Source organism: Drosophila grimshawi, unplaced genomic scaffold, assembly GCF_018153295.1.
Source record: "Drosophila grimshawi isolate 15287-2541.00 unplaced genomic scaffold, ASM1815329v1 contig_311, whole genome shotgun sequence".
Taxonomy (NCBI): Eukaryota; Metazoa; Arthropoda; class Insecta; order Diptera; family Drosophilidae; genus Drosophila; species Drosophila grimshawi.
In genome coordinates, this window is record NW_025063098.1 from 9086280 (window position 1) to 9207319 (window position 121040).

General features: G+C 39.3%; 14 protein-coding genes across 28 annotated transcripts; 6 read left to right on the forward strand and 8 right to left on the reverse strand.

Annotated features, from left to right (window-relative positions):
- Window positions 1–8667: 8667 nt before the first annotated feature.
- On the reverse strand, window positions 8668–9111 carry LOC6563623 (shematrin-like protein 3). The gene has a single exon (XM_043215179.1). It carries the CDS (start codon window positions 9109–9111, stop codon window positions 8668–8670), a length of 444 nt encoding a protein of 147 aa, XP_043071114.1.
- A 10856-nt stretch (window positions 9112–19967) lies between these two features.
- On the reverse strand, window positions 19968–20312 carry LOC6563622. Its single transcript, XM_001989891.2, has one exon. It carries the CDS (start codon window positions 20310–20312, stop codon window positions 19968–19970), a length of 345 nt encoding a protein of 114 aa, XP_001989927.2.
- Window positions 20313–24942: 4630 nt separating this feature from the next.
- Window positions 24943–25635, forward strand: LOC6563621 (keratin-associated protein 19-2). Its single transcript, XM_032736948.1, has 2 exons — window positions 24943–25291; window positions 25436–25635. The coding sequence occupies exons 1-2, from the start codon at window positions 25120–25122 to the stop codon at window positions 25633–25635; spliced, it is 372 nt and encodes a 123-aa protein (XP_032592839.1). The 5' UTR covers window positions 24943–25119.
- A 13256-nt stretch (window positions 25636–38891) lies between these two features.
- LOC6563620 lies at window positions 38892–42966 on the forward strand. Its single transcript, XM_001989889.2, has 9 exons — window positions 38892–39146; window positions 39229–39355; window positions 39427–39570; window positions 39629–39801; window positions 40563–40769; window positions 40833–41214; window positions 41629–41839; window positions 41900–42337; window positions 42392–42966. The coding sequence occupies exons 1-9, from the start codon at window positions 39108–39110 to the stop codon at window positions 42858–42860; spliced, it is 2190 nt and encodes a 729-aa protein (XP_001989925.1). The 5' UTR covers window positions 38892–39107; the 3' UTR covers window positions 42861–42966.
- Window positions 42967–44006: 1040 nt separating this feature from the next.
- Window positions 44007–55174, reverse strand: LOC6563619 (RNA-binding protein squid). 2 transcript variants are annotated; one of them, XM_043215208.1, is made up of 8 exons: window positions 54864–55159; window positions 52096–52136; window positions 51753–52027; window positions 51450–51687; window positions 51247–51372; window positions 45608–45712; window positions 44991–45158; window positions 44784–44809 (listed from the first exon to the last, which is right to left on the reverse strand). In XM_043215208.1, exons 1-7 carry the CDS (start codon window positions 55037–55039, stop codon window positions 45070–45072), a joined length of 1050 nt encoding a protein of 349 aa, XP_043071143.1. In that variant the 5' UTR covers window positions 55040–55159; the 3' UTR covers window positions 44784–44809; window positions 44991–45069. The 2 variants fall into 2 exon arrangements, with proteins under 2 accessions (XP_043071142.1, XP_043071143.1); XM_043215207.1 differs by lacking the exon at window positions 45608–45712 and having other exon boundaries at window positions 44007–44809; window positions 54864–55174.
- Window positions 55175–55646: 472 nt separating this feature from the next.
- LOC6563708 (ras GTPase-activating protein-binding protein 1) lies at window positions 55647–61345 on the forward strand. 2 transcript variants are annotated; one of them, XM_032737352.1, is made up of 5 exons: window positions 55647–56012; window positions 56129–56299; window positions 57722–59263; window positions 59327–59577; window positions 59673–61345. In XM_032737352.1, exons 3-5 carry the CDS (start codon window positions 57826–57828, stop codon window positions 60009–60011), a joined length of 2028 nt encoding a protein of 675 aa, XP_032593243.1. In that variant the 5' UTR covers window positions 55647–56012; window positions 56129–56299; window positions 57722–57825; the 3' UTR covers window positions 60012–61345. The 2 variants fall into 2 exon arrangements, with proteins under 2 accessions (XP_032593243.1, XP_001989923.1); XM_001989887.2 differs by lacking the exons at window positions 55647–56012; window positions 56129–56299 and adding an exon at window positions 56594–56681.
- A 1548-nt stretch (window positions 61346–62893) lies between these two features.
- On the reverse strand, window positions 62894–64618 carry LOC6563707 (ribonucleoprotein RB97D). Of its 3 annotated transcripts, none has more exons than XM_032737351.2 (5): window positions 64476–64618; window positions 64124–64425; window positions 63781–64034; window positions 63161–63724; window positions 62894–63107 (listed from the first exon to the last, which is right to left on the reverse strand). In XM_032737351.2, exons 1-5 carry the CDS (start codon window positions 64524–64526, stop codon window positions 63100–63102), a joined length of 1179 nt encoding a protein of 392 aa, XP_032593242.1. In that variant the 5' UTR covers window positions 64527–64618; the 3' UTR covers window positions 62894–63099. The 3 variants fall into 3 exon arrangements, with proteins under 3 accessions (XP_032593242.1, XP_043071144.1, XP_001989922.2); XM_043215209.1 differs by having other exon boundaries at window positions 62895–63107; window positions 63161–63730; window positions 64515–64616; XM_001989886.3 differs by having other exon boundaries at window positions 62895–63107; window positions 63161–63730; window positions 64476–64616.
- A 283-nt stretch (window positions 64619–64901) lies between these two features.
- LOC6563706 (heterogeneous nuclear ribonucleoprotein 87F) lies at window positions 64902–68582 on the reverse strand. The gene is made up of 4 exons (XM_032737350.2): window positions 68429–68582; window positions 67014–68037; window positions 66842–66947; window positions 64902–66611 (listed from the first exon to the last, which is right to left on the reverse strand). Exons 1-3 carry the CDS (start codon window positions 68474–68476, stop codon window positions 66847–66849), a joined length of 1173 nt encoding a protein of 390 aa, XP_032593241.1. The 5' UTR covers window positions 68477–68582; the 3' UTR covers window positions 64902–66611; window positions 66842–66846.
- Window positions 68583–68992: 410 nt separating this feature from the next.
- Window positions 68993–75276, forward strand: LOC6563705 (serine-arginine protein 55). Of its 5 annotated transcripts, none has more exons than XM_032737344.2 (9): window positions 68993–69122; window positions 69336–69479; window positions 69539–69609; window positions 69673–69777; window positions 70628–70724; window positions 73824–73897; window positions 73975–74325; window positions 74409–74567; window positions 74742–75276. In XM_032737344.2, the coding sequence occupies exons 2-9, from the start codon at window positions 69354–69356 to the stop codon at window positions 74854–74856; spliced, it is 1098 nt and encodes a 365-aa protein (XP_032593235.1). In that variant the 5' UTR covers window positions 68993–69122; window positions 69336–69353; the 3' UTR covers window positions 74857–75276. The 5 variants fall into 5 exon arrangements, with proteins under 5 accessions (XP_032593235.1, XP_001989920.1, XP_032593238.1 ...); XM_001989884.3 differs by having other exon boundaries at window positions 68994–69122; window positions 70643–70724; XM_032737345.2 differs by lacking the exon at window positions 74742–75276 and adding an exon at window positions 74671–74735 and having other exon boundaries at window positions 69038–69122.
- Window positions 75277–75544: 268 nt separating this feature from the next.
- On the reverse strand, window positions 75545–83770 carry LOC6563704 (two pore potassium channel protein sup-9). 5 transcript variants are annotated; one of them, XM_043215210.1, is made up of 10 exons: window positions 83313–83770; window positions 80640–81798; window positions 80408–80563; window positions 79688–79814; window positions 79432–79622; window positions 79169–79356; window positions 78585–78617; window positions 78194–78351; window positions 77401–77433; window positions 75545–77286 (listed from the first exon to the last, which is right to left on the reverse strand). In XM_043215210.1, the coding sequence occupies exons 2-10, from the start codon at window positions 80764–80766 to the stop codon at window positions 77028–77030; spliced, it is 1272 nt and encodes a 423-aa protein (XP_043071145.1). In that variant the 5' UTR covers window positions 80767–81798; window positions 83313–83770; the 3' UTR covers window positions 75545–77027. The 5 variants fall into 5 exon arrangements, with proteins under 5 accessions (XP_043071145.1, XP_032593232.1, XP_001989919.1 ...); XM_032737341.2 differs by lacking the exon at window positions 83313–83770 and adding an exon at window positions 83243–83306; XM_001989883.3 differs by lacking the exons at window positions 78585–78617; window positions 83313–83770 and adding an exon at window positions 83243–83306.
- Window positions 83771–83825: 55 nt separating this feature from the next.
- On the reverse strand, window positions 83826–85245 carry LOC6564128 (26S proteasome non-ATPase regulatory subunit 9). 2 transcript variants are annotated; one of them, XM_032737348.2, is made up of 4 exons: window positions 84932–85103; window positions 84736–84850; window positions 84172–84495; window positions 83826–84113 (listed from the first exon to the last, which is right to left on the reverse strand). In XM_032737348.2, the coding sequence occupies exons 2-4, from the start codon at window positions 84844–84846 to the stop codon at window positions 83880–83882; spliced, it is 669 nt and encodes a 222-aa protein (XP_032593239.1). In that variant the 5' UTR covers window positions 84847–84850; window positions 84932–85103; the 3' UTR covers window positions 83826–83879. The 2 variants fall into 2 exon arrangements, with proteins under 2 accessions (XP_032593239.1, XP_001989918.2); XM_001989882.3 differs by having other exon boundaries at window positions 84736–85245.
- Window positions 85213–87458, forward strand: LOC6564127 (serine/threonine-protein kinase STK11). The gene is made up of 4 exons (XM_001989881.2): window positions 85213–86579; window positions 86641–86835; window positions 86906–87066; window positions 87131–87458. Exons 1-4 carry the CDS (start codon window positions 85456–85458, stop codon window positions 87373–87375), a joined length of 1725 nt encoding a protein of 574 aa, XP_001989917.2. The 5' UTR covers window positions 85213–85455; the 3' UTR covers window positions 87376–87458.
- Window positions 87459–87929: 471 nt separating this feature from the next.
- LOC6564126 (integrator complex subunit 5) lies at window positions 87930–91954 on the reverse strand. Its single transcript, XM_001989880.2, has 9 exons — window positions 91801–91954; window positions 90960–91735; window positions 90552–90896; window positions 90224–90488; window positions 89729–90159; window positions 89304–89668; window positions 88956–89235; window positions 88751–88893; window positions 87930–88683 (listed from the first exon to the last, which is right to left on the reverse strand). The coding sequence occupies exons 1-9, from the start codon at window positions 91905–91907 to the stop codon at window positions 88384–88386; spliced, it is 3012 nt and encodes a 1003-aa protein (XP_001989916.1). The 5' UTR covers window positions 91908–91954; the 3' UTR covers window positions 87930–88383.
- A 4971-nt stretch (window positions 91955–96925) lies between these two features.
- On the forward strand, window positions 96926–111419 carry LOC6564125 (elongation of very long chain fatty acids protein). 2 transcript variants are annotated; one of them, XM_032737339.1, is made up of 6 exons: window positions 96926–97446; window positions 108230–108367; window positions 109271–109378; window positions 109444–109524; window positions 110536–110997; window positions 111072–111419. In XM_032737339.1, the coding sequence occupies exons 1-6, from the start codon at window positions 97444–97446 to the stop codon at window positions 111288–111290; spliced, it is 1011 nt and encodes a 336-aa protein (XP_032593230.1). In that variant the 5' UTR covers window positions 96926–97443; the 3' UTR covers window positions 111291–111419. The 2 variants fall into 2 exon arrangements, with proteins under 2 accessions (XP_032593230.1, XP_032593229.1); XM_032737338.1 differs by lacking the exon at window positions 96926–97446 and adding an exon at window positions 99849–100328.
- The last annotated feature ends 9621 nt before the right edge of the window (window positions 111420–121040 follow it).

A 121040-nucleotide genomic window follows, 5' to 3' on the forward strand; every position in this document is an offset into this window, starting at 1 on the left:
AAAAATCACACAGACAGTCGCACAAGTATAAGCAGACGACCAGACTGACAGAAAATCGCTCTGTAGACCAACCACAGCAGGATATGTCGAAACGTGAGTTTTGGGAATTTCACTGACATATTTCTAGTACAATTGTATATTTTATTATTTGCCCAAAATCAAAGCAAGTGCAAAAAAAAGCAACAATAAAAGACAAGAACAAATGTAAAAATAAATCTGTGATATGCCGAAGACTTCATACGCTTTTCGGTCGTAGGCCAATTGCCCAAATCCAGCGAAAAAAATAAAATTATCAATACATTTTTTCAAATGATATAAAACCAAATAAACAGAGTTACGAATAATTATTTCGTTGGAAATTACAGCTCTTATAGAACTGGCCTCAAAATCAATTGATGATGAAATGCCCAACTTTAATATTTGAATATACCTCGAAATTCTATTCATGAGTTAACAGGCCCAATAGAGTTGGAGTTGCCTCATTCAGTGTGTTGCACATAACGTGAATAAATACTAATACCCTCAACAAAAATATAAAAGGAATCGTGGCAAAACAATGGAATCACAGAACCGTCTGCCTATCTGTATATCTGTCTGTCCCTGCAATAAAAAGTGGCAGAAGGGACATGCCAATACAGACACACGCATCTATATGGAAACGCACATGTGAACAACCAGGCAATCGAGCGTACAAGCCCCCCCGACCTGAGCTTTTGATAAAGACATAGAAAACCGACAAATGAAGACTTTACTATCAATGTGTGTCTGTGTATATAGCATACCATTTGGGACAGCTAATTGGCAGTTTAAATTACGGTGTACGCTCGTACGTCTGTCTAAAGGCAATCTCTAAATTTGTATTTAAATGGGCAAGCGTATTTATGGTGCACACTAATTGCTGGTTTTATCAATGGCCATTTTTTTTATCGAGAACAACGGAGCCCAACAAAAGCCAACAAATTAATTTGCATTTCTATTATTTTCATAAATAACAGAGCAAAGCCTCGCTGTGGTCATGTCCATTGCACTTCCGTCTGCCAAAATCAGTGCAGCTGCAAAAACAATGACGGTCGCTCTCTTTACAAAAAAATAAACAATTTAAGTCAATTTAAATTTCTGATGATTTGCAACTGTCAGTTCGGCGAGGAGCTGCGGCATCAACACAAACACCAACGCCGGCGGCGGCGGCGACGGCGATGGCGATTGCAACTGCAAATGTGACTGCGGCCAGGAAAAAAGAATCAACTAACTCACCACACTATCAGTCACACTTAGTGCATGTTGCACAGTTTCCATTTTGATGAGCACAGCTTGCTGGCAGACGGAAATAGCCAACCCAACAAATACACAAAAAGAACCGACTGGCGAACAAGAAAATTTGACAGCGCGAAAAAATAAATATAAATAAATAACTATACATATGTATATATATACATAAATATACAATACATATGTACATGCACCTTATGTTTCAGTCATGGAGCAATTGTGGGTATGGCGCATTCGGTGGCTAACAGTGACGGAAAAGAAAAAAAAACCACAGCGCAGAAAAACAAATGCTCAGAGTGCAAACATTTGCACGCACGCACAAATCAAAACATCAACAGAACAAAAAGAAACAAAAAACAAAAACAAAAACAAAAAAAAACAGTGAAATTTTATTTTGGCTAAAAATAAAAAGCCAACAGCACGTAGCTGCCTTAAACCAATCACCGCACTCTCCGCCAGAGCTGCTGTTTGCATGAAAAGTCTCGGCAACATTGTACGAATTTGACATTTTAAACGGGCCAGTCGCCACTTGTCAATCTTTGTAAATGTTCGCATTTCACATATTTCCCCTCTTCTGTAGCCTTTGTTTTGATTTGCGTTTGTTAAGCGGTATGTGTGTGTGGGTTTTTTTGTTGGAATGTGAATTTTTTCAATAGCTTCTCTTTATTTTGCCTGATTTTTTGTTCACATCCTCATGACAACTCTGCTGGCAAATGGCTTTCCAAACGCTGCGCCTAAAAGTATGCAAATAAAATATGCGCTCTTATCTGTTTGGCATTGGCCTCTGTTGGTTTGGACGCATTGGCCAAACGCGAAGCGCCAGCTGCCAGTTAACATTCTGACTGTGGCTCGTTCTATAGCAATGCGTTGATACAACCAAAAAAAAACAAAAAACAAATAAATAAAACCGTCGCCAAAACAATGTTTTAAAAGGGGCATTTGGGCATACTTTGGAATCCAGCCCAGCACATGCAATAAGCCGGATCGAGCCATGGTAACCATTTACACGTCTAGCGCCCAAACGCAGCAGCATTGCAATCAGCGAAATTGAAATCATTTGTTGTTGCTACTGCTACAGTCTGCTGACATCTGTTAGCTGTGACTCATATGTTCTGCACAAAAAGTTACTTTTGCCTTGTGCCTTGCCAAACTTAAACAAAAACTAACTAGTAGGGTATATAAAAAGCCTCTGGCGACAGATCTTGATGCGCAGTCAACAAAAAAACTAATCCAATTGGACGAATTAAAATTTATTTGTTTCTTAAAATCAACTTGATAAAACATATTAACCCAAACGATCAGTTACAGATTTTCAATAAATGTTATCTAATATTAAGAAAACTAAAGGGTATTGCTACAGTCGAAAAATAAGCTCTTTGATTATATATTTTTCGGTTATTTTGGTTTATTTTCTTGCTGTCATGTGCACTTATTTCTAAATAATTGAATACTTATTTCAAAACAAAAAAAAACCGCACGAACTCAGCCAGCGTCAGTAAAGTCTAGAAAACTTGTTAAAATTTTAGCGCAAAAATGAAAACAAAAAATGAAGAAGCTGAAAGTGCTAGGAAAATCAAGCACTCGCTCATATGTTTGCTTTATGGTGCCATTTTGTTAATTTATTTCACTTGCTTGACAGTTTGTTTGCAGTTTGTTTTTTTTGTTTTTGTTTTTTTTTTTTTTCTTTATTTTTTTTTTAATTTTTTGGACTGTGGATGTTAGTTGCATGGTTTGGGGTTGGCTTTTGTCTTTTGTAGTGAGTTCACGCGCTGGGCGAGCGAAATTTTCCACATTCCTTTTTAGTGCAGGGCAGTTTTTCTCGTGTGTGGCTATGTTATTGCCCCTGTGGTTTTGACATAAAGTGCGCTTATAAAAAACCACCAAGTTAGAAGGGCGCTAGAAAACAATTTTTTGATGAATGTAACGTTACCAACAAGTTACCGAAAAAAAAAAAAATAACAAAAAAGAAATATATCAGAAAAATATCGTTCAAATAGCTGATAAATTTGTGCGCCAAAAACAAATGGTTAAAGTTTGAAATTGAAATCGGGACAAAAGGCAACTGCACTGTAAAAGTATAGCGTCGTCAGCGTTTTTCGGTTGATAACGACAAAAGAAAAACAAATGTACGTAATAAATACATATCTCAATCAAAAACGACAATAGAGAAAAACGAAATCCTGGCGAGCTGCATGCAAATATGACAGCGACAAATAGACAAATAAAAACCCAAACGAATATGAAACGCTGTTGGGTATTTTCTACTTGCTATGATTATTGTTTTTGTTGATAAAACAAAGACAAGAAAAAGAGCTGCACAGATTAAAATTGTAACAAAAAGAGCACAAAAATAAATACGTAAATGAAAATGTATATATGTATACATATGTATGCTTGGATGTAAATACAATACATTCCTAGGTATAAGCTGTTTTATTTTGCAGCATCAAAGATTTTTTAGATGCTGAGATAAAGCAAGCGACTAAATAAAAACCGCACACAGACACATTGAGAATTGGACAGAGAGCCACACGTACTAGTGCAGGTCCATTTATCTTCTGTCACTGTACGAGTGTTTCCGTTTTTGTAATGAATGTCCAGCTGTGTGCCTTGCCACTGCCCCTTGGGGAGGAAAGAGGCAGCAGCTGAAAACAAACCAAAATAAACCAAACCCACTCAGAACGATTGTCGCTGGCTGGCTGGACGCTTGTAGCTGGAAGTTGGGAGCTGGTAGCTGGTAGCTGGTAGCTGGTAGCTGGTAGCTGGTAGCTGGATGCTCGCTGAAAAGCGTCTTTTATGTCGCTTGATAAGATAAGCCATGCTTAAAATATACGTCTATATGTAGCCAAATGTGTACTGTGCAAAAGATACACTGCACAAAGTGCCAGATACCAAGAAGAGCAGAGACAAAGGCGAGTGTGCAACTTGTATGCGGCGCATTCTTAATCCAGAGTTTTGTCATTACGCTTTCCTCTCTTTATTTCCGTTTGCTTGCATATTTGCCTTACAGCTTTCCCCTAACATTTTCCTTCTTTTCAGACACATACACACACAAAGACGCAGTTAGCCTAATTCTGTTGGAACGTCCGCTTGAATTAGGCAGATTTTGTTGCTTTTCTTTAAATATTTACGAACACATTTTATAATAGTGCATCGATGGCTTAAAACACAAGAGTTAATAGCAGCACTGAAATCAAATCTTCATATGGAAATCTGTTACAATTAAAGAATAAACTCCTTTTAGCCTTGGGTGCTTTGTTTTGCAGAACTCAAATCGATATGTGAATTGTACAATTAACCTGTCATGCCTGTCGCAGATTGATTATTGTCCAGCCTATGGCATCAAGAGTATAAATTACTAACAAATTTGAATTGATGAAATTAATCAACAACTGTTTTTAAATTTAAAATTAACTCCTGTGGCACATTAAACGCATTTAAATGTAAAAGCTTGCACTTAACACATTTGTAATTATTCACATATTTAAAATGCAGTAATTGATTTGGTATTTAAATGACATGATTTATAATAAAAATGTTACCACAATTTTCAGTTACATTAAAGCGTGGAAGCATTTGCACATTTTAATATTTTCATATTATTCAGCTATTTGCATTTAATTTCCGTTTATTCCCACAGGCCAACATTAATTCCATTTCAGATCTGGCTCTCCACTAACATTCTAAGTAAATGCGTGTTCATCCATTAAATGTGCCTCCAAATATTGATATATTCATAATATTTATTTTTCCTTTACTCCATATGCACATTTTGCCGTTAGCAATCAATAATATCGTATTTATCTTAATATTGCTCAGAATATTGTTGCTGGTGTGAAACAATTAAATACTTTATTTTTGAAAAGCAAACAAAATAACTCAGCACCCCTCCTTTTTTGGGAGAAAGCTGCATAGGACCTTGGCATGCTGATAGTAAAGATATCAATAGGAGAATATACTTTGCATGTTTCCGTATTAAAGTATTTCAGGATATATTGTGTTTCATCTTTCAAATTTTAGCTTTTATTGCTATCGTCAATCTATTTGGATCGATATTCACAAAACGGAGCAGTTATCGATAAAAATTAAATAAACTTGATACGTTACGCTAGGACGGGATCCTAATCAATAATATAGAGCCTTTATTGGGTAGAATTTGCTTGCTTCTGCACAGGAAAAATACTTTTGACTACATACTTTTGCACAAAACCATTACACCCTTTTTACCCATTTGTAATTTGTTCAGGCTATATAAAAACAAAACGGATAGATCCGATTTCAGTAGCAAATTCTAGTCTATTTGTCTCACAGCCAAGAATAATCACATGGTCAGTCTACTTTCGAGTGCGGCTCTCGTTATCCGTGCACAATGCTTGCATGCTTGCATATAGAACGTGATTGGAATGATGCAGATGGTAGACCCCATCCTAAAACTGATAGGTATGCTGATGAGATGCACCAGAAAGGAAATTCGTCGCATTAATCAGCGGCGGACCGCTAATGGATCTCCCAAGATGCAAATGGGTAATTTGCTGCATTTACTCAACAACCTTGTAGAAGTGGTTTTGCTGCTGTTTCAGCTCTACGGCCTACAATCCAAAACGCTACTTTACCTGAGCTGCTATCCACACCAGTGGTCAAATTCACGCACATCCACAATCAACCTGCAACTGGGCTAGAGCTACAAATAACTCAGTGAGTGCAATAAAGGCAAGCGCATGAAATTTCATGCTCTTCTCGAATAGTTTTGGTTTTGGGATGCGGCCAGTTGCTGGCCGTGGCAGTGCGAGTCGGATTTCGCAATTCGCATTTGCTCTTAGCGTACGCAATTACACTTGAAGAAATCCTGGGGATTTCAGGCGAAAATCCATTTGTCACAATGCAGAGTACGTGAGCAGTGCTGACTGCCGCAGTCGCAAATGGCCAGTAGTGCGTATTAATGTGTCGCTTGAGTCCAGTGCGGCGTCCTGTGAGTCTGCTGTTGGTGTTGCTACTGCTATTGCTGCTGCTACTGCTATTGCTGCTGCTGCAGTGCATTGCTACACAGCTGCATTACCCGCGACTCTATCACAATGACACTTCATTTCAGTTGGCCTCTGCGGCAAGGACACAACTTGGCATATACATATATGCATCTATACACCACACACATGGCTATGGCCATTTCCAGTGTCTTTTTATATGAGAAAGCGGTATGCTGCATCAGTTGCCAAAGCTTGCTTGGCTTACATGATGCAAATGCATTTATGCATTGACTCAGCAGAAGAGTGACTCTTAAAGTACATGACTATTTCCAAATTATTCCAAATCCCACTTCAAATATAAAGACAATTTTACATTTATGTGTGCATTTACACATATCTTAAAATAAGTTATATTACTTTTAACAAACCATTTTGATCGATAGCACAGCGAGTAGCTTAGCGTCAAATAAAAATTAAAATAATTGGCTGCGTACCTAGTAAATTTCTTGGTAAAAAAAATACAAACTCTCACTATAATATAAATCCACGCTGCATTTAATCGTAATGTTCTTATTGGGCACAAAAGTAGAAATTATATATACATATAGTTCACCTTAAGCATCATCGCTTATAGGATTTCGTGCTTTACAGCATTATGAGCGAGTCTCTAAGCCCCCTTCAGTGTAGGAGCTTGCAAATCTTTTCGCTAATGACATAACCAAGAGCCCCGCTATGCCAGCAGACTTTATTTATGCCAATGGTTGCCTAGCAATGTGACTGCGATTGCAACTGGTGGGTGAATGACGTAAAATCTGGTCGCGTGCTCTTCAGCTATGTGTTGTGTGTGTTGTGTGTGTTGTGTGTGCATATTTGTGTAGGTTTTAAATGGCTGATACATAATAGAATTACATGCAAGTTGAGCGCATTAATTTTAATTGAAAGCAATTTTTAATTAATAAAATGTCAACACACTTGCATAATTGCAAGTAGATATCAATTTGTTTTTTCAACTCCAACACCAACAATTATAAAGCCAAAAAAAATAAAAATAAAAAATTAACGGCTGTAATATGTAAGTACAATAACAGTTTAAAATGCTTAACACACAAATAAAGCGCAATTCAACAAACAACAGTCAATGGAATAAAAAAATATACTCGTACAATGAAATAGCAGACCACAAAAAGGTTAATTGACCAACAAATAACTTAATTAAATCAAATGAAAATTAAAAAAAAAAAAAAACAATTTTTAATAAGCTTTGCCTGTTGACCTCGTTTAAATTATGAACAAGAGGAGTGACACTGTCGACACACATTCTGAGAGGCATAAGGTCGCAACAGTCAGCTGAAAACCAGCCGAACGACAGGCTCTGTTGAGCTTGCCACACCCTCGTGCTCGAAATGAGTGGGGACAGTTTGAAAACGTAATAAACCCACTTAAAATGTTCTTTTTAAGTTGCGTCCTCAAATCTAAACTAATAATTAAAGCTTAAAAAGTTTTTGATTATGGGCTAAATTTAACAGATGTATTCATTAACAATAATGCGCCTTATAAAAATAATGACGAAGGCAATTATCAGTTATGAATTAAACATAAATTAATAATTTCATTACGAATTAAATAAAATGCCCATACACAAGCAGAAATGTATATATTAAAATGAAAATTAAAAACTGATATAAAAACCTTGGCAAATTTGGAGTACTTCACAATTTTTGTATAACATTTATTGATTTCCAAACTGAACTTAAGATCAGGGAATATAAAAAATTGGCGAATTAAACAACAAAAACAACTACTTAAAACAACAGCGCGCAAATGAAAACCATTAACAGCTTAAAAAAATATTTAATTACCAGATCTGACCTCCATGGCGTAGTGATTGGGGTGAAGAGAAGAGGCTGAGGCTGAGGCTGAAGCTGAGGCCGTGAGCATGCCACCAAATTGCAATTAATCTTCTTTTAACAGCAAACTTTTGATCCGCTTTATTTGCATTTCACTGCGGCGCAAACACAAACAGAAAACAGCCATAGCCAAGAACAACAACGGCATCAGAGGCGGCCGGGAAAATAACGAAAATGCTTGTCATAAAAATTTATCAAGGGTTAAAAATTATGTTACGCGTTTCATTTTTGGTGGCTGCGAAATGATTTATGCAAAATCTGTGCCCTAACCGAAGCAAGAAGCCAACAACAACAACAACAACAAAAAATGAATATAAATTGTGCAATTTCATGTTTTTTTCCCCCATTTTTTTCTTTTCTTTTTTTGTTGCTCAGCTCAACTTTTCATGTCCGGCAAATTAATTTAAAACTGTCTTACAATAAGAACAATAACAATAACCACCAAGGGTCAGCACATTGCACATTATTTATAATCCCACATAGAACTGCAAGATAGACGGGTAACTAGATCCGCATTGAGCACTGCATTAGCCGAAAATAATTTTCTTAAAACCAAAGGGTCTTGGATAGTAGCCACCACCGTAGCCACCGTAGCCACCATAGCCGCCGAGGCCACCATAGCCGCCGTATCCACCGTAGCCGTATGGTGAAATGTAGGGATAACCATAGCCGCCATAGCCGCCGTAGCCACCGTAGCCGCCGTAGCCGCCGAAGCCGCCGTAGCCACCGTAGCCACCTCCATAGATGGGGCTAGAGCCAAACAAGAAAGAACGCGCATGACGAACTCCTTGATATGACACCGGATTGCCGACAATTTCCTGCTCCAATGACAGCAAATCCGTTTTTACAACACCAACTGGAGCCACTTCCTTGTCAGCAGCTGTGTCGCCGACGACAGCCGCCGCTTCATTTAAGTGTGCCCCCATCGAGAGCAGCAACAGCAACGCCGGCAGCGTGTACGTTGGACGCATATTTAAATATTAATATACGTTGAAATGATGGTATTTTAATTTATTTCAATTGCTGGTCACAGCGATACCTCAGCCTCAATGCTTTGTGCACAACTGTCACTCAAAGAGCCAAAATTTGTTGATATTTATATTAAAAGCTCGAAACGCATTTAAAGCCATTGCCGCCCAATCTCTTTTAAAGTCTGCTAATTTTATTCAGCGTTAATTATTTTTGCTTTTTTCAGAATCCAGTATAGAACTCAAATTGCGTGCTAATGAATGCTGTGCATGAGGCTAAAGTAATCAACGCAGCTAACTAAATTATTTATTTTAGGCTGAGCTTGAGCGAACCTTTGGTGCTCTTGACGTAAACAAGCTAGCAAAGTGATTTTTTTCAACATTTTTAAAATTGAATGTGATTTAACAGATCATGGTATCTGTAGTATCTCCTATATTATTGAAATCACATATTTTTTAATGTTCGCATGTGAATTCTATGATACACCAGCTTTAAAGGTTAACATAAGTTATCAAATCAAGTTATTAAAGCATGACCGAACTTGTCAGATACATATGTATATATATACAATCGACCTTACTGCACATTACGCATACGGCGCGAAGTTTGGGGTCGGGGGCAGACTGAAGTTGGCTCGTTGGCTGCCAACTGACACATTTTATGTTCAAATATGCGTAAATAACAATTATTGTAATTTTTCTGAACGTCGGCAGCGAGACAAAGCACAGACTTGTAACGATACATCAACAAATGGTAAAAAACCCATGGCCCTAACAATGCCTGAACCTTGAACTTGAGCGACAGTGTCAAGTGGCAGCCGCGACATGTCGCCAATGTGTGCCGATGTGTCAACGGTTTAGATTGCGTTGCATGATTTGCAAGAAAAATGAAAAGAATAGTTGAATTTTACACTTACAACGCTGTGCTAAGTCTTCGTGTCATTGTTACGACAACAGCAACAAGCAGCTCAGTCTGCTTGTCACGCGATTGGTTGCTTTGAGTAAGCATTAAATGAATATATTTGTCATCAAGCAAAGTTATGACAATGAAAACAACGACATCGTCGCCAAGCTCTTTTTCCCCATTAGCAGGCCCATGAGACAGCCATAAATGGGAAACAAAAAACCCCCTTTCATTCCAAAAACTGGGTTACTGAAATTGCGTTTTAATTCTATTTGCACATTCAAGTCAAAAGCACAAATGCGATTTCGTATACTCTCCAGTGCGATAACCAATAGTACTAAGAATTTGCCCCGCGTTCCCAACTACCGCAAACTTTTCGCGAGACATTGCGACTTGCGAATATTGTTTATGTGTGTGTTTGTGTGTGTGTGTCAACAAATGGCTCGAATGAAATTTATAAGCAAAGTTACGAAAGTGCAGTGGCGCAATTTGATAAGGGTTCGCCCAGTGCTCTGATATGGAAGTTGCTGTGATTTTAAAGAGCTCCTTTTAGATGGTCAAACAAAGATATAGCCTATCGCAGCATAGTTGTGGTCTCTCAAGTTTTACAAGTGGCCAATAAGCCAAAGTAAACAAGACAAATGTATTAATTTTGAAAAGGGAAGAAGTTTGTGATAAGTTAAGTTCAGTTAATTAAATCTTATACCACAGGGCAGTTCAACTCAAATATAAACAATCTAGTAATGGAGAGGGTTGCAAAAATATACTGAATAAGGGAGAAAAAAGGGAGGAATTGGAGTAAGAATACGGAAAGTCAAGCTTACGGATACTGTGCTCTGCTATGCACTCACAGGATTTTCCAAACAGTCTCCTCAAATATATATGAATTCATAATAAATGAAATATTATTTGCATCACAAATTTACATGCTGAGCGTTGAGCCACAACTATTCCCAATATGAGAAATTTTCAATAAAACTTATGCTGAGTAATCGTTTTTTAAGGGCTGTTGCACATTGCCCCAATGCTAAAAAGTAATTAATTATCTCGTTATAACGATAAATAAATCTAACTTAGATAGGCAACACTCGTTCAATTTATTATAATCTCATCATTTGTATAGTAAAAAAAAGACCAATAAAACAATAAAACACAAATCTGTGAACTCAATTCACATGTCAATGGTAATGGCAAAAAAACTTTGAAGTCCCATTGCTGTCTAACTTTAACTTTTATGGGAAAATGGTGTTTTATTGTATAAATTAAAGGCGCTTTTATCAAAACTGTCAATGGGCTTCATAGTGTGATTATTAATGCATACGGTGACAGGTCCCCACACGAACTACACCCATGTCGTGACAGCAATTATTATTTAATTTGCTTTGCTTTACGCTTTGTCAACTTTTTAAACGCAGCTAAGTGCGAAACCATTTATTTACGTACATGAACATATATTCATACATATTACACTTATCGACAATCTACTATATCGCACAGGGCATTTCGCTAAATCATCGTTAGAGTAACCCCCTCTCGAACTGTTGGCTTCTCCCTGACTGCGTTAACAAAAGTTACTTTTTTTTTCAATTTGATATCGCTTAATTATTATTGCAGTTGTTGTTGTACTTGATGTTGTCGTTGCTCTTCGACTTGCTTTTGTTTTTGTTGTTGTTGTTGTTGTTGTTGTTCTTATAAGACACTTTTCGTTGTCATTGCCACAGTGTCAGAGTCATTGCCAAGGACTCTTGTCTAATGCGTTCATGATGTCTACCGTTGCTGGTTGTGCTGTTGTTGCTTTTGCTGGTTTTATTATTACAGGGGGTTTCCCCAATAATGATACGTTTTATGATTTTTATGACATCGCAGTCAGGCAATAAATAAAGCAAGGCAGCTATATTGGCAAAACACGCTTGGCAAATTGTCTTAAATGGCTTTTCAGGCTTAGTCTGGACCCACACTACACCGTCCGATGGATCTTGCCGGCAAACAAATGCTAAAGTAATCGGCTTGTTGGGCTGCGTGCAAAAAGTCAGAGACCAGTTTGGCACCATGTGGCAGCTTTAAATTCCTAGAGTCAGCACATTTCTACATGGAGAATAGCGGATTGCAACCGCCACAAGCAACCAACCAACACACTTAAAGCAACTTAACTCTTGAACACATGCCGCCAGCAGGCACATGAAGGAGAAACTTTTGTGACGACGACGGCGGACAGCACCAACGAAGACGACGACAGAAACTTGCACTCCACACACACACACACACACACGTGTCCACACACAGACACTCAGATAACGGGCAGACAACATTTTACACAATGGGCAGCAAAGTGAGAGTCATCAGCTTCACTGAGATCTAATGTTATGAGTCTTGAAACAACGCTACAAATGCCAAAAAAAAAATGTAAATTAAATTAATTCATATTTTTGGGTGACTGGTTCACTACTAGAAGCTCAAGCTTGTTACTTAAATCACTAGGCCAAAAATGAACAAGAAATTTTTAAAGTTAAAGTGATGATGATATATAGACAATTAACTTTGTCAATTGTTATTTATGATTAATTAAATAAAATATTCATTTAGTTCGGATTTTATTTGTTCTACATAAGGCAAAAAAGTGAATTTTTAAACTTGTTTATAAATGTATCCATCACCTAACATTTCCAGAGTTAAGGAAGCTGTTTTGAGCTTAGGAACATGCTGTACCTTTAACATCAACCCTTTTTTTTTGTTTTAGAGTGGCATTATAATTAATAGCGGTAATTTACAGTACAAACGTGATGGGTTCTTTGTTTCACGAGCAATTTGCAATACACAAGCAGTAAGCAATCAATTAAGTAGGTAAAAAGTCAGATCAATCACCAAAAATCAATGTAAATTTTTAAAAAAACAATCCATCAATAAAGAAATGGGACATTTAATGCCCCAAAGAATTCTCACAGATTTCAGCCAACAATGTTTGCTCGGATTTTATTAAACACTTATCCATAGTACATAGAAACGTTTTCTATGCTGTGTAATTAGCCGTATTACATTTTTGGCATAGAAAGACACAAGGAATACCCAAAAACTTTGTTTTGTACGCTCTGTGGCTGTCAGACTATTTCCCAAGTTGTCAAATTTTACGTTGCACCCAGTACTCCCTAACACGCCTCTCCATCAACATTTACCACAAGCTGCCACAGTATGTAGCGCAGTTTGTCGGTCCGTCGGACTGCTGTTGATGGGGTTGCTGATGCTTTTGCTTTTGGTGTTGGTGTTGGTCAGGCAGATGGTCAGTAGTTTACTGCCCATTTACAACCCACTCAATACATTTGTGCTACGTGACTGGTCACACTGTGTTTGGGTATAAGGTAAATATCACTCTGGGGTTTTGCGTGACGTGGCCCTCGAGCGAACCAAATCGCACTGAAATGTACAATTTGTTAGTCCAAAATTGATTTGCCTTAATATGTGCACATATTTTAAATTGACCAAATATATACAAGCATACATACATAGATCGGTATGTTAATACATATATTTCAAACTTAACACAAATAGTTTTAGTCGCTGTCAGAATCCCATGGGCGCATTTAGGACTAAGTCGTCCCTTTAAATATTTACACAATCTGTAAAAAATATGCGCAACACATATTGCTCATTATGGATGGCAAATAAGATACTTATGAGGCGAGTAATTGGGACACAAACACAAACATACACACACATACGTGTTCATTTGAGGAAATATAGTAAATATGCATAGTTAAGTTTGATATTTGTATTAATGATGGTGAAATGAGCAAAAACTAATATAAAACTTCTTTAATATGAAACGTCAAAACTACTTAAAAAGTTTGACATGCTCAAACGTGGCTGAGGTGAGCCGCAACCTAAGCACGGCAAATAGCAAATGAGAACAAGAACGTGAATGGGAATGGGAATGGGACTGGCACTTGAGAATGCGACTGAATGGGGGTACAGGGGAAATGGAAGCTAAAGCAAATACCTAACAACAAGCAAATCCCTTGATGAGTTATTAAATCATTTTAAGCCACTTACAACTAAAAACAAATTGAAATATCACGCAATACCTTTGAGAGCAGCGCTGGGAACACGGCCCACGCGAATATAGTTGGTTTTGTTGTTTTAGCTGTTGCTTTTGCTGCTGTAGTAACAGTTGTGGTTGTTGTTGTTGTTGTTGGTGTTGTCGTTGCTGCTTGTAACAGGCCAAACGTAACAACTTAATAACGTACTAAGCCTCTACACACAAATATGAATAGCAAGCAAGTTGCCGGGAATTCCTCGCTTGGCAGCGTTGGCATTTTTGGTCTCACCTCAGTCAGCAGCCAGACGGACCGTTAGCTTGACAGAGAGAGTGAGAGAGAGAAAGGGAGAGCGAAATAGTAGCAAATCGTGAGAAATGGGGAAAGAGAAATAGAGTGAGTGAGAGAGAAGGGTAGAACATGTGAGTGAGAATGAAAGCGATGCTTAGCTGCTAGCCCCCAAAACGCTAATAACTTTTAAGCTGCGCCCAAAAGTTTTTTGCTGCCTGCTGCTTGCTGCCTGCTGCCTGCTGCCTGCCGGCATCACCATCTGCCCCCGTTTACTATGCTGCTGTTCTGTTCCATCGTGCCTGACGACGCAACTTCCGCTTTTACCCCATTCAGCTTAATTTTGCTGCGCTGTGGGAGTCTTGGTTCGCCAACGATGCCGGTTGAGAACATGCTCAATAGTTGGCATACATTCCTCTATTGCCTACATGTGTATACACGCATACGCCCCTAGTGCGTTGCTGATTCTGTTCGTGGGTGTGTGTGTGTGTGTGAGCTTGTGTGTGCACAGCAACTTGACTCGAAGCCTAAAAGTCAGTCAGCAAAATCAACGACGCATAGCAAAAGCGGCAGACGACAGGAAGCGACGTGTTTGCAGCGCAAGCAAAACTTTTCATTTAACTTCTATTGGGTGGCCGGCCTTCGGCAAGTCAAAACCGTGCGAAACCCACGCCACCCACACATTTCTACGTTTCCGCACAACACGCCCCACTTCATCTGCCGCACCTTGCCTCCCCTCCCCGCCCCGTCCCACCTATAAACTACCAGCATTAATATTGTTTTGTGTGCGAAAAAGCAGCCAAAATTACGACACTTGAGTGTGTTAAAAGTTGAGCGAGCTGCTCGCTCGTTCGCTCATTCATTCGCTCGCTCCACAAATCGAAAAGTAAAAGAAAAGAAAAAGTGAAAAGTGGCAGAAACTTGTAGAAGGAGCACGCAAAACAGCAAAAGACAGCAGAAAAGTTGGCAAGACTGGTAACGGTGTCGAAAGACGTCTTGCTTGCCAGTCTAACGGCGAGGCACCGACACACAACCAGTGGCACCGCCTCTCACATACCGAACGCCGGGAGCAGTCTTTTTGATAGCAATGCTGAGCTTCTTCGTCCCCTCCGGCAATACACCACGCACCCCCGCTGCTTCGTGACTCCGTTGTGGGCCGCAGTTTGTTGCTTTTGCTACTTTCGCCAGTTTACACGCACCGCTGGGATTGCATAGTGGAAAAAGGCGAAAAAGTTACCATGATCCATTAACGTTAATTGTTTGGCGGCGTTAGCGGCAGGCGGGTGAAACAGCTTGCCTGGGATTTGCCCGACACGCAGCCTGCAGTATACAGTTCCAGAATACAGCCAGCCAGTTCCATCAGCTCGTACAAGACCAACAACACAAAACAAAACAATGAACCACCGAAATGGAGGCGGGCAACCGGTCTGATAAGGTGTGTATTACAATGACAGCGTGAAAGTTTCCAGCAGCGCGCCCAAAATCCCGCAGTCGACAGTCGGCAGTCGACAGTCGAGTGCAGACAGCAAGCAACAGACAGCAGTCAGGCAAACACATATACAGATAAAAACACACACACAAACACACACACACACACACACATACATATATAGTTTACTAAATTCAATTAGAGCTGCTCAAATTGGCATGCGCACACCTGTCATTGGGCTTGATAATGATGCATGTGGCGCGCAGGCCACGCCACCAAAACTTTGTGGCAGCAACTTTGTCCTGCATTGTCGCCGCTTTTAAAGCGGGCCAAACTTGCGCTAATTTTTAAGTCAAACTCCCCGACACTTTGGCATGCCATTTTTAAGTAATTGAATGCTCGCACACTCGCACTTCAAAACACACACACACACACACACACAAAAGACACACCCACACACACACACACACAGACACACACACTAACTAAATCAATTAAAGTTATTCAAGCAAAATGAAACTTCCGAAAGAAATCGAAAAGTTGTCTGAAGAAGACACCATATAATAAAATTAAATGAAATAAAAATAAGAGTAGATTGCAAGCCGGAGCCAAACGGCTTTTCACACTTGTTAATCACATTTTCGCGTCTTAAGTAAATAGCAGGCAGCACCCGCAGGCCCAACTTATTGTAATTAAGCGGCTTAGACGTCGGGGGGTCTCGTGAGCACAAAAGCGTTGCCTGCTTTTGGGCGCAGCCTCAGCCCAAGGTCGACATCATTGTCGGCGTTGTCGACTTTGGACGCCCGATGTCTTTAGAGGGCAGTTTATCGAATTAAAAAAAAAAGAAGAAGTGCCCAACTGAAAGAGACGCAAGTTTGGGGGCCAAGTAGGGGCCAAAACTCACACTTCATTGTGCGCTGGGGGAGGCACACAATAAAACTGAAGTGGCCACGAGTAGGCTGTCCGCCCCCACAAGGCTTTTGTATGTATATGTATATGTATATGTACATACATATTTTTACTTATATATATATATATATATGTATTTGATGGTGGTGTGAATGGGCGGTCATGTGCACCGCCACAGCCTCAGCAAAAGTTGGCATAATTATTTCATTAACACTTAACAAGTGGCCCAGTCGAGAGCCGGCGCCCAAGTCCAACACTGTGCATGGGACGCAAAAACTTTCACATTACGCATTTGTGTGCAATTTTCAAATTAACAATTGTTAATTTTGTTCTTGTTACTTTCTCGTTTTCTTTTCTCTTATGCGGGCAAGTAACACAACGTAGCAACAAAAATAAAAAGAAGAAATTACTTGACCGTTTGCCTTTTATAAATACATTTTTCTCTTCATTTTATTTTTGTATTTTTTTGGTTTCGTTGTTATTTTTTGCTATGTTTTCCCTCACACCGTGAGGTCGGTTGGACTTGGACTTAGACTTTTTCGTTAATTTTTTCTTACCAAGTTTTTATTGCGTGTTTAGCATAATTTTTTAATAATTACATTTTTGTGTGTTCAGTCCAAAAAAGTGAAAATAATAAGCAACCAGCAGCGGTTAGAGAGTGCAGCGGAAGGCGTTCCTCTTTGTGCCCTGTCTTGTCGTTAGCGGTACGCAAAAGTTAAACAAAGTTTATTTGCATTACTGACAAACTGTTTAATTAGGGATTTTCTCTAGATTTTTCAAATAGCAAACTTTTCGTCCTCTTCAGATTTCAATTGCTGTCTTTCCCCCTCTCTCTCTCTCTCTCTCTCTCACACACTTTATGTGTTTATTTTATTCTTTGTACTTGTATATCATTAACGAAAATACAATTAAACATAACAATGGAAAGTACAAATACAGACACACTCAGCATAATATTGTTATTTCAAGTTAAAAAGATCACATATTACTGACTAATTCAATTCAATATATGTTTCATTTATTTACCTGTCTAATAATGCCTATAAAATTTCAAAATAAGTTTATTTTGACATGTGGCATTGGCAATAGTGCAACTAAGTGCTAAGAGCAAAATAGCAAATGAACTTTAAAACCCTCTGGCCTTGTTGCACAAAAATATTAACTGGCAAAGCGTAATTGAAGTATTTATTCAGGCATAATCATGAAAAGAAATTGACGAGTATAGCTGGGAGCGATAATTATAAGCAGGCAGATAAATCCACTCGCGTCGTACGGTCTATCAAACTATGCGATAACCATTCAAGCATCCGCTCCTGACCAGGCAAGTTGAGCTGCCAGCCAGCCATTGGTACACATCACTGTAGTTGTTAATTAATACGAACACATTTTGTGGCCCATTCCGGCAAGGCGGACAACACGAGGCACACGCACAGTCGAATGCTCTGAGGTTTGCTTGAGTAGACCTGATTGCAGCTGTGTCAGTTGCGATTTTGCCAGCTGCTGCTATTGCCTTCTGCATATTTATGCTGTTGGCCAAATCTTGTGTGTTTTATTTCTCATCTCATGGCCATTGCTATTGCTGTTTCTGGCACGCAGATTTGGTCGGTACACGCAGCTAAGCAGCGGTGCCACAGACGAGCCCGTCAACGCCAAACAACGTCGTCATGCCGTTTCCAATTGCTGGGTGTGTGTCTGCGGGTGTGTGTGTGTGTGTGTGTGTGTGTGTGTGTGTGTGTGTGTGTGTGTGTGCATGGTTGTGGTAGTCTGTGTGTTCCCAGCCAGATGTGTGTTGGTGAAGTGCCAGAGATGGAGAAGCAGACATCTCAACCAGAATGAGCCACGTCAAGTGAGTTCACAATTTTGCGTGCTACCATTTTTCTTGTATTCGTGATGCCAGATTCTCTTTCTCTCTTTGCTACAGATAATCCTTGGCATGCAACGCCTTTATCCTGTTAGCCTTCTGTTCTTCCTTGTTTCATATTGTGCTTTACTTCTCTGTTCTACCCTCTGGTACTTTTTTTTCTCTCTACAATATACCCTGTAAATGCTTGGAAGACCCATCTTCAATTACAAAATAAGGTTTATGTACTTTCATTTGAATACAGGGTATTGCCCAGACGAATACTCTCGAATATATATTTATGTTACTTTTTTTTGCTTGTTATTTTTATATAGCCCGCTGATTTCGCTACTTAATTTTTTCGCCCTTTTTTGCCTGGCGTCTGTGACTGTAACTGTAACTGTATCTGTATGTGTATCTGTATCTGTATCTGTATCTGTTTCTGTATCTCTGCTCGTATTCGTAGCTGTATCTGTGTCTGCGTGTGTTGCTTCCGCTCTTGTTGCGCTGATTGGGCGTATTTTGTTGTTTTCATGTTGGTGCAACGCAGCCTGCCTGTCTGCTTCGCTGTCAGTCAAGCCAAGTCAGAAGACGTCCAGATAGCCATTCTCGTTCTCGTTCTTGTTGTTGTTTTTTGTTTGCTTATTTTTTTCTTTTTTCATTTCTTTTTTTCCACCACGTAATTAAAACTTGAAACGCATATGAATTAGAAAAAAATAAGGCAGCAGGATTCGGAACGAACGCGTTTTATGGCACAGGCTGCCAGCCAGCGATTCCATCTGACATCGTTAACATTGCTGATTAAGTTTCTTGTCCTGTGCCACTCAACGTGATTTGAAATAAAAATTCTACCGGCGCCAGCAGCTCCATTCGCTTGTGAGCCCCAACATTAACCCGTTGATGCATTACTGGCTTTTATTAGCTTGGCTTTATTTTGTTTTAACTAAAGGGCATTTTAAACATTGAGATTGTTATACATATCACGGGAGCGTATCCATATCGAATTGGTCCATATCATCTGAACCCAAATCCAATAAATTCACCGAATCCCAATTCATCATATCTAGAGCGCCCACCTTCAAAGCCGCCAAAGCCACCAAAGCAACCAAAGAAACCAAAGCCTTGACAACGTACTCACTCAAGAGTGTCCTCTTGCTGTGACTTGTCCTCTTCTGCATTGAATATTACACGCTCCTGTGAATCAGCATCCGCTTATCCATCCAAAGCCAACTAGAAGCATACGTCAAACACAGACAAATTGTGGCGCGCTTCTTATGGGAAATCTTTGGCGCTCCAGTAGTAATAATACACTTTAAGACCCGGGCTGACTTTAAGGCATTTATGTTAATTTGTATTTAGATGTCACTAAACAGGTTTTATATTGTTATAATAAAATTGCTACAAATTGAGTTTTTTAACTGCTTTTGATCTTATCAAATACATACAAAAAATTTGTGTCATTTAGCCAAAAAATCCAAATTGCTGCGGAAAACGACGACGGCCACCTCTAAAAGGTAACCGGCCACCACGGAAAGGTAACCTGCCGCCACCAAAGGGTAACCGTTGTCGAAGCCTTCCAAATCCGCCACCGCCGAACCGCCGAGCATTGCCTAACTGCCTGGCGAAGCGTAAAGCCGGCATCTCCTGCTGATCCGTTGTCTGATTTACATCCGCCAACAGTTGCTTCAGTTGCTTCATTTCCGCTCGTGGAGTGCGAGTGCTGGTGCTGGTGCTGGTGCTGGTTGCTGCCAACATTGGCAAAAACAAAGCACTTAACACTATTAGATATAAATGAAAAACGCTCATTGCTCTTTGCTATGGGGAACCGCGTCAGCAATACTAAAACGAGCACAATACCCGACCTGACTCTTTATATAGAAACGCAGGGGCATGACTGTTAATTCTTAACGAGCTGCTGACCCTTTCGAGCAATTAAATTTCCTGAGCGTAATCAAATGGCCAAGAAAAATCCCCTAAAAGTGCCTGAAGCGAATATCAGCTTCCTTCTAAATAGACTCGTGCTGCTGCTGTGTTGCTGCCAAAATCAACAAAAAGCTTGCCGCATGACATATATAACCTGTTCTGGGACTGAGTCGCTGCTAATTATGTCGTAGAAATGAGGAGAGCAACAACAGTAGCCAGAGCAATAACAACAAGCAGCTCAGTACATGGACCACTAATCCAATTATGCGTATACGCAATTTCATTGTCAGCATTATGCCAATTCTAATGCTCATTAAGAGATTTCGTGTGCACAGGCCGCATGTAAGTTGTTTACAATTTCCAAAGCCAGTCCCCGAGAGCCCTCGAACGCAAATGATACATGCTTACAAACAGACGTACTCGTATTTATAAGCCATAAATAACGTGTAAACAAAATGCTGCCACAACAAGCATACGCCCTGTGGGCGATATCAGGCAGCTTTGGCTGCCACAACAAAGCCAGCAATAGCTTCAACAGCAACAGCAACAGCAATGGCAACAACAACAGCAACAGTATCGCGGCCAAATTATAAGCCTATAAAAGGCAATAAAAAACTTTGCGATATCAAATTACAACGCCCTCATAAAGTTATAAAAGTTTCAAGCGTATCCAACAGCACGTTTTTTCCTCCGCCCCATTTCCCGAAATCGACTCCAGTTTCTGGCCAGGCCTAATATTTTCAATAACAAATCAATCAGCTGCTGCTGTTGCTGTTACTGATGCTGCTTAAGAGACCTTCTCGGCCAACAAGGATAATCAGTTAGAACGGCTTTTGGCTGATGCTGTCAGCTGCTTGGGCCCCGTCAAGGCAAACGTTTCCAGTATTGGCATAGAGGTGCTGCAGATTTATTGAGACACGCCTTCAATAAAATATATAACATGGCGAAGTAAAAGTCAAGCTACTTTCACACTCTAACGCCCAAGGCCAGCTATTTACATATAGAGTCTTGTTTGTTATCAACTTTTAATGTCGCTCAAGAATATATAAACAATTTGTATTTTTTCAAACATGGTCTTAGCTGCATATCAAGCATTTATTCATGAAAACTTTCAGAAAATGTTGCTTGATAATGCTTGCCATAGCTTCAATAAGAAAGAATTTTTTTGCTCCTCAAAGCAGCCGTCGCACATCGAGCTGTGAAAAACTTTTAAAAATGTGAGTGGGAGGACGAAGGCACTTGGACGTGGAGGTAACCGGACAGCCTGTGCTTGTGTGCGTCGTCCTTTGATAACAAAAGGCGTAAGTTTAAAGCCGAGTTAATTTTTTAACAATAAAGTACGCTTGTCAAAATAAGAAATTTAATAGCCGACATTTAATCTTTATCGACAAACGGCTGCTTGGAAAAGTCAAGAGGCCATTTAAGACTGAAACTGAGATAAGGTGCAATTTATTTTATTGTTATAAATAGCAGCATTTATTTAATTTTGGGGTACTCGAAGTATTTCTAAGCCGAACGAAATGAACAAAAGCAATTGTCTCAAATATGCTTCAGCTTTGCTGCTAGACAGCTGGAAGTCCTACTTTAGTTCTATGTATTTTAAGTCAAAAACAAATTCAATTCACTGAATGTTGCTTCATTTTTCGACCACACACATGCAATTGTTAACAGCAGCATCATAGGTTCTTTGGCCAAGTTGTAATGGCCAAAAAGTTTGTGCTCACATCCAGAGGATCTAAACGTCATGGACAGGCAATTTATATGAATTCGGGAACACTCTGGCTAAACGTTAGGAGACCATAAAACTAGAAGTGGTTTGGCTAAGGTTGCGTAAACTTTCGGCCAGGCATAAACATAGCAGCACTAGCACTCCCAAATTAAATGAATACACAGCGTACCCAATTTTGTATTAACTGTCTAGCTGAGCGTGAACAACAACAATAGCATGGTCTATAATAATAACGGAAACTTATTAGACAGCCAGACAAGCCCGTTAAGTTTTACCCCAGTTCATTGGTGGCAGCTGGTCAAGTGCTTGCTAAACTGACTGCCAGCAAGAAACTTCAACATCTTCCACATGACTCCTGTCAAGATAGGTAGCTTTGAGAATAAAATCAAAATAATTATGATTTCAAGCTAAAACTAAACTTGCAATGGAGTACATTGTGCACAACCGACAAACTGGCTTAAAATAACTCTAATAACGAAGCTCAATTTTAAATAGGTCTTTATTATATATATAAAGTTTTGTTTGTTGGCCTTTTATGGCTTTCAGACGTCATCCAGCTGAAATGAAACTACTTAGTATAAAAGCTGTCAGAAGCAATACTGATTTGATAACAGTTTGGCCTTTAAAATACTGAATACTGAATTTAAATTCAGAAACATGATTTTTGCTCGAAATTAATGTAAGAATGGCAACCTATAAAATCGCTTGCAAGAATATCTCAATATTTTCCATAATTTTATGACGCACTTTTTAAACAAATTTTTATTCAGACAATTTGCTAATTAAATTGTATTTTGTGTGTGAGATTGAAACAAGAGAAACAAGTCAAAGAAAATGAATTCGCCGTCTGCAGTAACAAGGAATTAATCGTTTTCAGGCAGTTTTCAATTCTTATAACCACTTCTTATACTTATACAATTTGTTCTTTTATCACCAAAATGATATAGAAAAATCATTAGCATTAATAACATAAAAGGCAGTCCATCGCCTCTTTATATTTGATTTCTTTGCAACGCAAAAACAAATTAATTTTCTTTCATTTGGCACTTCGAACTTCAGAAAATAAGACAAAAATAAACCTATTAAAAGCATTTTGTATTTTTTATGATTATTTAAACGGGCCACGCAATTGGAGAGTGTCCCAACTCGCCTGAGGCAGCAACAACAACGTACCTAAAAAAAAGGGGGCCACAAAAAGGGAGAATAAATTTTTCGCCCACCTTGCAGCTGTCATTTGCGCTTTAAAAACTGTTAAATGCCGATTTTATAAAATTGTAAAACGTGAGATATTTAACAGAGACTGATTATCTGCAAAATAGATTCATTTTTTAACATAAGTACTACATTTATCGATAACTAACCGCGTTTCGCGAATATCGATACCTATCAAGCTCCGATAACATTACAAACCACAATTTTAAAGGCTTTTGCAAATTATTATATAGTTGATAATTGTATTAGGATCGGATAAGAAACACTGTCTTCGTTTGTTTTAGTTTTCTGTACCTGGATTGGCTCGAGAGTCCAGGGTATCTCCCAGTCGAGCTCTCTCACCTACATCATTCTTACCTGTTTCCACTCTCTTAGTTTTATTCACTTTTGCTGACCTTTTTTTGGCAGACCACAACTTTCATGCACTTTTAATTTAAGCTGATTTTTTACGGTGCGTTAATTTATGCGGCGGCTGAATGCGGCCCTATAGGATCGGCTTGCAAACAATTGGCTTGGACTCTGGAAAATGTGCAGCAGCGATGTTCAATTAAACCACAATTTGAACTGGCTAAAAGCGTTTTAATTTGAACAAACAACGACATGCTGGACTTTAAATTTCTCAGTCTTGCATAAATTAATGAGTATGATGAGAATTTGGATTTGGCTTAAGCCACAAGAATTTTGCAAGAAATAAAGAAGAGAAAGCATAGCACACAGAACGTGGCACACGCGACGAGCGGCTAAGAGGCAAAGAGGCATAGAGCCATCGAGCATTGTTAATGGTCGAGCCGCGCATAAAACAAACAGCTAGCCAAACAAAAGCAAACATGCGAACAAACAAACTGGCAAATAGGCAAACAACAGCAACAATAACAGCAACACCGACACCAACACTAACATGAACGAACACCAACAAACAACGACCACAACAACAATAACAATAACAACAACAACAACAATAACAGCAACAAACAACAAACAGCAATTTACACTTACGCACCAAAAGTTGAAGCTTATGACGTGTGCATGTGTGCGTGTGTGCGGTGTTGTTGGTGTTGGTGTCGGTCCAGGGGTCTTGGCCTGGTCAATAGCATAACCAACCTTCAAATGAAATTAGCACATTCACACAGCTTACCTGACCGCAGGCACCACTGGAAAGAGAGGCACCAACTGAAGGTGCAAGTTGAAGTCGAAGTTACTTTTGTCCCCACCCACCACTGCCACCACTGCCACCTGTCCGCAAAGTGAAATGTTTTGCTCTTTAAACATCCACTGAGCCATTCGATTTCATGAACGCCACTTAGCGTGTGGCCTAATGGCGTTGGCAATAGCCCTGCTACAAGTACCTAGTAGCTGGTAGATGGTAGCTGGTAGCTGGTAGCTGTTGCCTGTTGGCTGTTAGCTGGTCATATGAATTGGCTTTTTGTTCCATTTTGGCCGCAATCGCATATTTAAATAGTTTGTTTTATGACGTTTACATTAGCGTCTCATTTTGCTAACAAGCAAAAAAAGAGAAACAAAAGTTTCTATTTTATGCGCAAAGTTCTTAAGCTATAAATGGGCAAAACGTTCGCTGGCCAGGTCACAGTTGGCCGCACGACACCAGAAACGCAACCACAACAGCCACCGCAAGGCGCACGGGTGTTATCCACATACATACCTCCCCCAAACAATACAGCTATCCACAAATATATATTAGCTCAAGTTCAAGCAGCTCGCTAGGTAAACAGCTTAAGGAGTACCGGCAATATGCGGAACTGCGCCTCCCTTGGATTATATGCGCTGCTAATCGTCGCCTGCTACTTGGACGCAACAGTTGGCCAGCCCCTCAAGCAGGATGAGGATCTGCCGCAGGCACAGACGGCCAGCGGAGCACGTTTTGCGAGACAAATCGGTGGCTATGGAGGCTACGGAGGCTACGGTGGCTATGGTGGCTATGGAGGCTATGGAGGCTATCCGAATTATGGCGGTGGATATGGCGGCTATGGCAATGCATTAGGTGGCTTGGGCGGCGGCTATGGCGGCGGCTATGGCGGTGCCATTGGCGGTATTGGAGGCGTTGGAGGTATTGGATATGGAGGATATGGAGGCTATGGAGGCTATGGAGGCTATGGAGGATATGGTGGATACGGTGGATTAGGCGGATATGGAGGATATGGCGGATATGGCTCACGTTATCCTTACTCATCATATGGGGGATATTATAATCGCCCTTATGGTGGTTATGGTGGTTACGGCGGCATCGGACTTTCACCATTCATGTAAAAAATCAACTTGTCAATCGAAATATATATGTATATAACTTTTTGATGTAAAACTACGTTGAAATGTTTGACTTTGTCTGCTTTTCGCTGGGTATTTACCCAATGTCCAGCTGAGTGTATCTTTTAGACTTGTTCCTTTGACTCGCTTTATTGCTCTGCGACTCAAAACGATAATCGCTTTCATTCATTAAAAGCTCGTGTGGCTCACCTCATTATTTGCCAACCTGAACGTTAACAAGTGCACTCAGTTGTGGCACACAGAACACGATAGCTACAGCTTAAGCAAATAGCACTGTGTGCCAGCAGGTTACTTCGAGGATGGGAATGGGGTACGTGGTTGCAGGGCCAGACAGGACATTAAGAGCTGCAACCTTTTTAGATTTTAATTACCGATACTGCGACAGTGCACTGTCAGCAAGACTCCAGCAGAGCGTCATTATCTTGTCGTTGTAGTGCCATTTAATTATAGTGACTTTAAACAAGTCGCATTGCTCATACGCACCGTTGCACAGCCTTGTCTCGCTCAGTGTAGGTAAACACAGTTGGTAAAAGCCAGATGAACCAATTGAAAAATAAGTAAAATAGCGACTAGTGCCAGACTCTATGGGTATTGACAGATAAACGATACCCTCACTAAATGATTGCAGCCAGAGGTTCTAAAATGTCACGAACGTTCAATACAGAAAATAGTTCAGTCAAAAAGTGTGCTAAACATTTCAATTTATCAAAATGAAAAATTAAATTTATAACGTATCTAAATTCTAAACTATCCTTTAGGTTGCCCTATTTTGTGTTGAAAATATATTTAAAAAAAAAATATTTGCAATTAGTTGCCTCGACACGCCACTTACAAATAAATACTTTGTGCGCAATTTTTTAACGCCATGTCCAGTGAATGGTCCATTCATGTGAGTTAACTTTTTATATATGTGAACGTATTTGTTTATCAACGGCTTTCAAATGCCCTCGCCGCCTGCTGTGTTTAAAATGGCAATCAGATAACACCTTTTTACCCTATTCAAAGGTAGCAGAGTGGTCCCTTTTATAAAGCTTTGAGTTGCTGCTGCATTGAAAACATTCTACATTTGCTTTTTTGTGCGTTGCTAACCAGAAAGATGAAAGCCGAAAAAAAAACTAAGCTGGAATTGCGTGGCTCACTGGTTCACTGGCTGACTGACTGGCAAACTGAATGGCTGCTGTGGTGCTGATAGACTGTATAAGCTTTATACATTCTTACGGTATATGGCCAACGGGTGGCTTTGGACTGTTTGCTATTTGTTAACACGGAAGCTTGTACAAAGTAGCATTAGGTAAAATGTATTGGCATTCGAGACTTAAGCCTTTCAGAGTTTACTATTGTATATTAGGCAAATTTTTACATTAGGATTTCAGTGGAAAAACAATAATTTGGATTCGCATTTGATACATACACAAAATAAATGCTTAATGCCTATAAGTTACTTCAATGCCTAATGCATCAAGAGACCTTGTGCAATATTAATATTGTAGGGTATTAAAACAGATTGGCCGTTAACTGATGGCACAACAGACAGGTTAAGATGAGAAGAAAGCGGTCGAGGTCAGGCCTCAACCAAAAACCTCGCACCCTTTGAGCGTGCAAATGCGCAAGCAACAGTTGTGTTTAGTTTTGAAAAGGACCGACCAAGGAGCTGATGCAGAAGCTCATACAAAGACAGCCCAGTCCGCAAGCAAAGCCGTAGCCAAACAGTTTAAAGCGCATTAAATTTATCTGATGGCTGATGGCTGATGGCTGTGTGTTGGATAATACATTGGCTGGCAGCCATTGGCCACTTGGCTTATCAATGCATTTTAAACGAGCGGCTCGTAAGCTGAATGTCGTTCAAATTAATGACAAATTAATATTAACAAAGCAATCGGCCATCACCCCGAAAACCAAACAAACCACAATTTACGTATACAACGGTGTCCGGCCAGTCAGCGATTTGGCTGGAATGTTACTTAATTGGAACTTAATGTGCATGGAATTGTTTACAAGTAACGCTTCGCAGCCAGCACTGAACGGGAACAATCAAGCAATGGCCCTTGGATAAGCACAGTGGCGACAGCTTTGAGCAACACTTCAAACGCTGAGGGTATGGGGAGGCTTAGAGAAAGAAAAATGCGTTTTAAAGTGACACTTGATGTAGGTAATGCGACAGCATAACAAGCCAAACAGCGAAACACAATAAAACGAAGTGAAATAAAAAAGTCCGCTCCTCGGACTGTACAATGCCCTTCCGCAAACACAAAAAGTACGCAAACAGTAAACAATTTAAGCATTCCTTTTGTTTCCATTACAATTTCAAGGAAGGAAGAAAACTTACACAATACAAGTGCACAATCAATAGACGGCCAAATTGGATGGCTGTGCCGCATATATGCACAATTAATATGCCATGCATTATATAGGCCATTAATAGCACTGGACAAACGCATCATGCCCTGCACCTACAGAAACTAGCATAAGAGGTATGATATAGTTGTGCAATTGCATTGGCGATTCTTGAAGCGTGCTATTTAACAAAGACTAGCAGTTACTATTGACAGCATTTGCTTAATGCAAATTATACAGGATATCTCAAGGTCGATCACATAAAAAGCAGTCAAGGTGTTTTGTTCCTTTTCTCTTTTTTTTCGTACAGAAATTGCAGAGCAGGGCTTTAATTTGTGCGAGATGCTCCCACTCATCAGATGGATAGCGAATCTGAGGGGGGAGAGGGAGTACATTATCTTAAGAGCTGCTCCTCGTTTGCTGTTACAATAAGTCCATGCGCTGCTGCGCAGTCGGCGTCGGCTTCGCAGTCAGAGACGCCACCATCAACGCTGTCCAGCGTTGACAGCTGTTACAGCTGCAGAAATATGCAAATTGGAAGGCGTTTTAATAGATAAAGAGCAGCGTGCCGCAGCCGCCCCCACGCAAAGCATAAGACGAAAAAAGGACACCAATGCACAATGGTGGAAAATGTATAAAAAAATTCTTAAAATATAAAGAATTTATATATATATTCTTGAAGAGCAGCAAAGTAGCCATAATAACGCCTTTGTTGCACATTGTGAAATGAAGTGATTAAAGCTCATAATCCCATTTGCATTAAATGGCTGAGCGAACATCGCAGCGAGCCATTTAAGAGTTATGGCACGGCATTAAAGATCAATAAAGATTTTAAATTGAAACCATTTATAAATGCTCATGTTCTTTAAACTAATGGCATACGAATACCATCTTTTTTTCTTTATTTCATATTTCGGGTCTACTTTAAACTAAGTAGTACAAGGCATATTTTGCCCATCGTTCCCCATTTCCCGTTTTTTGTTAGCCGTTTAATATGTGAACGTGTGGGTGTGTTTCGCTGTTCTTTTTATTTTTTTTTGTTTTTTTTTGTTTTTGTTTTTTTTCTCTTCTGGAGGGAGTCTGCTGTGTTTGGGTCTGCTGACTGAATGCCGTTGACACTACGCACAGCACGCAGGCGGCAAATCAACTTAAAATGCAAAATAAAAATGCTAACTTTCGGTCGTTTGTTATTTACGCCGAACACAAACTGTAGTTAGTTGCGTTGTCATGGCCCGGCCGGTTCAAGTTGAGTCGACTCGAGTCGAGGCTCACGCCTGAAGAGCCGCGCCCCGCATCCGAGTCCGTGTCCGTGTCCGTGTGTCCGCATCCGTGCCCAATCCTGTTGCGCTCTTTACGCTCTACAGCTCCTTTTTACGCCAAAGCGATGCGTTGTTGTTTTTTGGGGTGCCCGCTTAGATGCCCTTTTTTTGTTGTGCTGTTCGCATACTTTTTTGTTTTCTTTTCTTTTTTTGTTGTTTTTGCTGTTGTTGTGCCTTAACACTAAATTGACTTTTAATGCAAAATAAACCAAAATAATGTATTGCGTAATTTTCTTTAAAGAATTTTTACATTAGCATTTCAAAAGAGATTTCTCTACTCTGTTTTCGCCCTCAGCGTTGAGCGCTGTCTTCGTTACCTACCATTACCCCGTCCTCGCCCCAGCCCATGCCATTTTCCCTCTCTCTCCTTTGATTTCAGTTGTCCATTTTGTGCGAAACGCAAAAGGAGCAAGGGCTAAGGGAAAAGCACCTTTCCTGATGCCTGGCTAAACGCGACATTTAATGTTGCGTGAGGATAATCCAATCTGCTTGACATGAATTTTAATTTGCATTGAGTAATTAGCCGGAGTTCATTTGCCTGGACAGTGAACGATACGAACAAGAGCTACGTTCAAAATAGAGAGAGGAAAAAAGAAACCTACAACAGTTCCAGTTAGCCATCGTCAAAGTCGTTGTCGTCCAGCAAAATGCTAAATAGAATTAGTCTGAAGTCGCCTCTTTTGCTCTTTTCTCTTTTCTTTTTCTTTTTCTTTTTTATTCTTATTTTTATTTTTTTTTTGTGTGTCTGCTACTTTGTCTGGTTCAAGGGGACACACACATACACATACAAACAAACGTTTGGTTGATTTCGTACAAATTGAACTAATTTTGCTTTCGGGGCCAAAACCTGAAATTTTCTTTCGGTTGGCACATTTGCTGATTACGCTCGTCCTGCTCGTCAGTCAGGCAATTGAAACAAACAATAAAACGTGCGCTTTTCTTAATTCAAAACAGCCGGAGTACGAAAATAAAGGCACTTTTGACAGCAGAAACAGAAAAAAAAAAAACAAAAACGTAGAAAATAAAAGAAAAAGAAAAACAAAAACAATCACCAAATAAGAGATTGAATTTCTGCTTCTCTGCACTTTAATTTGCGTGCTGCAACCCAAAAATACACACGCGTTCGTCGAAATATCACGCATACGCCGCGTATTTTGTCACAAAATATGTATGCATGTGAGCGGGCTTACACATAAACAAACGCAATCAATGCACAAATATTCCACAGAGTAGACAGGAAAATAATAAATAAATGCATAATGGTTTGCAAATGACAAAATATTGCAGCGAAAATCGACAAAATATTAACACACACACCCACACACACACACCCACACACACACACCCACACACACACACCCACACACACAAACAGGAACACATAAGTGACGCAAGCGCGTCAATGCTCACAGTTCCTCAGATGCCATAGGCAATGTTACACTCAATCCTACAACGAGTCCCTCTTCCGCCCCCTTTCCCGTTATCTACCGCCCACTGTGTGCTCCCCGCAGTGGCAGACCCAAAACTGGATGCGGCTGCAACATCCAGCGGCACATAAGCCGCGACAAATTATTGCGTTTCATGCCACAAAATTTCATTAAACGGAAACGCAATCAAGCCTTGCTTATGCGCCTGACCGCATTGTTTGCCACCCACCCTTACATCCCACACTGCGTGTTAGGTCTGTGACAAAAATGCATTTGTATATATATGGGTGCGAATGTTAGTTAAAATGCAAAGCCACAATGCCAAACGCTTATGCGTTGCCGTTGTCGTTGTCGCTGTGAAATGAACTGTGTGGAGCGGGTTTTGTGGGTAAATTAACTCAATTTTTGGTATGATTTGATGATAATTTGATTAGACAACTGCCCATTACGCAACGTCGCGACGTAACGCTGTTCTCTCTCTCTCTCTTTCCCATTGCTTGTCTCGTAATAAGGATGCGCTTATAGCCACATGGGAGCAGCAAAAATATTGCGCATAGGGTCACAGGACATACAATAGCAAAGCATCCTGCATTCTGTGAACTGAGTCCGCAACAGAGAGCGGCATGCGCAAATTACGTTCCATGTATGAATGCTAATGGGAAATGATAATGAACATTTACAAGTTCCACAAGTGCTTTACGTAAATGAATAACCAGCAAAACGATGAGTGCGCAAATTACCGACATGTCACTAACAACAACAACTGCAACGACAGCACAGCAACCAAAATCCCAACAACAGAAACCTGTAATGTTCTGCAAAGTGTATGGAGCTACTCAAAGCGATTATGCAAATTATTTTAGAACATTTGAATTTTTATACTTATATTTGTCATGACTGCAATTATGGTTACCTGATTGAAAGTGCATATTGTATTGAACTTAACAAAGTTATTATAATTTTAATCAAGTCATCAAATTACTAATCGATCTCGGTCATGGATTGGCATAATAACATTTTAGCTAAACTACACAGTACGGTTATCAGATTTCTAATTATATCCTGAATTCAATTAAATCCAATTATGGTGCGAACAAGCACGATGGCTGTAGTCGAGTGAGCTCGTCTACGAATTACCCATTACTCAGCTCTTAAATAAATATTGAGTTTGAATGTCAAACTTCCGTTTAAAAAGGCATATACTTTCTCGGGCTGGAAAGGCTTCCTTCTGCCAATTATATACTTTTGCATACAATTAAATATTTTTACCCATGGCCTAAACAGTTCTCAGTATTGCTTAGTCCAATAAATCGCGATAGATTCTATAACATTAGTTTTATGTAGCCTAGCTAATTATTTTTTATTTATTTATTGATCACTTATAAGATATGACACATTCATAATCTTTAGTCAAAGATAAAATGATTTTAAATAATTAATTTTTATTCCAGCCTTTTCATTTATACATTGTAAATAGGGATTGTTGTCTAATATTTTTGATTATAATCCCTAATAATCTTTTATTTTGTGCAAATATTGACTTAATATGAACACATTTGAATGTACAACACCATAAACACCTAGCATAAAGAGCCTCAATGTTTGTATTGCCTGTTCTGGTATATTTTTAATGAGTATAAGCTTGTGGTCTTTGCCTTTGGCTACATTATAAAACAGCTGTTTTTGTTGGCTTTTGATTATTGTTGTTCACCTTGTTTGTTGATGCTGCTGCATTTATAGTCAATGCTTAATTTCATTGCGCAAATAATTTAATTAAAAAATATCTGCGTACACGCAATTTGCAAGCAATTTAAACAAAAACAAACAAAAATCAATTTAATTAAAGCGTCATTTTAATTACACCAACAATGCATTGCAACACCAAATAGTTATAGTCTAGTTTTACGCACTTTGTTCTTCGGTTTTAACTGAGTTTAAAGCCAAATCTGAACGTCATTTTAAGCCGACTTCAAGTTACTTCCCTTGCCGAGCATATTGAATTCAAGTAGGATTTGCTTTTGGCATGCAATTTATTAATTATATTGTAGGCTTTTATCAAATGAAATTTTCTACGCAAACTCTATGCGGGTTGCTTCAAGTTGAGCAGCAGCAGCAACAGCAACAGCAATAGCAACACCAACACGAACAACATTGTACTTGATGACACTAAATAAAAGATTTTACACTGTTGATTTTTGCGCTTTTTTGGGAACTTTGCACGTTGCATTGCACTTGATCTGTGTGCCAAACGTTACAACGAAACTTCAGCGGGAAGCAAGACAGACCTAGACCCGGTGCCAGAGTCAAGCTCAGGTCTAGAACTGGAGCTGCACTAGCTTGTATTGGGAGTATGAAGGAGTAGTTTTCTGGCAGCAGCTGCACTTGTTTGTAGCACACAATCAGCTCGTTTCATTTTATTGCCAACGTAGAGTCGTTGAGCGGCGCCAACATAGTCAACAGAGTTGCCTGCCTCTCCTGTTGCCTCACTGGCTGGTTCCTCATCGCTGGTGCTGTTGTCGTCGACGATGACTAGACACAAGACTTGACAGCAAAGCAAAATTGTATTTACATTCAATTAGTGCCAACAAAATTGTCTTTGGCTGCCTGTCGTCGACTGCGCCTAGTTCCAGGCCAAGATACGGACTAGGGCAAGTTATTTTTTTCTATTTTTTTTGTGTAACCGGGCTGAGCGTAAATTACATTTTGCTATGAGTCTTCAATGTGGATGGGATGGTGGTATGGTTGTATATGTGACCCCTTGAGTTGAAGCTAAGTAATGTAAAATTTATTTTAAATAAACTGAAAATATGTTTTGGCCCCCCTTCTTTGGCTCGACTTTGCCCCCCATTGGCTGCTTATTTCTTGCCAAGCATTTTATTTATGCATAACAAAGCACCACTTAAATCTGCTCAGCTTTTTTGGTTGCTTTGCTTCCACTGCTGCAACGGCTGCTGCTGCTGCTGCTGCTGCTGCTGCTGCTGCTGCTGCTGCTGCTGCTTATGCTGCTTTTTGAAACTTTGCAATCTGCATGCCAAGTTGTCGACATTTTCAAACAAACCATCGGGAAAGTGGCTTGCATTTAATGGGTAAGGGACGGACGGGACGGTTGGTTGCAAAAGATGCATCAGTGCGGGGAGTGGGGCAATGTCAGGGAAAGAAATGGTGCGACAGGCAAACCGTGTGCAGAGTGCAAGTGCCTGCGCATTTATAACTTTTCAACTGTTGTATGAAATTTTACAAATTAGATTCATTTCTATGCATTGAAATGCATTTGCAAACTTTGCTGCAGAAAGTTACTCCAATATTTGCACACATGGCAAGTAAACTACTGAATGAATGCGTTTGTAAAATACATTTGCAGGTCTGCCATGCAGTCACATCTGACTCACTAACGGGCTAACAGTCTATACAGACTATGGGATCGCTGAATACTAATATAGAACTGGCAGAGTCGATGCTGAAAGTGAACCGACCCGGGACAGACAGAGACTCGGCATGCCAAAACTCAGTCCATTAGTTTGACAGTTTATAAAGAAACATGTACGAAAGTTCTACATAGTATGTGCAATTTCATTAATACAAAACTTGGTTGAAGAACCAAAACCAGCGTCTTTGGCGCAATTTTTGTTAATTTTAACTTTGACAGGAAAAAAGTTTTTAAAAAACAAAATTAAAAAATAAAAATAAATAAATAGACCTGAACTCTGAAATGCCAGAAATTGAAATGTGAAAACTCAAACATTCCAGTGATAAGGAACGAAAAAAAAAACCCAACTCGAACATCATTCAGAGCATCAAAGCCAGAAACTCAGCATCAATGGCAGCAGCTACACCAAAATGGATGATGGGGATGGGATAGCGGCTAAGCGACTTTGATGCTGGCATTGACTTGCCCCGCACACCACGACATCATCATAATTAATTAAAAAAGTTTTTTAAATCAATTTTCAAATGTCCCAATGACTGGATATTTGATGAGCCATGGGGCAAAAATCAGCTGAATACATTTCAAAAGACATAGCATGACGAAGTCAAATGCTATTTTCAATGCACTGCAAATTAATTTTCACTAAGCATAATTTCGTTAAAACAAAAAAAAAAAAAAGCAAAAAAGAACACTCATATTTGAAAGGAGAATTCAATTACAGAGTGTGCAGAATCCGCATCATTTGGCATAGAAAAATGTGAATCTAAAAGTCCATAACCGCCAGTGTCAAATTTCCCACGCCTCTCGCTCCAAGAGCATCATGCAATACTAGATCCTTTTTCAAGTTTCAATAGCAAAGAGGCAAACAGAGAATTTTTAATTAGTTTAGCTTGTTATCACTTCCTAAATGCAAAGGGAGCTGAACAATTGTGAACAATTCGCAGCAATTCATGTCTCATAATTACAATTACACTTACACTGGCAAAGCAAATTCTTTTTAAATAATGCAAATAATACTCCGTTGCATGTTTAAGAACTGACTGCAAAAATCAATGCAATTTAAAAATTTAAAATGCCAATTTAATGGCCAAAAACAGCGCTGAAAACACTCATAAAAAGTCTGCGGCAGAAGCAGCTTCCATATGCCATTAAAAAAATTGAAAATGCAGTCCTTATGCAGCTGCAAACAGGGCACTCTTGTTGTTGTATTTGTTGTTGTTCTTGTTATGTTTAATGTTCTTGTTGTAGCTGTTTTTATGCATTAGTGCCAACATGAGAGTGCTTGTGGTGCTCCTTGCGCTTGTGATAGTGTGTGTGGTTGTGCGTGTGTGTGTGTGTGTGTGTGTGCTCCTCTTCACATCAAATCAAAAATGCCAGCCATAGGGGCAATGCATTTTCATTTAACCCGCGCGCGAAAACTAATTCAACAAAAATAACCCAGAATGTTAAATTTGCTGTGCTTGTCAAATCACAACAGCGAGATACCGCTTAGTCCCATGAGTATACACTCAGCAATCAGAAATACCGCCTTGAATTTTAGAGAATCGCCATACTTTCGGCATAACATATATATTTCTGATAATTAGAAAAGATGCCTGCCTTTATAAATTTGCAACGCGTGTGGTATGCTTAGAAATTATTTCTAAAATAAAAAAATAATAAACTAATTTTCTAATCGCATTCCAGAGTAGTATATTTTATTTATCTAGCTCTAAATTGAAGTTTATTTCAAAAAGAGCTTGCGTAAAGAAGTTATGGTTAGTTAGAAAGACACATTTATATGCACTCATTTTGAAGCAAATGAAATAGTTATTTGAGAAACTTTTTTATAGTTTAGTTTTATTGCGATGACCAAAAACTAACACATACGCATAATGGTCTCCAAATGCAAAAATAATTCGTCCATGTTGACAAAGATTCTGTATGCTTTAAAAAATAAAATGCCAATTTAAAACAGAACATGTTTAAATAAGATAAAAACTATGGATCAGCTATGGTATTAGAAATACATACATGTATTTCACAATTACAAAGACTAAATTTTACCATATAATTTCTAAGATATTTGGTATAAAAAAAAAAACAAAACACAATTATTTTTGAGAAAGTGTTTTTCAATTGGTTTTCAACTACTCGCACCAATTGCATATATTCGATTGAACAAATCAACATTAAGAATGCAATTGCATAGGAACAATGGTCTCCAGGTGCAAAATTAATGGGTTCACATTGACAAAGCCTCCTTACGCTGCTCGCCAGAGTCATTTGCACAAGTACACAAATAATATACCCCTCAGGTTCAGCGCTTGAGTATTCCACGAAAACACACACTGAATAAATGCGGAGGCAGACAGAGGAACAGAGGGAGACAGTAAGAGTACATAAATAAATACTTGAGTAAACATTTACGACTCTCTTGTAGAATTATAAGCAGCGCCCGAATCTATGCACTACCAAAATGCAGCGCCCCAAAGAAAGCCAGAGTGTGTGAGAGGAAAAGAGCAAACTGGCGAGGTGGAAGCTCGCACCTGTTTGCATTCTACTGTTTGTCTATGAGTATGAGTATGCGTGTCTATACGCGTGTATGTGTTTGTGTGTGTGTGTGTGTGTATATGCTCAAGTGCGCATAAGACGCGCCGCAGCAGAACTGAGCAGCATTTTTATTTATTTTCTGCGGCGTAGTTTTGCCTTTTTTATTTGTGTTTGTTTATTTTTATTTATTTCTTCTGTATTTTTCTACGTTTTTTTTTTGCCTATTTTTGTTCTGTTTGCTACCAAATATGTATTTCTCAAATTCCAAGTCGAGGACTAGGACAACGAGCACGACTGCAACTGCAACGAGGTGGGCGTGGCAGGGCTGGCAAGATAAGGTGGCAGTGCCTCGTTTGTAACTCTGAGACTGCGAGTTTGTTTGGCAAAAGCGCCTATTTAACACTTAAGATATCGTATTTCTTATATATACACACACATACACACATATATATGCACACACGTGCACACGCATGCACGCACACACATAGCGTATGCATGCCACAAAGGTGCTTTAGGTGGCAGGGCTAGAGTTTTGGCGCTGGTTCTTGTTCTGGCTGTGGCTATGGCGCTGACTAAAGATAAATATGCATGCGGTTGGTTTTATAAGGCATGGCAAAGGTGCATTACGTATACGTATTGCATATACGTCAGCCATTTCAACAGACGCGCCTCCTTTCCGCCGCCTTTCGCACATTTGCATGCAATAAAGATGGCGGGCGATAACTAGGTTGCCTGCTATTGTTTGCCTTTTCCCATACATATATAAGCATATACATATATATCTATATATATATATGTGTGTGTGCGTGTGAAACTTACCGCCCAAAAAGCAGCTAGCTGCCAGACAACCAGTTTACCAGACAGCCAGGCACTAAAATAAAAGGCAATGTACGCCAAGTGGCGTCACCTGCCGCCGCCTGCTGCCATCTATTATGCAGATGTACAGCAGGTTCATGAATATATGCCAGCGTTTTGTCTACGCTTGTCTGTGCATGTGTGTGAGTGTTTGTATATGTGCGAAAAAATAGGAATAAAACATTGAGCAAAGTCGGACTGACAAAACGCCATATGTTTGAGCACGATAAGCGAAGGTGAGCCATAATTTTGTTTTCTTTTTTTTTCTTTTGCATAACCCATGCAATTCAAAACTCAAAACTATAATTTTAAATTAGCTGTACATACACATAGCGACATCCAGCGGCAATGTGGCGGCGTCAAAGCCCATGCCAATCCCGGCCAGATCCAAAGCAAATAAAGCACTGAGTAAATCAAAAATGCGCAATAAAATTGTGCAATATAACATGCGCCAAAGGTGAACAACGATGGTGGCCACTGGTTGGCTATGTGAGTGGTTGGTGCAAAGCTCATCTAAGAAACGATAATGATTGCAATTCATTTTGATGACCTAACTAAGCGGTTGGACATTACGATTTTGAAGTGCAATTCGGCACGCATCAATGAAGACCATCAGGGGTATATGCATTTAAGTGAACAGGCAGGTTGTAATCGCCTCATGTGTAGGGCATATCACATATTGAGTTGGTTGACAACTCAAGGAATAATATATATGTATAGTATATTTAGAGAGGCTGACCTGATTTTTCAACCTGGGCATGCAACTCAGAGATAACTAGTTTTCACACTTTACTTCACTGTACTCCATTTTCAATAAACAATAGTGGTGCAGCCTTGGTAAATATAACATATCCAACTGAGTGCAGGTGACTGCAGCAGCTGTCGTTGCCAATCAGCTTTCATTGAAGCGGAGCGGTGGCGGAGTGGTTGGGATGGTGTTAGACGGTGTGTCCAGTTGCTTGGCTCCCGCTGTTCAGCTGAACCGTTTCTTTGCTTAGTTGGCCAGTGATTTTCCAATAAAGTGAAATTGGATTTGATGATGCCAGGATACGTTTTTTTCTAACCGATGTTTTTTTTATTTTTATTTTCTACTTTCTATTTTTTTCTTCGCTTCCTGTGTCGTTTATAGAAAATTGAATAAAAGTGCTGGTGGCATAGCGACAAACTGTTCGATGAATGAGAGCGTGATTGTATAACGTCGTCAACTATCTAGATGCTAACTGCACACCAAACGTGTGGAGAGCATGGCTCCGAAGAGGAAGTGATTAGTGCTCGGGGACTGGCCGGTTGTTTAGTCTCAGTCTCAGTCTCAATCTCGCTGTATAACAAAAGCAAACACACAGCACACACAACACACACAACACACACAACACACACAGCACACACAGCGTACACAGCGTACACAAAGTCAATTTGTAACTTAACCCGGTTAGGAGCATGCTTTGCTCTTATTGTACTTACCTTTATGCAACACACGACATTTATTTTTATTAACAATTTGTAATAAATTTCACATAAAAAGAAATAAGAAAAAAAGGAATTGATAAATTGTATACCAGCATGCAGCATACGACCAAGATAAAGGAGGGTGACGAGCGGGTAAGATAATGTGGCATATTGTCTTATCATTAAACGTGGTCAACTAATAAATATTTCCCCTTTCCACACCGTCACTATTCAGGAAGAGATGGAGCTGAATCAAATCTGGCGCGCCTGTCGTAAAATTCAAGGCGCCATTTTCCGTTATAACTTTGACATCTGTGCCGATTTAAGGATACATGATCCCGAATGCAGTGGCTACGTATCGGGTAAGCCAAGGCTCTTGTACAAATTTCAATACAATCGCTGGACATTTATGTCTATTTTATGACCCTGCCAGAGCCAATATTCACATCAGTGTTGGGCAAATATCGCAAGGTGGTCGGCCTCTCCGAGTTCGAGCTGAGGGATGTAACCGATTATTTTCAGATCCGAGATGGACGCGTCGCCTATCGGCAATTCTGCAAGGTGGTCTGTAATGAGAGTGAGTTGATATTGAATTGCTAACGACTTACAGCTGCATATGATGGGATATTCCATAGATTTGCACAAGAGCGCCAATAAGGAGCTAGCCAGCGGACTGGAGTGGAATGACCCTTGGCACTTGAATGTGATACCACAGCCGGAAGAGCGGCGGAAGCTGTGTTTGATATTATTCAAAATAGCAAAGGAGACTCACTTGCCACTGATGCCATACTTTCAGGATTATGAATTGGTCAGTTGACACTCGAACACAACTTCTTGACATTTGTCATGCAGTTGATACTCGTACACAACTCCTTGACTTGACATTTGTCATGCAAAATTGTTTAGTTTGCCTTATATACACGCAGCAAAAAAAAATCGACCTGAATTTTAGAAATTCGCATGCATTTTACCATGGTTAAATCACCTCATTATTCACTGATTTTTATACAATTTTTTCTCATTTTCCATCAATTCGAACGCTCGAAAAGTCGCTTTGGAGTTGCGTGACTTCCCAATCAGATACGTGGCTTCGAAAGTAGAGAGCAGCTGAACTCTAAGATAGAAGTACAAAGAACAGATTTCATAACTCTGGATTACAGAATGGATTTTTCATCTTTTTAAAAATATTTTCTTTTATTAAGAAATAGAAAAGAAGTCATTCTAAAGTTAACAACTTGTTCTCGTATATCTAGAGACTATAACTAAAAACAAGAACATTTTTCTAGTTTTCAAGGCGATGATCTAAAACTAGTTGCGATATTTTTTTCCGAGTGTAGCTCACGTAGTATATGGCACACGTACACTGACGCTTCGAAAACTTCGAAGGAGAGCTTCAACGTGCAAGCAGAGAACACATTCGATTTCAGACAAACGTGCACAACATTCACGTGCATAGAAATGAGTTTTGGCCTGCATTGCCAATCTGCGCATATACGAGTATATTGTACACATCCTGCCCATTTTAACATACTGTCTCGTATAATTTATTATTATTCAATTGATGTACAGATAGCGCAAAACGTAGGCGTTGTGACCGTCTCACATTTCTCACGCGTGCTCCACTTTATGAAGATACCACTATCGGAAAGTGATTTTCTGCTATTGCTCAAGCGGTACATGAAGGATGGCTATTTGGTCAATTATGTGGCCTTTCTCAAGCATATCGAGAACATCATTGACTATTTGCGGCAACACACTCTGCTTGATAACTCGGGAGTAAGCAACACTGTTTGTTATTATCATTTGAATAGTTTATATCTACGTATCTATCTTCCGTAGGATCTTATACCAAACTTTCCTGGACGTCTGGTGGATCTGGAGCTTTCTCAATTACCGCCGATGGATGGCTGTCAAGTCGTGCAGCCCATTTTTCCAGATGCCTGCAACCATCCGAAAAAGGATCGCGGCGAATGTGATATTGTGTTCTGCATACAAAGCTATATACATAAGAATCGGATACGCACCTGTGAGTTCCTCGAGAAGTTTGATACGCTGCAGGTGGGCAGCATAACGAAGAATCAGTTGGAGCGCGGTCTGTCCAACATGGGCGTGGGCAAATACTTATCGCAAAGGGAATTGGATTTGTTGGCGGCACGCTATATGGATCCCCTCGACACTAATCGCATACGTTGGCGCAATTTTGTGGATGAAATCGATACGGGTATAAGGCTAAATTCAATTTCTATACCCTGAATCCATTCAAAATGGGTAAAAGGGTATAATGGTTTTGTGCAAAAGCATGTACAAGGCAGAAGGAAGCATCTTCAACCCCATAAAGTATATATATGCTTGATAAAAACGAATCGACATGACCTCGTCCGTCTGTCCGTCCGAATAAACACGAGGATCTCAAAAACTATAAGAGCTTAAGACTTGAAAGCCTTCCACTTGATTCATAATACACATTCATCATATTATTGATCAAGTACACAGATTTCATCAAGCTCGGATAAGAACCATTCAATAGCATATATTAAACAGCTGAGTTCAGGGTATCTCATAGTCGAGCTCATTCGACTACAGTATTTTTATTTGTTAATTTTCAACTTCTCAAAAATGCATCCAATGTATATAGTATTTACCATCAAAAACCTGGAGAAAATGCCACAGTGTGTGGTTGAGTCACCGCTGTCTCATATCAAGGAGCTACCCCGACCGGGTACCCTGGACTGGCAGGCAGCGCCAATGGATATACGAGATCTGTGTGAGGAAGCCATGTCCAAAATAAGACTACGTATACGCAATCGTCGCCTTTACCTGCATCCATTCTTCCGCAACTATGACAAGTGAGTAAAGTCTAACTGAGCAGGATTTTGGTTTCTCTTACTGATTCTACTCCCAATCAGACTGTTTAGCGGCCATGTGAACTGTCACCAGGCCAATCAAATCTTCCGCATCAATGGCATACTGCTCTCGAATCCTGAGCTCGATGCTGTCCTGCATCGTTATGGCAATGAGCTGGGCTTCTATTATACCAAATTTTTGGATGATGTCGATCCGGCAGAGTATGCCATGCCCAGCATGGTGACCAAACAGCAGTTACAAGAATGTCCACCATTCCCACGCGACAAAGTGGAGAAGGAGCAGGACAACGAGGAGGTCATTGCCCGCATCCTGGCCAGTGCAAAGAGACAGGCAATCACCAAGGGTATTTCGGTCATTGATTTTCTATCTGACTACGATCGCCATCGTGAGGGTCAAATACTGGAGAGCGACTTCAAACGTGCCCTGGACAATGCCATGGTCATACTCACTGATGAGGATGCCACCGTTTTATGCAATGTGTAAGATTGGCTTGTTGTGAATCGAGTTTAATCAATTAATATCTTGTCAATTAGATTCCGTTCGCCAAACCGCTCTGCCTGCGTTCGGTATCGTGACTTTTGCAAAGCGCTGGACGAGATCTTTATGCAGGTCGATACGAATATGGGTGATAATATTGTGACAGCTGTGCCGCTGTTGCATTTGCCGAATCTGGACTGTGTCGATTGTTTTCTGAACTTTGATGAGCGCACACTTTGCTCAAATGCTCTGATGAAACTCGCCCGCCGCCCGGATGAGATCTCCAACTTGAGGGAGGTATTCAAGGACTTTGACCGACAGCTGTGCGGCTCGGTGACCCAGAACCAATTCCTCCGGGCCATCACCTTACGTGAAATGCACAATATGATGAGCAGTCGCGAGCTGGAAGCCGTTGTCAAATGCTTTGGCGTTAAGCGTGGTCTCTGTCTGGAGGTTAACTATCGCGAATTCCTCAAAATACTGGATGTGCTCTTCGCCACTGGTCAGGTGAAACGTAACTATTAAGTGTCAATATGATAGAAAAACTACTAAATTGTCTGTGCGTGTGAAACTTACTTTTGGGCATCCCATTTCCCCATTTCGAAATAATAATTCGGAAATTAATATACATGTCTTTTTGTTTTTAATTGAATCGTTTTGCCTGGATTTGTGTGTTTCATTTAAACGAAATAAACATTTTATTTTGTCAATTAAAGAATGTCGTTTTATACATCTATTATTAAGTTTGAAAATAAACATATGCTTTTGTTCGATTTATAACTTGAGGCTTACGGCTGACTGAGCTGCTTTCGAGCAGCGAATGTAAAAATAATTGAAGTAGAATGGAAATAGAAAATTCTACCGTTATATCGTTCTGCTCCTCCACATCTAAAGGAACGCCCTCCCACCGAGAAGAGCGATACCCCTCTACTACTACTGCCTTCAGTTGTGTGTGTGTGTGTGTGTGCGAGTGTGTGTCACTCTTCTGTCTTGTTTCTGTAGTTCGGACGTTTTCAGCATAACAATTTTTCTCAATGCATTCTCTTTTTTTTGTTCATTTAAATAGCTATAGTTATTTGTATATAGTTTTTATGTATGTAATTTTTTTTTTTATATATATATATGCCTATTTATTTTTAACAAATATCCTTGAAAATAGTCTTGTTAAAAACTATACATCATGTAGTTCAGTTTGCTTTTGCTTGGATTTTTTCGTTTTTTTATTTTTATTATTATTATTATTATTTTTGTTTAGAGCTTGTTGCAAGTGCCTATGCTTTTTTCTTTATTCTTGTTGTCATATGCTGCATTAGATTTTTATTAAAATATAAAATTCTCTTTTTTTTAATTATATATATATATATATACATATTTATACATATATATATATATATATGTATATATGTGTGTATATAATTGTATATAGACTATTAATGAGCGCAAATACATACACAAAAAACACGTTTACCATTCATATTGGGAAAAATCATTTGTTATTTGTAATTTGGTGGATTTGTTGTTTGTTGTAGTTTCAAGCGGACTTGGACAAGGCGGGGCGGGCACCGCTGTGGTGCGTCCGCTTCAAAGACAACCCGCCCACACCGCAGCAGCGCCAGCTGCCTAGCGTTGCTCTACGATAATTATGCAATACATATTACAGTTATTAATTAATTAAATTTAAACAAATACTTAACGACTATTGTATTTTAATATAATGTATTTACTGTTACTATTAAACATTGTTGCCGTTTTTGTGTTTCTGCATTCCGTTTTTTCTATTTGTATGCTTGGTTGTGTGGGTGTTTCTTTGTTTGTTTCTTTCTTTCTTTGTTGTGTGTGTGTGTGTGTGTAGGTGTGGATGTGTGTGAGTGTAAATATATTCCGTTTTGCCAGAACTTTCAAGTTAAACAATTACCTCTGTAATACCATGAGACTACATTAGAAAAAAAAAATATTAGTTTTGCCACACACACACACCCACACACACAGATGAGCACGCAGAGTCTGTTTGTGTGGCATACCTTAATGTGTGTGTGGTGCATTGTGGGTATTCTTGGTGGGCAATGCTGGCTTAACGAGCGTGTGGCTATGAAAAATTAGCCACTTGCTGAAAAAATACATTTCTCCAAGCCTAACTCAGTGTGTGTGGTGTGTGTGTATGTGTGTGTGTAGAGTCTAGTGAAGTGTGTGGTGTGGTGTGGTGTAGTGTTATATATAAATATGTATATAAATTATGCGTTGATTCTTGACCACGTTGTAGTGCCGCTTCTGCTCTTTCTGCTGTTGGAATGGTGCCACACAACAAATGTGTGTAATATGGTTGTTGTTGTTCTTGTTGTCTGCTCCGCTAGACTGCATTATGCCATGAAAATATGAGGTCTGCCCTGCAGTCGCTTTATAGATGCTTCTGTATGTGTATGTGTGTGTTGTGTATATGTTTGTGTGTGTGTGTGTATGTGTTGTTCTGTAGTATGCTGTCAAGTCAAATGGAATACAATGGCGATGAGTCTTGCGAAATACTTGCAACAACAAACACGATGGCCAATCATTAAAATTTCCAAAATTATAGTTATGTATTTGGCAATCGTGTTAGTTGGGCTATAATTTGAAAAAAAGGAAAAAAAATAAAGATAAAAGAAGAAATGACATTCTTACCATAACAAACTAAACTAAATAAAATTCAAATAGTTTGCAGTTATAAGTAGATGTCGGACGACTCCGGAAAACGGGCCGCTTAGTAGGGCTGATGTCGTGGCTGGCGTCCAGTGCCGCGCTGCTTGCCCCCATTAAAACCACCACCGCCGCCGCCACCACCGCCGCCGCCTGTTTTAAGAAGATGAACACGTTAGAGATTAGTCTTTTCAATTACAAATTGAATAACAATGTCAAAGTCATGCACAGCTGCTAGGATATTGTTGTTCTTCCGTACTTTTTTTTTATTTTGTTGGGTTTTTTTTTTTTTGTGTTTTAAGGATGGACTACAACGCCAAACGGTTCAAGCGACTGATGAAAATTTTGACCAAATCTAAGGATAAACAATGTCTAGTAACATAATTTGGGCTCCAAATGGAGAAATGCTCGAAATTAAAGACAAGGAAAGATTAGTTCAAGTTACAAAGAAAACAAATGCTCAGTTAAAAATAGTTACAGAGACTGGAGAGTAATACATAATAAGAGATAGAGTGGATGGGTAAAAGTGGTATTTTGGGCTGATCTTTTTTTTCTTTTTTTTTTTTAATTTTTTATGGCCATGTTTTTTTTATTGTGTATACCTTTGGGACCGCCGCGCGGACCTCCGGCACCGCGCCCGCCACCGCCGCCGCTGCCGTAGCCATTACCGCCAAAGCCACCATCAAAGTCGCCGCCATAACCGTAGTCTTAGTTTTGAGTTTGGATAGTTTTTTTTCGTTTTTTTTTTTTTTATAAAGGGGTTTAAACACAAAAAGTTGTAGTTGTAAGATCATGAGCACAAACAAGACTTAGATTAAGAATTGCGTTTAATAATAATATTTACTAAACTTTCTACTAATGGGTTTTTGCTTGGTTTTGGTCAAAATTTTTGTCAATTTCAGATAGTGAAGTAGGAGTAAAGGGCGGCGGCGACGCCGCGCCGAGGGAGACAATTCAAATGCACACCAGATAGAGAGCTGGAAAAGGAATTCCACTGAAAACACACAAGTTGTATCGGTTTTGTTTTTTTTTTTTCGTTTTTTCTTTTATTTGCTCATTTCTCGATTTGCGGATTTTGATTATAAGATTGATTGGCTGTTATGTGATTGCTACTATATAGATCAATATACAATATGATCTTATTGTATTGTGGTTCGTTCTTGCTGCTTGTTGCTGTTGCTGCTGCTGGTTGTTGCTGTTGGTTGCTGTTGCTGTGTTGTGTTGTTGTAGTTGTCGTTGTTGCTGTTGCCTTTTTCATTACTTTTGCACAGGCATTGCATTACAAAAAATGGTTGTTGAATGGTTGAATGGCTTTTGTTGCGGTTACACAATACAAATTAAAAACACATTTCTGTCTCTCTGTCTTTGTTGTTAATCTTCTAGCTATCTGCATCATCTTCATCATGTTCATCTTCTTCTCACTAATTGAGAAAACAGGCGCAAAGCGGCGCTCACACATACATGCGCGGTTCGTTATTTTAGTTGTTGTTTTTGTTTTGGTTTTTGTTGTTGTTATTATTATTGTTATTGTTGTTGTCATTTCAGATGTTGTTTCTCTTAAATTGCTGCTGTCTCTTGGTATTTGTTTGTTAGTTAGTTGCTGTTCACTTTCGACTTATAAACATGTTTCACAATGTATTGCAATTAATTTCTCATTTGATATCTCATTTTTGACGCACTCTTTATGCATTTTTGTTTTCTTTATTTTCTAATTTTTACCTCATTTTCCACACAACAAATTCAGCATTTCATTATATTGTTTACTTTTCCGAAAATAGATTTCATTTCTTTTTCATCTTATTGGCCAAAAAAAAAAAAAAAAACTCAATAAATCTGCTGCTCTTGTGTGTGTGTTTTTGAATGTCTCACCTCAGCAAAAAGTAATCAAATTTTTCATGAATTTTCTTTTTTCATTGTTCTTTGTAGTTTTTTTTTTTCAAATGGGATAGGGGATTTCGGGGTTTTTTGGGGGAAGTACGTGTTGGACTTGTCGCAAAATTTTAGTATTTTAAAAAACGTCTTGCGAAAAACAAAAACAAATGCAAATTGTCAGCAAATTTGACTTTATACGAGTTAATATTGGTATTATTTATAATTTACTCTTGTGTTGTTTGTATTTTGTTGTTAAAAACAAGAAAACTGTTTAGATCTTAAAAAAATTTGCTGCAGAAAACTTTTATCCAAGTTTTTACTTTTTAAAATTACTTTAAGTGTAAATATATATATATATATATATATTTATATTTTTTTTAGATTTTTCAATTCATTTGACTAAAAACAGATATTAATTACGCTAAATTACTTGTAATATATATAACCTTTAAGTTTAATTAAAAAAAGGGAGTAATAAAGAAAATAAAACGTTACATTTTAAGAGAAATGAAATAATTGTTGTAGTTTTTTTTACTGTGTAGTCGTTGGTACTTGGTTGCAAACAGGGTGTTCGTATCTGTGATCGGTGTGTCGCTGTGTGGATGGGAATTCCGGTTGCACAGACAATACGACACCAGACAGACGCCGCCGTTAGCCGGCGCGGCAAGACAACCAACCGTTACGAAAACTTTTATGATCAAGACAAATTGCGCGATCGTTTTGGATATTTGCTTGGGTGGTTGGTTGGTAGTAGAGTAGTAGTAGTAGTAGTCGTTTTGAATTTTACTCTCATTTTGAAAAAGATTTCTTTTTTTTCTTTCTTGTTTTTGTCGTTTTTTGTGAGGCGAAACATCGGAAAATTCGGCATTACAATAGATATATATCCATAATAAATGTAATTATTTAACACGTATGCTCAAAAATCATAATAAAAAGTAACAATATTTAGTTAATAAAATAGTATACATATTTTCAACTGTGAAACGGTTAACTGGCTATTGTGTCTAATGGGGACCATAACATTGGCCACTTGGATGTTAACTTGCCAAGGCTTAAATAATTAACCCATTTACACTCGCAGGTGTTAACATAGCACGCACTCTGTTATAGCTCCCATTGACATGATTTCTGTTGTTTGTTGTTGTGGTTGATGGGTTAGTTTGTTGTTTATAAAATTTGATAAATTATAAAGAAAATTATGAATATATTGTAGTTATAGTTTTAATATAAAGGGGCACAAAATATTGCTATAAAATATACAAAACGTATTTTTGTTTTTTTTTTTCATAAAAGAATTATTTGCACAGTTAAACATCGTTGGCGTTATGAATCATTGTGTGGTGTAAAATATATAGCATAAATATAAAATTTGTAATATGTATAAATGTTGTATAATTACTAATATATATTTTTTTGCAATTTTAAATTTTGTTATTTTATTTTTTATTTTTTTTTTGTTTGTTTGTATATAGACAACTAGCTAAAAACATTGAGAAACATGCAAATTTTAAAATAATTTACTCAAGTTTATGCATATGTTTTTTTTAGATTTTTTGTTTTTTTTTTTTGTTTTTTTGTTGATGTTTTTAAATATATGTATAAATATGTTTTTATATGTATACATTGATTGATTGTGATACGTCAAAAGTTGATGGTTCGTATTGACAGATTTCAAAAGTTTTGATAGAGCTGAATTCTACATACAAAAAATTTAACATAAAAGTTAAATGTAACTATTTATGTAATATGTATTATAAATGTGGGTATGCTTGTGAAAAGCAAAAAATATATGCGTGTATTTGTGTGAGTACTTAATACTTTAAAAAAAATATGAACAATAAGAAAAATTATTATTTATATAAATGTATATTCATTAAAATTACTAAAATTGACGAAGTGTGTTTTTACTTTTTGTTTTGTTTGGTTTTGTTTAGTTGTTCTACTTGATGTAGTTCTTGTTGTTGTTATCGTTCAGTTTGTATTTCTTGTAGTTGTTTTGTCACTGTTTTTGTTGTTGTTCTCAGTGTTTTTGTCGCTGTCGCTGTTGTTGTTGTTGTTGTTTATCAACGTACGAACGTGCAAATTGCCGCATTGCGCGTTTTATTTCAAATCAAGTTTTAATTTAGTGTTTAAATTGTTGTTTTTTGTTATTTGTTAACATTTTTTCGTCCTTTTTCTCATGTTTCTTTCTCTTGAACTCAATTCTCGTGTTCTCACTGTCAGCAAAATGCATGTATGGTCAAAGAAAGCAAAGCAGAAATGCAAATAAAGCAAATAAAAGAATGTATGGCCGCGCCACATCGAAAGGCCAGAGAAAATTGCAGTATTCAGTTGGATGGGCGGGCGCAAGAGGCGTGTTGGCGGTGGTTGATTGATTTAATCAGTCACGCCCATCTCTCTACGCCCCACTACTGATACGTGAAGATTCGAGCCCGGCCAAAAAAGTTGGTTGTTTCGTTGCTTTTGCGTTGTTGTTTTTGTTTTGGTTTTTGTTGTTATGTTTGTTGTTGTTGTTGTTGTTGTTCTAACAAGGATTTGCCTTAAAATAATACTATCAAAAATAGTACCCATTTGTAAAATATTATTTTATGCATATATATTGCAACATTGCAACATTTGTATACATCTGCTATAAATATATATATAGTGTGTGTATTGACGTGCATACGAAAACATATGCATTGCAAAAACGTTGATATTATCCCGTTGCCGAAATAATAATAATATACATCTAAAAATATATTTATATGCTATATATAGGTATATATATATATATATTTAAATAGAAATTGAATCAAAGCTTTGATTACGCGTTGAATATTTTTTTGTTTTGTTTTGTTTCGCTTATGTTTGTTTGTTGTTGGTTTTTTGTTTGCTTTAGCGTTTTGCTCAACAAAACAAAGGGAAAAACTATTTAAATATAACTATTATAAGGAGATAACGGGGGTGTGGGGGGGGAGGAGAATGCAGGTGGTATGGGTCAACAGGGTTATGTATGTTTTGAATGAGGGGATGTGGGTGGCTAGGTATGTATTGTGTGTGATTCCTATGAATGTGGTGGTGTCAACAGCTTTTGGTTTCGATTTGTTCAAACAATAACAGTTAGTTAGTTAACAATAATAAAAGGCACAAGTTGCAATTATGCAAAAGGCCAAAACGCTGGCGATTCACACAGTTTCACATAATTGGCACATGATCTTGTTTGTGTGAGTTTCTTTTCTTTCTTTTTCTTCCTTGTTTTTGTGTTTGTGTGTGTGTTTGTGTGTATAGTTTAAGGTTCTTTTGATTGTTGTTGTTTGTTGGGGTGTTTTCTTTTTTGTTGCTGTTGTTTTTTCTAATTGTTGCTGCTGCCTTGGCGTTTGAGGTATTTGTCATCTTTGGAAAGTCTGTTGAAAGCGACCTCTGGCGGCCGCACACATTGTTGTTCTTTTTTTTATATAGTTTTTGTTTTTTGTTTTTTGTTTTTTTGTTACATTCCTGTTGGTCTGGTCTGGTATACATATATATAATTTTAGTGTAGCTTATGAACTTGAAAGTTTCGTCTACTCTTTTCGTCTCCGTCTCTGTCTCACACTCTCTCACTCTCGCGCTTTCTCTCTCTCTCGTTTTTTTGCTCCTTAAACAACACAATAATTAATACACACGCTTCGTCAGTTTTATATAATATTTAAATGCTAAAACTCTAGTAAATTTATGGTCGATTTTAAATTTGTTGAAAATGTATGGTTCGTTTTCCTTTTCAAATGAATTCTCAATTTAAAATTACGCTTTAAAATTTTAAAATTATGCATTTTAGATTTTTTTTAAATTAATTGTAAAAATATTGATTTGATTGTTGTATGTTAAATTATGTATAATCAACATATATTTATATATTTAATTGCAATTTTAAAATGATTTTAAAATTTATATGTAAGCATTAAAAATATGTTGGTGTTTTTTTTTTTTAATTAAAAAGTTTTCTTGTTTTTAGCGACGTTGTTTTGTTGTTGTTGATGTTTTTGGGTTTCTAGTTGTTATATAGAAATGCAGCAAAACGTTTTTGTTTTTGTTTTTCTCTCCGTTTTGGATTTTTCTTTTCTTTTGGTTTTTTTTTTTTTTGTATGTATGTCTCTTTTGCTAACGGCAAACAACAATATGTATATTATATGTATGGTAAAGGGAAAAGATATTTCAAAATGTTGTATAATGGCATTTTTGTTTATTGTTGTAGTTCTTGTTGTATGTTTGTTTGTTTTGTTGCCAGTATTTAGCTACATTAGAACTGCTGATAGTTGTTGCTATTGTTCTTGTTTTGATGGTAATTACTTGTCGTTGTGTTATTATAAACTGTTATGAGCATTATTATTATGTTGTTTGTTGTATTTACCATAACCATAGTCATATCCATTATAGTAGCCACCGGCATAGTAATCGGCAAATCCACCGGAACCATAACCGCCATAGCCGCCATAGCCCGAATACGAACCCTGGCCGTCCCATTGATGGGAATAACCTTGAAGCAGAAGAATACCAAAGATTAATAATGTTAATACACTTCCAATTAGGTAACTGTTTAGAGGAATAACTAACCACCACGTCCATATCCGCCTCGTCCACCGCGCATGCCGCCTCGCGCTCCACCTCGCATGCCCATCATTTGATTCTCAGGTTTTGGCGTTGCGCGCTTCACATCAACCTCCTTGCCAGCAATTTTCTGTTTGGGTGTCTTCAACAAATCGGTGACCACCTGTTCCGAGTCGAACGTAATGAAACAGAAGCCCTTGCGATGTGACTTTTGCTTATCGAATGGCATCTCGACCTCAACAATCTGCAATTGGCAAAATTCATAATTCATATTGTTTCTATTCATTTGTGGTTATCAGCGCCGCTTACAGTGCCAAACTGACTGAAGTAGGTTTTGATTTCCTCATCGCTTATCTCTGTGGTCAGGCCGCCCACAAATATCTTGCCATGGCGTGCCTTGGCCTTTTTGGGATCAACCTTCTTGCTGTTGATGATGTGTTCCTCGGCGGCACTCACTTGATCAATTGCCTCTGTGTTAGTGAACACGATGAAGGCAAAGCCACGTGACCTTCCCGTCTGAGGATCTGTTTTTACATTGATGCTCTCGATCTCGCCATATTTTCCAAAATGATCGCGCAGTTCCTCTGCAAAATTATTGTTAATAACAATTAATTCAAGTCATGTAATTAATTTCATGTGAGCATCCACTTACTCTCAGTTGTTTCCCAGCTAAGGCCGCCAACAAACAGTTTTCTGTGAAACGTTACGGAAATGTTGTTGATTAGATTTTTGCAAAATATACATAAATTGGTCAAAAATTAAACTATTAATGCTACAAAGCAAACTCTGGTTTCGTAAAGTTAGAAAAAATGGCACGACAATAACGTTGTGTCTAATATGCGTGTAGAAAATTTTTATATGCACATATATATATATAAATACACATATATATATCTGGTAGGATACTTTTGGTTTTTTTGTTTTCTGCCCACACATTTGGCGCTTACAAAAACGTTACTTTACATTTTGTCTTTTGTTATTGCTGCAAATAGATTTAAGACGGAGCAAGAATAATAAAAAAAAAAAAGATTAGAAAAAAAAAACTCACCAAATTCAAAGTGAATATAGAGCTTATAATTACTGTACTTTAATAATTAATGAACTTTCAATCAAGATTCGAAAACTGCATCGAAAAAACTGAGCGAAAGATACGGCGAGGGAAGAGTCACAAACGAGCGAAAAATACGTATTATATATGTATATATGCAAAGAGTGAATTTTTAATTTTAGTACAAAAAAATCGTTTTTTTTAAATACATTTTAAAAATTTGTTTATTACTAAAAATGAGAAAAATGCAAATATTTTTTAATGCTGCTTTTGGATTTGGTACTTGCTTTATTTGGGCTAAATTTATTTTAAAAAAATTTTTAATTGATATACACTTAAAATATTCTTGGCGTACGTTACTCATAAAGATTGGAAATATCTCTGCGGGGTAATGCAATTTTGGAACAATCTCATCACGGCGGCGGAATTTAGAGTGTGGAAAAGTTAGACGGTACGAAAATGTTGGCATTTTTTGAAACGTTTTTTTAGACTCGTTTTCGGTTGCAATTCATATTTTATTTTTGTGGGGTCGTAATCGTTATCGTTATCATTTATCGTTACGTTACGTTCATCTGTTGCGCTTCTTTAAGTAGGCAAAAACAAACAAAAAATGCGAGTCTCTTTCTCTCTCTGTCTCTCTCTTTCTTTCTCTTTAATTTTTGGTAAACAATAAAATGCTTTATACGTTTTATATATATTTTTTTTTATATAGGATCCAATTGAGAACTCGAGATAATTTGTTGATAATTTTGTGTGTACATAGTTTTTTTGTTTTATTTTGGTTAGATAAATACCATCATCAACATTGCCGGCATCCGTTGCGCACGCTGCATCCTTTGGGTTATATCCTTTGGGCCACGGCTGCTTGAGAATAGCTTAACATGGCTTTTAACTTCTCTCAAGACCTGCCGGAGAGGAACAAGGTTAGTTCGCTCAAACACAACAGGATAAGCTATGAATTGTTTTGGTTTTATTTTTATTTTGTTTATCGTAGAACACCATATGTATCCACCATCTGTTTTGGGCTGCTTCCATTTTGTTAAATGTAATATTTTATATATATATATATATATATATTTTTTTTTTTTAATCGTTTATGTACAACTTTTTGTCTGGACTTAAGATTAACTTAAATAATTAATGACATACATATTAGACTCGCTGCCTAAAGATATTTAATCAAACAAGAGAATGGGGTCAACAACCTGCTATTTTTAACAATAGAACTATTGATTTGTTCAATATTAACTGAAATATAATATTAAAATACAATCGAAAAAATTACGTAGTGCAAAAGCAGTTGTTTTTTTAACGGCTCGACAACACTGCCCGGCATGGCGACGGCCTCAGCAACAGAGCGCGAAGCCGGCAAACAAAACGGAATAAACGTCGAGAAAAAGAATAGAAGAGAAAAAAAAATACTACATACATACGCACGCAGCGAGGCGGCGGCATTGCAAAGCGAGCAGAGCACTGAAACCGCCATTTTGGGTACGAAACTGGAAGAGCACGAAAACGAACGAACAAAAAATATCAACGAATAGCTGCAGAAAATAATGCAAAAAAAATAAATTATACAAATACAAACAAAACCTTTTACAAGTGAAAGGCGGACTGTAGTGGTGGGGCCAACGTGGGGCTTAGAGGAGGGGGAGTAGAGCACACTTTGCGCTTTTTTCTATTTTTTTTTTTGTATACGCGTATATACATACGCACATATTTATGCCTATATACCTAGCTACAAATTTAAGAATGTGTGTGCTGTGAACATAACCTCACAAAATGAGGGAAATGTGCTTGAATTGCTTCTTCAGTTGCGACTGGACAAATATCGTTGTGCTTTTTGTTTCAATTGCAAATGTGGTGAATAATATATTTCTGTAAGAATGGACAGTTAATACAAACACACACACACACAACAATCTGTAGCAGAATAAACGACATGAAAAATACGCATTTTACATTCAGATGATGCATACACATTTAATAACAATATCTGGATAGAGGAGAGGAGGCAAAAGGCGACCAACAAAAATTTTCCAACAGCTTCTATAATTATAATTATGTATGTTTAGTTGTTCGTTCTGCTGTGCGAAGTACAGTCGCACACACAGAGACACGCGCGCAAATATGGAAGAAGGGGTCAGCAGCGTAAGCGGCGCGCTGACTCCCGCCGCAACCGCTGCCGCTACGTCGAACACCATTTTTTTTTTACACTCGACGACGACGTTAGCTTTGTATTTACGTAACAACAAATAGGTGGTAATCAAAAAAAAAACGTTTTAGTTAGGCACATGATGATTTCTAAATAATTTTCAACTGTCTGGCTGTCGATTGAATGGTTATGGTTATGGTTATTTTACTTATAATACCTGTCGTCATCACGCTGGTTACCCGCAACGGCGCCTGCATTTTCAGAGCTGCCATTTGCAGCTGCGCCGGCAGAGGGAGTCGAATCACCGTTTTCAGAGCTCGCCACATCATTGGTGGTGACATCCTTGGTGAAATCTTCACCGTTCATTTCGCTGTCGACTTGCTTGTCTGCCATTATGGTTGGTTGGTGGTGTGTGTATGTGTTTTTCTCTATTGTCAATTACAACTTAATTAAATAGCACTATTTAGCGATTTCAGCAAATCTTTTTGTTAGCACACTCGCCAAAACTCGCGCGTACGCTGACGACCGGAAAATGACAAATCTAGCGACAGCGTGTGTATATGGTAATAGCGTTGCCACTGCGTTCAATATGTTGGCAGTCCGAAATTTTTAATTGTCCTGGCGATGTTTTTTTCTTATGCGACTTTCGTTTTATCACAACTATCAAAATTATATGTTACTCAAGCAACTTTATTTATTTATGTAATTGCAGCAAAAAAAGCCGGTTTGTCTCAGAATGCGAACTATCTGGCAACGTTTTGTGTCAACATTTTCAGTGAATGGCAAATTTAGCAGTAACATCGCATTTTTGGTGCTACCTCTTTTGAAACAATTGACTGTTAAATGTTTCTATGAGGTTAATTTTGCTATACTTGTATATATATTTATCTAAAATTTCTAGACCATAGAGACAAAACTTCTTTTTTGTAATTTTGCTCTTTTGTATTTTAAGTATTTTTGAAAGTTTGGTATTTTTGCTAGTGACAAATGCGGTCACACTGGAACAGACGACATCGCCGCCATCATAAAAGCGCACATACACAAACGCAAATGCACCGAGAATAAAACAGGCAAAAGAGGAAGGAATAAACGTCGGTTCTCTTCTCAATTCACTTGTTAAATTTCATTGCGTTTGCGATTCTTTTTTACATAAACTAAACAAATACCACGCACTCAAACTTAATTAATTTACAACTGTGATCGCCAACAACTATAATAATAAACGAGTAATGTGCGCAAAGAATTGCCAAATTTGTAATTTTTAAAAACCAAAAAGAAAATTGCAACAAAGCAGCAGACGACGACGACGGCCAAAGGAAGAAGCAGACTGACTAAAGCGGCCGCTCCAAACCAACAAGCTTCGCGTGTGAGTGCTGTGTGTGCCTCTGTGTGCGTGTGTGTGTGCCTGCATTTAAATATTAAGTTGCAGTTTGCACCGATTTGAAAAATACAAATACTTATATATATATGTATATATTTCAGCATTTCTCAAATTACAAATCATCTACAACATCCTACACAAAAACCTGTGCGACGGAGTTCAACAGCCCATCGCAAAACAAAATAAAAAACTACCTGATAAAAAAAAAAGAGAAACACATAAGCAATATTATTGTGCATTAGAAAACGGACATCAGACAGGCAACTGTTAAGGTGAGTACCAACTGGCAACCGGCGTTGGCCACATGCTACTTCTGCATGCCAAAAGAAAAACCTATTTCGTTTGGGGTGGCAAAATTCATACAACTGATAAATACAAAAAGACGTTCTAGTTTCTTAACTGCCGCCGGTCGGTTTTGTCTGTCCATTTTCGCTTTAGCGGCATTTTTATCGCTTATGTTTGGGCAACGCATAACCTAAAAAGTGTCTGTGCCCATTTTGATTTTTGTAAGTTTGTTTAAATATTGCTCTTTTTATTGCTTTCTTTGTGTCGCCGCCGTCCAAACACACGCGGTTCCTCTTCACGCACACAGAAAAACACGCGTATTTCGCGCTGCTGTTTTTTTCCTATGCGCGAATTTTTCCTCCAATGGTGGTAAGAAATTTTGAGTTCAATTTAATGTATTTCGCCTAAAATGTTTGATAAAATGCAGTTTTTTTTTTTTTCAGCCCGCTTTTATTTTAGTTTTTGCTCTTTTTTCGGTTGGCATTTGTTGCGAAATCGCAGCAGGCAGTGTGTGGTGTTTTTTTTTTTTTTTTTTTTGAGAGTTTGGCTAAACAGCAGCTACCTGAGAGAAAGACATGCACAGACATGCAAGCATGTGTGTGTGTGCTTTAAATTGTCGTCCTATAAGCGGTGATGCGTCGCAACCTTGAGGAGTAAAACATAACCTAAAATTATTTTACACAGTTTGTGTGTTCCCATTGCTGCTACCCCGCTATTGCCCTGCCCCGCTGTCCAACATCATTGCTGTTACTACTGTTTCGGCGTATGAGGTCATTTACTGTGTGCAAATAAAATACGATTGGTCCTTTAGATCTTGATGTGCAAAAAGAAAGAAACAACAAAATACAAATACGTATATCAATAATAAGAAAAACATAGCAAGAAAGCAGGCAATGACAGCTGCACTTTGTCTTGTTTTGGGTTTGCATCAAATTTCCCCTTTATATGCATTTTCGTGGTGAGTGCTGCGAGTGTTGTATGTGTGTGTTTGTATATATATGAATATGTGTGTGCGCCTGTGCTTCGAAATGAAAGTGGGTCAAATGGCAACTGCATTGAATCTTTTTGTCCGTGCTGCAGTAAAATTTGTTCCTTATGTATTTTTATACCCTTTTTGCAGAGTGGGTATTATCAATTTTACTGTTAAGTTTGTGAAAAGCATTTCTAACTTCACAAATAATTATTATGGCTCAAAATTGATTTACTTATTAAAATCAAAGTAAGTCGATACAAAATTTAATATTAAATGAAAATTAAAAAAATAAGAATCGATATGACACGATTTCTGGTGGTATTTATATGCAAAATAAAACTTTTCCAATAACTTAACTGAGTAGTCTCCAATTGTAGTTGTTAGTATATTAATTCAAAGAAATAATACAGATATTTGTGTGTACATTGTTTTACAGACTAAATACAAACTAAACTCGACAAGAAAATAGTAATTTCTGAAGCTCCTCACACTCACTGGGACTATATTTAGCCGCTTAGCCAAACGCTTGGAACTCTAGCAATGGTCATGGATGCGACACAATCGCAACAGCCTTCGCCACAGTCTGTGGGACGCGAATTTGTGCGTCAGTATTACACGCTGCTGAATAAGGCGCCCAATCATTTGCATCGCTTCTACAACAACAACTCGTCGTTCATACACGGCGAGTCGACATTGGTTGTGGGCCAGCGCGATATACACAATCGCATACAGCAGCTGAACTTCAACGATTGCCATGCCAAGATTAGCCAGGTGGATGCCCAGGCAACCCTAGGCAATGGCGTTGTCGTCCAGGTCACTGGGGAGCTGTCCAACGATGGCCAGCCGATGCGTCGCTTCACGCAGACCTTTGTCCTTGCTGCCCAGTCGCCCAAGAAGTACTATGTGCACAATGACATCTTTCGCTATCAGGATCTGTACATTGAGGACGAGCAGGATGGCGAGTCGCGTTCCGAGAACGATGAGGATGTGCACGATGTCCAGGTGCAGGGCGTCGATCAGGCTGTCCAGGTTGTCGGTGACGTTGCCCAGCCACCACAGCAGCTGCCCACTCAGGTGGTCCTGCCGCAGCCGGTTGTGCCAGTTGCATCCGCTGGCGGAGCTGCTGGAGCGCCGCAGCAGATCTACTATCCACTGCCCGCGGGCGCTGCATCCGGACGACCTGTGGCCGTATTGCCAGCTGCGCCGCAAGCTGCTGCTGTGCCGCTGCCCGCGCAGTTCTCAAACCCTCCGCCGCCAATTCAGAACGGAGTTGTGCCACACGACGATTTGCCACAACAACAGCAGCAGCAACAGGGACCGCCGCAAGCTTTGGTGCAGGCCAATGTGTCGCCGATGGTGCAACAGCAGCCAAGTGCTGGTGGACCCGTGAGGCCATCCAATGTGGGCATTGTGCAGCCGGTGGCAGTGCAGCCAGCTGGCTTCCAGCACTCTCCGCTCATGGCGACGCCACCACAACTCCTACCACAACAGCATCAGCAACAACAGCAGGCGGCTATGCAGCAGCAGCCAATGGTCGAACCCGAGGAGCCGGTTAACAGCGAGGCGAAAGTCAGCCACATGCAGAGGGCACAAACTCCGGTCGATGACTTCAAGACCATACATGAACAGCAGCAGCAGGAGAAATACGAGGCCGCCAAGCAGCAGCAGCAGGAGCCCAAGACCTATGCAAATCTGTTCAAGTCAACCTCATCATCGCCCAGTGGCTTTGTCAATGCGGCCCTGCAGCAGCAGCAACAATTGCAGCAACAGCAGCAGCAGCAGCAACAACAACCACAGAGCAATGTCTATACGACATCCTCAGCGGGCAGCGGTGGCGGTGTCCAGGCCAGCTACTCAACTACCGCATCCTCCTCCTACAACAATAACGGCAACAACAACAGCAGCACCAACAACAACAACTCGCGACTTGACAACGGCGGTCCTCTGCCACAGCGCAACAATTCGATTAGAAACAAGGGTATGTCAAGTTCGAGCTTCGTTTCCTTAATCAATTACAATTAAATCATGATGATATTTGCAGAGTTTGAGCAGCGTCGTCCTAGCAATGCTCAGCAATTTGGCGATAATCAGCAACTGTTTCTGGGCAATATACCACACCATGCTTCCGAAGATGAGCTGCGTCAGCAATTCGCACGCTTTGGCAATGTGATCGAGTTGCGTATTCTATCGAAGGCCAACAGCAAGGTGCTGCCAGGCATGCGCAGCCCACTCAACTATGGCTTTATCACCTACGAGGATCCCGAGGCAGTACAAAAGTGCCTGGCCAATTGTGTATGTAGTAGTGCCTTGCAGCAGTATTCATATCTATATTTCAATTGAATTGTATTCATCTGTATTCGATTTGTAATCTGTATTCTGATTTGCAGCCGCTGTACTTCCCGGAGAACTCCCCCGATGCCCAGAAATTGAATGTGGAGGAGAAGAAGCCACGCATGCGCAATGATATGCCACCGCGTCAGCCCATTGGCGGTGGAGGCGGCGGCGGCGGCGGCAACAACAACATGAATAACATGGGACGTAACAATATGCGCGCTGGTGGCGGCAACAGTGGTCCACGTATGGGCGGCAATGGAGGCGCCAGTTTTGGTCAGCGGAACGATAATCGCAGCAGCGGTGGCGGCAATCAATCCAATGGACCGCTGCGCGGTGCGGGCAACGGACAGAGCGGCGGTGGTGGCGGCGGCGGCAATTATGGTCGCCGTTAATCAGCGGGCGGCAGTGTAACAAAAAATAAAAACCGCCTGGCCTGACATTGGACGGGCCGCCGGAACAGAAATATAACAAGCAAATAGCAGCAACAGCCCAACGTCAGAGCATCGATTTCTTCCATAATGCAATCAATCAATTACCATCATCAACCAACCATCAACGCACACACTTACATACACACACACACACACACATAAACATTCATACACACACGCACACAATCAGCAGTAGTAGCAGCAGCAGCAACAGCAAAAAACATCATTCAACGAAAAGTGGAAAAAAAGAGAAAAGAAAACAACAGAATGACTAATCTTCAATGTTCTTCAAACGTTCTTTAGAGCGAAAAACGGCTACAACGACGATGACAGCCATTAAATTGCACGTGTATCGTACTACTAGTAAAAACTTTATAATTTATGCTTTTGGATCATCATTTAGTTAAGCTCGCTTTTGTGCAGTTTGTTCTCTTAAGCCGCCAGCTAGTGCCAAAAAGCAAAATTCTGTGCAAATTTTCGTTGTAAATCTAATTTTAAGAAGCTGCAGCACGCCCTCCAAAAAAAAACAAAGAAAAAAAGAGTATGTTGCAACGCGCCAACATCATATATTATAATTCTAATACATGCAGCCCACCACCTAACTCATAAACACACATGAACAACCAAACACACACACACACAAACAGTGTCACAGAACTTAGTGTAAATGTAAACTAGGTTTAACTTCATCTGTCGTTTAAAATTCTAATTTTTCAAAATTTTACCTATAAGTTTGCGAGGGAAATGCTATAAAAGAAATGCAAATGCTAATGTTTTTTGTTTGTTTTCATTTACAATGAAATTTTTCTTAAGAACGTAATAAATTAAAGTAAATTAAATGCAAATCATTACAATTAAAAACAAAACTGAAAACTTAGCTAAAAACAAAAAACACAAACACAACAAATCTAATCAATTTAAAAAGCAAACAAAAAAATGAAAAAAAAAATACTTTTTTAAATAAAATGTAATAAAAAAAGCAAAATAAAGACTTAAAAACGTAACATTAAAAAATCTAAAAAAAAAAAAAAATGAAACAAGAGAAATTATGTAAAAGCGATCTTAAGGAACACTCAACTAAAAGAAAGAAAAGTATCACAGGACCTTAAATACACTTATATAAATTCATGCAGCCGAATCCAGGGCGCCAATGGCCGCCTAACCCACAAACTCCTCCCCAACACCCTTCCCCAACCATTGCCACTTCAGTTTTATTTTGAACATTGAACATTTGCCTAGCTAGTCTATATACACATGGAACGAATATATTGTTAACAAATGTAACGGCAAATTGAGTGGCCGCAGCGTGCATAATCGGCGGTTAGCGCCGATATTGAAATGAATTGAAGTTCGTAAACGAATCATAGTCATGCAACTAATACGATTTGGTGTTTCCAACACAGTTGTAAACTAAAATTTAGTACATATTTTTTAAATAAAATCTATAAAAAAAAGAAAATCGAAAAAAAAGAAGAGAACTCAAGCTACTACAAATCTTTTCTCAACGTATATATATATATATATATATATATATATATATATATATATATATATATATGTGAAAACTTAAAAAATGTAATGTTAATATTTTTAGACCTTCAAGAAAAATCAACATATTTCAACAAAAAAAAAAAACAAACAAAAAAAACTCCACATATAATTAATAATTTCTAATATTAATTTGTAAATGCAAATTTTTTATATTGTTTTCAACTCGATTAGTAAATTTAAATTTTGTTTTTGCTTTACACATATCATTTGTTGAAGTGTACGCAGTTGAGAATGCGCTCTTACTAAATCATTAGTTGATTTGATTTATGTTTATTATTTTTAGAACACATTTTTCTATGCCAGGAAGTAAATTTAGCACTGTTATCGTGGCCTAAAGCAATTTTAGAACATTTTAAGTTAAACAAAATGTTAGTGTTCAAATCTTAGCTCAAAAAATCAGTGTTAACAGTGCTTGCGATATAAAGAAAATAAAAAACAAGCGTAATTAATTAAATATACGAAGCGATACACAAAAAGTACCGTTCATGCTCATTTCTTAGTAAGAAAAAAACTATAACAAAAAACAAAAAACAACAGTTTGTATAAAAAACAACATCAAAAACCAGAATAATTTAATTTAATTTATAGGTATAAAATAACGAATAGTTGTAAAAACAAAACAAAAAAATACGGAAGAAAAGATAATTTGGGCGCGTTTTCCAGAAATCTTTGTTAACTTATTTCCAATTTTCATCTTGTACTCTAATTGTATTTACAAATCCTCAAAGGTTTGCAGTACTTGCCATCTAAACAAACGAAAATGTAAATCACTTGCATTGTATTAGTTTAGTTAAGCAAATTTTTCTGGTTAGCCTGCCCATTTGTTCCAAATATTTAATAAATCGTACTCAAGAATCAATAAGAAGAAACACCAACAACAACAACAAAAATAGGGGAAAAAAACAATTACGTTATGTGCAGCAAATAAAACCAATTTATTTTTAACAAAAGCAACAAACATTTTTGTATTGAGTTACTAATTTAAATTTATTGATTTTTTGCGTTGAAAATCGAGATAGAAGTTGGCATTTAAATAAAATTAATGCGCACAAAAGCAAACAACTCCGTTTGCATAATTTTAATAAGAAAAACAAAAACGATGAGATTCTCAAATTCACAACAAGTCATTCAAAACTACAAATACAATTCAGTGGTGCGTTTTATATCGTATCGGGTATAAAACATTACACAAACAATTAAAATGCAGTAATGCGTTTAATTTAAATAAGAAAACAAAATATGTTTTGAAATAAAGTGAGAAAAACAAAGTTTGCGATTTAAAGTCTACAAAATGAGTAAACGTTTTATTTATCAGTTATCCAATAATGCTTTATGCGTGTGGGTATTCAAAATGATTAGTATTATAAATCACAATAGTTTTCTGTTCAATACCTTTGTGATTCGTGTGCTGTAGAAATTTTGGCTGGGGCGTTTTGGATAAAATATGAATAATGCATTGCAGCAAGAGAATTGCAAATTGTTTTGATGCGCACACTTTTTAAACGCCTGAAATAAAAATGGGAAATTAATCGAGTCAATTGTATCGAACTTAAATATACCATAGGCAGGTGCTGAGACGTCATTGTGATTGGCCGGGGGAACACTTGAGTTGTGTACGCCGGTCGGCTTAAAGATCTTGTAGTCCTTGGCGAGCCACTTCTTTTCCACATCAACAATGCACTTCGATTCCACTTTAACGTCATAAATCGGCTTCCCTGCCGTCTCCTGTCTATTGGCTTCTTTGGCCTGTGCCGGCTTAACCTCATTCTTGGAACGTTCAACGAAACTGTTGTGGTTCCTGGTAAATTTCGTGGCAACGTGAACGAACTCGCCCAGTGGATGGTAGCCATTCAATGCTGGCTGCTGGCGGGCATGGCTCATGGTCGGTGCTGGCGCATAGGGTGCCACGTACGAGGCCCAGCCATTAAAGAAGGCCGATGGTGGCAACGAGTGTTGCGCCTGATACGGATCATAGTTTAGATAGTAGACGGGATCATCCACAGTGGTTGGCTGTGGCGGTCCATAGCCGGCACAAGCTGCTCCGCCAATGGGCAGGCGCAAACGTTTGCTGGTATCAAACATCTTTTTCACCTCAACCATTTTACAACCGATCAAGTGTTTGCCTTGACCTAAGAATATTGAATGAATATTTAAATAAATTGATATGCCCCTTGCATACCCAAGGCACGTGCAGCGCTTGCTATATCCTCGAATTCCAGGAAGCCAAAGCCACGGATACGACCGGTCTCCTTGTCCAGCAGCACCTTGACACTGTTTATATTGCCAAACTGTGCGAAATACTCTCGCAACGTGGTCTCATCGTGGCAGTCCCTGAGACCACCAATGAAAATCTTATTCGTTCTAATATTGCTCAGATGACCCATACTCTTGCTGAACTGATGGCGTGGAAAGGCACGTTTTGTCTCAACGGTTCTGCATTTTATGATGTTGATGATTGGAAAACATTTTATACACATGAGTATATAGTGTTGTAAATCTATATGGCAACAGCTGCAACTTACTTGCCATCGACAATGTGGGGACGCGTACGCTGGACATTCTCAACAGACGCTGCCTCCACAAAGGTCACAAAACCGAAGCAGCGCGAGCGATTCGAAATTGGATCACGCATAACGATGGCGTCGGCCACATCGCCGAATTGACTGAAAAAATGGCGCATCGTTTCAGCAGTTGTGTTAAGCGACAATCCACCAACGAAAATTCTACGCAAGTGCTCGCTATTCTCCGATTCAATGTCGCCGCTCTGACCGAGATCCGAGCTCACAATGGCGGCACCACTAAAGCATCCACCCATTTTACGCATCTGGGAATGATCACATTTGTAGCTTTTACTTTACATCAAAATAGACATACCTCTTGACAGAAGGGCTTATTATTGTTGGAGTTATTCACCATTTTTGACATGAAAACTTATTGCTGCTCTGGCTGCTGTAGACGAAAAGAACAGCACAAAAACTGAACTGCCTGCAAATTGAATGACAGCGCAGGAAAATTTCAAAACGTCAAATTAGAGTTGCCATGTCTGAAAATTAACCTACAAATTCTTCTATTAATTGACAGCTCAGCTAGAAATAGCGATAATTGTGGAGTCCTGTCAGTCTTGTATAACAGTATAACAGTAGTTTGTACCGACACATTCAAACTTAACGGTAACTGTCACATAGTAATTAACGCATCAAATTTCGTTAAATGTGCCAATTATCGATTTTCGATTATCATTGAAACCCGAATGGATCCACTTATTGAAGCCCAGATAATTGAATAAGAAAAATAAACGAATTGAGTTTTATGGAATTAATTTTATTTGCATTACTTTCCGTAAAAATGACAGAATGTAGTTGGTTTATATACCCAGACTTACCTTGGTCCTTGAAGCAATAGCTCCAGTTAAGTGCAACCACGCCAACCAAAAATCCTAAGAGAGCTCGAGCTCCTTGGGAACCAGCGTTGCCACGCAATTCAGTATCCAGCACTTCAGCCAGTCTTGCAAAAGAAACACGTAGTGTATTAGTAAGCGAATTCCAACATGTTTATAGTTGTTTAAACTTGACGCAAAGTGCGGTAATGCAATATTGCGGTAATAATCTACAAAAGCGCTTCTCTTTTGGTTTCTCATTACATACACAGTTTGCCTACCTTAGTGCAGAACTCACTATATCTTTGTTTTGATTGTTCTGCATATATATAGATACAGATTCATAGATTCCTCTGGCCGCGGGTGGATTTCTTTTTTTGTTTGTGCTGCTCTCTGTAGTCGAAATTTTCGGGTGGGTAACATTAGTTTTATTTTTCGTTTAGCTTTCGTTTTTACCTCGTAATTTACTAATTACAGACAATTTCATGGTATCTTATTAATTTTGTATTGTTTGTAGTTGTAGTTTTGTACCAAAAATCAATCAATTGTTGTAGCAGCTACATACGTCTTTCTTATACGCTAACAAAATTGGTATGTAACGGTAATGCATATTCACATATTCGGAATTTGCTTGTTTGTAATAGTTTTTGTTGTAATCATTCATCGATCACATTATGGATTAACAGGATTTGACTCTTGTAGGGGGTAGTAGTATTTTCTCAAATAATTGAAATCATTCATATATAAAAATGCTTAAATATATAAAAAAATGTATTACAAAATAGGTTTCTTTCTATATATTTTACTTAAAAATTGTTTTCGCTGCTTTGCTATAAAATTAGAGAAAGTGGAAAGTACGACAATGAGCGAGCATCGTTATCGTTGATCTACGATCTAAATTGAATTTCAAAGGTACACTACCTTTATTTTTTTAACGGAAGCTGCTTACGCGGCCACCTAAATTCACAATCAATCGATAGGCAATCGATTCTCAAAGAGAATCGTTGCATAAGATGCATTCATTATCCATAGTCAATTGTATAAATAAAATTTTATAGGTTTAGTATATTTCTCTGATTTAGGCATATATGATTTTTGTTTGGTTTTTTTTTTGTATTTTTTTTTTTTTGTTTTTTGCATGTTGTGTTAATTTAGTTAAAACTAAGCGTTCAAGGTTCTTAATATCCTAAACACGAATTGATCATAAAAATTAAATGTATGTGTGTATAATTGAGACAAGACATTAGCAATAAGTTGTTGATATTGTTGAAGTGAGTCGGTTGCTCTGGTTTTTATCAAACATAATTAGTTTTTTGTATTGTTTTTGGGTTTTTATTTGGTTTTTTTTTTTTTTAATTTTTTTGTTTTTATTGGGATTAGTTAGTTGCTTAGGCTGGTCTTGAGGGCACAATGTCGATTGCCTGATAACTGCAAACTGCATTTTCTGTTTAGCTGCTGCTGCTGCTGATTACTTGCTTATTTTTTGTTATTGCTTGTTATCTTGTCTGCCTGACTTGCCCAGATTTTTTAACTGCCTCTCACTGTCATTGATTGCCTGCCTGTCTCTCTCTCTGCCTGTGCCTGTGCCTAGACTGCCTTTTTGTCTAGCTTGAACTGATTTTGTAAGTGTTTACCTATTTGCGAGAAAGGAGAAAATTTGCATTAGCACTTATTATTATTTTTCAATTCATCATACATATGTACAAGTTGGTTCTTTTTTTGTTTGCGACTACATTTTTTTTTTTGTTCGCTACAACTCGTGATTTGTCCGAACGATTTTGTAGTAATCAAGCACATCATATGGACAACAACAATAATTAAAGAAAAGAAAAAGCATTTACATTAAAGCAAACAGAATATTTACCTCGGCTAGTAGCGTCTATTGCCGCCCATATTGCCTCCTTGGCTTGTATTGTAGTTATTGCCACTATTAAAACCGCCCTGGCCACCACCGCTGCCCTGGGTGCCACCTTAGGAGATAAAGTAATCAATGATAAAAATACATTCTCAAAATTATGCTCTAAATTTTGACTTACTCTTGTTAAAGCCACCGCCACCGCCTTGGTTGTATGGTGTTGGGCGATTGTTGCCAAAGTTACTGTTGCGCTGTGGGCCGCCGCCATAGCTCTGTTGGTAATCGTTGCTGAAGCTGCCCCCGCTATTGGCACCACCCCAGCTGCCGTTGCTGTTTCCACCGCCGCCGCTGTAGCCGCCGCCATTGTTCCAGCCACCACCGCCGCCGCCGCCACCGCTGTTGCCACCCTGATTGTTCCAGGGGCCGCTCGGTTGATTCCAGCCACCGGAGCCGCCTTGGCTGCCGCCAAAATTGCCGTTGTTGCCAAAGCCCCCAGCACCGGAGCCCCAATTGCCGCCACCATTCTGACGATTGTTGCCCCAGCCGCCGCCTTGGCCGCCACGATCTCCGCCACGACCACCAACACGGCCGCCAGGACCGCCACGGCCACCACCGCCGCCGCCGCCACCACCACCACCGCCGCCGCCACCACCTTGGCGATCCATGTCCTGCTTGGCAATTGCCTTCTTCACATCGAGCGTCTTGTTCTTAATGTTGTGCGTCTTTTGCAGGATAATTTTGTCCACGGGATCATAATCATCGAACTCGATAAACGCAAAGCCGCGCTTCTTTCCAGTATCTTTATCGGACACAATGTTCACGCCCACAATTTGGCCAAACTCCTTGAAGTACTCGCGCAAGCACTCCTCGTCATGATCGTCGCGCAGACCGCCAACAAATAATTTCTTCACTGTGGCACCGGCATTGGGTGCATCGATTTCCTGTCGCGGCACGGCACGTTTTGGCTCCACGGTGCGTCCGTCAATTTTGTGGGGACGCGCATTCTGTGCATTATCGATCATATACGATTGCGAGTACGTGATAAAGCCAAATCCTCGCGAGCGTTTCGTTTTCGGATCCTTCATGACGACAACGTCGACAATGTTGCCCCACTTCTCGAAGTGCGCCTTGAGGCCCTCATCGGTGGTTCGGTAGTCCAAGCCGCCGATAAACAGCTTACGTAGCTGCTCGGGTTCCGAAATTTGCTAAAACAATCACAGCAACAACAAACAATAGCAGCAACAACAAAAACAGGGTACAGTTAGTCATAAGTGAAATCAATACATACATATGTACATATATAACAAAAAAAAACCGCCCGCCATTTTCTTTCGATTATTTGCATTGCCGCACATTAAGCGTAATTTTTTTCTTTGTTTTATTATTTTACTTACTCTTTTGCTTTGCGAATGTTGCCGATATATGGTATAAATTCTACTTTATTATATTATATCAAGTTAAATTGGTAGCATCAATCGAAACGTAGTTAATCAACATTTACGGTAAAAAAAAAATATTAATTTATTCGTTAACTTTCAATATGTCGGCGTCGGCATTTTAGTTATGCGAAAATAAACACAATATTATTACGCTCACCTCGTCGTTATCGTCGTAATTTCCATTGGAATCGTTTAGATCAGCCATTGCACTTGTCTTTGTTAAATTCAACGAACCAACTTATTTTCAGCAACTATAATGAATATTTTTCGCAGCAGACGCCTTGCTTACTTACAAATGTACAGCAAGAGCAAAAGTAGGTACCTGTATGTACTAAAAAAAATACGAACTGGAAAAATGGCGACCACGTATCTGACAGTCAATGCCGGCCGAGATGGTCACAACAGTGATAGTAACTGTGACTGGTATTTTTATGAAAAATATGTGACAACAAATTGCGACTTTTGTGTGCTCAAAATTAATTTACGCAATTTAAGCATATATGTATAAATAAATATATATATAGATATAATGCAAAATGTGATTACTTTCCTTAACAAATACGTTAAAAGCGAATTAATTCAACTAATAATTTTATTCCATGTAACTGTGACAGATATTACTCTCGTTTACCTACACTGTAAACCAGGGCTGAATCAACGATTTTTGACACTGATGACGCCGCATTGAAGCGGCAAAGCAGTTTTCAGTTCAATGTCACTTCCGTAGAATTTGCGTTGAGGTTCAGTTTGCATTATTTTTTCGTGAGACTTGCTGTGTATAAAAAAACAAGAAAAAGGAGGCATTATTCAGCAGAAAATCACATTTTAAATATAAATACATTTAGTAAACGGTATGTGAACAATTTATATAAAAACCAACACTTGAAAACAACAATAAATAGCGCTTAATAAGTAAACGAAGAAAAGTTCTCTACCCGGTAGAAAACGTTGACATCGGCAACTCCGCCATCTTGGCAAATACACACACACACGCACACATATGCGTTTACATAAAATGCCCTTTAAAAATTAGAATTAGTTTTGTTATTTACACATTCTTGTAGCATAAATCATCAACAAATATGGTTGGATCACGCGTTTATGTGGGCGGCCTGCCGTACGGTGTCCGTGAGCGCGACTTGGAACGGTTTTTCAAAGGCTACGGCCGCACTCGTGATATACTTATCAAGAACGGATATGGCTTCGTGGTAAGTGCGACTAAACAAATCAATCAAAATTGACAAATCGATAATAACTTAATTTGCAGGAATTTGAGGACTATCGCGATGCTGACGATGCCGTATACGAATTAAACGGGAAGGAGCTGCTAGGCGAACGGTAAATTAGAATTAAAAACAAAAATAATAAAATATATATATATTAATATATGTGTCACTGCAGTGTGGTTGTTGAACCAGCCAGAGGCACAGCCCGCGGCAGTAATCGGGATCGTTACGAGGATCGCTACGGCGGACGCCGTGGTGGAGGCGGGCGCTACAATGATAAGTAAGTACAGCTGCGCCTGTTGGGTATCTTTTACATTATGCCACAGAGGTCACTCGGAAACTGGATGTGTTCTTCGGCTATTTCAAATAGTGCAAATCATTAACTTGCAATCCCGAAGAAGAACCGCTTGCAGCGTACTGTTCAAGTTTGCGAGTGACCACTGTATTTGCTTTTATCATAATCCAGTGGACCCAATTGCTAATTGTTAGAAGTTTACTTGCAAATATCCGTGAACTTGACTTTATTTGTGGCAAAAAATTTTAATTCGGGATATTTCAAAATGTTGTAAAACTGAAGCATTTTGAAATTATCGACAGAATAGTCTTTTTTAATGGATACATCTGTTTTTGGTGTTGATTTCTGCCTATTTTCCATGGTATATGAAACAATTCAAGGGTCTACTGCGACAGGTATTAAAAAATAGCTGCCCATTCATTTGCTAAAGACACTGACATGCTGTTTATATATATATGTATATATATATATATATGAATAATTATATATATATATTTATATATATGTATGTATATATATGTTAATATAACTTTCCGTTAATGCTAATTTTGAAACATTTATTGATTTACTTACATTCTGCACGCTCTAACCACTTATAAGGCACATTTGTTAATTGTTATAGTTGTTGTTGTGGTCAGCCTTCTGCGACTGCCGCCATTCCCCGTTCTCTGTTTTCTGATACGCTCAACTTAATTCTTAATTATACTCTTGCCTTTTTCCTTCAAAAGGGGAGTTTCATTTGCATATATATCACGTTATGTACATATATATAACTCCTTTGAGCAGCAGCAGCGCAGTGTCAATACTAATTGAAATTCATTAAATTATTCACCAGAAACAAAAATTCCAGATCATCCTCACGATATGGACCGCCATTGCGCACTGAGTATCGTCTGATTGTCGAGAATTTATCTAGCCGTGTCAGCTGGCAGGTAAGTCATTCAATTCTCTACTCTCCTCTATCTATCTGACTGTAGTTTAAAACGTAGTTTAGCATACATATAATATATACTAGTCACAACAACTATTCTTAACGTCCTAACTGTGATGGCCCATCAGTTGGGGTGTGCTACTGGAAAAGCTAACCAAACTACTTACTCTACCTATAAACTATTCTTATATATCTCTAAACGAAATACTCCCTCCTGCTTAACCACAATTTTTTTTTTTGATTTCGAATACCATTCATTTATAAGTTGGTGTTGCTCCCAGAACGGCTTAGCGTTTCCTTCCATGTAGCTAATTTGTCCCTTTTTAATTTGTCACCGGAGCTGGAAATCGATCGATATAATTGCACATGAATTGCAATACTCAATGCATGTTTAATCTAAATTCTGATTTAATAAATGACTATCGATTGTTTTCCCACTCTTTATGATTAATATCTATTATATGTTTAAGCTGTACAGTTGATCTCTAGACTTAAGCAGACGTACAAACAATGCAATGTACATTAAAACTCTGGTACTGATCGTTGCAATCCCAACATTATTTTTCTCACACCAACCTAAAAAACAAAAAAAAAAGAGTTTGATGTGTATCTGTTACTGAGAACTGACCCCAGAGCTTAGAAGAGAGTGACAGAAATACAGGCCAGGCAGTGTATGTGTAAAATGGCCAGAGAAATGGTGCCACAAACCGATCGAGCTATGAGACCGAGCTATGCCAAACCAAATACTTCCTCCGGGGGCCGCAACTCGTTAAAGTAAAAATGTTAAATGGAACAAATACCAAATATAAAAAAAAAACAGAAACAGAAACAAAACAAACAATATACTAAAAGCCGAGAGACAGAAACACGCACGCACCATAAAAAGAGATTCGACGCCGGACAGCATCCCACGTAATCATTGTTGGTCGCTTTGTGATCTTCGCTTGGGTTAGAAAACGAAATTTTCCCCTAAAAACATAAAAAAAAAGTACTCCCATACACTTGGTCTTCGCGCTGTCGTCATCACCGTCGCCGCCGTCGTCGTCGTCTTCTTCTTCGTCGAAGCCTCCGTGTGTCATCCATCCATGCGAACAACCGATGAATTCTGATGGCAGAGCCCGATGGCCAAATTGACTGAGATTTGGGCCAGCCAGCTCACAGCCCAGACCAGTCCAGCCCAGCCCAGTCCAACTCAGCCTACTCAGCCTAGTGGGCAATGGCAAATATTTGTTAGCCATTGCGTAGGCTTGCCTCCTGTGTGCGGCTGAGGCTTAGGTATTTAAATGTTTAAGCATTCACAATTTAATTACAAAATTATATAAAGAATTGTCAAATTCCTTATAGCCGATTGTCTGAGTTTTGAGAGGTCGTGTGAGACTGTGAGAGAGATGAGAGGGAACAAATGACAAACAGTTAGAAGCGATGATGATGATGATGATGATGTTGATGACATGAGATGAGATGTGATATGATGAGATGAGATGATGCGATGACCATGATGACAATGACGATGATGATTCTGGCTGACTCTTTAAAGCCGCGTTCATTTGATCTTCGGTTAGGCCTAATGCAACACTCTGCATCCAATACCATAACCAGTACCAATACTAGCGACAATTAGCCAATTGTGTGTGTGGTTCTTGTGTGGTTCTCCCCCTTGCGCTGGCCTGGCTACTGGCTAACCTACCGACCAGAGACTCTCCATGGAGCATTCGTCGTCAAACACCACCAAGCCTCAGAGGCGCCGCAAACGTATTTCTTATTTTTACAGTTCGTTTATGGTGAGGCCGTGAGAGAGAGATGCCGCCGCCTGGTTGACTCTGCCTGGTTGCGTACTGTTGTTGTGCTCTGCGTGCGTACCGCTGCTCTACACTGGCACTGGCACTGGCCACCCATCCACTGCTGTGTTGTGCGCTACACTTCCACTCGCTCTCTCACCCACAAATCCCGACTGCGGCCCTGGCTACCGGCTACTGGCTACTCTGTTTCTGACTGTGTGCGATTATTGGGTCCCCCACAAGAAAGCTAACAAAAAAAAAAGATATATACGAGAGATACAACAGCAACAACTAAAACAAAATATATATATACTATATATATACATATAACAAGCGTAGCACATAAATACATAATTTCAATATAATGTTCAACAAGTTGCAACACTAAACACAAAACAAGTTCGACTGCCTTTACAAAAAAGCAACAAAAAAAAAACGCCAATTCGCCCATCTGCCAAACAAACTGCCTGATGAGTGTGTGTGTGGCACGGCGATACCGAGTCGGCTTTGCCTGGTGCGGTTGTCTGGTTGCCCGGCCTGGCTTGGCCAAACAAATGCTGTGATCGGATCGATCCAAATGATTTGAGATGTAGATGTGGAGCTCTCTCGATCTCGCTAACTGCTCTTTCGATGAGGTCCCTGTGGTCCAGCATGAGGGTGGTTGACCCCATTGGCCGACATTTACTACTACCACTACTACTACTAGGCAGACAAACAAAACTCTCGGTGTTGTGCGGTTAAAGCGATGTGTGTGTCCTCTCTCTGAAAGCGCATTAAGTAAGAACTCAATTACAAATATTGTTTTATCATTTTGTTCAAAAAAACAAAAAATAAAAAAAGAAAAAATTCTATTAAAAAAAAAAACAAAACATATTAATAAATAATATATATATATGTTATGTATAATTATGCTTACGTTTTCTACCGCGTGCAGCGTAACACAAGCAATGAATATTTCGACCGAACTGGCGTTGCTAATGCATATTGACTGAACTGAACTGGCAACGGCGCTGGCGCTGGCTCTTGCACTTCTACCACTACTTCTACTACTACTACTACCCCCATCCCCAACCCAGAAAACAAGGTTTCCATTAGGCAGGCGAGGCGAGCAGACTGATTCGATATTGAGTGGCAAAGAGGCAGAGAGGCTTTGGTTAGGAGGCCCATTCTAACTAGCATACAGCGATCCAGCTCGGGAATATATATTCAATATGCTTGGTCTGCACGCTGTATTTGATTGATTTGCCAAGACATGCACAATGCTGGCCATGATTATAATTACTAATTCACGTCTCGCTTTCGTATTTGTGCGCTTTCTGCAGGATCTGAAGGACTACATGCGTCAGGCTGGCGAGGTCACCTATGCCGATGCCCACAAGCAGCGTCGCAATGAGGGGTAACTATTTCCATGCTCGATTGTCATTTTCATTGCAAAAACATCAGCTAAACTATGTATTCGATTCTTCTCTAAAGTGTTGTGGAATTTGCCTCCTTGTCGGACATGAAGACGGCAATTGAGAAGCTCGATGATACCGAGCTGAATGGCCGTCGAGTGCATTTGGTCGAGGATCGTCGTGGCGGACGCAGCGGTGGTGGCGGCGGCAGCGGTGGTGGCGGTGGCGGCGGCGGTGGTGGTGGTGGCGGCGGACGTGGTCGTTCCCGTTCATCCAGCTCCCGTTCACGTTCTCGTTCCCGCAGGCGTTCTCGCTCTCGTCGCTCTTCGCACTCGCATTCGAAGTCGCGCAGCCGCTCCAAGTCACGCGGCGGACGCTCGAAGTCTAAGTCACCAGTCAAGTCGCGTTCTCGCACACGCTCGCGCTCCAAGTAAGTAATCTGTTTTTGAAGTGAAGTGTGTGCAGCAGTCCCTAATTCTAATAATCACTACTACTACTCTCGTCTATTTCCAGCAAATCTCGAGATGTGTCCAAGTCAAAGTCAAAGTCCCGTTCGCGTACTCGCTCCCGCTCGCCCAAGCGCGATACGCACTCTCGCTCACGCTCCAACTCCAAGCGTGAGTCACGTTCCCGTTCCCGTTCGAAGTCGAATCGCCGCGATTCGCGTTCACGGTAAGTGTCTGCAAGGATATGATTTCTGTTTTGCCTACTCTTTGAGCTTTATGTGACATATGCTTTCTTTTTGTGCTTTCTTTGGTTTTGTTTGGATGTGCAGACCGTGTCTGGTGCCACCAAATAATTAAATATGCAATATTTAAATGTATTTTTCACACATTTCTCTTGCAGCGATCGCTCTGCATCGGCTGATAACAAGTCGCGTTCTCGCTCCCGATCACGCTCCGCATCGCCGAAGAATGGAAACGCCTCCCCGGATCGCAACAACGAAAGCATGGACGATTAGATTAGTTAGCTTTGCCCCATTAATTATAAAAATATTGATTTTAGATTTCGACTATTTACTCTAGAAAACCAATACAGACACCTTATCCACCAAAATGAATACATACGAATCATGAACGCGTGCAAACCTAAAATCCACTACCAAAACATCGTAAACATTTTTTTAATATTTAAAAATTATGTTTAAGACTTCAATTTGATCGACATGCATGATAACCCACTGTATTTCTGTTGAACACTCAAAATACACTGTAAACAAAAAATTATAAAAATTGTATCATGTCGACAAATTTTTTCCATTAATCATTTCATGTGCAATGGTAAAAAATGTCTAGACTAACCAATTTTTCTTACACCAAATTACCATACATATTGTCTACACAAATATTTCAATAAATACTGAACGGATAAATTACATATAGTCTGAAAATGTGTGATTAATAAATGGAGGTATGGAGGCTGGAAAAACTGTAAATAAATTCGTGTTTAATAAAGCAAGAGTTATTTTAACCCATTCTTTCCGAATTTTAGATAAGTATATGTAAATGTTGTGGTTTTTATTTTTGATTTTGAATATACTCAAAGGTATATTACAAAGTCTTGTTTGAATTCTTTCTCTTTATTTGCATGAATTAAAATTACAATTTGATTTATTTTCTTTTAGAATTGAGTAGCTAAATTTCATAATTGTGAAATTGCTTCAACACATACAATAACTACTAAAAAATTTGAAATAAATTGCATATTAAAAAGTCGTACGTTAAATATATTTTGTTTTTGTTGTTCTTTTGTTTTTTTTTTTTGTTGATAATACAGAATTAAATGTACATAACTATGCCTCTGCCTTTTAACAATATTTACGAAAGTATATTTGCAATTATTACGATTATTTACTAAAATATTTACAAAGCACATGGGAATTCTTCGGGCATTTGAAAGCGTTATCTAATCTCTAGTGAGCAATGGCGATTCTTAATATTGTAATACATAGAAATTAGTATTTATAAAATGGAAGAATCTCGTTCTCACAAAAGTTCCGTAATTTGTTGTGGAATTATCTAGTACTAAATTAAAACCAAATGCAATCGTTTGCGCTGATTCGCCTAAATGCGATTAAGGGTTTGGGGTCAGTGACTAATATTTAGGACTGCAAGTGGCGGGCTATATGTATGTATGTATGTACGTGTATTTGTGTATGAATGTGTATATGTATGTGGGCATAGTAATGCTCACTGCCTTGTATTGTTATATTAATATATTTGGCACTCTTTGGAGACAATTGAGCACTTGGTAAGACAAGTATTTGGCTCTAAATATATTTCTGACGTTTTAGTATTAAGTATAATATTATAAAACTAATATCCCCGCTTGCAATTTCATACGTCGTAATGCATAATCATAAGAATAATATGAATAAAATGGGCTATGTTTCAATCAAAATACTAAGATATATTAAATATTTACATAATTGATTTTGAAATGGCTGCCTTGCTAATCTGGAATCTGTAATGCTTAATCTATTTTTCTTCTTCTGTTTAGTGGAGCATGTACTATGTATGTATATATATGGCTGTAAAGTGCTGTCTGGAAGTAGTCTGTAGTCCTAGTTTGGTGTATCTCGCTATACTTTCGATACTGATAAATCTCAGTGGTTGTTAATAAAAATCGAGAGTGGGAGAGAGAGAGAGAAAGTTAGGGATAAAGTAAGAGAAACAGAAAGTCTCTCTTATGACATGTTTCTAGCTCTCGGGAATGGCAGTGGTGTAGATCAATTTTTGTAGTGCCCTAGTCCAGTATTATAGATATACATACATAGGTAGTTAGATATTATCTCTAGAATGCTTACTACATATTATAAATATATCCATATATGTATATATAGATTTGTGTATCTATTTATGCACTAATTTACATTGTAAATGCACATAAATATTATTTCGCGAACGCACATGAATTGCACATTTCAATCCAATTAATTATTCACTACCATTCAGTTTCAAATTCCATTAGGTTTAAGTATGTACTATGTATGTATCAGAGACAGATTATCACTTTAATTTTTAAGTCGTTTTTGTGGAGGGCAGGTCAAGGGGCGTCTACTACCATGAGTGGGTGTGGTCGCATTCGTTGTTCCTGCTACTGCTGCTCCTGCTGCTCCAACCTTATTAGCTCCTAAATACGAAACGATAAAAGTGATACATTGCGCTTGAGCAATTTCTGTGGCCGCTGCATTGGCGACCGATTCTCCGTATCATCGACAACATCGAGGCCCATTCCTACGCCCATGTGACTACCGCTAATGATGCCACTGCCATTGAGGGCGCCCAGGGTGTGCATGCTCTGCGTATCATAGTTTAAATCCTGCATGGGCACCACCTCCGGCAGCAGGTGACGTATATGCGTTGGCGAACGGCGCATCTTGTATTGGTGTCTGTGGGATCAGTCAAACAACAAAATTGCCATAATATCTCTCAAAATACACTTAAGGCTAGATAAGTCACAAAATCAATCTACTTTACAACAAGTTACAATAAATGCTGCTTACTCTGCAACGTTGTCACTCGTCGCGTTGTTATGTCTGTGGCCAGGGTATTGGATTATATATTATTGGACATTTACACAACATACATCAAGCAAGACAAACATAGACAACAAAGGCCATCAACACAAAATGCACACATAGAAAAGAAATTAAGAATTCGTTACTTACGACATAAAAACTAGACACACAGATAATTGAAAAATATTCCTATTCAAAGGCATAGACCAAATAGATATAGCTGTTTATTATATTAGCTATTATTCAGATTTTTTTCATTTAAGAATAGTTATCAACAGTGTAAATTTTTGTGCTTTATCGAGTTGTGCAGAAAAAAGAGATAAATTTTGAAATGTTTTTTAAAAATTCCGTCGGTTTTTGTTCAACACGAACCAAGAAATGCACACTGAAGTAAGCACCTTACAGTTCCCTTCCCACATTATGGGAAATTAACGCCTTATTAGAAATCAATCAGTTTTAAATAAATAACCACTGAATAGCTATCAAAGTTTTATTTATCGAGTTGTGAAGCAAAAACGAGATAATGTTTAATAATAATTGAAAAGTTCTTTACGCTCAACGACTTCAGCTGAAGACGCACAAAAGAAAGCCTTACAGAAGTAAGCATTTCATCCTTTGCCTGTCCACACTCTCACCTATGTGAAGAGGTAAGGAAATAAGGAAACGGAAACCATACAAAGTTACGCTCAACTTCCGTTTGCCAAGGGTTGAGCATAAAAGCGGCTCTAATTGGTCTATCCCTAAGTCTTTTCCCATGCTTACAGTGGGGATTACATACTTTTTGTGCCGGTTTCCTTTCAGACAAATACAACGGCATGAGAAACTTGATGTGTTCGTGTCGTCGAAGGATTGTCCGTCCTGTCCTTCGTAGCCACTCATGATGGAACCATTGGATGTTATCACATCGCCCTCCAGTTTGACAGCCACTTGTAGTGCCTGTAATATCATATCAATCTCAATTAGTAAGCAAAATAGATAAATATTGATCAGAGAAAAGCGCAGTTTGTGAATGGAAAGTGTGTTTTTAGTGCTGTTTAATGTTTGATGTTGTTCATAGTAGTTAAGGGTATCAGAATTTTCAATGTATTTGTTCAGTGTTGATCAAGTTGTTAGGTAGTTGTATTAGTTAGTCATAGTATGTATTTTTAAGCTCAAAAAACCTCAATCACCTCATTGGTCCATAAACTGGACTTGGTCATAAACTAAGCGCGCGTTTGCATTTGTTTCATATCATTAAGTCAAAAGCAACCGAAAATATGCCAAAATAGAAAAATATATAAATATATATATTTGGTTTTCGATTAAAGATTTCTTTGTAATCTGACTGAATGAATTTAATAAATTAATTAATTAATTCAAATATGTTTTACAATAGTAAATATTGGAATAAACGGAATGTGCACGTATAAATTGATTAAATTGTGCAACAAGTTGGCAAGCAAATAGGTAAAAAAAAATTAAATATGTATAAAAAAAATTAGTGGAAAACTGATTAAAGCCAAATATTAAAGAATGGTTGAATCAGTTAGATGTCAGGAATATGTAATCAGCTTAGAGTTTAAGGCGCAGTGAGACTAATAGATATAAGCTTAAGGTTTTAGGAAAACGGTTTACTACCAATTGGTCAACTTGATAAATGTATTTATTGTATAATAAAACATTCGGAACAGTCCGCAAGTCTACAGAAGAAATAGGAATGGTATGGAAAATACTGATGCACACATTTTTTTTTTATAGATAGATCTGAGCTCACCTGCATGGCTTGGGCCTCGTCGCGTCTCTCATCCTCGGTATTCATTGTAACAAACCTTAGTACTAACAAGTTCAGTGAGGCGGCAACAATTGCCAGTCCGAATAGTATAAATATCAGTGCAAACATAACATATTCGGGTTTTCGATTTAGCGCATTGTCCTTTTGTAATGCGACCATATCGCCAAAGCCTGTCCAAGAAAAAATCATTCGTCTCTTAAATATACAAACCATTCGGTTGACAAGTACTTGTGTATTTTACTTACCTATTGTGGTTAAAGTAATAAAACAGTAATATACTGAATCGAAGTAGCTCCAGCCCTCAAATTTTGAAAAAGCCGCAGCACCACCCGCAATCGTCAGTGAACTGAGCGTCGTCACAACGCATATCAAATCCACCTCCGAGGCAATGGTTCGTTTGCAGCGCAGCGATGTTCGCACCGCTTTGATAATATAACTGCAAATGCAAGACGGATTATGATTAGATAATCTAAGGACATCACATAACGAACAGCAACTCACCTGCTCAGTCTATTCACTCTTTCTCCGATGCTCTGAAACATGACGAGACCCAAGGGTATTCCAACAATTGCATAGCACATTGTAAACAGCTTTCCTCCACGGGTCGTTGGCGTTGAGTGTCCATAACCTGTAGTTTCAATATTATTGTGAAATAGATCAGTTTAACAACTCGCAATCGCTAAATACGCTTAAACAAATTATTCAGTAAGCTTAATCTGCTTTCTAAAAAAAAAGTAAAGTATTCTATCCACATTGGTCGGGCAAAAAATGAGCTGATCTCCAAAGTAAATACATATTTATGCAGGGTTTTTTTTTTTTAAATTCTGCATTAAGCAATTAAAGCTTATTTCTAAAAGTTAAAATTCCAGTTCATATATCTTCGATAAAAATGATCAGATCTCCAAGTTAAATATAATTTTAACTTGCCTTTTTTTTATCTAAACTTGAAAATAAATTATTTTGATACGTGCATCATTTAGGCGGTGTTATTCGCTAGAAACATGTTTTAATCTTTCGTTTAAAAGCAAAAATTGTATTAAAAATAAATTGAAATATCTGAAAATATATTTTTTGATATATTTCCAGTCGATTTCTAATCGATTTTCACAGGCAGTGCATGTTTAAACATGTTTTGACTTTACGTATAATACTGGAGATGAATATCTTAATTTGGAAATACGAATTTCAATCGAAAATGATGTATAAGATATGCATATGTACCAATTGTAGTTAGCACTGTTGTTGCATAATAAAATGCACCAGTGAACTTCCATTGTTGGCCGGCCTTGTGCGGCTCCGATTTGAGGACCACCGTCTCCATGACTTTGAAATCCTCTTGTGATATATTATATTTGCGTATTATCCTATCCTCGACACCTGCAGCAGACCAACATAAACAGCATAAAGAAATTAAATAGATTTTCATTCGTAAATGAGATGTGCATTCGATTACCTTGCAAGGCCTCCCAGCGTCGCTTCTCCGTCTCCGATTCGAGGGCATCAAAGACGGCGGCACCCACCAGTAAATATGTAAATGTACACACGATCAGGGATATCGTGCGCACATTTTGTTTCTTCATGCTTCATTTAGGCGAGGTTATTGGCTAGAAACATGCATTCCGTTCACTAAATAAGACTGTCTGTCTCCAGACTGCTGCTGCTGCTGCTGCTGGCGGCGTCTCCTCTTGCGGTTGTACGGTTTATTGCTGTTGTGACGAATTCGGCTGCCGTCTTCCATATGTGTGTGTGTTTTGTCGTTTGGTTGTGCGTGTCTCGCCTTTGCCGTGGAAAGGACAAACTTTCGAAAATCAGGTTAAGCACAGTAACTTACACACACACACTCGTAGCTCGACACCTAGAGCACCTTGGCCACTTGCAACATTCACTTGCACTCCCCCCTACTCTCTCCCACTGTGACACACACACACACGCGCGCTAATCAAAGTCTTGTGTGTGTGTGCGTCGTCGTTGTAGTCTCTGTCGCTCAGTTGTTAGTTTTGTTGCCTACTTTTTGGCGCACAGGACAATTATCTGAGAAATTCACTTAATTGTCACTTGTTCATTCACGCGAGAGTGCAATTGCATTAACTCTGATATAACACAGACACATATAAGACACTAACACACTCACACACACACACACGCACACAGACACGGACACGGACACACAAAAATATGAGCTATGAGTATTCTAATTTTAGTAACACTCGCGAATGTTGTTGCACATAGTAGCTGCATTTATTTTTGTCACACATGCCGTTGCTGTTGCCTGTGCCTTTGTCCTCGTTGCGTTCGCGTTCGTTGCGCCCATCCATGTCCTTGTGTTATTTATAACAGAACAGCTGCATTGGTAACTGCATCATCAGCGTCACCATCATCGTCACGCTGTGCATCATCAGTTGCTGGAACGGTAAGCGTAAACAGCCGCAAAGGTATTACGGATTCTGGCAACTACGCTTTCAAGGATGCTGTTGCTGTGGAATGTAAACGCAATAGTTGCGATGTTGTTGTTGTTGTTGCTATGTACATATAGCAACATCCTCGTTGACGTCGTCGTCGTTGCAATGTCCTTCGGCCTTAGTTACGCTGCAATTGCGCTCAGGACGCTCATCCTGTGGATGGCATGGAATTTAAAATGACATTAATTCGATTTTAATGGCATAACTCCAGCTAAAAATAGCGTGCAAAACGTCTCTTATATTTTTGACCAGATTCTGTCGTTTTGTTGGCAGCTAATGATGCAAATTGCCTAATCTGTCATCGTCAAAGAATAAAAAAATAAAAAAAAAGAAGACAAACCAGCGTCAACTGTACAAGGACCACAGAACATGACACAACAGTCTCAGTCTCTCACTACAAACATACATACAGACATCAACTTACACATACATAAGTACAGACACATTTATGCATGGATGTATGTATGTATGTATGTGTGTATGTATTTATGTATGGTAAATGGGCTGCATCATGAAATATTCATTTGTGTGCGCATTTTCGCAGATAAGCGCCTTGATTTTTGGCAGCCGAACTGGGCCAAAGTGTCAAACTGTAAGCAATTTTCAGATTACGCGGCAACGTGTAGTTCTTGAATTATTAAAAAAAATTACACAAACGCTGCGCAAAGCTTAACCAAACAATGAGATAAAAATTGTGCGAGAAAGCTCACTGCTGGTCTGAGTTTCTGTCTGAGTGTGCGTGTGTGTGTGTGTGAGAGCCCTGCATTTGGGCGCATTTTTAGAAAATTTAAAGGAATTTCAGCATGTTTCGGCCTGTTTTTGGCCTGTTTTCCAATTTGGCTAACAAGCAGACAGCATTGCAGTACCATAAAATTATTTATGCTTCTGTATTTGTATATCAATTTAAGTGTGTGCGTTTGTGTGTGCTTCTCAAGCTGTCTTTCAGTACGTCAACGTTGCGCGTTGAAGCGTACATCACACACACACCAACACACACACACCAACACACACACACCAACACACACACACCAACACACACACACCAACACACACACACATCGAAGGTTTTTTTTTATAATTTATTGAGCCAAGCCAAAACGTAAGCAAAAAAAAAAAAAAAATTCGGACTTTAAGAGGGTGGTTTCGGTTTGCCATTGTGGATGCCACAACACACACAGAAGTTTTGTCAAGCTGCGACTGTGTGTTGAAATTTCTGCAGCAGCCACAGCCACAGTCACATCCAAGGTGGGTCGTCAGCTCGTCCTTAGTTAACTTTTTGCCAGTTTCCCTATGCTACGTTTGCCATTATTATATATTTTTTTGTTTTTTTTTTTTTTGTTTTTTTGCTTCACATTATTTGTTGCGCCACCCGCAAGCGTAATCGCGCAGCCTCCCCATCTTGTATTATTTGTGCTGTCGTTGACATTTGCTGTGCACTGGCAATGACAGTGACACTATCAAGAGTCCTGTGGCCGTCTATTTAACTGTCTGATGTATGTGCCAGCCCTTCGTCCTTCGCCCCTTGCACACAGAAATAGGCTCACGAAAAAGCATCAAAAACTTGTTTTCATTTTTTATATAAAACAAGGACACGTACATTATTGTTCGACGAATTGAATGCAGTAATTTGTTGTATTTATTGTTTTATGAAAATTTCGGATGCGAACCCATTAATTTGTGATTAACTTTGCTCTTATCTTAATTACACAAATTTTCACTACAATAATTTCATCTCATTTAAGCTCTATTGTTCCGCTCGCAATGCACGCACATTCGATTGTATTTCTCAACTGGCACAGCAACGGCGCACAAAGTGACAGGCTGCTGGATCCTAGTGGATATTAGGGTTGAGCATCCTGCATCAATTTAAAGTAGGCACGCGCAAGTTTGGCCTGCCAACTTGCTAAAGCTTTGCCAAAATGGCGCGCATTTGAATTCGAGCTCTCAAATATGGTCGAAAATGGGTCTCCAAAGCTGTGCGGATCCACCCCGCTGACCAATTCGCCTTGGATATATTGATGTCATTTGGCTTGGCATAGTTACTCAGCAGCCGTTGCAACCTGTCAATTCATTGAATTGCGCACAGCATTGAAATGGCAAATTAGTTTAACTTTGTTTGAATATTTAGGCCACAAATTCGATCACAATTGCTTGAGTTGAATAAATAAAAATAAGCCTTTGTTTTTTTTGCTTAGATTTACTTGCAATTCATTAAAAGTTTAAGCATATTAATTCTAATATTCCATGGGCTCCGGTGGGAGCACAATATTGCAACCTAGCAGGCCGCGACCGCTCCACGTCTTGGGCACAAGGACCAAGTCAAGCAGTTGTTCACCACGCTTTATCTTCAGCTGGACATTTTGATTCTGCATGTTGCGCACTAGTTCGCCAATTTGTGTTAGGCTATCTTTAAAGTTATTGTCATTAATGGAGCCGAAACGCATAATCTTGTCGCCCACACGTAAACCCTGCAATTTAACATAATTTATCATATTTAGCAGGTAGATTATATGACTTATTACGAACCGCTGCCTCAGCTGGCGAATTGGGGCTAACTAAATTAACTATAGCTAAGACGCGCGTCGCCAGCGGAATAATGATCGCACCTCCGTCCTCTCGTCCACCGCTCAGTTCCAAAGCTGAGGCCCGATTCACAAGCTCAGGATCAGTGGTAGATATTTCGGCATGGTATTGATTGAGCAGGCTTTGTATTTGATTCATCAGCTCCTTGTGGTCGTTCTGCAAGCAAATAATCGTTTGCCGTGCCTGGCGCACCTGATAGACGTCAATGTTGTTGCGAGGATATCCCTCGGCATCCACAAGTGGACCGCTCATACCAACATTGTCATTCTGCAAGAATTACACATAATTATAATTTTTTTGTTTACCATACAATATGTTTTTCAAGCCAATTGGACAAAATGCACTATAAGAGGTACTAGCTCGTCTTTAGAATTTCATTAAACATAACACAAATCTTCAAAAGCAACAGGAATGCGTTACATTTGTGACGTCACTTGATGATGCTGCGATACCTTTATCTGTGTACCTTGTCTGCGTATTAATGTACATAAGAAGGTAAATATTTACCGCAGCCAAGATTTGTCCATTTTTACTGATTTGCGACTCCAGCTCAACCTTGGCGGCCATTAGTCTTCCCAGTTTTGCTTTTGTTGTGATTCCCGTTGCCATGACTTGCATTTACCTATTCCAAAGATTTAACAAAACAAAATTGGTTTGTTGTCCGTCCGATAAATAATGTCCGTGTGACTTTAACAATACACACTTATCAAATTTATCGAGCTCAACTGCTGCAATATTCATATAAAGGAATTCCGTATCTCCAACCGATTTAACATTTATGACACGATTATTGAACTTAAAAAATAAAAAATTAAATGAATTTAATAAGCTTCAAGGTTGTTTTCGTTTGTAAACTAAGGCGAGTACACCATTTATTGTTGATAATGAGTTGGTCACTCTAATGTGATGCTATCAATCAGCTGGGTTGTAATCGATAACTTGTAGCTAAATGAGAGAAATATTAAAGAGGGAATACGTCTAATTAAACAGTGAAATTATCGTGAGTATCGATATTATATCAACAATTGACATACACATTCAACTAGAAAACATATTCCCTGACTTAAAGTAAACACCAAAAATTTACGGCATAAGAGCACGAGCTGAGCAAAAGTAACAACCTAGTTAGCGTTGCTGCAATCTTCGTGTACAACGAACCGAATATTCGATCAGCATATTTCCCCCAAAGAAATGTGAACTGTGCGCTGTGGGCAGCTCCGAAAGTTTATGCAATGTTCTAGTTTGGCCCACAAGCAACAAGGAGAGCGAAGAGACGGCAACCGCAAATATAGCGCGGTTTACGTTCATATAATAGGTGTACACAAACGCATCCAGATGACTGTTACTGTGACTAGCACACATGTAATGGACGCACAAGTAATAGCAACACATCTTCAGGCTGGCGGCGAGCAGCAACATGGCTCCAATATATTGGTCGATGTGGCTGGCAAGGATGTCGGATTAGCTGGAGCTGCCGATGACGAAATGACGGTTTTGTTAACAAATCAAAATTATCATCAGGAGCCAACATCCGACATTGAAGAGGCATTCCTCGAGCGAAATGGTAATAATGCAGAACTCGATGCTGCTGCGGGTGGACAGCTTCATGCGGAGCTAGCGGGCGTTACCTGGCTCGATGACGATGCGATTGATGCACTTGATCGGGTCACACAGGATATTGGCAATATGTTTTTCAATCGTGTCGACAGTCAGGACATTATCTATCAACAGAAAAAAAAGAACATCAAACTGGTGGGCAAATACGTGATGGGCGATGTACTAGGCGAGGGCTCATACGGCAAAGTGAAGGAGGCTATGAATTCGGAGAACCTCTCTCGCCTCGCCGTCAAGATACTCACCAAGCGCAAGTTACGCCGTATTCCCAATGGCGAACAGAATGTGACGCGAGAGATCCATTTGCTTAAGCAGCTAAAGCACCGGAATATTGTTGATTTGGTCGATGTGCTGTACAATGAGGAGAAACAAAAAATGTACTTGGTTATGGAGTATTGCATTGGAGGCTTGCAAGAGATGCTAGACAATGCGCCCGACAAGAAGATGCCACTCTATCAAGCGCATAGGTATTTCCAGCAGCTGGTCAATGGACTGGAGTACTTGCATAGCTGTCGCGTCATACACAAGGACATCAAACCGGGCAATCTGCTGCTGACGCTCGACCAAACGCTCAAGATATCCGATTTTGGCGTCGCCGAGCAGCTGGATCTGTTTGCAGCGGACGACGCGTGTACTACGGGTCAGGGTACGCCAGCGTTTCAACCGCCAGAAATTGCCAATGGCCATGAAACTTTCGCTGGCTTCAAAGTGGATATATGGAGCAGTGGCGTTACACTGTAAGCAATCATATCTAATCAATCTTTTATTTACTAAATTGACTTCAATCAATTTTTGCAGCTATAATCTGGCAACGGGTTTTTATCCATTTGAGGGCGACAATATCTATCGATTGTTGGAGAACATTGGACGCAGTCAGTGGATTGCGCCCGACTGGCTATACGATATGGATGAATGCTTTGCTAGACTAATCTTAGGTATGCTGCAAGCAGATCCCAGTGAACGACTTTCTCTTCAGCAAATACGCAAAGATACGTAAGTACAACTATAATATCCTTCCGTATAATAATGTATTTTAGAACCTCTTTTTTTTGTGCGTCTGCAGTTGGTTCCTGTCCGCACCAGCGGTGACTGACCCACCGATACCCATTCCTCCACTCAAGGAAAAATACGGACGTTCCACTGTACTGCCTTACCTTGAAGCTTATCACTATGGAAGCGAACAGGAACAAGAAGACGTTTACTTCACTGAGCATGATGTCAATCGTATGTGAAACACGCTAATTTCGCAACACTTACAAGTCTAATTAATATTATTTGGGTTACATAGAGGAACTAGCGCGGCGCGCTGCATCAGCTGCAGCCGAGATTCGCGCTAACAAATCTGCTGCTGCCAATGCTGCGTGCCATTTGTACGAGCCATCAACAAGTGCTGAGGCTGCAGCTGCTGCCATGGCCAATGGTTCCAGGGAGGAGACATCGATTAAGAAGAAGGGCTCCGGCTTTAAGAGGCGTGCCAAGAAGCTTGCGTCCTGCATCTCAGTGCGCAAATTGAGCCATTGTCGCACTTCGTAGGCGATCGCACCTAACCCATCCCACTAGTTACTAGAGTAATATGGAAAAGTAATAACCTTGTTAACAAATTGTGAGCAACTTTTTGGTTTTTGTTTTCGTTTTTTTGTTGTCTTACATTCGCCAAGTATTTATTAAGCAAAAATAGAGAGATATTGTGTGAGAGAGTGTTTATCAAGGTTAACTCCCAGAGCTGAGACTTTGAATTAGCTTTGAAAGCGGGGAGGCAGCAGCAGATTGCTAGTAAAATCCAAGTGACAATACCGTGTATTATATGAGAGAGTTATTTAGATCGTTGATATGTATTAAACGTAAAGAACAAAAACACGTTGAATAATTGCAATTAGCAAAGATTCGTTAAAGTAAACTACGCGCCGACAAACGCAAACAAATAAGTAAAATGTTCAAAAACTGTTGTTGGTTTTAATATCTTCTAAACTAATGCAATTTACAGGCGACGACTATACACAAACTGCTGGACAGTATTTGCAATGGAACATTTATAAGTTTAATAAAAATGAATATTTAAATATACAAACTGCATTTAGGTCGCATATTTCACCTTTTTTTACTTTACCATTCGCTTAGTCGCAAAGCCGAAAATTTCGCAAATAGGGAAGAAACGACTTAGTTTAACTTGGCTCACTTATATGTACTAGAGTTTAGTTAATTTTAACTCCCCAAAAGAGGGGTATTTGTTAATTTCAATGGAAGTGTTTTGATTAAACTTTGTAATTCGAATTGTAATTGTGCGGTGCTTTAAGCTTTTGGCATGTGTCCGGATATCTGTTTTTGAAAGTAAGCATTGTATTTCCACCAATGAGTTGAGAATAACTAATTTTCAGGACATATATATAATATGAAATATTATTTTCTTTGTGGAAGTGCACGAATATATATTGGACAGGTCAATGTCATATATGCTCAAATGTGCCACACAAACTTCTATTTTCTTCATCCATAATTCAATTAAGCTCATACTTTAAATTTAACGCTAGCTAACTAACAATATTATTCCAATTCTACGACTTCCATGTTGGATTTTGGTATTGTTGCCGGATGCTCTGTTATTGCCGCGTGAGTTGAAATCGAATGCAAATCGCTCATGATGAACATCTGATGATAGTGAGGGCCCAGCTTGTCAAGTTTCTTTTGCATCAGTTGACGTAGTGTGTCCACATATTGCGGTGCCACTTTGGCCTGGCTCGTGTTGCGCCAGTGCAGACCATTGTTGTCCACATGAAAGAGCGCGGGCGAGGGCACATGATCCTTTAAATAATTCCAAATGCACTCGCGCAGAAGCAGTGCAATCTGTATATAGTGAGACAATGCATTATAGAATCGACTATAAGTACTCTCTAATATCTTTTGAACTTGCCTCTGGCGCTTCAAAGTGATCAATTATCGTGTGCAGGTTAGACAGCGGTGGCGGTATAAGCTGACTCATTGCCAGCAATTGCAGCAGTTTCTTGGTGCACAGCATAAGCTCGTCGTTGGGTGCTGTGGGCTGGAATTTGTTTACTGCAAATATTGGCAGAAGATATTAATTAAAATTACATGACTGTTGCTGGCTTAAGGCTCACCATTCTTGCCACGCCAATGATGCAAGCAAGTTGCGCAAAGCGCACGAAGCAGCACTGATGAGTAGCACAATGCGGGTCTGTGCGTGGCTATCAGGCCGAGCACTGCCCAAAGCACGGGTGAAGTTATAAAGGCACGACGTATTTGCATATCCCGTTCCATAGTGACGCGGGTGAATTCCTCGTCGGGGAAGGGCAGGCCATTGTACATAACATCCGTTGAAACCAGTTCCACAAGCGTTAGCGACACCAGCGAGTAGCCTTCAACGTTGTTGGGCTTATCCTGACAGCATAAAATAGTTGGCATATTTATATAGATAGAGCAAATTTGTTATTTAAAATATGCATTACCAGATCCGTGCAGCATGCGTTGAGCGCTTTCAGATACAAGGCTTGCTTTTCTGCATCGCAGCTTCTGTTATTGGTGGGCAGCACAGGACGCAGTCCTCGCCCAATGATGCCCGAATGCAAGGCAGAGCGATTTGAGTTCGTTCCGGAGCTGGTGTGCAAGTTTTGCATTATTAACAGCTCATGTTCGGGTATTTGCAGTTCATCTGATTTGTATTCTTCCAGCTGGCCGAGCAAGTGGCCATGATAGAAGAGCGCACTTTCCACCAACTCACGCAAGCAGACTGTGCGTGCAATTTTGCGAGCTGAACATTGACGCTGCAGCAGTGCGAAGGCGCGGTGGGCGGCTGCTGCACGACTGATCACCGCTGTGAGGATGAATTGTTTTTATCAGTTGGTTACCCAAGTGTGAAATACTTGCCACTTACTGTGTTCTGTGAGGCTCACGAAAAAGTATTTTACGCTAAGCACGGCCAACTTAAGAACCAGCGGGGTTCGCAGTACATTGCAGCGTGAGCCAGCCTCGATGTTGTTCAGCAATTCCACAATTAGATGCGCCAAACGCATTCGAGCTGCATCATGTGTTGCCTCTGTGCTGGCGACTTCGTTTGTTTCCAATTTGGAGCGCTTAATGGGGCCATGGCCATCATACATGTCTTGCATTGTATCGCAATTGTTGTTGTTGGCCTGCTGCATCTTAAACTTCTCGGCACAGCGCTCAGCCGCAACCCTATCCATTCTCAGCACTAACTTTTGAATTGTACAGTCGAGAATTTGTATTATCTTGGGCAGACATTCGTTCAATGATTCCGTGAGCAACAGGGGCTTCATGTGAGGAAAGTGATTTTTCTTCTGCATTCTGTTGAGAGTAAAATATTTATTATCACAATTGTATCCAGCATACTCTTGTTTGGCTTACTTACTTGGTCAGCAGGTTGAGATTGTAAAATGTGTTATATGCCTCCGTGGGAGTCCCAGGCTCCACTGGCAAGCGATTGTTTACCTGCTCCTGCAGTGTTATATCTTCCAGCACCATTTTGAAGCCCTGCGTAATGCTTGGGAAGTTGAGCACACCGCTTTGGCCACCAAGCAGGCGCATTAGGGCACCAATGGTGCTTGGATTTTGAGCGTACGATTTGCGCAGCAATTGTGAAATGGTTTGATAATATATATGTGGATGCTGTGAGGCTGTGAAGCAAACATGGAATTGGTTAAATCTCTGCTGATGTATTTTTGTAGCTCTATACTTACACACGACGAGTAGTAATCGAACCGCCGTCTGTTGCTCCAATAGATTTGGGCTGAGGCAGCTTTTCCAGAGCATGTATTTGGTCTCCACAGAAGCCAAATCGGCAAGCAAGGGAAAATTGCGCATGTTAAGCACCCACTGCTCCAACTCCTGCATGGAGGTGTCCAGAAAGTCCTGACACCACACATACTTTTCAGCCATTTTAGCGACCATCAGAAGCAGCTTGGCGCCGTGCTGATTTAGACGCAGAACGGCATTGTTCAGAGACGGCTGCATATCCGCAAACATTTTGTTGCTCAGCCAAAGCGGGGCCTTTTGCACGATTGTCTCGCACATTTCGTCGGTGTCTGTGGAATAAAGTCAATTTTTGTTTCTTTTTTTGGGTTAATAAATAGCACAGACACACTCACATATTTCAATAAAAACATTGACCAAACTCTGCAGTATGGCATCGGAGTAATTTGTGGTTATCAGCAGAAAAGGCACTATGGCCACATCGAGTTGTTTCTTGGGTGCCAGGCCATCTTTCAGCATTTCCCGAAACGCTGAGCGCAATTGTTGCTCATGACAGGACGTCATATAGTCCAAGATGCCCGCCTCAGAGTCCAAATGACAGCGATAATCGTCCGCAAAACGCTTAATGCCGCACTGCAGTATTTGCATGATTATCTTATAGGGAAAACAACCGCCAAGCCGCGCCACAATCCAGTCGAATGTCATTGGATAGCGATGAAACGCATTGAGCATCGTCTCCACACATGTCTCTGCCTCCGCATTGCTCAGTTTGCGAAAGCAACTGTTGATCAGCGTGAGCAGACCATGCATTGCACTGCACTCCAACCAGTAATTGCACGAGGCCGGTATGGTCATCCGACGCTGTGTGTACTTGTCTGATAATTTGGCAACCAGCTCTAGGCTCCAATTAGCTATGAGCGGTGACCAAGCGGGCGGTCCTTTGAATACCAAGTTCTGAAGCGATGTTTTAACCATGTTGAAACTTTCGTATTCCTCGGCACGCATCTGCTGCTGTCGATTGCCTCCCTGCTTTATTTGCGATACCGGCAGCCCAGTTTTCTGATCCATCATTTCGGGTGACACGTACAGCTGCACTCCGATCTCGGCCAGTATGCCAAAGTAGTCAAAAACGATGTCCCGAGTGGCGGGCAGCTCATCGAGAAAGCTCAGACTGTTTGCATAGAATTCATTGGGTTAAAATAAAAATACAAATTGCAAGGGGTATGGCTAACTTACGCAACTTTGATTAATGACGGTTTCGTTAGAAGCTGTGGATTACTATGCCCCTTGCTAACTGTTTCTATAAATTGCTTTAGCTGATCTAGAATATTTTGTTGCAACATTTTTGCTTGTTTGGATCTATCTCTTCATGCAGTCCAAATCCGAGTTCATTTGTTGATATTGTATCGATACTATCGATATTGACTATTGTGCGATACGCGTACAGCGATATATTGAGTGCCGATGATACATTTATCGATGTATTATTTATACAAACTAACGTTCAAAATGCATTTTTGAATATTCAGTATACAGTTGGCAAACATTGAATGATTTAGTGACACTTTTGATCTGCTGTAACTCAGAAATACGCAGAAAAATAGCTATTACTAATAATGTATAAAATAGGTGGTATAGAAAGTTTTGTGAAATGGCCAAACGTGTGAATACAATGAAAAACTAACTTGACACTCAACGGGCAATACATACGCGCCATCTTACGTTGAGGAGCGGAAATAAGGACACACTATCCATAGATCGGAATAGAATAATGTTATGACTAGAGGAAAATAACGAGTATGAACAATATGCTACGCAGATGTCATGTTTCTTCATAAACTTTGATTTGCAACGAATGTATATATAAGTAATCAAGACCAGTTGCAAACATTTGAAGCATTTGACTATGACGCAAGAAGGACCAGTTTCATGCAAAGATTACTTACATAAGAGAACATATTTTATAATTGCAACTTACTTAGATTACAGCATATTGGTGTAAACTCAAATTAATAAAATAATATCTTGAATTAGTTTTAGTATCAAATTAATAAATAATAAATTAATAATAATTACATACACATGTATGAGTACTCCAACTCAGCAAGAGCTTTTGGAGAAAGGGAAAGATGTTTTATTGAACTTTACGCATCATTACACCGATTGAAAAATACGACTGCGACTGACCTGCGATGAACTTATGATAATTATCAAAGCGCTTTTTTACATAAATACATTATAAATTATCTTAAAATATTTGTGTTTAATTTTATTTAAAATTTGCCGGGAATTTACATTTGCCAGACTGGCACTGGACTGAGTATAAGTAAATAAATTAATAAGGAGTATAAAAATTATTATAAAAATTGCATGATAGGAAAACAAATTAACAGGAAGTTTGGGTGAATGAAATATTTCTGGATTGCACCCCAGTATTACCCGGTCGAGCTCTTCCAGGGTCGATAGTTTGCCGGCAAAGTGGTACAGGTGTTTCCGATAGACTATATAAAACACAAAACAACATCAATATCGATATTTTTTTACGCCGCAAAGTCAATTTGAGCTATACGTATGTTGTAACTTACTACGATAGTACTGCTAACCGTATTAATTAAAAAACCAACAAAATTTTCCATTCCACATCGACTGGATATTTAAATTCAAACGTTTTGCATTTTTTACCGTTTCTCACTTTTATTGATAAGATCATTAACATATATTAAAAAAATAAAATATGTCATTTAAAATCGGAACTTAAGCTTAGTAAATTCCGATGCAAATTTTCAATATCAAATATTTCCGTGCTAATTGATAAAAATTGTCCAACATGAGATCAATACGATGACCAATTAATAATTGTTAGTGGATTTTGTGTTTTTGTGTCAACGCGCTGACCTTGATATCATTTCCAACATTGCCGATGTTAAAACCACTTGCGCAATTTCTAATACCGCCGTCGATTTGATGTGTGTACTAAACCAAGCGTTCGTCATCAACTCCATTGATGCCGATGATCATTATCATGAGGCATCTTTACACACACACTCACACTCGCACTCACACTTAAATTACATTCACACTTTCAGCGGTGGCTGCTGCTGATCGATTTGCTTTGAACTTGTTTGGGCTGTTGACAAATGTGTGTGTGTGTGTGTTTTTTTTCTAAATGGGCGCGCAGCACGTTTTTCGTCGTTTTATTGTATGGAAAGTCCATTTACCGTGTTAATTCAATGTTTTATTGTTTTTCAATAATTTTTTTTTTTTGGCTAGACATAAACTGGTTTCTCGTATGAATGATAATGTGGCTATGTACAATATTATTCTTGTATGTTTTTTTTTACCGACTTTCGATTACATTGCCCAACGCAAATGCCACGTAAATGTGAGAATGATTTGCAGAATTAGAAAATGGCGCTTGACTTAACCGTTATTTAATAATCATAATAATAATGATGGCTGTGCGGCAAGTGCAACAACAACAACGACATCAACAACAACAACAACAACAACGACAACGACGACGACGATAACAACGTTAACCATACGACGCGTGTGTTGCTGCAATGCGGCTGCAGTCGAAGCAGACGCAGGCGCAGACGGAGACGTTGACGTTGCGCTGCTTTTGTCTTTGAATTTGAAGCTTGGAGAGCTATTGAGGCTCTGGCAGCGCCAAATCAACGCATCAATCATCGAAAGTTGCACAATGCCGGTGCAAAGGGAGGTTACCAGTGCCAGTTACTGCAACTATGTATGAATTGTGTAGTTGTGGCTACTGTTGTGTTTTTTTTTTTTATATGTTTGCTACTCATTAGCAGCTTGCGTTAGAATATCGTTATGCCTTCGCAGGCGTCACAGTCTATTTTGTAATTTTCACAAACGGGCAAAAGTCGAAAGGCCTTGAACTCCACATCGTTAATTTATTCGTTTCATTTTTATTTCTTTTTATTAATCTAATATGTTGTATATGCTTAAATAAGGTTAATGGTCTTAACTTGTTTACAATAAACAAACAAAAAGCTAGCAAAAATACAAAAAATCTTCAAACTAAGCAACACCCACAAAAAAGAGGCCAAACATGGATGGCGGCCTTAGCATCGAAAGCATCATCTGCCAAAATTCGATCCACACTTGACCAGTGTAAGTATGTGTTGTCCAGCCATTGCCTCATCCATGCCTAGTGCCCGAAGGTTGCATAATTAGGCATACAGTCATTGCTACCAGTATGTGAACTTAAAAAATCATTATTTTAAGAAACACGCTCATGTACAGACCAATAATACAACAGTGGCGCATTTTTTTTGCCTTAACAAAGTGTCATTGTACCTCAATGATTGTTTGTTGCTTTGTGTGTGCGCCGGAAGATGGAAACGCACTCAAATTGACCACTAAGGAGATGGGACGGGGGAGAGGGAGGGCGAGTGGGAGGCAGTAGCAGACTTAAGGCCTTCCGATCAGATTGATGGCCACTTGAATTAGCAAGGGAATGACCGCAGGAGGGCCAAAGTGGCAGGGAAGTAATCTACTACAATAAATGTAAATCTAAACTCAACTTCCATTCTTGGCTAACAGCAACAATAAAAATGTGCGCCAAATCTGGAAACATTTACAAAAATGTAAACAACTTTTATTCTTGACTAATACAAAAATAAATAACTTAAGATGTATATACGACTTAAAATTAAACTTTCCACTGTTTATCTTTGTTACAGTTGTTTTAGTAACAGTTTGATGCTTTAAATACTATAAATTGCAACGCCTTTGTGTTTTGACACCTCTAAGATAATTTGATTCTCGTATATAATTAACATATTATTATAAGAATTTTGTGCAATTTGTTGTTAAGCTATTTGCAGGGAACCCACTGAGTTAATAGAGATTTCGTAATGGAATTTCACATTATTGTAAATACCATGCGCTCGGTTTGCTGGCTGAGGTTAAGTACTTATGACCACATATTCTGAAATTGAGAAACTGTAATTTGCATATTGCATAATTGCGCTTTAATAATTGGCATTGTGCAATATTAACGATGAATTAACAATAAAAACAAGTGTGCAAATTTAACTTATAGTTAGTACTTTGTGAGCAAATTAAAAATATATTCTAAATAAATTGTGTTGTGACCCTAATGGCACTCCCCTTTTTGACAGCTTGTAAAATGCGATTTAACGACTAATTAAACTACACGCTTTAGCAGCCCAAAGGTACTAAAACTACAAAAAACAAAACAAAAAAAGACATTAATTAAATTTGATTAGAGATCGTAATGCGAAAACTTATAATAAACTTGCAGACACTCGATGCTTGACGTCAAAATGGGATTGGCCTGGCCTGGCCAGTGGTTGTGTTGGATTGAGGAAACCACAGATGGCCATCGCAGGTGGCTGGTTGCCGTTCTGATTCTGTCGGGTACAACAAACGAGATCCATTGCCTTTTTTTTCATTTTTATTTGTGAGTTGTTCGAAGACTGTTTCCGTCGTTTTTGGTTAACGTTTTCGCTGATGTGATACACAAAAACAGAAATACCCACGAAATAAACAATAGAAAAATGCGTTAAGCGACACATGCATGAATCTAAGACTGGCTCTTTATCAGGAATATTAAATGAGTTAAAAAAAAAAAAAACTTAAACTGGTTTCATCTTATTATTATATTTCATGAATGCTTTAAGCCAATATCAGGCATTCGTTTCATAATTTTTGCACATTCAGATTTTTGATTGCTGAAATATCAGAAATTAGCATTCAAATGCATGTTTTTTATTTGATTTTTTTTTTTTAAATTTGTGTGAATGCCTGTGGTCTTATCAAAGGTTGAATTGTCGCCTTCAACTTTGTACTCGGCTGTCATCTCAAAGTACCTGATGTTTGATAACTTGATAACCAAATAATAACATTCAGCGCTGCCCTTTGGGGTGTGGGTGCAAAGACAAAGAGTAAGAGAGCGAGTGCGAGAGCGAGAGCGAGAGCGAGAGACAAACAGAGATGAGCACTTCAATCGGCCACACAAATCGCAAATCGCAAGCACAGCTCAAAGTTGAATGCGACTGACTCGGCTGACTCGGCTGACTGCTCGGCAGCTCGGCAGCTCGCTCGGCAACAGCATCCTTGTCCAAAACTCAAACGCAGCACACAAAGAGAGAGCGCATCGAAAATACGCTCAAAAAAAACCTTAAAAATAAACACACACACACACACACATAGGCGCTGACATCTGGCAACCTGTTGGATTGCGGTGTTGAATTAAAATTGCGCTCAGAATTTATCAAAAGCTCGGCTTCGCTCACCAAAACGTCGACGTAGCCGTTGGCGTCGCTGCCGCCGTGCGCTTCGTATAAAAGTAAAGCGACAGCGAGAAATCAAAGTTATTTCTGTGTTTTTGATTTGAATGGTAAAGCGTACGCTCTCCCAGTCCCGGTAGCGTAAGGTTAACACTAGAGACTAGAGTCAAAAGCAGCGACAAAGACGACAGCAGCCATCAGTTAACAGTTGGTCAGTTGGTCAGTCAGTTGGCCAGCAGCGGAAGCTACGGAGTTGGCAAAACGATAGATGTGACTGTGATTTAGTTAACGATTATTGTTATATCAACCAACACACAATTGAGAAACACAAAAATAATTGAATATTTGTGCGACTGTTTATTGGTGCGCGTGTTTAACAAATGATTCAATGACTATTACAAGTATTTCAAGTATTAAAGTCCAATGCAAGTCTAAAAATAAGAATAGTGTTTAAACAAATACCAATTAAGCAAAAGTGAATTATTTTGCATGTCATCGAAGAAGTTCTAAAAATTGTCAGTGAATAATTATTGTAGTTTTTCTCGGAAAATTATTTTGACTGACAGCAAGCGAAAACGAATTGATTTATATAAAAAAAATGGTGAGTGGTACCAAAACTAAGCACTGTATTATCTTATTTCAAGTCGATACTTTGTAACCAATTCAAGGGAAATTGTAAGCAAACGATCCATATATAACTTAGCAACGAATGTATTTACAAAGTGCATGTCTACTGACATAGTATTGTGAAATTTTTAAGTTTAGGATAAACAAACAATTATCAGCAGTTAATAATCGTTAATAGTTAAAAGCGATTAGTCGTCGAGAAAATCTTCCATATTTATTTGTTACACGAGTGTTACGGGTTTTTCCTCAGTGCCGTCAATCTGAAGTTTGCTTCTGCAGAAATGCAAGCAAGAATAGGGAAAAACAAGTGAGCATTCTATAGTAGAGAGTGCTCGACTAATAGATACCCTGAGTTTAGCAATTAAATATCTTAAAGCGACTAGGGTAAACAAAGAAAATTAAGGGAACGCTGAACAAGTCTGAACTGAAATCATAGACTTGTGATTAAGTCCTGCAGAAATGTTACATCTGTATTCAGATACACAATCATAAATATGGGGGTGCTGCAGAGAGCCACAAACACACACATACTCGCACAAACCAGAATTGATCCTCGATTATCACACATTCTCGTAAACAAAAAATGTTTCCTGCTGCTGATAGAATGATTCTCATTCAATATCAGTATATATCAGTTTTGGACCATAACTTTTGTGTTTCTTATCCGATATCAATGAAATTGTTGCAGTTGATCAATATGATGCCAGGGCTTTGATGAAGTAAAATCTGTGTAAGTAACTCACATGGCTAGTTCGTCTCGGATATTCACCCTGCTCAAGAATATATATACTTTACATACCAATTTTCAATTGGGTTCATGGCATAAGCAGTTCATATTTACCAAGTACAAATTTTTAAAAGTTTTCAATGCCGTCTCTCTCAACTTTCTTCTTTGGCCTTCTTCGTGACTTTGACATTTTTCTTGGCTGGTTCTTTCGAAATGTTGTGGTTCTGTTTTGCTCTGGCCATTTGCACTTGAACTTTTCCAGCTATTGTATGCATACATGCATAATAAAAGCAAATGGCCAAATTGCATGTTCTGCAATTTGTTATTAAACATTTGCTACTGCGATATTCTGTTGCGTATGTGTTGGCCAAGCGAAGGCCGAGGCTATATTGGACTGGGACTGGTGCAAAAGGGGTCTGCTGCTGCTGCTGCTGTTGCTGTTGCTGTTGCTACTGGTGCTGCTGCTGCTTGCTTGACAACATTTCGTACGGAAATGCCTATGCAGCGGCAGCGTTAACCTTGAATTGCAACTGGATAGCTGGAGCTGGATATAATTTTCTACACGCTTCCATTTTTTTTTTTTTTTTTTTGTTTTGCTGCCGACTCTTACAATCTGTTGGCTTTATTATTATCGAGTATTTACAGGTGATTGGCGACTGCTGATGGCAAGTGAAATGGATATAGTTTCATGGTCAGCCCTCGCATTCGGATTCGAGTTCGAAACTGAGTTGTAGATTGCAGCAGCAGCAGTAACAAGTGATTGCCTCAGCTGCTGCTGCTGCTGTTGTTGTTGTTTTTGTTATTTTCGGTTGCTGCTGCTGCTGCATTGTTTTTGTTGTGCTTTGGTTTGGTTATTCGCCAGCTCTTTAAATTTTGTACTCATCATCGCCGCGACTGATGCTGTGTAGAAATCCAGTGATTTTCATATTCATTCAGCGGCTTCACTGCAAATTCGACAAAATAAAAAAAAATAAATAAAAAGGAAAGACAAAAAAAAAATTGTGCTTTTGGTTAACCAATCCCAGCTGGCTAATGATCCGAGCTCGCCCATTGCACCATTTTACAAAATATGTATTCAAATCTTTGACTCGTTTTTTTTGGAGTTTTTTGTACGTTGATCGTATTTTTTTTTTTTTTTTTTTTTTTTTTTGGGTAGGATTGCACAATGAGTATTACAGGTCCATTTTATTTCTTGCTTTTGTCGCATTTTTTGATGATTTTGCATTGCGCGTTGACACTGAAAACAGTAAGCAGTCAACTTAAAAGTGTAAAGTATAAAGACGCTGACTCCGCTATATAGATGGGCAGACGGTTATTGGCCATATAGGCTGGGCCCATTTACTAGGCCAGTCGCCCCAAACTGCTAGTAATAATCATAATAAAAATTGATTTTAATCAAGTGATTTACTTGCAATTGCTGTTAGCGCCAGTCCGCTCCGATACATTAGAGCGACACTTTAGCGGCATTTGCGTTGACGCCGACTGCAGCGTCAGCTTTGACGTTTGCTTCGCGGCCACTGCCAACGACGACGCGACGCGACGCGCTCAGCTGTTAAAAGAGAGTGCGATAAGTTGTTGTTGATGTTGGCTTGTGGGGCCAGTCGCATGTGACTCGATCGCTTGCTGCTGGCGGTGCGCTCTGTTAGTACAACGCGGCGTATGAGAGTGCAAGTGACCAGGCTGCATACATATATGTAATTGTGTATGTAGGCGCGCATACACACACACATAAAAATCATATATATTGCGAGGAACTGCATTCGGGCCATTTTGCAATGATAGTGCCATTTGGCCAAAGGTTTATTGGCTAACATTGAAATTGTGCGTGCCTCCAGCACATTTTTCTATTTATTTTGGTTCTACTCACTAGCTCCCTCTCTCCCTCTCTCTCTTTCTGTATCTCTCGCTCTCTCTCGCACTCTCTGTGTGTGCGTTAAAAGTTAACTCTGGCGCGTCTTTGCATAAATATATCGCGCACAAGTGCTAAAATCTGATAAAAAAAAAAGGTTTGGTTTTGTTTTGTTTTTTTTTCAAAAACAAAAACAACAAAAAAAATAGTGTTAGTAGATATAAACGTGTGCATGATGGCTGTGACGCTGAAATCGGCTTCTTATCGGACTGTCATTGAAGTAAGTGTTGTTGTGATAATTCCATTATTGCTCGTTTAAGATTAGGGAACGAGCATCGATAAACACATGTTCAATATTAATCGATAAAATTGGTCAATTGCTTTAATGAGTCAATATTATAGTAGGTTTGGAGATTTGCTACGTATATAAAATATACTTATTTTATTTCTTAATTTAATTTTTTATTAAATTAAAAATATATTATAGAATAATATAAAATAAGTACACATAAATAAATATTGAAAGATCAATATTTTTAATCGGATTTTGAGCTTCTGAAAATTTGTCTTGTGATCGAAGTGTGTCAAAAAAATAAAAAAACCTGCAGTTATTGCCTTAAAGTAACCTTTCTCCTTCTTTAAGTTCAATACACTCGACAGCCTTGTAAAACAAACATACAAATCTCAAACGAGACAAGCTATTACAATTAAATGATTGTATTGTAAATTAATTTAACTGCTATTTATACACAAATGCTTAATGATTTTAAGCTGCGAACAATGTCAAGCAAAATATTTGCATACCTTTTCATTTGGCATATACAAAATGTAATCCCAAATGCCTTTCTGGAATGTGCGATTTAGGATTGGAGAGCCTTAAAACTGGGTTTTTGTCTTGAAACCCATAAACTCGCTTACGCGCCACAATTCGAGTATGTGCAGCTGTGCACTTGACTGTTCAGTACACTTCACTTTGTGAATGCAACAACAAATTTGAGCAATACGCAACTTGAAACGCGCCACAAGCGCGGGCGCACATTGAGCGGCGGATAGCCAAAAGCACTTGCAACTAGATTATCATCAACAACAACAACAACACGGTGTCTTGCACCAATTACTGACGTTTTAGTTGAAACCACTGCTTGATGCCAAATTAACGCGATTTAGCTACTCTAAAAGTCGCTCTCAAAGCCTTCTTTATTTAGCAGACAAACAAGACGCGACAAGGTACATATGTACACACATACACTCAGCGAAAAAACTGCCATGAATTTTAGAAAATCAAACAGAGTCAATTGCAGTGCAGTGTGTTAATTTATTACCTGACAGTGGCTCAAAGAAAACCAACTGAAGATTTGTGTAGAAACTGTTGTGATGAAGGAGAAGAGTCAGCTAATTGTATATTTATTTATTATGTATTAGTATTTGAAGATGTCAGATATATAAACATTTTAGGTAGTTTTTAAATTCATATAATTTAAAAGGATCTTTTTTAAAAAAATTGGGGTTTGCATTTATATTTTTTAGAAATATATTATATTATAAAGAAATGAATTATTTATTAGTGAAAATAAGCCTTTAAAATTTCAAGACATTTTTTTTTCTTTTATTTAGAAATATTTCGAAAAATCAGAAATATTTTCTGGTTTCAAGGATCATTTTTTCGGACAGTGAAGGTTTTGTTTTGACGATTCTGTTGCGGCAAGTGCAGCAAAGGGGATTTTATTTACTTGTTTATGCAGCTGCTTTTTGGTGATGAAATATTATCTGCAGGGGCGAGTCGCGGGCGCGTTTTTATTCGCGTGCCAATCGCACGCGTTTATTTTGAGAGAATGTGAATGTTGTGTGGATCGTGTTGCATTTTCAACTTGACCCACAATACGATTGCAAGCCGTGCATGCTGCAACATCAGCAAAAAAAATAAAAAATTCACATTTGTCGCTTATTACTCCAAGTCGACGATTGGAAAGCTAATTGCATGTGCTTAGCGCGTTTTTCAACCTGCCCCAGCATGTGTGCGAGTGTGTCTGTGTGTTAGTGTGTTAGTGTGTCTGTATCTGTATCTGTGTGTTCGTGTATTGGTCCATTCGTTGTTGCATAATTTGTCTTATTAGACAAGATGCCGCATGAGTAAAAGTCTCAAGCTGAACCTGAATTTTTAACTTCAAAAGCGAGTTGCACATGTATACACACACACACACAGCCAGACACACAGTCGCATGCACACACGCACACACACACACACACACACACACACACACACTTGGCTGCTGCGCTCAACTTGACCTATAAATTGATTTTTATGTTGTTCAGGTTCCACAATTCGTTTTTTTTTTCTTCCTCTTTGGCTTATGCTTTTTGCGTCTATTCAAAGCAATTTTTGTTAACTTTAATTTGTATTTTGCTTAAATAACCAAAAATCACCAACTGAGAGACACGCGTTGTGTTTATGGAGCCGCAGTATCAATCGTCTGTGGCTTTAAACCAGTTTCCCGCTCTCTGCTGTCTTTTGTAAATAATGTTAAGTTTTGTTCATGCCATTTGCGGGGAGGGAAAGTAAAAGTGTTGAACTGCACAATTATACGGAATTACAAATTTGAATTCATATTTTTAATAGCATGGCAAATTACTTGATGCCGATGCCGCCCCAGTGGCAGATGACACTTCTTACATAAAAGCTACACCGCCTGGCGTTCCATTAAAATAAATCAAATCTCAAATGAAACGAAAAATAAATTAAAAGAAACAAAGAGGTGAGAAGATGTATGGTTTATTTAGACAGCATCCAAGCGCATTCACTATTTGTGGCCAGACTCTGGCATCGAGTCAGTCCCAGTTGGCAAAAAAAAAGCATAAATAAATATAAAGCCAGTCCAACTGCCTGGCTGGTTGGCCTTGTGGGGAAATATATGTGTGTATTGTAAAAAAAAAAAAATTTGGACTGTCCATGTTACTTCATCACCGCCTCAACACCTTTTTATCATCTCGTCTGTTGTCTTCCAGTTGATGTGGCTGTCATCCCAGTTTTGCATTTGAAACTTGTCTTTTTTATTGGCATTGTTGTTGCTGTTGTATTTTGTTTATGACCGGAGATGTTCATCTTTCTGGGTTTATCTTCATAATAATTATAATAATAATGCTGTCATGCCAGTATTTACTTTATTTATTTATTTATCCGTATGCCTTTGTTGTTGCTTCTATGCAATTTATTGAAGAATTTATTGCTTTTGTTGATGTTTCATAAACACAAAACTTTTTCTGTTGATCCTTTTGTTGGATTTATTAATGTTAACATTAAATTGAGTAAGCTCCGCGAATTTTAAAAAAAGCTATAAACAAATTTTAAACGTTGATTTATTCTGCACAATATTTATTGAGCTATATATTTTTTTAATAAAAAATACATATATTGCTGTCAATGTGTAAATATAAGAAGCTCAAACATTATAAAACGATTTACTCAACGTTAAAGCCTTGACCTCGTCGATCTTATTAATTAGCATGTTTTATTTATACTTATTAACTATGCCATGGAAATATGCAGTTTTATTTGGGATATAAGCAAAAAATGTATAATGGCATTTTAGCCAAAAACAGCTGTTCGCTTTGATTGCTTGTGAGCACTTAAAGATTATCAGACAAATGTTATAGTAACAATAAACTGTGGCCACGGGTAACTGGGCTAAAAAAAAGAGCTCATTGTAATGACCAGAGATGTGTTAGTCATGGCTTTGCTGCTATTGCATTTTGGGTTAGGCCCAGCTGTGAAGTTGTCGTTGTCAGCGCTGTTGTCGATGTCGCCACTGCCAAACAATGGTGTTGAATGGTCATCATGGGCAGTAGCATCAGTCTCAATAATTGACATTGTAAATTTTGAGCTGTTTGTTGGGGCCGGTCGCACTATTTGCCAGCGCTTATGGTGCATAATGAAGCGTTAAAATGTAACTCGCAACAGCAGCAGCAGAAAGCAGCAGCAGAAGGCAGCAGCAGACGGCAGCGGCAGCGGCCGCGGCAGCAATAACCGCAACAACAGCCACAACAATTACAAATAGCTTTATACACTTGCCGCGTTGCTGACGGAAGCATTTTTGTGAACTTTTTTTTTTTTTGGGAAAGCATTTGCAGTGCGTGTGAACCAAAGAAAGCGAAAAAAAATGGGTCAGCCAAGAGATGCTGCGGCTGCGGCTGCGGCTGCTTACGCAAACAGCGCTGCCCGCTGGACAGTGTCTCTCTTTATGTAACACATCAACACCCAAAAACCAACACAAATACACATACAAATACACATACAAATACAATGAAAAAACATAAAAATAATTACATATTTAGCTGGCATATTTGCGGTGCAAAGTCCAATGCGAATAGGGCGTCGAATGGCAAAATTCTGACATACAACAAATTAACAGACAGCAGATCAGCATGAGTTGGCAAAATGGAATGCCAGCCATATTAAATCGTTAAGAAATATCAATATCTGTGTATGTGAATGTGTATGTGTGTGTCTTAAGCTTAATTAGTATACTATTCATTTTACCGGTGAACTTGTACACTGAGCAAAACAGTTGCAAACAAATTAAATGGGAATATCTCATAAATTGGCTAAATATCTTTGAAATTAAAAAAACAACAATCGAAAAAATTCAAAGCTTAGCTCAAAAAGTGGAGCAATTTTTTAAAGGTCAATGCATTTTTTTTGTGAGTGTATACATCTTACCGGTGCGCTTTTAGTGGTCAGAATCTGACAGACAGTCTCGTAAAAATTCCACGCGTCTTGGTTTAGTTTTGGGTTAACGCACACATTTAAAATATATAATTAAATATTCGCATTCGCAGCCGATATTTATACAAATACCGGTTGTTGGTTTGAAGTTTGTGCATAATTTTGGTTTTGTTGTTTGTTGATTTATCTGGGAAAGGTTCAACAAACCATAAAATTCACGTCAATAATTTGGCGAGCTTATAATTCAATTAGGTTCGTCTGATTTGCTTACAAATGTGAATATTTGTTGTTGTTGTTGTTGTTACAATTGTGCTGTTGTCAGCATTAGCTGCTGATTTAGTGCTTTCTAAGCCCACCCACAATTCGCCTGAATTGAATTTTATGATGAAAATAATGCGCAATGGATTTTGTAGAAAAGTAAACAATGATTTGAATATATCTATTAAATGTCAAAATGTGCGAAGCATTTAAAGATGCCTCATTATTTGATCAAGCTGCAACAGCTGCCTGTGCCTCAAACTGTAGCGACAAGTGCGAACATGTGGGATCGATTAACGCGGATGTTTTTTCAAAGAAATGCAAAACAACAACAACAGCATGACTTGCGATTTTTTTGTGTGTGTTGCTGCTTGGATTAAGGTTTAACACCTACGCACAACACTTGTTAATCATCTGGCAGCGGGTGCAGCAGCAGCTGGCAAGTTCGTGCCTTAAATCTTTTGTTTTGGACGGCTTACGTTTTGTACGCTGATCAAATCAATCAGGCAGGCAGATAAGCAGTCAAAGAGACTTTGACATATGCTTGCAAAGTGAATTGATTGATTAACGGTTAATTGGCTGCATTCGCGGTTTCCGTATTACATTTTTTGTCTGCCTAAACACTGAGTAAATTGAATCATGGTTCGTTCTATGCGGAAATTCTCGAACTAAACTGGTTCACTTGATGTCCGACTATCAAAGTGAGAGACAAAACAAACAAATAGACAATCAACGAACATTTGAAGTTAATTACACTAAGTGGCCGTCAAATGTATATTATTATTTAAGCCTTAATGTGTCGATGTGAGCGGCTGTAACCTGTGAGAAAAACTGGTTTAATGACGCCCCAGCATAGTTGAGACTTTCGACTTGCAGTAATTTTCCTGAATTAAAGCCATAAAATCAGTGAATTTATACACATATTGACGACCTTAGTTAACTGCATAAATGAATATGAACTGCATAAGATGAATATCTCAATTATTATCCGTTTAATACTTGTACAGTTATTATATAAGATCTACACACATTCTACTTGCCCGCTCGCGAAAGCGATTGTCTTGTGAAAATTCAGCTTGAAGTCTCAGTGCCGGAAGCACTTTTATCAAATTTGAATTTGGCTCTTTATTTTTATGTTTGTTTTGCTTGTTTCGGCGTGGTCTGCGTAATTATTTTAAATTCAATTAAGCCGCATGGAATACATAGCTGATCTCTTAAGTAGCCGCGCTCGCATAAAAAGTGAAAATCTCTGCGCGTAATTAGATGCAATCAGTGTCTGCGTTTTTCAGCTGGCAAATTATGGAAACGTTGGGTATTTCGGTGGCATCATTGTGAGTCGCAAGCCATGATTCATGCTGGTGGCAGTTCGATTATAGGGTTGACAGCGAATTTTATTATAGTGTATTGCGTCATGGAAATAATGCCAGTCATTCGCTGTGGGAGCCCTTGCTTGGAGACAGTGCGTATGCGTGATATGTGCGATGTGAATAGGGGATCAACCCACTAGAAGTCGATTGCGTAAAATACGGTTGAGAGCACAGTATGCCACACGCAATCATTAAGCCAACTAAATACAAGTCTTACCACACATACTCAGAAAGCGATAACAATAAAAATCATGGCCTTGCATTTTTTCTAGCATCACGAAAAAAATTGCCAACCAAACAACTCGGTGGAATTCTCCAGCCAATAATTACAGCTAGTACTTCAGACAGACACACACACACACACACAGCACTGACCACACCCGCTCACCTGCACTCATCGCAGCACAGCCTCCAGGCTGAGCGGTGCACTGCCTAATGGCAGCCACTGTGCCTTAATGAACCAAGCAAACTTCATGACTTGACGCTCAACGCTCCAACCGCTAAATGCTAAATGACGTAGTTGGGGTGTGTGTGTGTGTGTGGACAAGATAAATAAGCATTGTTTTTTATTCTATTTTTTTTTGATAGACTGCCCACCTGACCAACTTTTGGTGCCAAATACAAATGCCTCTGCATGACATGCAGATGAATGGGCCAAAAGGTGGCTTAGCCAAAAGGCTAAATTACGCAATTAACCGCAACAGCCACAGAATGCAGGATAAATTAACATGCAGTGGTCGCTGATTTCATACATTTTCCAAACGTGCAACAGAGCTGCAACTGACTTGTGGCATTCTTTAGAAATAACTTTACAAAGGCTGCGCGAAAATCAAAGCAATTAAATTAGAACGAAGTTGAAAAGATCACATTTGATTTGAAAATAATAACTAATAATGACTAAAGCGATTGAAAAAAATGGGATTTTTTTTTTGCAGCTACAGAAAATACTCAATTTAAGTTTTTTGCAACATAAAATTTTCAATCAATTATGAAGAATTTTTAAAATTGCACAGGTGATTTATTACGTATTTAATATATTATATTTTGCATGAAGCTTATAAAAATTAACGTGGGTTTAACAAATTTGATTTTGATTACATACCAAATCACCTATATGATTGTTGGGCACATTCCGTATTACCCCATTAAGCCCCCAGATCTCTTGTAAGCTTGAGCTTGAGCCCCTGCAATTTCCAGCTAATTAGCTTAGCCCCTTCTTGGGTGTGCAATCATCACAGACGTGTTTTTTATTTCTATAATTACCATTGTCTAACTATTTAAGCAATGATTAGCAATTAGCATAACATGTTTAGTTTTCCATTTCACTAATAATTCAAATAATTGCATGCTTATAATCACAATCACAATGCATTCCAAAGTACATTCGTTTTTTTTCCTGTTCCTGTTAGTTGTCCCCACTCTCCAGACATTACCAGGTGGGGATTCTATTGCAACAGTTTAGACCAGTTTTGTGTAATACAATTTATATTGTTATATTGGCAAAATCATTGCCCAAAATCTAGCAGCCTGGTAGCCGGTTTTTCTTAATGTTTTCGAGCGGCATTTTTGCAAATGATCAAACCGTAGATCAGGTGGTAAATAGTCGGTCAGACAGGTCGATGCAGCGGGCACACATAATTATATCAACATATATTGATCGTGGGCATACTTTGATGGATTTGCTAGATTGCAAGGTGTTTTGTAATGCGGCTTATATTGATTTGACATTTGAACCCATCGGCAGCCAAGGCTGTTTGACTGCCTCAAGTCCATTGCTTAATATTGGCTTGACTAATGATTTCTTATTTCATTTTTTTATTTATCGTTTTCTTGTAGGAGTACCTCTCACAGTTTTATGATGGCTGGCGGGATCTTATGGACAACAAATCAGATCCGCGCACCCGTGACTATCCGCTTATGGGCTCACCGTTCCCAACGATAGCAATCAGCTTGACATATGCATATATTGTAAAGGTAAGTAGCAGCTTGTCCGATGGGGAAGCACCACGGCACATATGGTATTTAGTAGGCGTTCTCGATTTATAATCACGTCGTCTGATTGGATGTAAAAAAAAACTTTAATGAGCACGTGAAGTGTACCACTTAAGGCACTGGGATTTTTTTCTCTTTGTCTTCCAATTATTGTTCTCGCTGATTCTAGAGCCCGGATCCGTAAATTCACATTTGATGATGTTGTCTGTCATGTCCTGCGTCAGCGCGTCATCAAAAACTAGTCTTCATTTTATGGCATTGCTAAAATAAAAGAGTTCAGGGCCAGTCGTCCCATTCAAAAACGATGCCAATCAGCAGCATTCAATGCGAGACGTTGATGTCGAAATTGCGACCCAAGTCGACTAAAATTACATATGCAAAAAAAAAATGTAAAAAAAAATGTATTTTTAAAAACCTTAATCCAAAAACGATTTCTATTGAGGTTTCAGCTTTGCATTGCTTTACATTTGTATACATATATATGTAATCATTTAAATGGCTTTCACATGATCTCCAAATAGCGCACACACAAAAGACTTAGGCAACGAACTCGTCCCAAAATCAACATCAGACAGCCTCCGATTGATTTGATAATTGCAGCATCTCGCCTTTGTTTGAATTTGTATGTTAAATGGGCAACGGTAATTAAAAAGCAGTGCTTGCCAAGCCATCGAACGGGTTAAAAAAAAAGTTGGGCCTTTCAGCCAAGTCTGGGCTGATTAAGCCAACTTGGAATATGTATATAAATAAGATGATTAGTCATCCAAGAATTTAATTTGTTAACTTGACTTATGGCTGAATAAAATAGTATTATATATTCCAATATATTCCAATATACTTTCTATATACTATCTATTGCTCAATCATAAATTGCTTTCAATTCAGGTACTGGGACCTAAACTAATGGAAAACAGAAAACCCTTCGAGCTGCGCAAAGTTTTGATTGTTTACAATGCGATGCAGGTTCTTTTTAGCATGTGGCTGTTCTATGAGGTAAGTGCCACAGTTTAGAGCAACGCTCCAAAGATCACAATTAAATAAGCATTTCATATTTATAGTCTTGCATAGGTGGATGGCTGAATGGCTACAGCTTAAGATGCCAGCCCGTTGATTATTCGTATTCACCCGTTGCGATACGTGTAAGTATAAAGATTGGTATATAAGTGGCTATAAATATATATATATGTATATACACATGCATATATGTATATAAGTATGGGTTTTATGATTTGGCAAATTCCAGAAAATGTTTGTTTGACTGTGCCAGTTTTTCTGCATTAAAGCAACCAGTTTTTGGTTAAACAAAGAACCGTTCTTATGCTAATCAGTTAATGACAAGTGTCTATGGCGATGTCGGTCGGCCGGCACTATGCTAAATTTTGCTTAGATTGAAGCGTCACGTGTCGTTAAAAATTACCAAAAGAAAGTGCCAGAACTTAGAAAGCCAGAAATTTGGGGTCAGAAATGGGACAACAAATTATGTATATGCATAACAGTTTAGCAATTCGAGAACTGGAATTCAGAAATCTAGACGAATCTAAAATTTTATATCACTGGATAATGTGACAAGCCCTAAAAAATACACCGTTGACATATGAAATAAATTAAAGAGAATATCAAAAATATTTGGGCTTGTATGATTTGTTACATTTATTCACAGATCTTTAGCTAGTTGGATACAGAAATCGTATTAAAATAAATAAGAATCAATTTTTGTATCAAATCTACAGGCTTAAAACTGTTTTAAGAATGGTTCCTTTAAAATATAGGAGATTAAAACCAATTATATTTCATTCTGCTTTCAAAATTTATCCAAACAAATTAATGAATTTAAAATATATTGAATTAAAAACAATTATATTAATGTGGCTTAAAATTGGGTCTTTAAAAATCAATTTATTAAAAATAGATTAAATTAAAATAAAATATTTTATATTTATTATATGCCTCTAAATTGGTTACTTAAAAATCAATTAATTTAAACTATGGTCAATTAAAAATAAATATGTTTAATTTTGTATGGCAAAAATTGATTTTCAAAAAGAAAAAGTAGTTGCGTTAAAACAATTGCGGTCAATTTGGATCAGAAGGGTTTTATTTTGAAATGTTTATTTATTATTTGAAACAAATGCTTATATTTCATTTGACAGACTACAAAGGGCTGCTGGTGGTACTACTTCTCCAAGTTCACAGAGTTCTTCGACACGTTCTTCTTTGTGATGCGCAAGCGATATGATCAGGTGTCCACACTGCACGTGATACATCATGGCATTATGCCGGTGTCCGTTTGGTGGGGCGTCAAATTCACGCCCGGTGGCCACTCGACATTCTTTGGATTCCTGAACACATTCGTGCACATCTTCATGTATGCGTATTACATGCTGGCTGCGATGGGACCCCGGGTGCAGCGTTATCTCTGGTGGAAGAAATATCTGACTGTGCTGCAGATGATACAGTTCGTGCTGGTCATGGTGCACTCGTTCCAGTTGTTCTTCAAGAACGATTGCAACTATCCCATCGGATTTGCCTACTTCATTGGCGCCCATGCGGTGATGTTCTATTTCCTGTTCTCCAACTTCTACAAGCGGGCCTATGTGAAGCGCGATGGCAAGGTATAAATTTGAATGATATATATATATATATATATATATAGTTGGCTAATGCATTTTTATTGTTTCGCCGGCAGGACAAGTCGGCTGTTAAGGCCAATGGGCATGCCAACGGTGCGATGAAGCAGCTCAAGGATGGAGATATTACGCAACGCAATGGCCACCACACGACTGGTACTATGAATAGGTTCCACAACACATTCAACAAATTCACGACCGTTATGTGCAATCCGGCGTTGAACTCGAACACGAACTCGACGCGACAACGGATCCTTGTCAATGCGGGTAACAAGTGAAGCAAGTGAAGCCGTCGCTAGCCAAGCAGCCAGCCAGCCAACCAAGAAACAAAGCATAAATTAATTAAATGTAACAAAGTAAATTACCGTACCATTTAAATAAACATAAGCATAGGGAGTCCAAGCGTATTTCTAAGCCAAATCAATATCGAACTTTAAACAAAAACAAAAAGAAAGAAACAAAAAACAAAAAACCACAACAACATATTGTCGTAGAAATCCAATTTATTATTATTATTTCGTTGGATTTTTTTGATCAACAGAAATGTGTTTTTTATTTTATAAATAAAATCGAGATTGAAAGAAACTGAGTGATATCCGATACTGGTGGATTAATTATCGATCCCAAATTGTAATCGATGAAAACTGTCTTTTCGTTAAATGAAATTTTGTAATTGTGTCACTTAAGGTATAAATTAACTAACGTTAATTAAATGATTTAATGAGTACGACCATTCAAAAGACATTTAAAAAAGGGCTGTAGATACACTTGTCATGATGATTGAGCATATGCATGTAACACGTCCAGTGTTTCGCAGTGGGCAACCTCGGCTAGCTCAGTATTCCCAGAGGTGGGTAACTCCAACCCTGCCCGTGGACGGTACAGACAAAAAAAAACTCGACCTGCACAACCTACATAAAGACCTACATGCACACACGAAAACAAACGAAACAGCTGACGGGCCTGGTGTTTATGGCCACGACGTACCCGCCCTTCCTGCAATGGGCTTGCACGGATTCGAATTGCCCATCGCCCTTATTGTGGTTGACGACTAATTTATTCCATGCTCCCGGTGATTCTCCCCTGTATTTAACTTACTCACAGATCATCGTTATTTCCTTATAATTTATTAACAAACATTACATGCTATGAAGTATTAACTACTGAATAGGCCGCTAGGTAGCGTTGTATTCTGCAACGGCTATTCAATTTTGAATTTAAATCGGGAATCTTGCCAAATCCGATAAAACCAAAATAAAAAAAAAATGGAACAAATATGACTGTTACTTTAGGTGGTCCTCAATCCCTATCCTACCCTATTAGAGCTCCAATATAAGTATTCGGTGTATGGGGGGGCTCGTGCAAAAAGAAATGGATTCTGCAATTTGGCAAAAATCCGGACGCCGGATTTTGTTGACGAACACGGTCAACTTGGAAATTTAAATAATTATTAGATGCATGAATAAATAAATACAGTAACGTAAATAACGAATAACTTAACACAACATTCAACAAATTTGCTTAATCTAACATTCACATTTACATAAATATACTGGAGTAGGGGTGGGTGTGCTGGAGCACTGCTCACATGCGCGCAGTCGACTCGCACCCTTTTTTTCTTGACATGTGTTTCTCTTTTTTTTGTTTTTTCTTTCTTTTTACAATTTGTAATTTAATTTGGACTCTGGGTCGATTGCGCGTACTGCGCTCGAGCTACGCGGCTGGTTACTAAAGGCTTATCCCGATGGCACTTATTCCACATCGGAACGCACTCACCGGCTGAAGAAATACCGTCGGTGCGCTTGCGCGCTGCCAATATCAGGGGATGGTGTATTCGCCCAGTGTTTCCTCGCAGTAGCTTCGAGGGCGTATCCAGCAATCTTTGCGCGACGGCCAGGTCCTTGTTGCATCGACTTCGGAGCATATGACATAAATTGCACAATTGCGGCGTGACCTGCCGTCGGCCACCTAAACATAACCCACAAAATTAGCGCAGCACAACATTTATTCAAACAGACACACTTACGCCGAATTTGGCTTCACAAGGTCTAGCGAATATGGAGGGTCAAGGCACTCCTAAATGTACTTCACCATTCGATCCGCACGGCACACAAATTTAAGCGCTATGGACCACGACCTGCCTCACTGCGTTTTTTTTTTCTTTTCCACATGTGTTCTCGTCCCTAAGCTTAAACGCGCCACCTTGCGGAGAATGTCCTCACACGTTGCTGACCCTGCCAACTTGTTCCCGCTTTTCAGCAATGTGGCCCTTTAAATCTCACTTTTGGTTGTGGCATACGATAATTGAGTATCGATATGTCTGCAAATGCAACAACACACGAGAATTTAAAGTTAGGCGCCCGCTTGAACGATTAAAATTGTCGTCGCATTTCCTCCGTCTGCTCCGACCGTTGCCCATTGTGAACCTCGCCCAACGTAGGCCACACCCACGCTATATCCCCGTTAAATCCGAAGATCTTTAGCATGGACGACCCCTAGCGATCTTCCGTTTAGATCCTCTACCTCATACGCGTTGTTTCCTACGGCTCTAACAATCCTGCACTTGCGAAATTTTTTTGCGAATTTCGCGTTGAAGGCCTTGCTGAAGTCGCTCAGCACAAAATTCCGCCTATAAACTTCTTGGCCTGGCACAGCGTGAAACTTCCGAGCCCGCTTGTCGTACTGTTGCCGGCTGCGTTCAAACGCTTTGTGCAGATGCAGCCTCACCTGATCTTGAACTATTCGGATCTTGTCCTGCGTTTCTAAATCGGAGATGGAGTGTTCACCCATCGACCGTAGCTTCCGTGCGAGCTTGTAACTGGCTCCATTTAAATACATCTGCTGTCCAAAAACCGTAAAAAATGGTGTGACCCCGGTTGCCGAATGGACAGCATTACGAATCGCAACCTCAATTTCTGGTAAGAAGTGATCCCACTCTCTATGATCTTGCTCCAAATACGCGCGGATTGCTGCAAGCACGGTTCGGTTCACGCGCTCGGCTGCATTGCTTTGAGGGGAATATATGACCGTTTTCATGTGGGAGATCCCGAAAGCTTCGACCATATTTTCGAACTTCTCGGAAACGAATTGTCGACCGTTATCCGAATGGATGGTTTCAGGGTCATTGTCTGACGTAGCGTCTTTCATGGCCTTCAGAAACGTAAATTTCGAAAAGTGAACGACGACTACGAAGACCCATGCATGACCTCTTTTTGAGCGTGGGCACTTTCCCAAAAAGTCGATGTAAAATTTCTGAAAAGGTCGTTCGGTCTTAACCTCCTGCCCTATGGATACTTGAATCCTTTGGTTCGTGGCCTTCGTTTCTTTGCACACCATGCATTCTCTAACGTATTCACGAACTTGAACCGCCATGTTGGGGCAGAAGAATTGTCTCCGTAACAAGTGGAGAGTTTTCGTTACGCCTCCATGGGAAGCATTCGCGTTTACGTGAGCTTGTTCTATGAGCGTTGAAGTAAGAGATTCGGGCACCCATAACTTCCACAAAGTACCCTCGACTTCGTCTTCCATTCTTGTAAACCCGGTTCGTTTGTACAACACAAATCCGGTAATCGATCCTGATTTCTAATGACCTCCGCCACAATCTCTTTGTATTCTGCGGACTCGAATTCGACTGTCTGGAAACCTAGCATTCGGTTCAAGTCAAGCGCTAGTTCAGCTACGCTGCGAGATAGAGTGTCGGCGACGATGTTGTCAGCCCCTTTTCGGTGTTCGATTTGAAAATCAAAACGTTGCAGGCGCAACGACCACCTCGCTAAACGTCCGTTTAGGTCACGCAAGGACATAAGCCATTTGAGACTTGCGTGGTCTGTAATCACAGTGAACGGCATCATCTCGATGTACGGTCTGAACCTTTCGACAGCTAACACCGCGGCGAGACATTCTTTCTCCGTCACCGAGTAGTTTGCTTGGTGTTTATCCATCTTGGCGGAAAAGAATGCTATCGGTCTCTCATTGCCCTCGGAATCAACTTGGAACAGTACAGCCCCAACACCGTAATGTGACGCATCACATTGGACGTAAAACCTCCGCGAAAAGTCAGCATGCACTAGTACTGGGGCGGATGTAAGCGCCTCTTTCAACCTTCGTACCGCATCAGCTGCCTCGTCACTCAACTTAAACTTCCCTTTTTGACACCCTTTTAGTGTATCCGTCAGTGGTGCTGCTATTTCTGCGAAATTCTTGATGAATCGGCGATACCACCCGGCTGTTCCTAAAAAGCTGCGCACTTCCTTAGCGGATTTGGGATTCGGAATCCTTTGTATTGCAATCACGCGGTCTTGATCGGTCCGCAAAGTCCCTCCCCCTACTATAAACCCTAGATATTTCAGACTCTTGAAACAGAACTTCGATTTTTTTAATCCAATTGTCAAATTGGCCTCTTTTAGTTTCTGCGCCACGAGTCCCAAATATTTCATATGTGTATTAAAGTCCGGAGCTATAATCAGCAAATCATCCAAGTACACGAACACATTGGACCTAAGCAGTGACGGTATAACCCTATCCATTAAACGGCAAAGTCTTTGAGCGGCGTTACACAGTCCGAAAGGCATTACGACGAACTGGTAGAGTGGGCGGCCAGGCACCGTAAACGCCGTGTATGCTTTGCTGCTTTCGTCCAACTCTATTTGCCAGAATGCGAATTTCAGATCTACGCTAGAAATATAGTAGGTCTGATCGATACGCGAAAGTATCCCTTCGATGGATGGAAGTGGATAAGCGTCCTTGACGGTGACAGCGTTAAGCTTGCGAGCATCCAAGCAAAATCGGTTCTTGTCCGGCCTTCGCACTATTGTAATGCGGTTGCTCCACGGACTATCGCTTTCTTCGATAACTCCCAGGGCCAGCATCTTGTCCACCTCGCCCCAAACTACTTCCTCCATCGCCGGGGACAGCGGATAGTGTCGGTCTTTCACCGGAATAGCCCCTTCGATCAGTTCTATCTTATGTGTTTGTGCTGTTGTCTTCCCCAATCCTGCGTTTTCAAAGGACAAGAACTCTGCTTTTACCGTTTCTAATCGACTTTTTTGCTCCTCGTTCAACTCCCAAGCATCCACCTCCGGCTCTAAAGTTTTTTCCTCTACATAGTGCTCGATTGCTTCAACTAAATTTGCCTTCGATTCTTCAGAGGTTTGCGTTTCCATTGATCCCAATACATCAGGAGCTAATCCAAAAACTCGCCAGAAATCTATGCCTAAATATGCCGGCTGTTCGAGGTACGGACAAATGTAAAACGTCATGTCCTCCTCCTTTTCTCCGTATGTGACTCTGGTGTGTACCCGGCCTATAATGGATCGGTCCTCCCCAGAAGCGGTTCTCACGCTAGACACATAACGCTGCATGGGAACCTTGATCTCGGCCAGAAACTCACGAGAGCCACGCCCCAAAATACTCACTGAGGCACCGGTATCCAAAAGCCCCGCAATTTGTTTACCTTCAATGCTGACCTCGGCAAACACCCTCGAATCTCGATTATCTCCTCTCTTGACCGATTCCACAACTTGTCTTTTCACCAAGCGTCGCTTCGTGCATCGTTCGCGCGCCTTCTTCACCCTTTGCGTCACTAAACGCATCCCATCAAGCTTTCGTTCCTCAAAAATCTTATTCCTAGCTACCATATATGCCCTTATCCTTTCTTCATAAGGTAGGTGCCTTAATGTCCTACTATGCTTGCAATTTATACTAAAGGTACTCTTTGTTGGTGTATTAATAATTATTGAGTGGGAGTCGTTCGTGAGCGCACCTCTCCCGGTCTGGTCACGCCCACTCGTCCGTTTCCCCCACAATCTGGGCATTTAGGAGCAAGTGCGTCCGGTCTCCCACAACGGTAGCAAAAAACCCTTCGCTGCTTATCTAAGCAATTCCTCCAGTCGTGTCCCTGCTGGCTACAGTTCCAACATCCAGGCCTTGAACTTGACGATTTCACCCGAATCTCGTCGACCTCCGGCTCGACTTTGGCTTTCTCCTCGAGATCGTCACATATGGCACTAACGTTTTTACCTGGTCCCGCGTATTTTGCCTGCGTACCATATGCTAAACGAGAACCACGCTGTCCCAAGCTTGATTCAACCTCGTTACACTCTTCCCGCAGGTGATCAACAGAGTATACATCCATTGCATAGATGTATCTCCCAACCGAATCTCTCAGGCCTTTTTTGATCAACTTTATCAGTTTAGGCTCTGGCAACGGTATTTCCAATCGGGAGGCCAAAACTCGTCATCGACTGAATAAAGTCGTTTACCGATTCCCCAGGGAGTTGTTGACGCTGCCTCATTTCTTGCAAGCGATCGACGTCGTCCCAACTTCCGCGAAACCTTGCAAAGAGCGCCTTTCGGAGTTCATCCCACGAGTATATTGGTCGTTGCCTCACGTGGAGCCAATACCATTCTCGGGCTCGCCCCTTTACTAGCACGTGGAAGTTGCTGAGGATTTCGTCCCACGGACACTGGAATTGTCTCTTTAGGTATTCCACCTTAAAAACGAAATCCTCCACGGACCCTCTGTCATTCGAGCCGTCGAATGACACTTCCCACTTATCCATCTTGACCCAAGGTCGACCCGAGTGATGCTCGATATTCGGACGACGATGGTTCGCAGTTCCCCGATTTCCTTCAATTGTCGACGACTGTCTGAAATTTCTGCTTCGGTTATTTTCCCGTTGCCTCTGGTCCGGATCTGGGTTGCGCCATTCCCACTCACAAGCACGACTTAGTCCGCTTGAGGTGGTTGACCTCTCTGGCTTTGTCGGCGGCTTAGGAGGTGGTTTGGTGGTCGAGCGTGATTTTGGGATAGCCCCCTGATGTGGCTTTTGCTGTTGACCAGACTCAGCACTAGCAGTTTCCGTTGGCGCCTGGCTACGAATCACGGGTGGTGGCGTCGGTCTTACTATATCGTTTATAGCTTTCAGCATTTCTTGAAACCCTAGACGCACTTCCTCCCGCAATGCTTTCGCTATCCCTGTGTCCATTGACTGCCTGTAGGTTTCCTGAGCTTGCAAAATCGCAACGTTAATCGCAGACACTATCTCGGTGTCCACTGCTGCCTCGGGCTGTCTAACCGCGTCGCGGTCTTCTCGTGGCAAGTTAAAGTCGGTAACTGGAGCTAATGGCCTTACAGGGGATCTTACTAATCCGATGCCCCCCATTACTCCTGCCCCCGCGACTTCCCAAGAATCGGAGTACGCAACGCTGTTGCCCCCTGACCGCAACTGATAGGAATGACTCGCTTCCATCTCCTTGGTTTCCCTTCCCGTCATAACTAAATTTATTCCTAATATTATCACCTAAACTATTAACTGATAAATAACGACAAGACAATAACACAACACGCAATATAACTCAAGTACTTTAACAATCAAACTTATAAGGGAGAATCACCTTTAGCCGGTGCTAATCGTCATTCCAACCTACGTCGTTAGCCAAACTGTTCACGCTCAAACAGACAAACAAAAATTTTTTATGAAGACATTAACTGGTTCGATCGTCAGCTTTGCTGACGGTCCCCATTTGATTAAGTCCTTTTGGGCACGTTTCCGGTCAAATTTGTTTGCCGACACGATGTCCATCGGTAGAGTGCAGCGCATGGTTACATCTCTATTGTACCATGGGTCACTCTATCCTAACAGAGTCTCGCTGTCGACACCCAAGTTAGCGGAAACACACTTAACAAAAATTCTAACAAAACTTTACCCGTATGTGCATACTATTTTAATAAAGAAAAAACCCTATGCATGGTGCAATTGAACTGCTCATTTTGAACGAACAAGCCACCCTTGCAATTTTCTTTCCCATTTAAACCTAGCACTAACACTTAAAACAAGACTTCAGGGTACTCTCAGGGTCGCCTCCACCGCGCAATTGCTTTGAGAGCATCTTCTCCATAGTAAGTCGCGGTTTCGTACGGCGCGAAGAGTAGCCATTCGTACTGCGAGGACTCGCCTTTTCGGTTTATTTATAATTTCCGGTTTTTTGATTTCATCTCGCATGCGCTGATCGCTTGAACCTGCTTCTTAAACCACGGTTCTCGCGATCTTGATGATTTCAAAAAAAAACCATTGGGCGCCATTCTTGTAACACGTCCAGTGTTTCGCAGTGGGCAACCTCGGCTAGCTCAGTATTCCCAGAGGTGGGTAACTCCAACCCTGCCCGTGGACGGTACAGACAAAAAAAACTCGACCTGCACAACACTACATAAAGACCTACATGCACACACAAAAACAAACGAAACAGCTGACGGGCCTGGTGTTTATGGCCACGACGTACCCGCCCTTCCTGCAATGGGCTTGCACGGATTCGAATTGCCCATCGCCCTTATTGTGGTTGACGACTAATTTATTCCATGCTCCCGGTGATTCTCCCCTGTATTTAACTTACTCACAGATCATCGTTATTTCCTTACAATTTATTAACAAACATTACATGCTATGAAGTATTAATTACTGAATACGCCGCTAGGTAGCGTTGTATTCTGCAACGGCTATTCAATTTTGAATTTAAATCGGGAATCTTGCCAAATCCGATAAAACCAAAATAAAAAAAATGGAACAAATATGACGATTACTTTAGGTGGTCCTCAATCCCTATCCTACCCTATTAGAGCTCCAATATAAGTATTCGGTGTATGGGGGGCTCGTGCAAAAAGAAATGGATTCTGCAATTTGGCAAAAATCCGGACGCCGGATTTTGTTGACGAACACGGTCAACTTAGAAATTTAAATAATTATTAGATGCATGAATAAATAAATACAGTAACGTAAATAACGAATAACTTAACACAACATTCAACAAATTTGCTTAATCTAACATTCACATTTACATAAATATACTGGAGTAGGGGTGGGTGTGCTAGAGCACTGCTCACATGCGCGCAGTCGACTCGCACCCTTTTTTTCTTGACATGTGTTTCTTTTTTTTTGTCTTTCTTTCTTTTTACAATTTGTAATTTAATTTGGACTCTGGGTCGATTGCGCGTACTGCGCTCGAGCTACGCGGCTGGTTACTAAAGGCTTATCCCGATGGCACTTATTCCACATCGGAACGCACTCACCGGCTGAAGAAATACCGTCGGTGCGCTTGCGCGCTGCCAATATCAGGGGATGGTGTATTCGCCCAGTTTTTCCTCGCAGTAGCTTCGAGGGCGTATCCAGCAATCTTTGCGCGACGGCCAGGTCCTTGTTGCATCGACTTCGGAGCATATGACATAAATTGCACAATTGCGGCGTGACCTGCCGTCGGCCACCTAAACATAACCCACAAAATTAGCGCAGCACAACATTTATTCAAACAGACACACTTACGCCGAATTTGGCTTCACAAGGTCTAGCGAATATGGAGGGTCAAGGCACTCCTAAATGTACTTCACCATTCGATCCGCACGGCACACAAATTTAAGCGCTATGGACCACGACCTGCCTCACTGCGTTTTTTTTTCTTTTCCACATGTGTTCTCGTCCCTAAGCTTAAACGCGCCACCTTGCGGAGAATGTCCTCACACGTTGCTGACCCTGCCAACTTGTTCCCGCTTTTCAGCAATGTGGCCCTTTAAATCTCACTTTTGGTTGTGGCATACGAGAATTGAGTATCGATATGTCTGCAAATGCAACATGCAAGCATAAATAATGTTTTTATAGATGCGAAATTACTGACTAAGCAATTTTAATTTTACACAAAAAAAAAAAATAAATTTTTTTTGCCTCAAAAAAAAGGAAAAAAAAATTTTTAAAAAAAAAAAAAAAATTTTTTTTTTAAAAAAAAAAAAAAAAAAAAAAAAAAAAAAAATATATAAAAAAAAATAAAATTAAAAAAATTTTTAAAAAAAAAAAAAAAAAAAAAAAAAATTAGTTTTGAATTTGATTGTGATCTGCAATTTTGTTTGGTATTTTAGTATTTTGGTCATAGATACTGTCATATTTATCCACTTGCACAGTGTGGCTATTCCAAACCACAGCGTTGCCATATCACTGAAAACAGTTAAAGATGAAGTGGTTAGACGCGCGCTCTTTTCCCAGCAT

Excerpts from the sequence above, each read along its gene's own strand:
- LOC6563704 (XM_043215210.1), bottom strand. The coding sequence starts at position 80,766 with ATGAAGAAACAAAATGTGCGCACGATATCCCTGATCGTGTGTACATTT. Across the intron at positions 79,815-80,407 it reads AACAGTGCTAACTACAATTG|GTTATGGACACTCAACGCCA; the intron begins GTACATATGCAT and ends TTGAAACTACAG. Across the intron at positions 78,618-79,168 it reads ACGAGGCCCAAGCCATGCAG|TTTATGACCAAGTCCAGTTT; the intron begins GTGAGCTCAGAT and ends ACGCGCGCTTAG.
- LOC6563705 (XM_032737344.2), top strand. The coding sequence starts at position 69,354 with ATGGTTGGATCACGCGTTTATGTGGGCGGCCTGCCGTACGGTGTCCGT. Across the intron at positions 69,610-69,672 it reads AAGGAGCTGCTAGGCGAACG|TGTGGTTGTTGAACCAGCCA; the intron begins GTAAATTAGAAT and ends GTGTCACTGCAG. Across the intron at positions 70,725-73,823 it reads CTAGCCGTGTCAGCTGGCAG|GATCTGAAGGACTACATGCG; the intron begins GTAAGTCATTCA and ends CGCTTTCTGCAG.
- LOC6564125 (XM_032737338.1), top strand. The coding sequence starts at position 100,281 with ATGATGGCTGTGACGCTGAAATCGGCTTCTTATCGGACTGTCATTGAA. Across the intron at positions 108,368-109,270 it reads CATATGCATATATTGTAAAG|GTACTGGGACCTAAACTAAT; the intron begins GTAAGTAGCAGC and ends CTTTCAATTCAG. Across the intron at positions 110,998-111,071 it reads ATGTGAAGCGCGATGGCAAG|GACAAGTCGGCTGTTAAGGC; the intron begins GTATAAATTTGA and ends TTTCGCCGGCAG.
- LOC6563623 (XM_043215179.1), bottom strand. The coding sequence starts at position 9,111 with ATGCGTCCAACGTACACGCTGCCGGCGTTGCTGTTGCTGCTCTCGATG.
- LOC6564127 (XM_001989881.2), top strand. The coding sequence starts at position 85,456 with ATGCAATGTTCTAGTTTGGCCCACAAGCAACAAGGAGAGCGAAGAGAC. Across the intron at positions 86,580-86,640 it reads TGGAGCAGTGGCGTTACACT|CTATAATCTGGCAACGGGTT; the intron begins GTAAGCAATCAT and ends CAATTTTTGCAG. Across the intron at positions 86,836-86,905 it reads CAGCAAATACGCAAAGATAC|TTGGTTCCTGTCCGCACCAG; the intron begins GTAAGTACAACT and ends GTGCGTCTGCAG.
- LOC6563706 (XM_032737350.2), bottom strand. The coding sequence starts at position 68,476 with ATGGCTGATCTAAACGATTCCAATGGAAATTACGACGATAACGACGAG. Across the intron at positions 68,038-68,428 it reads ATTACGACGATAACGACGAG|CAAATTTCGGAACCCGAGCA; the intron begins GTGAGCGTAATA and ends TGATTGTTTTAG. Across the intron at positions 66,948-67,013 it reads TGGCGGTGGCTTTAACAAGA|GTGGCACCCAGGGCAGCGGT; the intron begins GTAAGTCAAAAT and ends TTATCTCCTAAG.
- LOC6563707 (XM_001989886.3), bottom strand. The coding sequence starts at position 64,526 with ATGTCAAAAATGGTGAATAACTCCAACAATAATAAGCCCTTCTGTCAA. Across the intron at positions 64,426-64,475 it reads ATAAGCCCTTCTGTCAAGAG|ATGCGTAAAATGGGTGGATG; the intron begins GTATGTCTATTT and ends GATCATTCCCAG. Across the intron at positions 63,731-63,780 it reads AAGCGCTGCACGTGCCTTGG|GTCAAGGCAAACACTTGATC; the intron begins GTATGCAAGGGG and ends CAATATTCTTAG.
- LOC6564126 (XM_001989880.2), bottom strand. The coding sequence starts at position 91,907 with ATGTTGCAACAAAATATTCTAGATCAGCTAAAGCAATTTATAGAAACA. Across the intron at positions 89,236-89,303 it reads ACGCATGCTGCACGGATCTG|GATAAGCCCAACAACGTTGA; the intron begins GTAATGCATATT and ends TTATGCTGTCAG. Across the intron at positions 88,684-88,750 it reads ATCACTTTGAAGCGCCAGAG|ATTGCACTGCTTCTGCGCGA; the intron begins GCAAGTTCAAAA and ends CACTATATACAG.
- LOC6564128 (XM_001989882.3), bottom strand. The coding sequence starts at position 84,846 with ATGCAAGTCATGGCAACGGGAATCACAACAAAAGCAAAACTGGGAAGA. Across the intron at positions 84,496-84,735 it reads ATGGACAAATCTTGGCTGCG|AATGACAATGTTGGTATGAG; the intron begins GTAAATATTTAC and ends TAATTCTTGCAG. Across the intron at positions 84,114-84,171 it reads ATTCGCCAGCTGAGGCAGCG|GGTTTACGTGTGGGCGACAA; the intron begins GTTCGTAATAAG and ends GTTAAATTGCAG.
- LOC6563620 (XM_001989889.2), top strand. The coding sequence starts at position 39,108 with ATGCAGCATACGACCAAGATAAAGGAGGGTGACGAGCGG. Across the intron at positions 40,770-40,832 it reads CTCTGCTTGATAACTCGGGA|GATCTTATACCAAACTTTCC; the intron begins GTAAGCAACACT and ends TATCTTCCGTAG. Across the intron at positions 41,215-41,628 it reads TGTGGATGAAATCGATACGG|TATTTACCATCAAAAACCTG; the intron begins GTATAAGGCTAA and ends CAATGTATATAG.
- LOC6563621 (XM_032736948.1), top strand. The coding sequence starts at position 25,120 with ATGCGGAACTGCGCCTCCCTTGGATTATATGCGCTGCTAATCGTCGCC. Across the intron at positions 25,292-25,435 it reads TGGAGGCTACGGAGGCTACG|GTATTGGATATGGAGGATAT; the intron begins GTGGCTATGGTG and ends GAGGCGTTGGAG.
- LOC6563708 (XM_032737352.1), top strand. The coding sequence starts at position 57,826 with ATGGTCATGGATGCGACACAATCGCAACAGCCTTCGCCACAGTCTGTG. Across the intron at positions 59,264-59,326 it reads CAATTCGATTAGAAACAAGG|AGTTTGAGCAGCGTCGTCCT; the intron begins GTATGTCAAGTT and ends TGATATTTGCAG. Across the intron at positions 59,578-59,672 it reads AAAAGTGCCTGGCCAATTGT|CCGCTGTACTTCCCGGAGAA; the intron begins GTATGTAGTAGT and ends TCTGATTTGCAG.
- LOC6563619 (XM_043215208.1), bottom strand. The coding sequence starts at position 55,039 with ATGGCAGACAAGCAAGTCGACAGCGAAATGAACGGTGAAGATTTCACC. Across the intron at positions 52,028-52,095 it reads TAGCTGGGAAACAACTGAGA|AGGAACTGCGCGATCATTTT; the intron begins GTAAGTGGATGC and ends ATAATTTTGCAG. Across the intron at positions 51,373-51,449 it reads AGGCGGATATGGACGTGGTG|GTTATTCCCATCAATGGGAC; the intron begins GTTAGTTATTCC and ends TTCTGCTTCAAG.
- LOC6563622 (XM_001989891.2), bottom strand. The coding sequence starts at position 20,312 with ATGAGCGTTTTTCATTTATATCTAATAGTGTTAAGTGCTTTGTTTTTG.